The sequence below is a fragment of the Triplophysa rosa genome, linkage group LG5 (assembly GCF_024868665.1).
Source record: "Triplophysa rosa linkage group LG5, Trosa_1v2, whole genome shotgun sequence".
Taxonomy (NCBI): domain Eukaryota; kingdom Metazoa; phylum Chordata; class Actinopteri; order Cypriniformes; family Nemacheilidae; genus Triplophysa; species Triplophysa rosa.
The window spans coordinates 17,303,363-17,447,541 of NC_079894.1; the positions used below are offsets into that span (position 1 = coordinate 17,303,363).

The window sequence follows — 144,179 nt, forward strand, 5'->3', positions numbered from 1 at the left end:
GAATAAAAATAGTATATAATTCTTTTAAAGTTTATTTATGGCAGGTATTGTTAATAATGTAACTATGTTTTATCTGTTGTTCTTGTGGGACTGTATAATCATTTGAAATGTAATCTCTTTTGAAATTTATTTAAGATTATTTTAGTAACATTTTATTATGAAACAGTTCATGTAATTAACAGGGACTTGGGGCAAAATTGCCCTGGATAGATATAGATTAACTAGCGACAAACAAATGAATTTATGTATTTTTTTTTATTTAAAGAAAAACAAGATGCTTATTCACACTCCAATCAAATGATGAAAAACATCTCAAAACAACATCAAAAAATGATCATTAGCCTTATAACATGAGGTTTTAAAGATTTAGCAGATGAACCTGCCAAAATTTGTTTAAATGACACTTCTCATTTGTAACATAAACAATATTACAGTAACTAGTAAAATGTTACTAACCTTCTAAAGTAATGGTCACTAAATCTTTTGAACTTTAATAGACTAAATTGCTTTTTGAAATAAAAGCATTTGTAATTTGTGTAATCATACATTTAACATTTGTATAATCTTTGCACAACCTATTGGACGAGATGCTACAATTTTACTGTAGATTTGTTTTTGACAAGAAACCCAGGGTAGAGAGGTTGAGTGAACGTTGTCTGGACTTTGTGGATGAGTGTCATCTTTTCAGAAACGCTGTAGAAAGACAGAGTCCCCGCTCTGTAATCAACATACACTCCTATTCTATAACTGCTGGAGGACACAGGGAGTTTAGTCCATTTATTGTTGTGCACAAATGAGTATTTAGAGGGAGAGCAGAGCAAACTCCAGGACTGATTATTCCCTCCAAATAAACACTCATAACCATTTCCCTTTCTGCTGATGCTCTTATATGCCACTGAAATTAACACACCTTCATCCCCACTCCACTCAACCTCCCAGTAACAGCGTCCACTGACACTCTCTTTACACAACACCTGCCACCAGTGATCAAATCTGTCGGGATGATCAAGATACTGATGATGGTCTGTATCAGTGTTGGTAGCTGTTCTGTTCCCATCTGACAGACGAAGATGTTTATACACAGTGTTTGAATCCAGTGTGAACTGATTGGCGTCTGATAGAGATAAAAACATATTTGCTTCAGTTTAACAAAAGTCACATTTGATCAATGTAATAGTCTGTTTATTTCTATATTTAGATTTTTTTTCTTTATTTACTATATTTTCTCCTACATCATTGTTAATTCATGTCTTTTAATCAGACTGGATTAAGAAAAGCAGGAAAGTTTAGGACCAAACCAAACCTTTTGTTTCATAACAATTCTGGAATTCAACTGATTTTACAGTATGAAAACATCTTTGATATTATTCAGTGTACATTTTTAAATCAAAATCGACATTTTCTCTCTAGTATACCTTGTGCACTTTTAAATATTTAGGATATTTAAAAATTCCTTACATCGCAGAAACTCTTCCCTGGTCTTGTGTTCATCGGAATGAATTCTGATATGTGTAACTAAGAAAAAAAACAGACATCAGTTAGACATAGTCATATTATAAATATAACCTTAAAATAAGTAACATCTGCTACTTTACCTCTATTAGGCAAACTTTTTATCTCCTCTCTACAGAAATTCTGCAGTTTTTCTTTCAGTTGAGAGACCGATTTTCTTACATCATCAAAAGAGAGCAGAGGACTGATGTTGCCCGAGACTGTGCAGTTAAGAGCTACAGAGACCGATTGAAAACTCTGCAAAAGAAAACAAAAATTCATTATCTCCACACTTTCTCTACTAGACAGCAGAAATTTGGTATGGTCACATTATTTTTTACTACTTTTTCCAGTAAGTGAAACTTCCATAACACGCAGAATTAGAGGCAAAATGTGTTTCAGGACAGAAATTGTATTTCAGTGTTGTGTTACCTGCAGGAAATGGATGTGATTGTCTGTGTGTGAAAGCTGCTCCAGTTCAGCATCTCTCCTCCTCAGATCAACAATCTCCTGCTCCAGTCGCTCCAAGAGACCCTCCGCTCGACTCACCGCTGCCTTTTCCTGATCTCTGATCAGCTGTGTCACCTCAGAGCTACGTCTCTCAATGAAGCGGATCAGCTCAGCAAAGATCCTCTCACTGTCCTCCACTGCCGTCTGTGCAGAGCGCTGTTAAAACACACATTACAGTCGACTCCTATACATCACACTGTGTCTGAAGACTGAATCTCAAACTGCTCTTCTAGCTGTCAACAGATGTTCTTCTGCTCAAAACTCACCTTATGAGAATCCACAGCGTCTCTCACCTCCTGAAGCTCATCCTCTCTCTCTTGGATTCTCTGCTGAATTTTTCTTTGCGTCTCTCCTAAAAGTGCCTGTCAAATATATAATAATAAACAATGTTATATATAATAATAAACAATGTTAGAGAAAACATGTACTTGGCAGAGAAGCCCACTGACTCTAGGTTAAATCGAAGGGTCAAGGTAAATATGTAAATACAAAAATGTCCATGTCCTAAGAGTGCACGTGCATCATGATTAAAAAATGTGTGTATTTACTAAAGGAATTACAATACCTGTTTCTCGGTCCTTTCTGCTGTAGCTGATATAGTATCGTGGTTTTTATGTTTGCCCACCACACATAGCAAACAAATGCACTGCTGGTCGGTACGACAGAAAACCTCTAACAATCTGCCGTGTTGAGAACACATCATAGTCTTTAGGTGTCCACTTGCATCAGTTACCTTGTGCCGTTTAACCGAGTGAAACTCCTCGTGCAGTTTAAAGTGAGTCTGACAGTAAGATTCATGACAGACTAGACAGGATTTAACAGCTTTGTGTTTTCTCCCAGTACATTTGTCACACTCCACATCTTCAGGTCCGGCGAGACAGTTAGAAGGACCAGCAGTTTTACGCTTTGGCCTAAGTTTCGTCTTTTTCAGGTCCTGCACCAGATCAGCAAACATCACGTTCTTATATAAAGCGGGTCTTGGAGTGAATGTGTGTCTGCACTGAGGGCATCTATAAACTCCAGTGTGATCATCCTGATTCCAGCATTCTGTGATACAATCCATACAGAAACTGTGTCCGCATGGTATGGTCACTGGATCCTTCAGTAAGTCCAAACATACAGGGCAGCTGAACTTGTCTTGATAAAAGCTGCCTTCTGCCATGTTGCTGTAACGTGACTGTGTACACACAGATAAAAAGCCACAAACAACTGAACAACAACGCCTATTATAAAGTCGGGGTTGATCAGTGTGCACCAACTGCACGAATCGAGAGTCGTCCCGGTGATGAAACCAACAAGTATATTAACAAAACGCCGCAATGCTATAAAAAACCTTAAATAACGTGAAGGAAAAGGAACTTCCGTCTTTTTTAAGTAAAAAGACATAGAGGGAATGGACGTGTCGTCACTCTACCACGTGAACACCACGTGAGCACGCCTACCAGACGCAATAGACCTATATGGAAGGCCGTTTTGGCAAATATTTCTTTAGACGTATGGAAGGCCGTTTGATCAAAAATGTCTTTAGACGTAACGTGTACAGACGATATAACGCGTGGACGCGTCATTGTATGGCGGGGCTCAGATCGGCTTACTGCTAGGCACATGTATCTGCACTCCCGTATTTCGGATGTTGCGTAAGATGACTCTGTGAATCTCTCTCGGTATGTACCGACGTTTTTAATCATTGTCGTAAACTGTTACTGTTTTTAACCACGCGTTTTATGTTTGGCAGGTGATTGTACGTCCAAAGTTTCCGTTATGGGCGGAAAGTAAATCCCTTGACTGCACTGCTGCTTTGACCGGGGCTTCATTGTTTCTTTGCTGTTTTCTTCTACGTCAAGTTTAACCAACGACTCCATTGTTATCTGAACTCATCTTTGGGTACAATATGTATCTGAATGCATTTGCAATTTCAATTTAGTCTTTCTGACCACGGAAGGGTTACCAACGACTTGAGTGTTTCTAACCTCACTCTTGTTTACCGTGTATATTTGAACGCAGATTTGATTTCCTCTTAGTCTTTGTGACTATAGCAGTGTAACCAACAACTTCATTGTTATCTGAAGTCATCCTTGCTTACAGTGTATGTATATCGGAATGCAACTGTAATCTCCCTTGTTTACTACATAACTGATTGCTTTTGATTTTTCTTCTTTGTTTTGATTATGTGGTCATTTGATTGGTTTTTCTCGTGTGTATATGTATGTGGTTTCGTTTTTCAGATAAATCATATTGGTGAGGTGAGAGACGTTGGCTGTGGGTGGATGTCCACAGATTACTGTGCTGGAGATTTTGCTGTTTCACAAGTGTGGTGTCTCGAATCGTGTGGTGACGAATTAGCGACCCCTGCTGGCGACATCTCTCCTTACTGATATGATGGTTCATTTGTGTTTTCTTTTGGTTGTTAGAAGTTACTTGATGAGGCCTTGTGCAAAATTGTTCTTCCATTGGATTGTGTGGTTTGTAATAAAGCTTTAAATGTTTCTACTTATTTTATTTTTGTTTATGCTCACTCCACCTCTGACTATAAACCTGTCTCTCTAAACTGTGATTTCCCGGTGTTTCCCGGGTGGCATAGTCGAGTAGCTTAGTTTACAAATTTTCCTTGTCCTGTATCTTTCACCCTCCTTGCCACACATGCATATTCATAAAACACCATGAAAATTGTTGATGAATATGATCCAGTGAGTATATTCTTTATAACATCACACTTTACATGTTCTGTTGCTGTGTCTACCTACATAAATAACCCAATTACTGAGTAACAACTATAATAAGAATAACTGTAGGGTATACCTGGATTGTATCAATGCTAATGCCATATTTGGTGTAAAAATAATAAATGATAAAATAATTAAATACATTATAGTGACGTGAATTACCATTTGTCACTAGAGGTGTTGTAGGGTAGTTTCTGATGCTTGAAATCCAAACAAATTCATCCTCCAAATACTGCTTTATCTGGTTTATTCATCACACAGCTCATAAAGGTCATTCTTGCTGATATTTCTGCTGCACCATGCCCATAAATTATAATTGGATGCCTCCAAACATTTACCACCAGACACAGTCAAAAAATGTTGTGCTTCAACCTGATTACACACCTGGTTCTCTTACTCTTTGCCTACCTATATACTCAGATTAAAGCATACACTCCACCCAGTGGTAAAACACAGAATTACAACAGACATGATGGCTCTTACATACATAATGCAGGACTTAAGTGCTTTTTATATTTTGTGTGCTTTTTGTTAGTCACAGAGCTGCTTAAAGTCAATGATTTTGTTATTGTAGTACCTTGTTACCTGTGATAGGTGACACTGTCCTTCAAATTGTAGTTACATAAGAAATTATAATGAATGTTTTTGTTAGGGCTTGAGTGGATTAGTATTGTGTGTGTATAAAAGCAAGGATGCTATGTCAAAGGTTTCATAAACACTCTTCAAACTTTATTAACTATATTATCAAACTGTATTTATTAAGTCCGCGCTATCTAATTATATACTGTACATAATATTTACATAATGATGATGAAGCGCTCTGGATGTTCTTCACAAAGCAGCATGCTTGGTTTTCTTGTGTAGAGGTGTGGAGCCATTGTCTTCATCATCATTCCCGCTCAAGTCCCGTCGCCTCTTACCAGAGGGTAAATTGGTGCGAGAGCTGTGAGGTTCAGAAGCAAACGAGCTGGATCGATGGCTGAGGCTCGGGCTTGTGGAGGAACACGCTGATTGAGAGTGAAGGGGTCTTTGGTGATGTGAGAAACCAGACCCCTTGGCTCTGTTCTTGAAACGGTTCACTTCCTGTGTGAGCAAGAACCAGAAAACCGGTTGGTAAGAAGACAGAGCTTGATGCTTGAGAACAAACATGATGTTCACAATCTTACCTGGCGTAAGAACATGTTGATATTCAAAGCATCAGGAGACACACAAGACTGTTTGCAGGTGGGACAAACATGTTCATCCGAATCCAGCAGACACGTTCGGATACCTGCGACCAAACAATCACATATGTTCTCGAAGGTCAAACAAACTTTCTGAGTAATATCTGTTTGTGCAGAAACTCACAGTCGTCGCAGTAGCTGTTGCTGCAACAGGGAGTCATCACAGCATCAGTGATGAGATCTTTACAGATCTGACACAGAAAAGCATCAAGCACTGGATCTTCATCTGAGGTCGATGAGGAAGAGTCGTTCTGGGGTAAGAAAGGCGGATTGTCTTTCTTCTGAGATGCATAAGCCTCACTAAACAGAACAAGCACACAATTGTCAACCAAATGTAAATGTGTGTTCATGGTGAGGTCTCTACACAGATGACAGCTGTAAACTCGCGCATTAATAATGGGAATGACATGCTTTCCGCTGCTGCTCAGCATCACTCCCTTCATGTTGGGGTCATCCACCTCCATTAGGAAGCTGACAGGAATTCCTGCGCTTCTCCGCATGCGTTTACCTCCAACAAAAGTTGGATCCTGTGAAGGCACAAGCAACAGGTTGCATTTACATTCATGGCATAACAGGCACACAAATGCTGTCCACAGTTTAGTTATGTGTTACCCGTGTCTTTGGGCAGTTTCTGATGTGATGCCCAGGGATGCCACAGTTATAGCACACATAGTTTGGCGGAAGGCCTCCAACCAGCTTGAGTGCTTCACTGGTAAGTGATGAGAGTCGTGATAGAGTGCACTTGAAAATTCTGCTCATGATGTGAATGTTATTATACTCACTTCACAGAATAGTAACAGCGGCTGGACTGGAACATGACAGCTTTTATTTTGTCCTCCTCTGATGCATTTTCCTCAGCCAGATTCTTGGTCTGTTAATTTACAAATAAACGCTTTATACGTCTATACAGTTTACATAGTTTTCATATTGTTCAGTGGATTGCAGTACCTTGAAAAGCTGCACTAGTGACAATGATGAACCGTTCACGTGCTGCTGAAAGAAGAACAAAGAGATTTACTATTACCAGGCATAACCCCATCACACCCAGAGAGACAAACACACTTAAAACAATGCAAATACCACTGGTATTTTAAAGCAAAATAGCTAAACCACAGCAAGGTACAAATATTGAAATAAGTTCATTGCCGAAAATGTGAAACTTATAAGGTGATGTCATGTTTTACTTTAAAAAAATGTTTTAACTTACTGAATTGTATAGTAAAATCATCACGTGACTTACTTGGCATGTCTGTTATATGTGGATTTTACCCCAGTTCCAGGGATTCGTCTGACGGTCACCATGGTGTTACTGGGGATGATGCCCGCATCATCAGTGTATTCTGTGGTAAACACACGCTTATTTACAGTCCGTCCACACCAACCAAAGTAATACCAGGGGACACACCAACCACAGTACATATCAATATAACATGTTAACACTACTCACAACACTAGTTCGTTACAACATTGCACACTAGTAATGAGTGTACTAAACGCACCAGGTGAGCTGCGCCGTCGCCAAGCAAACAGACTGAGGTCAAGCCATTTGACTTGGCAAAAAATCATTCAGCAACGTTATTTTAATCAATAAAATGTGCAAAGGCTTGTTGTGTCTTATCTTTTTGCTTGTTTTTCTTAATGTCCCTTTAAAACATTAAAATAATACAAATATTAAGCCAGTGACCGCGGTGACTCTAATTTTCATAATGCAGAACTGTTGTTGTGCAGTTTCTATTCATGTGTGCCAAGACATTTTAGTAATCTCGACCGGATAATGTTTTACGGCCATGTCCCTAATAAAGAATAAGTAGGCTATGTGTGGTAACCCTATCTACGTACAGTTAGGGTGATGTTAAATGACTAGATTGCCTTCTCTATGCAACTTAGCCAAACTCGTTTCGTTTGGTCACACCACAAGGTGTCACTGTGGCCTCAAAGCTTCAGCACCGCCGCTCTGATATCGATTGCTATGTCTGAGGTGAAACACGCCCCCACCATTAGCATACAGACAAAGAAATACATAAATAAATAAATGTGAAAATAAATAAATGTAGGAATGAATACATATATACATGAATAAATGTGGAAATAAATAAAAGTGGAAATAAATGAAAAAATAAATAAACGTGGAAAAAAATATAATTACACATAAATAAGGAAATAAAAGTATAAATACTCTAATAAAAGTATATACTACTCTATAAATACTTTTTTACATTTCTTCATAGATTTATTTTTGTATTTATTTATTTCTAATTTTGGCAAGTTTGAAATTCCATAGTCAATGGCCATTTAAACACTGCCAAGTTTCGAGAGTGAATCCCCAATGATGGTTCCATGTGTGTATGGAACAGAAGTCACTCCCTCATTTGTGATGATTGACACGCTGGTAACTATAGCGATGTGCTTGCCTCCTGCAGCTGTGAATAAGAATATAACTATTTAGAATATGCTATATTTTGTGGCTAAACACTCGTTTTGTTTCAATTTAAATCAAACTACCGCTGTAGGAGACTTGAAGGAGACTTTGAATTCTCACCAAAAACAGTAGACCATTTGGGAACTTTATGGATACTCATTTCAACATGATTTGGAACATAGGCAGAATTTTCGAATAGGCCTATTATTTAGGACGGATAGTATGCAAAATGGGACGTAGGGTATGTATTGAAGGAACTTTCTGCTTTAAGAGCCAATCGTCAAAGACCAACCACGGGGCTCTTTTCTCTGCGCCCCTAATTTGAATACTATCCGTCCTAAACAGTATTCGAGATGCAAGTTTATGTTATGACCGTTTGCGCATGAGCAGAAGCTGCCAACTAAATCCGCCTGGAAATGTTATATAGCACAGTCTAAATTTAAGGCACAAAATTGCTGGAACAGTTAATACCAGGTTTAATTGTCGGCAAGACAATCGATGTATTATGACCATAGGTAGGTCTTTGGTTCGTTTACTCTTATGAAAACTTCGGCTCTTTGTCCACTAGGTGTCAGTATTATACTGAATGTCGTCTTTACCCCTTTAAGTATCCCAGTGGCCATTTTTGGAAATAAGTCAATGTAAAAAGTTTACAGACACCAAAGTAAACAAATGTTATTTATAAAAGATACAGGCCCTTTGTCCACTGAACCAAAGAGTAACACCATTAAACACAAACTCTGTGTACGAAGAAAATAGTTAAAATAAAATCATAAAATTAAATGTATATTCATATAATAGGGTAGCTACAACGAGCCTAAAGGCTCCATAGGGGAAAGGGCACCTTTGATTTTATTATCCTGTAAACCACTACATGGCACAAAAAAATGCTGTAGCATTTTCCAAAACATGCACTTTTCCCTGCATGGGAAAAGTCCTGCATTTTCCTGCATTTTCCCCAGGTGCCAAGTCCTGTTGGAAAATGAAATCTGCATCTCCATAAAGTTGGTCAGCAGCAGGAAGTTAATAATATTCAATGATTTTCAAAATGTTGCAGATTACACGAGAATCTCTAAAATAACTCAATATATTTTGAGATAAAGGTCTTGTTGATGATTTTCAGGGTTGTTAAGTTAATTAAAGCAACACATTTTCAATAACAGAAGAATATGTAAAAGTATGGTATTTGGGGTAAAAGCCCCCTTCTGTTGGGGATAAAGGCTACATGATAATAGCTGACTGACGTTTCCATTTGTTGATAAGACATGGTTAGATTCAGATAAATATCATATATTAAGTTGGGTGTACACCTTAGAGATAATCACCATATTTATAATGAAACCATTATAATTAAAATATTAGATTAATCATATAATATCATATAATTTACCAACAGTTTTCTGTTACCGACATTCTTCAAAATATCTTTTGAGTTCTGCTCAAGAAAGAAAGTCATAAAGGTTTGAAATGACAAGAATGTGAGTAAATAATGACAGACTTTTTTGGGTGAACTATCTTTTTAATTTTTGTTCCGAAGATAAACGGAGGTCCTATGGTTGTCGAACGACTTGAGGGTGAGTCATTTTTGGGCGGAGCATCCCTGTAATAATGGTTAATTAGTTTATGATTACCTCTGAATGAACTTCAGTGTATTGGTGGCCAGAGGTGGAAAGAGTACTGGAAATTTGTACTTAAGTACAAGTACTGTTACATTGCTGAAATTGTACTCAATTACAAGTAAAAGTACTGGTGTTAAAAAAGTAATTGAGTAAAAGTAAAAATTACTCTTCTCAAAAACTACTCAGAGTACTAGTTACTCGTTACTTTTTAGGCGGTGTTATTTAATTAATTAAGAATTATTATTAATAATCAAATTTGGAGATTTATATAGAAAATAGCTACTTATAACAAAACACATCTTTACCTTACTGATAAAGCATATAACTGGATACAACTCAGACAAAATAACCATTCAATGTGTTGTTCTGTCCGTCTGTCTATCTATCATGAGCCTTCGTATTGTGTCCCTTTCCCGCAGTGACTTTCAAGTGCGCAAAACCGCCGTTTGATACGCGCCCTGCCTGCCTCACACGTTCGTCCTCCTCCATGATTAAACTAAATCGGCGGCAGATGTCTTTAAATCTGTGTGACGTAAGTTTTCTGTGCGCGATTTGAGTGGACGGGGTCACGTGACGGGACTGATTATTCTCTTTAGCCAATCACATGAAAATTAAACATAAAGTAGCGACGACAATGTGAGGAAAAATAGCGCAGTAGAAGTACCGATACAGCAATAATAAATGTACTCAAGTAAAAGTACACTGTTTTGAAACTACTTAAAAAGTACAATTCCTGAAAAAAACTACTCAATTACAGTAATTTGAGTATTTGTAATTCGTTACTTTCCACCACTGTTGGTGGCTGCTTCCTGGTATTGCACATTGAAAATCTGTTAGCTCTTGTGGCTCTATGATGACTCTGCCCTCCATTGTCAGCATCCATTTTTTGGCACGGAAAACAGAGTCTCCTGTAACAGACACCATTATAGCAGCTTTTTAGTAAGGGTAAGGAAAAACTATTGTTACAAATCATGATTCTTGAGACTATTTTTCAGCATTATTGTCACCATAATAAAAATCTATATTCACATGGTAATATATTATGATTAAATTATTCATGCAAATACAAAAAATTCAAAAGTTCCTTCTCCAGCACTACTGGTCTGTATGGTGTGTTCCATTTAGTAGTGACTGTCCTTCACCTTGCAATTTAATTTAATAATTTTTCATTAGCCATGGTATTTAAAAAAGCATGTTGATAAACTTACCAAGTGCAATCAGTCTTGGGGTGCTGGGCACAGAGAAGGATCCCTCTACATCTGCTGGAGTTGCAGTGACCAGCAGTGGTGTAAAGTATTGGAGTAAATGTAATTAGTTACTTTACTTAAGTATATTTTTGGCTACTTTGTAGTTGTACTGAGTATTAAAGATATTAGCAACTTTTACTCTCTACTTGACTACATTTTTGAACAAGTATACTGTATGTACTCTTTACTCCACTACATTTGTAATGACTAATGCAATTACACATTACATTACATTTTGCATGGCACCTATCTTTTTTTTGCAGCAGTTTATTTTTGCTACAGAATAATTAAAGAGTACATTCCTCAATATTTTTAAGGGCTTATTTTGGTTTATGGAGTGTCCGACAACAAGTTTATGTACATACATGATGTAAAAATACTATTATTTCGTAATAATAAGCAGTTTTTATTACCTTACTTCTTGACTGACTCTCAAATGATTCGTTCCGCGATTCATCTGTGTAATCTCCGCCTTTCCGCCAGCGTAGTCTGATCTGATTGGTCAGATAGTGTAGTCTGCTGTGATTGGTCAGATGGTCTAGTCTGCTGTGATTGGTCAAATGGTCTAGTCTGCTGTGATTGGTCAAACGCGTTCAGCATGTGTCGCAAATGGACCGCCTATCATTACTGCTGTATTACGGTTTGCAGGTGGTTGGATATTAACAGTGTATAGAGAGAGATGGCGTCGATTTTACCTTACCAGTTCGAGCCCGAGTCTGACGAATCATTCTTTAATCCTTATACAGATGCCAGTAAGAAAAAGGACTGTTTTAGACACTTCTCTTGTAACAGTTAGTTATCACGGCATACAGTGTACGGTGTTCGTATCTTCAGATGTTATTATAACTATAGTACACCACGCAGTTCTTGAAATAAAGACTTTGCGAGTTAATATGGTTGAACACTTACATTAGCGCAACGAGTTTATAGCTAACGTTAGGTAAACAAACAGTAACAACCCCAAAAATAACGGTAACGTTAGCTAAACACAGACATGAGATAACGTCACACAAATTTAATTTTAAGTAAAGACAAAAATAAAGAGTCACACTTACAGGTTGTGATTCGGTGGAGCTTACAGGTCCAAATAAAGTTGGTATTGCAACATCTTTTAAGGAAAGACGTTTAATGTATCCTGCAGTAAAGGCGCCAAGATTGATGAAGCAATCTTCGGTAAAATGACGCGCGCAAAGTAAAACGTTCGGTTTATACTCCTTTGGTGTCGTTTGAAAAATAAATAGTAACCATTTTTTCCTCAGAAGTTCTTCCTTTGGTAGTGAAAATAAGACTGACTTAGTTTCACTACATAGAACACAGCTTCTCTTAGACATGATGCACACGTCACGAACGAGCTAGTACAGTGTTTGGGGAGGAGAGAGTTAAGTTTTCGCAGTCAGTAGGCGGGGATTTTTCTAGTGACGTAGGTACATTGTGGTTAAAGATTCGGACAGGTCATGGCTTGTTCGCGTGATTCAGAGTCGATTACCTTTTTTATAAGCTAATAACTTTGTTATTCGTTCACCTTCGGATTTACAACTTGGCAGATTGCTTACATTCAAACACGGCAAAATTAAACACTTCATGAAATGTATTTTTTATGATCTCGAGGAATGTACTCTTTAAAATGGCCATTAAAGGCATTGAACTTCTTGTGATCTTGTGAACCCTTACTTCTTTATATGAATACGAGTGCATTATCAGGTAGTTGACAATCGCTGGCTCTTTCTTCAATAAACTGAAATACCTCAAAATTGCAACAATCATGGTCGACACCAAACTACATCTATTACAAACACCCAAGTCTCATTTAAGCTCAAGTGCTCATAAGTTAGTCCAACATTCTTCAAAAAGTCTCTTCAATATAACATAAATAAATAATTAAGTAGAATTAAAAAGTCAAAGCCTTTTTGCACTGGACATGCTGGTTTGGGCCTCATGCCAGCTCAGTCATGTCCTCATTTCACATACACGTTAGCCCTTACCTGCCATTCTACAGTAATATATTGGCAACACTGTTGCCAGCTAGTTACTGTAGGTGTTTTACAGTAAACTACTGCACATGTGTTTGAAGATACATCATTTTAAATAATCTATTACACACTTAAATCACACAGTCTTAGATGAACACAGTGTAAATAAAGATGATAATAAATCTGTCAAGATTTCACCAGAGAGAGAATTAAACACAAACATCAATAACATTCTTCACATATTACAGACACCACTTTCACTTTATTTCTGTCATCTTTGTAAGATCCTATTGAAGAAGTTCATAGTGGTTCAATTGTGTTTTAAGTCACCATTATGGCGATCAGTGTTTGCTTTGGTTGGACTCTTTGACTTTCTTGTAGCTTTAAAATGTACACTTATACAATAACACTGAAAGGGACTTTACAGGAACCGCAACTTTATGTTTGCTTAGTAACTGAAGATACATCTGAAAGAATTCAATCATTAAATAATAATAATATAGCATTTAAGATTTATTAAGATATGTTTGGTAAAGTGATTACATGTTATAATGGAAAGATCTCTGTCAGAAAATCTTTCTTTGCAATTGAGACACAGTTAGACACTTGACATACAAACCTCATCAATGGTGACAAACAATCATGAATGAGTTTTGTACTATGTACCCAGCATGCATTGCAGCATGAAGCTGTTCAGTTGATTGTCACCATTGTTGAGATTCATATGTGAATTGTTCATTTCTCTGTGTCCGACTCATTCTATAGGTTAATATTTTGTCTATATAGTGTGAGAGCACTTTTGAAAATTGAAATACTATACATTCTTTTTACTGGTTTACATCACTTCATGGCAATAGTCCCACCATATGGTCAAATTTTGAGCAAACTTGTTTAGAGCACATTTAGGAAGAGTTATAAAAATAAGAGCTTTTGTAGATGTGTGACCTACAGTAACTAGCTGGCAACAGTGTTGCCAATATATTACTGTAGAAATAGCGGGTAAGGGCTAACCGTGTATAAACCGCCAGTGATTAACATCTACCTGATACTGCACTCATATTCATATAGAGAAGCCATGTTGACAAGTTTTTGTAAGTTATGGCAAAATCCACAAGATTGTAGTACCTTCATTGCCCTGTAAATGGCCATATTAATTATAAGATAGGTGCCATGCAAAATGTAATATGTAATTGCATTAGTCATTACAAATGTAGTGGAGTAAAGAGTACATACACTTGTTCAAAAATGTAATTAAGTAGAGAGTAAAAGTTGCTAATATCTTTAATACTCAGTACAACTACAAAGTAGCCAAAAATATACTTAAGTAAAGTAACTAAGTACATTTACTCCAATAGTTTACACCACTGATAAGCGGCAGCACGGCTCATCTTCCAAGTGCCCCAAAAAGAGCTAATGTCACACCTCTTTTCATGTCTCTCCACTGGTTATCAGTTGCCGCCCGCATCAAGTTCAAGTCACTGATGCTCACATTCAAATCTGTCACTGGCTCTGCGCCCGCATATCTTCGCACCTTCCTACACATCTACACCTCATCCAGACCTCTGCAATCCATGAATGAGTGGCACTTGGTGGCCCTTGCACAAAAGGGAAAAAATCACTCTTCTGTTTGTTTTCCTTCACTATCCATGCTGGTGGAATAATCTTCTAAATTCAATCCGGACTTTCACATCTTTCACACTCTTATCTATTCACACTGGTATCTAGCTGAGCTGTTCCTAGGTGTTATCTTCTAATAGTATCCCCATTTTTACCACCTGCACAGACAATTTACCTAACTAATCGTTATATCATGCCTGAAAAACACTGAATGAAACATGGGGCACATAGGAAAATCAGCAGTATCACAACAGTTACAGGGAGCAGTAACAGATTTTGTAACCAAACCAGGAAGTACTCGTGTCCTTGGGCCTTAGTCAGGAATGTAAAAAACAACATGAAATACCCACCATTTTTCATACCCCTCCTTCTTCTACTGTTAACATATCTGAAGCCAATCGGTTTAAAATTAATTCAATTCAATTTATTTTTTAGTGCTTTATACAATTTGCATGTATCAAAGCAGCTTTACATGAAAACTTGTACAGTGGTTACTGCTGTTAGCACCACCGCAACATGGCGAGCAGCTCCTGAGCTTGGCTTAGTCCGCATCTACCCAGTGTGGTCAGCGTTTGAATTCTGCTGAATGGATTGAAGGCTTTCTTCTCGTGCCACATATGTGTTCGGTTAATCATGTGTTTCTCTGCTGTCAATGGGAGCAAGTGTGTCTACGACAGGCATATGTCTCTTTGCATTTACATACACTACACATTGCTCTCTCCCACTGTTTATAGACTACACTGCTGTTTATAGACTACAGCTCTGGATTCAACACCATTGTGCCCTCCAAGCTAGATGTGAAACTCCGGGCGCTGGGCTTAAACAGCTTGCTGTGCAGCTGGATCATGGACTTCCTGTCTAGCAGACACCAGGTAGTCAGAATTGGCAACAATACCTCCTCATCACTGACCCTAAACACTGGAGCGCCACAAGGATGTGTTCTCAGCCCACTCCTGTACACCCTGTACACACACGACTGCGTGGCAACATGCAGCTCCAACACCATTATAAAGTTTGCCGATGACACGACGGTTGGTAGGTCTGATCACTGACACTGACGAAACAGCCTAGAAGAGGTGCACACTCTGTCACGTTGGTGTGAAGAACACAACCTCTCTCTCTCAATGTCAGTAAGACCAAGGAGCTGGTGGTGGACTTTAGGAGGAAAGACAGAGAACACAGTCCTATCACCATCAACGGAGCACCAGTGGAGAGAGTCAACAGTTTCAAGTTCCTTGGTGTCAATATCACAGAGGAGCTCACATGGACCACTCACACTGAAGCCATATTGAAGAAGGCTCACCAGCGTCTCTTCTTCCTGAGAAGGCTGAAGAAGTTTGGCCTGAATCACCACATCATGCACAACCAATAAGAACTCTAACACAGTCAGAACAATATGGACCAATCACTGTACCCTACGCACATTGTGTGTACATTTGCTGCTGTGTAGTTACATGTAAATTATGTGTCGTTCGTTATACTATGGTCTAACACTTGTACAGAAATGTTTACTGTGTAGATGTGTTACAAGAAATGTCTACTGTAAAGTATTGTAATTCTTTGTTACTTGTAATCTGTCATACTGCCATGTTGGTCGGAACTGCACCCAAGTTTTTCACCTACTGTTTCACTTGTGTATATGTTTGAGTGACAATAAAGAGATTTGATTTTGAAGTGTTTTTTGGTAGTTTCCGCCCAACGCAGTTATCATTTTCACATCATGAACCACGTTGTTTAAATAGCAAATGCATTTAGCGCTCATTTGTTCTCCCATGGGTGTGCTCGTCAGAAAACGAGGTGTGTTTAGGCGCAGCTGAAATAGACTGCGCCATTGACCAACTTAAAGCTGTTCTAAAGTCAATGGTATATAAAATAAAGTATTTTTATTTACTTATTTAAAAGGTGCGTTGGTAATATGCGCCTATAGGTGGGTGCACAGCGTGCGTATTACACACAGAGGGACAGTACACAATCATGCCAAATATGAAAAATAAATGGATTACAATGTAAAAGATTATTATTGTGACACAAAGATAAAAAATTGGGCTTGTCATGTATGGTCTGGCCATGTGCTTTACCCTCACGCACAAGCAGATGTGTTTTCTCTCTGGAGAAGCACAGTCTTTGCTCTTGTAAATAGCAAATCAGCCATGGTGCAAGCGCAACTGGCTCTTAAAGGGAATGGGAGATGAAACTCTGATTGGTTTACGGCATGATACTCCCCCAAAACACATCGGCTGCGTCCGAAAGCTGAGGCAGATGACTTGTTGCCTCGCTGCCTCATGAGGCAATGACTTCAGAGGCAACGTTTAGGCATAACGGTAGCTCCGAGAAACACATTCAGACTCGGCCTTCAGAGAAAGCATAACAGAATTCTGTTTGAAATATAAACAGAGGGCGCCTTTGTGTTAACTAATAGAATATTTTCAAACTGCAATACTAATTTCTCGCTAGAAATGCAATCAAAAGTTGGAAAAAGAGAAAATATCACTTTATTTACACAAAAACTGTGCTCCAGCTGCTTTCTTGGCTGCCATTTTATTTTTTTGAACCCGACCCTGCTCGACCAATCACATTCCCTGTGCTGCCTTCAAAAATCGACTTGATGGAGGTATCTGAGAAGCAAACATTGGATTCGGACGTGCCTTGATGCCTTCCTACATTGAAATGCTGCCTCCGAAGGCATTTTAGAGCTTTCGGCCGCAGCCATCCATTACTCATTATGAAAATAGGGACATCCCTTTTAGAACAAGCAGGCCAACCATTTTTTCTGTGGTTAAACTAGCAAAAGTAGATTTGGATATGCCCTAAGTGCACTATGTGCTTAGATAATTAAAATAGGACCCTCGATTTCCAAAGTTTTCTTCTGGTCTTTAAACCCTGCGAAGTCTCCAGGGTTCAAGTGCACTGGTCAGTCGGCCGCTTGGGTCTGCGCTGCCTTTACCTGCACACAGACATCAGACAACACAGAGGTCATTTTCTTGCTATATCCCAACATGCTGTGTTCACAAAGGTCAGATGAAGCAGCTATATGCCACATATAGCCTGCTAAATAGAATTTCAAATGGACTCAATTAGATCTAGACCCTTTTCTCATTCTCATGTACATCAATAAAACAGGCAGTGTTTTTACCCATGTCAGCTCAATTTCCTGGTTACCGTTCTCGCATTCCCCCCCACCCCCAATGCTGGATGATAGGAACAATGAAACCCCAGGTCTATTCCAAGAAATGTACCTACTTGTTTTAAGGCCTTGTTAACAAAATGGGTCCCATTTCAGAACTTTTTCTTCTTACAATGCCCTATCTGGGCACATTCTCAGGCAAAAGAGCTTTTGCAATTGCAGTTGCATCCTGTTTTGACGTGGGCAAAACTTGAACCCACATAGACCACATATCTACATTAATCATTTTGTTTTCCTTTACATGGACTAAGTTCAATAAAGTCCATCATGAGATGGTCAAATTAATCTACAGGTAGTGGATGTGCTGCCAGTGTCACCTGATACCCTTTGCCATGTGTGTTACAAATGACGCATATCTTTCAAACATTTTCTGCATAAAGTGTAAACCCTTTTGTAAACCACGAGGCAGTCAATTACCATCCCCCTTTTGGACGTGTCGTCTCCCCCATGTGTCAGCTTTGCATAATGTGGCATAAAAAATGTTTGGGGAGACATGGAAGACCATTTGGTCCAACCCAGATGCCAATAACTTTCTGACAACCAGCATTCTTCCACACAGAGACACCTGTGTGTGTGGTGAGAGACTGCATGCTCTGCAAAGAAGAAAATGAGGATGTTTGGTTAGATTCAGTCTGCACACAAGCTAGTGGTGGTGTGGGCAGCAGCTGCTTTTGCAGCTGTTTTCTGCTGTTTCCTGTAGAAATATAATCCGTTTTTCTAGCAAGTGCAGGGACGGATTATGACTTTGATGTGCCCTGGGCACGGACATTTCAAAGGCCCCCTGGCATCACATATTTTACGAGAACCGTGTCGCACCCAAATACACAGTGGGTTTTTTTTTCGCCCCTAGATGTCCCTCTTAACAGCGCGGCAATGCATTAGGATTATTTATTTGATTTATTCGCTACGGTTAATACTTCACAACTGCAAAAATGACCCCTTTATTCCACAGTATCCAGCGCTTCTTTATTGATAAAATAAAATAAATGTAAAATATGCACATATTAAATTTGACAGGGCCCCTTGCTGGTCTAGTGCCCTGGGCACGTGCCCGGTAGGCCCTTGCATTAATCTGTCCCTGAGCATCTGCTGCACACTTGCAGACAGCAATTATTTCTGCCAGCAGGATGGCTGAGAAATTAGGTGAGCCTTTAAAATGGGCAGCAGTAAACATTTAACGAAGGACTGTGTGATACAGAATAAGAGAGATATCTGCATCTAATCAGTAGGTTCGCAACAAGCTCTCACAAACGGGCCTAAGTCTGCCCTATCGTTTACACCAGTGGTGCAGTCGGGGCCATGTGCACGTTAAAGCCGTATGCTTACTTTTTTCATAGCACTGTTTGCGTATAACGACTTCTGAAGATCTATATTAGTGTATAACCACTTGTTTTGCTTCTTTACACGTCTTGCTGCTTTTGTGGTTGCTTTTCCTTAAACTTTATAGCCTTTATCTTGTTTTGTTTTTAAACATGTGATTCTTTCATTCAGTTGAAAAAATAAAATACAATATTTCCCGCAGCCCCGCCTCCAACAACCGCGTCAAGTGCATCATCATTGGCAGCATATCAGCTAGGGCTGGGAATAGATTCTAAAAAGAATCGGTTCCTCGGTTCCAAGGCGTTGAGGTTGCAAAGGTTCGAATCGATTCCCGAAGGAATCAACTCCACTTTAAGAGCCTTCATAAGCACAAGACCCGCCCCTTAGCTGATGTCATCGGTCAACTAAATCACATTAGTACTTCAGAAAAACTGATGATCAAGTCTAGAGCTGTGGAATGACAAAAATATTCTGCATGCATAAAAGCAAAAGCTTGTTTGCACACAGTAGATATAACAGGGCTGCCAACTCTAACGCCCTCGTTCAACCTTTTTTTAACAATAGAAATGTTGAGCAATAGTATCCACTGATGCAAAAACGCTGCTTTTAAATGGAAAATATGTCACTTACGTGATTCATGTAATGTAATTTGCAATTATCAGTGTGACGAGACAAGAGATAGTAATGGAGGCGTTTTCAGCGTTTTATTAGGGATAACATTTATCAATAAATATGTACATATTAAACTGTATGGCTTTGAAAGTCTGTTTATAGCTTGTGGTAAGCCTAAAAAAATGAAAAACTTATTTGCAAATGCATTATTTTTTACAATAAATTCTAATAGACAAACACCTTTTCTTTATTCCTTTGACAAGATCTCCCAAGACAAGTGTCTACAGCCTTTATAAGATAAATCCATCGCTGCGTCTCAATTCGAAGGCATTTGTTGGGCACATACGTCATTATTTAAGGTTTTATTTCAGAAAGGCAACCGTTACATTTCAAGGTAAAAATGAAACTACAATGATTACGTCTTAAGAGAAACAAATGTTAATTTTATATTGATTGAACTTTAAGCGTTTAATTGAACCTTCTGTTTTTAAAAACCTAAAACAGAATATAAAATTAAAACCCAAAGAGGGATTTTCTTAAGGCATTAAAACTAGAAAAAAAACATTAAAACATATGTTGACAGCAGCCATGGTGCCAACTCGAGCAATAGGATTAAACAGACATCATTCCATGATATATCTTTACATACAATTTATATTTGCATAAAAACCCTTAATTAAACCCTTAAAAATACATTAAACTGTAAAAATTGACCTGAAGAATTATAATGCAAGCAATTACATTAGCTAGCTATAGGTTACTGCCCCAAACTTTAAATCAATGTCCCAGTATAGAGGGTATGGACATGTCGTCACTTTACACGTCAACACCACGTGAGCACGCCGGAACGCATCCCCGAGGGTCGCAAAACACTCAGCAAAATGACTGCTTACAACATCAGGAAACGCAATTCCACGCAACTTTTCAGTGTCCAGTTACACCTGATTCCTTTGTAAGTCGGAGGGAAGTCGTAAGGATCACCGCCGAGTCCAGCTGCTTGTAATTTCAGCAAATAATTGCGTGTTTGAGTCCCGGTTTCTTTGCTTCTCCTATTCTCCTCAGCCATTTTGCTGGGTGTTTTGCCACCCAGGGGAGCGTGTCCCGACATGTTCACCTGGGAATGGGACGTCAATGCATACCCTCTACATCTGACAGAGCTATAATTAAACAATAAAATACAAGTACACCAACTGCGTTTATCTGTCTTGTTACATTAATTTGTGCTCAAAACAAATATACAAATCTGAGAAAAATAAATAAACTCAAAAACAGTCAATAAATCCTATGTTACTTTACAATGCTTACGTAAAGTGTAAAACAATTTCTTATCTGTAATTATTGTAAAATCCCTATAGACCACTTCGGATGATGTAAACAGCGGTGGTCCAGAAAAACTTCCTTGTTGAACAAAACTGCATGAAATATTTGTTATACTGTGTGTATATATATATATATATATATATATATATATATAGCAGAAGTGCTTCTGGACCAGTGTTTATAAATTGCGAAGAAGTCTATATGCCAAGTTTTGTAAAATGACACAGCTTCACTACCGATCCTTTATATACAGTAAACCCAGGATAGAGAGGTTGAGTGAATGTGGTCTGGACTCTATGGATGAGAGACATTATGTCAGAGATGCTGTAAAAGGACAGAGTTCCTGCACTGTGATCCACAAACACTCCTATTTTAGGGCAGGTGGAGGACACGGGAAGTTTAGTCATTTTACTGTTGCGCAAAGTTATGGACTGCCCCCCTGTCCCTTGTGTTTGCCTGACTAAAGCCTGAAGTCCAGGAAGGACTCTAGTATTTATACTGGCCACTCTTTTATTGGAATCCAGTATAGGGAGTTGATGGATGAAGGAAGTGGGGGAATAACTGGAGGGGCAGCAGTACACACCCCAGGACTGATTATTATGTCCAAATAAACTTTCTTCTTCATTACTCTTCCTGCTGATGGTCTTATATGCCACTGATATATACACACCAGCATTCCCACTCCACTCAACCTCCCAATAACAGCGTCCGCTCACACTCTCTTTACACAACACCTGAGCACAGTATTCAAATCTCTCTGGATGATCAGCATACTGCTGTTCTGTATCGGTGTCTATAGCCACACTGTTCCCATCAGACAGAAGGAGACAATGATTCACTGTGTTTGAATCCAGTGTGAACGCACTATAATCTGTTAAAACCAGATAACAAATGAACAAAGGTCAAAATAGCAGAATTTCATGTATACATTTCTAATTCTTTTAAATACTTTTTTACTTAAGTTGTCACTGCATCATTTAATTGAGCATTATGCCATTGTGTATTATATATACACAATTTATTTATTTAAGTTCTATTATTCCACATAGGATCATTTAGGTCATTTTACATGATTTATTCAAGAAGACTCAATTAAAAAGATCCCCAGTACGAGAATGCTTTAAAAATCATACTTAATCCTTTTATAAGTAGGCAAAGGGTACGATTGGGGGAGGGGGGAAATAAGATCACAACAAAACAATCAGAAATAAACAAACTAAATATAAAGTCTTACATTGTAAGAACTCAGTCCTGGCCTTGGGTTTATTGGTGCGAATAAATGTGATGTATGTAACTATGAACATAAACAGACATAATTAGTATAAGTATATAATAATATATACACATAAGCTCACTTCTGAGAATAGAAGAATACTGCTTCTGTACCTTTATTAGATATCTTTTCTGTCTCTTCTTTGCAGAAATTCTCCAGTTTTTCTTTCAGTTGAGAGAGAGATTTTTTCACATCATCAAAAGAGAGCAGAGGGCTGACAGTAAGGTTGTGTGAGACTGTAGATTCAGGAGCTGCAGAGACAGACTGGAAACTCTACAGAAGGAAATGTCAGGTAAAGATAGAAAAGGCCGTCATGTCCACTCATTCTCCAGTACACTTTAAAAACTGTAAAAAAAATCTGTCTTTAACCTAACTCAGCAGTTCTCAGAGCTTAATATTAACTGGAAAAACATTTCACTATAAAATTGCCAAATAATACGATTTTTTTATGTATTTAAATGCTAATTTTGTCTACATTTAAAATGTTGGTCATCTTGAGGGCCCCTTGGAGGTCAGCTGGGGCTCCCTTGTGGGCCCCGGCCCCCCTGTTGAGAACCCCCGACTTAACACATTGCCAAGTCTAGTTAAGGATAACGCATTTTATGTTACCTTTAACTCAACATCGTCTTGTCCCTTTTATCTATTTAGGATGCAATGAACACCAATGAATAGCGTGTAAAAATGACACAAAGTGTTAAAACTCCATAACACAAAAAATGTGTTAATAATTAACACATTCTTTTTGAGTGTGTAGTCTGCACTACAAACAGACTTTTAATCTCCTGAAATGCTTTAACAATATCTGTGCTCACTTGTCACTTTCCCAATATTATATATATATATATTGCGTGATGAATTTCAGAGGTCTGTTACCTGCAGGAAATGGATGAGATCGTCTGTGTGTAAAAGCTGCTCTAGTTCAGCGTTTCTCCTCCTCAGATCAACAATCTCCTGCTCCAGTTGCTTTAATAATCCGTCAGCTTGACTCACTGCAGCCTTTTCCTGATCTCTGATCAGCTGTGTCACCTCAGAGCGGGTTTTTTTTATTAATTGAATCAGCTCATTAGAGGTCCTCTCAATGCTTTTTACTGCCATCTGTGCAGAACACTGTGAGGACACATAACAACTCTTACTGATACATCAAAAAAGGTCCCCAACACTGGAGGACACCAAACTAAATCACTTTTGACTGCCAAGTTGAGATTCTGCTTAAAACTCACCTTATGAGACTCCACAGCCTCTCTCACCTCCTGAAGCTCCTTCTCTCTTTCCTGAATTCTCTGCTGGAAACTCCTTTGTGTCCCTCTCAAATGCCTCTTTAGTAAAACAAAAACGGTAAGTTATATGCATGCAGTAAAATCATCACAGTTTAACATCTCTATATTAGCTACTTATCTTCTACATTTATAAAAAGATACGCAGAATTGATCATTTATCATCTCGTTTTGCATTTACTGTAGTATTACTGTAGTTCACACCTGTTTCTCAGTCCTTTCTGCTTCAACTGTTATAACTTCATGATTTTTATGTCCTTCCATTGTACACGGATAACAAATACATTGCTGGTCGGTACGGCAGTAGATTTGAAGAGGTTTTTTATGTTTTGGGCAGATCATGTCATTGAGTCGTCCGGTTGGATCCATCAGATTGTGCTTGTTATCTTGGAAAATACTTTCATGTTGTTCAAGGTGATTTTGACAGAAAGACTTCAGACACTCCAGGCAGGACTTGACAGCTTTGTGTTTTCTACCAGGACAGACGTCACACTCCACATCTAAAGTTTGAGTGTTACAGTGAGCAGAATGAGAAGATTTGTCATATCAGTTTCCCAACAACTTAATCAAATATCACATTCTTACCCAAAGCAGGTTTTGGAGTGAAGGTACAGAGAGAGCACATGTAGCCTTCCATCTGATCATTCCAGCAGCGTGTAATACAGCTCATACAGTAACTGTGTCTACAGGGAAAGGTCACTGGATCCTTCAGTAAGTCCAGACACACTGAACATCTTAAGCTATCTTGAGAAATACTGGCTTCTGCCATTTCACTGTACGTACAGTACACACAGATAAACACATACAATAACCGACTTAAGTTTCGCTTTCTCTGAACTGAACAGCTGAAATAGTTTCCTGGTTTGTACTTGGGACACGTGTGCAAAACAGTATGACATGTGACTCATCCGAATTTGTACATCATGTGAAAGTGAAATTTTTTGTTGCCATTAATCCCATTCTACTTGGAATGTGAGCTTCGCATTTAACCTATTCAGTGATCACAAAAAATCTGCACTGCAAGTCGTGAACACTCACACAATTGGAGAGGTAGGCAGCTATCACTGCAACAACTAGGAAGGGAAGTGGGGGAAAGGTGCCTTGCTCATGAGCACCCCAGTGGTTTCCTGCTGGCAATGGGAATCAAACCTGCAATGTTTCCTTAAAATCTGAGAATATTATAAAATGTATCTGAGGTATAGGACCATGCATGACATCTCTCAAAGTCAATTACATATGTATTTTAAAACAGGCATGCAACTTACATTTTACATTTCAAGACTGAACATGGTGTTAGGTTTGAAGAAAAATATTTAATTCATGCCATAAATTAAAACAAAACATATAGTTTTAAGTTTTGCTTTATTACAGATTGTCAAAATGCATCAAATTAATATACAATAAAACAAACGTTTTAGTTCACTGGAAGTTCAATGCAATGTGGAGTCACGGCCAGCATGGCATAATACAAGTTTCAACAAATAAACACAAAAGCAACGCAAATGTCTTTAGATTGATATAAAAAATTAGAGGCGTAAACAGAACCACAATTGAGTAAAAGAGATACCTTGCAGTGAAAATTACTCCATTACAAGTTACAAGTCACGAATTCCAAAACGACTTCAGTAAAAGTCTTAGAACATCAGATTTTAACAGTTCTTGAGTATTTTACTCATACTCAACTCAACTCTCAACTCAACTTTATTTATAAAGCGCTTTTACAATTTTCATTGTTACAAAGCAGCTGTACATGAGACATATTGACTATAAGCAAAATAATTAAAGTTGTACCTGCAAAAACAAGAAAAGGTTGAAAACACAGAAGACAGACATACCCACATACAAAACACTCCACACACACAATATGCACACGTACTAACACATATAGACATAGAGACACACACACACGGATGCGCACGCACACACACACACCCACAACACACACACACACGTACGTACACAGACAAGTACGCACACACACACACGCTCAGTGAGAGCACACATTTAGGATAAAGGAGAGAGAAGCACAGGTCAAATATAACAGATAATAAATTCCTATATGCAATATTAATTAAGTAAAACTTTAAAATTCTAAAGCAGCCCCCCCGGCCAGGCAGATAGTGCAAAAACAGTATGCAAACGGTGGCGAGGAACCCAAAACTCTAATCGAGAAAAAAAACCTCAGGAGAACCCAGGCCCAACCAGGGGATTCCAGTTCCCCTCTGGCAAAAGCTGCTGCCTCTGCACAAGCTCCAGAGAACTTGCACAACAAGGCTAAATAAAATAAATAAACTTAATAATAAAATAAATTATAGTTTAAGATTATCATTAATAATCTAATAGCATTTGAAATTTTGTGGTGAAGACATGTCAAGAGACCGCGTCCTTCTTTATCCAGCTCTATCATCTCAGCTCTTGTCAGGTCCCCACTTCCCATTCTCCGCTCTACCATCAGGTCAGGCCATGAACTGCATCCTGCTCGCTGTGGTAACCTTGGAACAATGAGACAAGACTGGCTGAGAGTAGAGTACTGTTCTGTACTCTTTGATGCAACAAGTACATCAGTTGTGTTTTTGGTTCCGGTTGATCTAACTAATGCAGCCTAAACCCTCTGAAGATTTATATTATGGAAGAGTAGTGTATGCAAGATTAAAAAGATGCGTCTTTAGTCTAGATTTAAACTGACAGAGTGTGTCTGCCTCCCGGACAGTGCAGGGAAGACTATTCCAAAGTTTAGGCGCTAGATAGGAAAAGGATCTACCACCTGCACTTGATTTTGAAATTCTAGGTATTACCAACTGACAGGACGCCTGAGAGCGTAATGCACGTGAAGGACTGTAATACAAAAGGAGTTCATTCAAGTACTGAGGAGCTAAACCATGTAAGGCTTTATAGGTAATAAGCAAGATTTTAAAGTTAACGCGATGCTTTATAGGTAACCAGTGCAAGGTTGACAGAACCGGGCTAATATGTTCATACTTTTTTGTACGTGTAAGAACTCGAGCTGCCGCGTTTTGGACCAATTGGAGTTTTTGTAATAAGCCTGCAGGGCAACCACCTAACAGTGCATTACAGTAATCTAGTCTTGATGTCATGAATGCATGAATTAACTTCTCTGCATCTGACATTGACAGCATATGACGTAGTTTAGATATATTCTTAAGATGGAAAAACGCAATTTTACAGGTGTTGGCGACGTGGCTCTCAAATGACAGATTACTATCGAATAGAACGCCAAGATTCTTTGCTGACGACGAGGGTTTTATGGAACATCCGTCAATAGTTAAACAGTATTCTTGGTTGTTACTTATAGCAGTTTTCGGTCCAATAAGTAACACTTCCGTTTTGTCCGAGTTCAGTAATAAAAAGTTGTTACTCATCCAGTTTTTTATATCGACTATGCATTCCATTATTCGATGGAACTGCTGTGTTTCATGAGGCTTCGAGGAAATATAAAGTTGAGTATCATCAGCATAACAGTGAAAGCTAACTCCGTGTCGCTTTATTATATCTCCTAGAGGTAGCATGTATAATGCGAAGAGCAGAGGCCCTAAGACTGAGCCCTGTGGTACACCGTACTGGACTTGCGATTTGCATGACACCTCATTGTTTATTGCTACAAATTGAAAATGGTCGGATAAATAAGATTTAAACCATTTCAAAGCTATTCCCTTAATGCCGACATACTGAATGTAGGTTCAAAGCAGCACTAGTTCTCAACACTTAAGAGACTTGTCAGTGAAAAACAAGAAACAGTTGATTATTGAGGAGAGCAATCGCATCAAACTGAACACCTCAAAATTGCAACAAATCAAGGTCAACACCACGTCTATTACAAACACCCAAATCTCAGTTAAGCTCAAAGCTCAAGCCCTCATAAGGAAACCAATATCCTTCGAAAAGGTCTCTTCAGTAAAAAGGATAAATAAAATAATGTTAAGTAAAACTACAAAAGCCGAAGCCTTTTTGCACTGGACATGCTGGTTTTGGCCTCATCGCCGGCTGCAGTCATGTCCTCTTCCCACATAAACACCAGCCATGTTAAAGGCGCAGTTTTTGATTAACAGTGGCCACTAGCGTTGTATTATAGATTTGCAACGAATCATTCAGTCCAAACACTACGGTGGCCACCACAGTACAAAAAGATGTCGTTCTCATGTTGACGCAGGGAAGAGATCATGCGGGCATTATAAAGACTGTAGAAAGAGCTATGACTTATGTATTACATAAAATAAAAGGTTTGTGGATTTCAAGTTTAAAAAGAAGGATAAAAGTCAGGCAGGAGCTAGGACCTGTGTTAATATTCTAAAGACTTTCCAGCAGAGACGCGTTAGGACCCGCGGTACTAAGGCTTTTAGCAGATATACTCACAGATATCTATGGAGATACTTTCCAGCAGAGAGACGTTGGAGAGAAAGATCGTCTTAAAATCACCTCCGAGGAGGTTGCTTTGATTCGGATCAGTATGTGAGTAACATACTAACATACCAAGATATGTTGTTGTTGTAATATTAGCTGTGTGACGGAGCAGTTTTGAGCGTCATTGTTTATCTGGAACCGCTTTAATATTGTACTTGTCTAGATAGAGAGAAAGTGAGAGCGCGATGGAGCTGAAACTGGGGAGCGAGAGCACGTTTTACTCTTTTACTCAATGATGAATAAACTTTCAGTTAATCCGCGGGTCACATGAGTTCCGCACCGGAGAGCACGATCCATACGGATCATCCCGTGATCCGTTTCACCACAATACCGCAGCGGAGAGGAAGAGAAAACGAGCGTTGTTGAGTTGTTTGTCCGTTTAGAGCTGCTGTACAAAACATGGCGGTGAATTCAATGTATGTAGGGCCGCTCTGTATGTAGATAATAAATAGCTCATTCTAAGGTATTACAAACATAACGGTTCATTACGTAAGGTCTTTATACACCTCTGAAGAAGTAGTTTTGTATATTATATTGCATTTCTGTCAATAGATCCTCTTAAAAACCCTGTATTGTTCCTTTGTTGGATTTAATAGTGATAATGTTAAATCCTATTGGAATAATACCAAAAACACACAAAGAAAATTTGTAATGGTTTTAATAAAAAAAGCTAATTGTTCATACTTCATAATTGTAAGCATTAGAATTTCTGTGATGGTTTCTATTGTTGTTGTTTTTTTAGCAAGGATGCATTACTGCTGAAAAAAATAATAGAACCCTAATTCTAATGGTTTCTATTAAAATACCATTATGAACTATTAGCTTTTTCCATTAAAATTTGGGTATTTGACAGATATATGTAATATGCAAATGTATTATCTTATACTGTTATAAATATTAATAATATAAAATAATGTAATATTAACCGTTTGTTTTCTAAATTTTGCTATCACACGATTTATTTGTCTACTACCCATTTATTGTTCAACATTGCCAATTTTTCTGATGCACGTCCTTGATTTGTTGGTATTAATAAAGTGTTTATAATGCTAATACTTGATAACTCACATGGTTTCTAGAGAGCAAAGGGTTTTGTCATCATGTATTGTCGTCATTCAGGTTGGATTTCATCTTTATTTTTTTAGCTGATATTGCCATCGCGACAGCAAAAGCGAGTGTTGCAATGGAACGTTCTATTGAGTTTCACCTCTTGGTATTCTATATTCTTTGCTCTTACTCAGTAAGATGGTAATTTTTGTGGGTTAGTTTGCAAGACTGCAGTTATAGCACCCCCTTATGGACAATATGTTACAATCACGTGTTAACTGTTAAAAATTGTATACAGCACAAACTGTAAAAGAGTAAAACTGTAGGCACTCACAAACATTAACTATGTAAGTAAAAACAGGGACAACACACACCACCTTAGTTGAACATGCAGTTCATCCAAGAGAGGACCGTTCTCATTCAAACCATGTATGTTCTGATAAAATCACATAGCAGTAGATATTTTCCTTTTTGGTTTATAAAGGATGATAAGAGTTTGTCTTGTTTTGGAGAGAAACGTTAACAGATTTGGTAGTAAAATCGTTATCCAAAAGGCACAAGATGAGCAAAATGCTACACCTGTTTAGTCTTCTACAAATAACTAACTTACAATTCAAACAGTGCAGTTTTTAACCATTTATCAACGAATCATATAAGGCAATACATTACAAAAACAGATTGATAAACAAAATATTTCAGACACAATTTACCCAATAAACACAAATAATTGTCAATGGTTTCTTTGAGAATATATCTTGATGCCATGATGATGATGTTCCCATGGCTTGGAGCTTCCAAAAACAATAATGATAACAATGATGATAATATTGTGCATATACTGTAATAATCCTGCACGCTCCTCAAAACAAACAACAAAACCCCTCAAAAACAAACTCTCTGTACCCAAAACGTTAGTGATACTAAATATTAGCATACAGTCCTTTAAACTGTAACGCAATGCTAAAAAATGCTGTGTTGTTTTCATGGATGGTTGGATAAAATATGGACAGAACCAACCGTTGGGTTATATAGTAATGCAGATGTCGTTCTAACCTCGTATCTCCATATTTGGTGGTTTAAATTTTTTGCCATAAATCAGTCACACTTCATGTTTGTAAAGCTAGCTGACAGAGCTGAGATTAAACAATAAAATAACAATAACAAAACAATAAAAACATATATAATATTTCATTTAAACATCAAGTCCAAGTAAAACAAGTCTTTTTGAATAAGTGAAAACATCAAGTAAATCTGACATTACTGATTTTAAAAACTCATGTTTCTTCAGTTTCAGATTGTAATATATAGCATATTTCTCTAACACCGAATTCACTATTATTCACAGAATATCTCTATGATCTATTTTATCAGGTGACACAGTTTCACCATGCATCCTTTAACAACATAAAACCCAGGATAGAGAGGTTGAGTGAATGTGGTCTGGACTCTGTGGATGAGAGTCATTGTGTCAGAGACGCTGTAGAAGGACAGAGTTCCTGCTCTGTGATCCACATACACTCCTATTCTAGAGCTGCTGGAGGACACAGGGTGATCAGTCGTTTTACTATTGTGCTCTAATGAGTATTTATAGGGAGAGCAAAGCAAACTCCAGGACTGATTATTGCATCCAAACACACACTCATAACCATTCCCCTTCCTGCTGATGCTTTTATATGACACTGACATATGCACCCCATCATTTCCACTCCACTCAACCTCCCAGTAACAGCGTCCACTGACACTCTCTTTACACAACACCTGTAACCAGTAATCAAATCTATCTGGATGACCAGCATACTGCTGTTCTGTATCAGTGTAAGTAGCCGTTCTGTTTCCATCAGACAAACGGAGGTGTTTATTCACCGTGCTTGAATCCAGTGTGAACTGACTGGAATCTGAAGAAAAAAACAAGTGCAGCAGTTTAAAAATCACAACTGCAGAAAATACTTAACTGTATATACACTGCCCGTCCAAAAAAGTAACACATTCTAATATTTCGTTGGACCGCCTTTAGCTGTGATCTTCTGCAATGTCCTTCTTTTTTCCCGTCTAGAGTTGCATACATTTTTCGCCAAGATCTTGTATTGATGATGGGAAAGTCTGACCGCTGCGCAAAGTCTTCCCCAGCACATCTCAAAGATTCTCAATGGGGTTAAGGTCTGGACTCTGTGGTGGCCAATCCATGTGTGAAAATGATGTCTCATACTCCCTGAACCACTTTTTGAGCCTGATGAATCCTGGCATTGTCATCTTGGTATATGCCCGTGCCATCAGGGAAGAAAGAACCCATTGATGGAATAACCTGGTCATTCAGTATATTCAGGTAGTTAGCTGACCTCGTTCTTTGGGCACATAACATTGCTGAACCTAGACCTCCGATCCAATGGGAAGTTCTTACCTATTTGCTTAGTTGGATCCAGGTGGTGACTTTTTTTTTGGACGGGCAGTGTATTTCTATACTAGCATTTTTGCCTTTTTTACTTTTAGGTTTGGCATTGGTAATTCATTTTTGCGCCATCACATGTATTTTTGCTCTTTAAAGTATCAACTACAATCGAAATATTTAAATGAAAAAAAATTTAATGAGCAAACTAAATGAACAGATTTCTTTATATGTGGTCTGCACAGATTGGGCTTCACTTATTAAAGGGGATGTGCAACAGTGTTTCATGCATTCAGACTTCTTTACAATGTTAAATGTGCTGTCTTCTCATGCTGGACATGGTCAACTTGTCAAAAAACGAGTTGGACATATGACGTAGTATTTCTGTGCTCAATACACTCTCCAAGCGTTCGTATAGGTTTTGGAATGTTTTTTTCGAACATGAAAATCCGTTTCGTAACAACTTTTCTTAGTCCCGTATTGCACAATTCTCCCAGAAAAACACACCCACGCTTCAACCCGCCAGAGCCAGAAAGAGCACGCCCACTCTTCAACCAGGGAGAGCGGGAGAAGGAGCATGCGCACACGTCAACCAGCTGGAGCAAGAGAGCACTGTTTGCGAAGTTCAGCTGTGTTTTTTCACTGCATTCCGGTGAGGAATGTTATATAAATGGTGGATATAACGCTGGATTTGCAGAACGTTTGAAACTGATAGATGGATGTCTGACATGAACCGCACACGGTAAGCCAAACTGAGTCATATGTCTGTGTTTTGCTGGCAATGGGTGTGCACGTGCTTTAGTTACACACCACAACCCTTATTCTTAAAAATAAGATACTCGTAACGTACTGCCGTGGTTATTCCAAATCATAGCAACCAACGCGTCTCTATAGTAACGTAGTGCCTCCAAAGCACTCTCAAGCAGAGAACCAGGCATAATTTCTAAACGCTTTGGTGGATACACGCTAAGTTAATAATTTGTTGTTAGGCATGTAGCCTAGTGTCTTATGCATTTATGCAATATGCTATAATTGATTAACAAACACATTTAACTATAAAATCGGGCCTTTACGGTGAATCCTGAAGACAGTTTTCGGAAAGGTCTTTTTTACGCGCAAATCTCTCATATATTTATGAATGGGGCCCATTATCAGGGTTCTAAACTTCATTTAATGTAAAACGAAACAATGTTGGAAGACTTGTGTTTGCTCACTGCTACTACTGGAAGCATTTCAAATACCTGAAATGTTTTTAAAGTGTCTTACATTGCAAGAAGTCCTTCCTGGTCTTGGGTTCATTGCGAATACTTGTGATATATGTATCTAAAGACATAAACAGATAATTTGTGTAACTGCAATGTAAATCAGTAATATTAGCTTTTTTATTGAGAGTGAATAACTATCTGCTACTTTACCTCTTTCTGACAACATTTCTATCTCCTCTCTACAGAAGTCCTCCAGTTTTTCTTTCAGTTGAGAGACAGATTTTCTCACATCATCAAAAGAGGGCAGAGGACTGACAGTGATGTTGTGTGAGACTGGAGATTCAAGAGCTGCAGAGAGAGACTGGAAACTCTACAGAAGAGAAAATATAGATGTTTTTATTAAGCCCAGACTTTCTTCGCAAGACTACAAAACAGACTTTAAAGGCTCTAACTGTAACAGTTTCTAAACTTTACGTACTTGTAGAATTTTGCCTACAAATCTGTCTAAAACAAATATTGTATTTCAGTGTTGTGTTACCTGCAGGAAATGGATGTGATTGGCTGTGAGTGAAAGCTGTTGCAGTTCAGCTTTTCTCCTCCTCAGATCAACAATCTCCTGCTCCAGTTGCTTTAAGAATCCTTCAGCTCGAGTCACTGCAGCCTTTTCCTGATCTCTGATCAGCTGTGTCACCTCAGAGCGACGTCTCTCAATGGAGCGAATCAGCTCAGTGAAGATCCTCTCGCTGTCCTTCACTGCTGTCTGTGCAGAGCGCTGTTAAAACACACATTACAGTCAACACTTACAGTACTGATACACCACACAACCTGCGTCTGAAGACTGAATCCTGCCAGCTGAGCAGTTCTTCTTTTAAATACTCACCTTATGAGACTCCACGGCCTTTTTCAGCTCATGAAGCTCACCCTCTTTCTCTTGAATTCTTTGCTGGAATTTTCTTTGCAACTCTCCTAAGCATCTCTAAAAAATGGAAACAACATGGAGTAAATTCTTGCTTCTTTGCAGCAGCATTTATTATTTGGCATCAGTGGTAGAATTTAGCAATACCCTATCAATATCTGATTGGGTCATACCTGTTTCTCCATCCTCTCAGCTGCAGCAGCTATAGTGTCATGATGTTTATGTTCATCCATCATACACACACAACAAATGCACTGCTGGTCGGTGCGACAGTAGACTTCCAGATCTTTTCTATGTTTTAGGCAGATCATCTCATTGGGTCGTCTGGAAGGATTCATTAGATTGTGTCTCCGGGCTTTAAAGAGATTCTCGTGTTGTTCAAGGTGATTTTGACAGTATGAGTTCAGACACTCCAGACAGGACTTGACAGCTCTGTATTTTCTCCCAGTACAGACGTCACACTCCACATCTAAAGGTTCACCGTAACAGTGAACAGGACGGGCAGCCTTAAGTGTTGTCTTCCTCAGGTTCTCAACCAGTTCAGCAAACATCACATTCTTACATAAAGCTGGTCTTGAAGTGAATGTGTGTCTGCACTGAGGGCAGCTGTAGACTCCCGTCTGATCCTCCCGATTCCAGCAGCGTGTAATACAGCTCATACAGTAACTGTGTCCACATGGAATGGTCACTGGATCCTTCAGTAGATCCAAACACACTGGACAGCTGAACTGGTCCTGAGAAAAGCCGCCTTCTGCCATTTAACAGTGTGTACACACAGACAGAGAGAGACAACTCAAAACAACTCAAGAACAATTAAGTTTCGTTTTCTATGAACTGAACAGGTGAAATAGTTTTATGGTTCTGTACTTGATAGACGTGCAAAACAGGTTTGTCTGAGGTGTGACACATCTGAATTTTTGTGTACATTCACGGAAAAAAGCTTACCAGGTGTCATTTTCATTTTCAAATAATGACCTTTGCACCCATACAAGTAAGGGGAAGTTTTCTTTTTTATTTGACAGTCTCTGGCATGCGGGAGCCAGACAGGAACACGCATGAAATCTCTTCCAATCAATTAATATGTGTGCATTTTAAAACAAGAATACAACATTTAACAGTACAGATACAACGATATCAGCAGCTTTCTTGTGGATTTGTCCTTTAATGTATTTGAGTGTAAATCATTATATTTATAAAAATGATTTAAATGATGGCAACTTATTGAGATATTAAAGCCCTACATCTACCCCTAGACCCTGAACTTTATGAATGTTAAGTCTTAAATCAATTTTATTGAAAAAAATGCCTTTATGATCTGTAAAGTAATAGAAAAAGGTTAAAGAGTGTTTTCAGCAAGAGGCGGATTAGAACCCTGGTCTTCCGTTCCAAGCTATAGCACCCCCTTATGGACAAATTGTGACAATGAAGTATTACACAGCATAAACATTTTTTTCCTCAGTAATTAAACACTGCTTTGTCAAATTTGACAAAGACTTTTCACAACTTTTCATTGGTTAAATATTTGCTAAACCCTAAATGGCAGCAATTATGAAAAAAAATAAATCATGAAAAATTGAGGTAGGCCTATGAGGACAGTGATGCTGCTGTTAATGGATTGTAGTTCCGAGAAGATTCAGTTACCATAGGGACCATCACAAACATTATCGACTACGTATATAAAAGCAGGGAAAACACACACAGATTCACCTCATAGGTGATAAAGATATGTTTATTGACACATATCCATCAGTGCGGCCTCCAATGCAGTTTAACATGCAGTTCATCAAAGACAAAACACATCATAGTTTCCAGTGCTTAAATTACTGAACACACATGTAAAAACCATGTTGGATAATGAGGAGGTATTCATGATCTCATTTCTTTTAGTTATGTACACCGCAAAGGACTATTTGATGGGGAAAATGAAGATGCTTTTAATTTATCACCGTATTCAAAAACAGCAGAACATCTTGCGTCGTCATGCAGAATTCTTAATATTGAACTTTTGAACTTTGGTTGACAATGTTTAATATATACAATAGAGTGGACCGTTCTCATTCAAACCATGTATGTTCTGATAAAATCACATAGCAGTAGATATTTTCCTTTTTTGTTTATAAAGGATGATAAGAGTTCGTCTTGTTTTGGAGAGAAACGCAAACAGATACGGCAGTAAAATCGTTATCCAAAAGGCACAAGATGAGCAAAATGCTACACCTGTTTAGTCTTCTACAAATAACTTACAATTCAAACAGTGCAGTTTTACATTTGTTAACTTAATGTTTTCCTTTTTCAACCATTTATCTATGAATCAAATGTAAGGCAATACATTACAAAAAAAGATAAACAAAAATATTACAGAAACAATGTACCCAAAAAACACAAAAAAATTAAATGGTTTCTATGACAACTTCTATCTCCTGATGCCATGATGATGATGTTCCCATGGCTTGGAGCTTCCAAAAACAATAATGATAACAACGTTGATAATATTCTGCATAGACTGTAACAATCCTGCACGCTCCTCAAAACAAACAACAAAACCCCTCAAAATCAAACTCTCAGTACCCCAAAGTTACCCAACCCCATTTATCTTCCATTCAGGCTTTCAGGGATAATATAAGGCAATAGAGTCCGTCAGAGGAAGGCATCCAAGTTGATCTAGATGGAAATAGTTTGCAAATCAAAACCATAGTCCCAAAGACCCCTAACAGTTAATTCCCCCAAAATGCACCCTTTAACTATGACATCAAGCTATGATCCCATTCCCAGAGGTTCTAACAGAAAGACATGAGAACAGCTTAAAGTTTTCATTCCCAAGTTGTAAAAAGCTGTCCAAGTTTTCCTCTGGAAAGACGGTAGGAGTTGAGGTGTGGAAGTTGAGGAAATCCCAGTGTTGGGGAGAGGGCACAAAAGGAGACCGCCTCGTGATGGGCAAAGCCCGAAAACGCTGGTTATATTTCAATTCAGTTGTGAAATGTAACAATGTTAATTCCGAGTTTTGCTTTCACTTTTTAGTTTGACCTTTTCTTTTTAAGTTCTTTGCAGATTTTGGAGAAGAATGTACAATGTCCCAATTCAGTCCCAAGGTTTAGGTGGTTAACTGCAAAAAAGAAAAAGAAAACGTCCAGTCTGTATTTTCGTATAAGACAGTTTTCAGGACACGATCAAAAATTCAACACACAACTCAAGTATGTGGGCAAATCTCAGGAAAACATGTCTAGGTCACCTTTCATCCCAAAATCATTCATTTTTAAAGTTTAGTACATTATGCTACATTTGCTTGACTATTAAGTACAGTAATTATCCTTATAACTTATCACAATACTGTAGTTTTCAGGTAGGTTGTTGATACATTTCTTATGAATTTAGGTTTTTTTTGTCTTTCTGTCTCGGCCATACTTCTACTTTTCAACCTTTTAAGAATTTGGTGAAGACTTTTGCATTTTTGATTTTGGAAAAAAATGGACATGTTTTCAACAGGTTTCGTGAGATTTACCCAAGTTTCTTTGTTAGTTACCACTGTAGAAACACCAGATAGATAAGAACACACATCCTGATTTGCTCAACAATAAGTTCTTCAGTCACTCTGCGCCCGCTGATATAGTTTAAGACTCTGAATGCAACATTATTCAAGCAAAACGTCAGCACCACAACGGAAAATAAAAACAGCAAAGGTTCCTGGTCTTTTGCTTTTCCTCATAATACATGAAACGATATTTAGAGAGCTGGTGCTGAATGCCAATTCACCAGTAGGGGGCGTACAAAAGTTATCTAACAGATTAAAATGGCACAAAAAAACTAAAATGTGTACAATTTAAACAATTTGTAAAAAAATGTTTCTAATTTAAAGGAAATTTCCTTTTAATTGTCCAAAGTTGGTTAGACAACAAGGAAAGATATTTGCCATTGTGGTGCGTAAAACCCCATAGTAAACAGAGCAGGAGACCCCTCCAGAGGACAATGCACCACGGTAAACACTGCTAATGAATGTGCTAAACAAACATGGAGGAGATCACTACACCATTAGAACATTAAGGTCTGGAGCAGCTGTGTGTTGTTGTCAGCATGTGCTGGATGTTGTGTCTGCCGCTTGGAGAGTGGACTGCGCCCTGCTACAAGACAACAGGAGATAAACAGCCAGTCACGACACTACCCTGTCCTTACAGCCGTCACGCTCACAGCCAACAATACAACGCATACATACAGAACGCTCATAATAATACTCGTAATCGATTTTTTTGCATTGTGACATTTTTCTCAACTGCAATCAAAATGTCACAGTGCAAAATCTGTACTGTGCAAAACAGGGTTGTTTCAATTTAGCAACATAATTCTAGCTTTATTTCGGGGTGAAACATGACCCAGGCATGTATGTGTGTATGGTTTCATGCGGTTCACATTTGTTTATGTTTAAAACACAAAAATGTTTTGAAATACGGTTGCTAACCTGTGCGAATAAGTTTGTTGGTCACCCTAAGCATGTACGCTACACTGCCATGAGAATCCTACCGTTTGCTCTTCATGTAAAAAGTGTTTGGTGTGTAACGTGATGTATGGTACTGTACGCTCGCAGTTACCTGAGCTTGGCTCTATTTGATTGGGTCCTGCGGAAGGACTGGTTTGCTACAGAGCGAGTGGACATCGTGCGTGGGGAAGCCCTTGAGAAGGTGGAAGGAGGGGTCTTGGGAATCTTCTTGCCGAGATGACCGATCCATTTCTTCTGCTCATCTTGGGTCAAGGCCAGAAGTAGCATGTCTCGGGCAGATGTCACATCGTAATTGACTGAGGGATGAGGAGAACAAAATGTTTACAGGTACATACTCATACATGCTTTGTCATAATTGCATACATTTGTGGGCAAACATGTGGTTAATGCCAGCATACTGGCTTTGACAATTTGCAGACAATAATATTGGACAAATGACACATTATGGTGGTGAAGTGAAAACAGTATTAATGTACTGGCCACAAAAAATATTTGGATGCAGAGAAATATATACATTTCATTACATTAAATTAAATATCAAACCAAGTGGAATTTGCAAACAAAAAACAATAACAATAAAGCCTCAGAATTAACTTTACATTCATGCAAAATGTGGAATAAAGGAAACTGTTCCCTAAAGGGTCTGTCGTAATATAACCAACATCTGCCGGCGTCTCACCTTTGCAAGGAGCAATAACATCCTCCTTCTTGTCCAGGTGATCTTTGTGGCATTTAACATGGCAACGGCGGCATTCCAGAGCCGGCGGGGGCTTGAACATATTCCAGAGCGGTTTGGAGCAAGCCTCACAGGTAGTTGGGAAATGATAGAGGGTGGGAATGAACTCATGGCCTTTGTGGGGCAAGAAGTTGGCCTTATCGCCCTGAGGAACGTTCTCCATGTCAGCTTCCTTCCTACACTCACCTTCATTGGCATAAAGGATCTGAGGAACAAAAACATATTGTTCATTTTGTGCTACAGCTATACGAATACGAGTAAAGGTTCTGATGATCACATTGACTTTCATTTGAATGTAAAGCATCAACAGTAAGCACTGAATGCATTTGCGGTTCTGATGTTGCGTTACATAACCATTTGAACTGTGTAAATGTATATGACGTGTGGAAATAACTGACCTGGAATATTCTGGGAATTTCATCAGACTCCGCTCGATACACGTCGCCTTGTGTGACAGGCCGTACATGGAATAGTTTGCTGTAATATACACATATTTTAAAGTGGCAGAAAAAAAGAAATCAATCAACTTAACATGGCTTCAAAGAACATTAACCAAAAGAATAAAAAGAACACATAAAATGTGTATTATGTAGATCAGAACACTTACTCGATGTCTAGTACCATAGATGGGTTGGACTGCTCCTTATCTTGCTCATCATTGTAAAACAATATTTTCTTACTGCTCACCACGACATACTGGAGACAACAAATAAAAAATTCAGTGCATGCATAAAATGCTGTTCAGTTTAATAATAATAAAAAAAACGTAATTAACAACTCACCTGCTTCTTCCAGCCGTATCGTTTTATATTAGCCCTTTTCGGTATTGAGAGCCAACCTTCAAGTCTTGATTCTGAAGACAAAGAAAATGCATTAAAACCAAAACAGATATAGTAGAACAAAACACACGCAGTAAAACTCTGGGAACAGTGACACAAAAATCAAACGGCTTTTATGAACATGCATAGCAGTGTAAACCAGCTACACTTTAAAACAACTGCCTCACATCACAACTGTATATACTATACAACGACAGCTTTGAATTTGCAGATTTTAATGTCAACATGAAATAATATTTACAACCAATCTTACTAGAATTTGAGAGTGATAAAATAGTCAACAAGGGAAAGAAACAGTGCAGAACAATGTTTCAGTAGATGACCAGATGAGAAGAACTCTATTCGCTTCTATTTCAAATCGCTGTTTGTTATTAATATTGCAATCTTTTGCAACATTAACCAGAATTAACTTTTGAAAGTCTGTATTACCTATAACTGTATCATAAAATAATTAGCTATTAAGTTGTTCATTTTTTTTAATAACACACATTGATAGCTTGTGGACAACAGGAATCTGTATAACAGTTAACAGGATCAAATTGATTTCATGTTGACCTTAAACCCCAGTTGTCTTGTATTCAGCCTCAATACAGTGGTTTAGTTATGCTATTTATATAATCAATGTATATAACGTATGTATATAATGTATATAACAAGCATTAATGTGTCAACTGACAGTTTTATAGCAACTGTCATGCTAACTGTTACAGACAATTAGGTTAAAATGTTACTGGTTTGAAATCACTCGTTAAAAAAGTGACAATACGACAGCAATGTGAATAGAAACATGCAGTGAACAGATTCTTCATGTCATTCATTCTGTGCCGACTGTGCTTCTGAATCCATAAATGAAAAACATGCTTGTTAGAGACTGACCGATAACATGTACTGTTCAATATCAATATCTGACTGTACATATGTAATGTTATTTAGGCAAAAACATATAATGACCAGTGTTAGTATGTAATATTATTATAAGTTATATATAAACTGTATTTGTATACTACTTTATTCATAGTGTGTTTCAATGAGGTGGTATTGTCTTGTTATTAATGTCAAAAAGCAAAAACAAAACAATTAAAAGTTGACTGCATATCTGTGTAAAAATAACAAAGATGGTTGAAAAACATTATCAGTCGATCTCTAGTAAACACAATCGCACACACCAGAGTGAAACACCTCTGAAAGGTGCTGAAGAGGTTAGTACAATACAATTTAAGACCACTTTTCACCAATTTTTTTTCACCAAAAACATCACTAATTGAAACTAAACATTAACTATGTTTACTAAAATGAAGGTAATATTGCTCTTTGCAGTTTTTGAGTAGTTTCTTTCTGAGGTATGACTAAGTAATATGCATTCACACAAAGGCAAAAATGAAAAGCAAACATGATGCTAAAAGAAAAAGCCACCCAAGAGCACATTCCAGGTATGATGGGATGCCAATCTCCATGTTACTCACAGAGGAAAAAGAATAGAAGATACAAAGATAAGGAGAGCAAGGAGAACCAACTAGACATGAGGAGAACAAGAGATGAGAGAGGACTTTAAACACAGACACAATGGAAGTCCATGGCAATATAAACCACCAGTCCACTTGCCAAAATGACTTTATGTGGCGATATCATAAGAGCGCTTTCTGATTTAATATAAACGTGAAAATTAGCTAAAAGCTGCAATCCATAACTTTTGCTTCTCTATCGCCACCCTTTTTCCAACAAAATTGCAGAATTAAGTCAAACTGACGTTACTGCGAAATCCAGCTCAAATTGTAAATCACTATTATAAACTCACCGCTTATGATAAGATAGAGCTGGCGACTTCCGGGGACACGAGCGACAGTGACCGTTGTCGACAGGAAGTGGGCGTGTCTGGCGACACGACAAAGTTCAGATTTGCTCAACTTTATGCAAATGATGAGCAACTTTCGGGAGCGACTACCAATAGGAGTAAAGCAGCGGAGCTCTCGTCAGTTACTGCAGGGTTTGTTTATAAATTTTACTAGAGCAACTAAAGCTAGGAACGCCTTCTAACGACCTCGCAGCAAGAGACTAGCGACACCTAGCGACAGAGTCGCTGGCGGTGTGAATGCACAATAAGAGTTCTGAACACTGATTTTTTTATGTACTTGCTCACCGAGTGGTTTTTGTTTATTTTTAACCAAAAAAGGTTACGGATTGCAGCCTCAAGCTTGTTTACATCATAAACAAATACCCTAACAATATAAAACCTATGCATTTTGAAGTATACTATTATCACAATTTACACTTGAGCTAAAACAAAAATATAAATATATAAATAAAGAAACTGCAACACTACAAACTTTACACTTTTGAGGAGTACAACAAGTGTGTTTTTGAACTGTGTTTCGAGTTTGATTTATGTCATTTAGCATATGACCTGGTGTGAACCTTTGTGCAGACTGTGTGATAACATAACCAAAAGCAAAATTTCAAATAATGTTAGTTATAAACTCTAGCATGTTGACATGTATATCATGATAATGTGTGTCAGCTAACAATGATGAATGGAATGAAACGCAATGATGTGCATTTGTATACACAGTAAGTGTATACACTGAAATATGGTTACATGAGTGCAAAAATGAAAAAAGGTACTGTCTCAATGTTTTTATGTTTGAACCGATCCCACTCTTGTCCAGATATATATTGGGATGAATATTAGACATGTAGCATCTTATAACTAGCTGATCTCATAACTTTACCTGTCATTTTTAACACAAGCATTTGTAATACTTGTCATAGTTGCAGTCCTTACCTGCGATGTTACTGTCTATCTCATCTGGTTGTAGGCTGGTGACGCTGGAGTTGTCCATGCGGAGCTGCAGGTCGCTTAGTTTCTCTCTGAGCTGCTCGATGTCACTCTCTTTACTGTCCAGTTGCATCTGCAGCTCATTGCGATACGTGCACTCCTCCGCCAGTTGCTGCAAACACAGATGACATACAAAATTACCCACTGAAAATATTAGCAATCTTGTATCGGCCAATTGCGGTTTTAAATACTGATTATAAGTTTTGGTGCATCCCTTAATAAAAGACTATTATTTCACTTCAATGTTTCCATTTTAGATAAGACAACACATAATTTACACTTTAGATCTGGGTTAGACCCCCCAAAGTCAAAATTAAAGTTGCATTTGTACATCTTTTTCAGTTTTGAGACCAAGAAGAAGAATCTCTAGAATGAGAATGTCTCTCCATCTATAAAACTTTAATAGAAGAATTTTAAATCACATGCAATAATAATAGCTTCGATCAAGTTTATTTAGCAATTTGTGTCGTTTAGTCACATTGGACTTGTGTGAACAAACCTCTGTTGACACAAACAGTTGCGTGTTGCCTAGCACTTAACTTCTTGTTTACATGACTTACTGCTTGCATCTCACTGAACTCTTTCTGGTACTTGATGGCCATGTGGTTGAACTTCTCCTTCTCCTGGTTCAGGTCGAGCTGCAGTTTGCGATTTTCCTTCTCTTTCTTGCGCAAGTCAGTCGTGCTGTCTCTCTTCTTCTGACCCAACTTCATATCCTTACGGTTCATGATCTCGGCCAGCTTATTCACCGCCTGCAGTTACACGTGGAGTGGAAAACTATAATTAACATACTTATCAAATGTTTCAGCTCCTCTTTAGAACTTCCTTTAAACTGCCATTGATTTTCCAATTTTAAATATTTACACATATTGTGATTTTTACATTCGCAAGTCTGATATCATTAAGCATTTTCTCTACAGTCATACCTGGGTCTTCAAAGTTCTTTCTATGTTAAGGGCCTTCTCATAGTTCGCCTTGACTGAGTTTGCCACGTCTTCCTTTTCTGCTGCAAACGCTGCAAACCATACAGAATATAAGAAACCAATCAGAAAATGTATGAGACTGTGAAGGTAAACCATAAACCACTGGCTGAATAAATGACCTTCTTCTTGATCTCGGAGTCTCTCGCTTAACTCGGTCTTCTCCTTGCTGAGGATCTCCACATCTTTGGTAAGGGTTTTGTTGGATTCCTCAAGCTGCAAAAAAACCCAGATCATTATCACATAAAACCAAGGACGTAATCATAGACTTAAAGGGTTAAAAACATTTGGTATATGTGCCACACAGACCCGTGTGATGATCGAGTCCTTATCCGAGAGTTCCTGTTTGTTTCGGGAGGCTGCTTTTTTGTTCTCCTGAGAGAGCTCGAAATACTGCTCCTCCTGCAACGCCCGGGCCAACTGCTCCGATTCAGCCTTTGTCACGGTGAGGTCCAACTGAGCAGAGAGAGACTCCCTAAAAAAAAGCACACAAATTTTTGTCTTATTCTGGATGGTACTGATGGATACTCACAATAAAAGAGATTTAGAGACATTCAATTCTAATTAATGGGTACGTCAATGTCACAAGACACTGTTAAAAAATGAATATCCTGAATATCTTTGTACTTTTCAGAGTGAAGCTCTTGAACTTTTCTTTGAGCCTCCTGGATCTGCCGATTCTTCTCCTCAACATCTTCCTTCAACTCCTTCACCTGAGTTTTGTAGAGAGTCTAAAATGAAGTTGAAAAGGGTTTGACAATGAATCCAAGATATACAAGCATACATGCTTACGTTAATGCAAGGGGGCATGGAAGAATGCATCTTCACTTCGGAAAAAAGAAATGGAGTGACTGTGAGTTACTTACAGAGAAATACTGCTCAGCCTCCAGCTGGTCCTGAAGTTCCCTCATCTGACCTTCATTCCCTCTGTATTGCCTGAGGAGATGAGTTTCAGTCAGTTTAATTCACTTCAGCTTCAAACACAAGTCAATTATTCAAACATCTCCTACCATATTTAATAAATAAAAAAGCATTAAAAATCCCCAGTGAAACCTGCAGCTCCAGGCTCAGGATTCATCATAAAAGCATCTTAAGAATACAGGATGATCGAATCTGACATTCCACCCCAATTGGGACCAATATGAGCATCTCAATGTATCCCGATGGTAACTCGCTGTTACCTTTATTATAGCAACAAAGGTTATTTGTGTCTATGTAGCTCTGGCACTGAAGAATCCATCATACACAATAGGACCAGGAACTTGTATTAATATAGTAAACAGAGTCAATTTATATCTATGTTGACATAAAGGAAAACAATATGTTATAAAGCTAGGCATTCAATCTCCGGTTCAACTGGGTTAACTATTAATAACCTCCCAGACTACAAGGGAGTTCCACACCTCAGTGTCGACAGAAGGAAAGGTGGAGGATTAACCGGGTAGGTGGAGTCAAGCGGAGGGTAATCCTTAATCCACCAGTGTAAATATTGGCAGTCAAAAGATTCAGCCAGGTTTGACCATAAACTTCAATAATAGCCTTTTCCACAATAATACCCTTCAATAGCGCACTTTACATACTAAGTAATGTAGACGCTGTCGCTAGTAAGAGTCTGAGCCAAAGGTCAGTGGGGTCAAACTGAAAACAACACAGCCATCAAAAATGCTTGTAATAAAGAAACATGTAGCGATAAATCAACAATCGGGGACATTTACTACTATAAAAACAGTGAATGCTGAAGCAGCCTCTGACGAAAGTATGTACTCTCATTTCTAGCAATATCCTGTTTTTTTTCTTAAAGACAATGGAGCGAGCCAGGAACTGTTAAACATGCTGTGGTTTATAATGAGTGCAATGAAAAAAAAAGGCACTCAAGGGTACAAACCACGCTTGAAAAGTGTTTAAAGTCACGGACAGTTAAATGAAGTGCTTAGTCTTCAAAAAATGTTGTTTGTCCATCAAGGTTACAAAAAGCATTACTGGCAGTACCGACCCATTTAAGGTTCATTTCATATGAGATTTGTGATTTTTGGGACAATCCAAACTTGATTTATTGTCTGATACTGTCTAGCTATAAACATCCAAGGAATATAGTCACTGAAAGGGGCAAAGAAGAGGACAAGAGTCATACTTGGTGAGCTGTGCCAGCTGGAACTCAAGCGAGCGTTTGTTCTCAAGAGCGACGTTGATCTCCTGCTTGAGTTGCTTTTCTGATCCCTTCAGATGCTCGGCCTCTATCCTCCAGCTTTTCAGTTCGTTCTGGGCGAGAGCGCGTTTCCCGGATTCCTGCTCCAGCTGCACCCGCAGGACCTTCACCTGGAGCGGGCGGAGAAGATGCGAGTTTAATGAATTGAAGTTACAGACTAAACTAACTGGTGTTTAATGAGAGTTTGCAAATAAGAGCGTGTTAAGTCAACAATGGGGTGACGCTCACCTCTTCCTCCAAGTGCTCCTTCTGCTTCATCAGCTGCTCCATTTTCTGCACGGACTGCTTGAGGTCAAACTCCAACATGGAGCACTGCTTTTCCACCTCAACAACCCGGCTCTCCACTCGCATCCGCTGCGAGGTTTCCTCAGACACCTTCTGCTCCACCGCTGGAGAGAAAACAACAAAATCGCTTGATTTTTATCAAATGTTCAAAAATAAAGAAACAAATGAAAGATATTTGGACGAATGCGCGTAACCAAACAGTTCTTGGCCACAATTGACTACCATAGCAGGAAAAATGGCTTTCTAAGTTTCTTTGTTCTGTTGAACACAAAAGAAGATATTTTGAAGAATGTAGGAAAGCAACAGTTCTGGGGCACTTTTGACTAACATTGTCATTTTTCCTACTATGGTAGTCAATGGTGGCCAAGAACTGTTTGGTTACGCACATTCGTCCAAATATCTTTCTCTGTAGAAAGACATTTATACAGATTTGGAACAACTCGAGGTAATGATGACCCAATTTTCAAGAGAGAAAAATAACACAGTCACTCCTTGTAGCATGTGCACGTATGAAATCTCTGAGGTGGTGTCTGAGCACAGCTGAATGAGACGCTGTACAGTGTCTGGACACGCTGTCAGAATGAAGCGCCCTAGAGCAGAAACTGGCGCAGGTGGCACAGCTGGGCGCGGAGCGTCTGGCACACACAGCATACCGTGCATAGCAGCCGACTTGGCCTCCTCGATGGATTCGTATTTGTCGGTGAGCTGAGCTCTGGTGACGCGGTGCTCGGTCAGCTCCTGATCCAGATGCTTCTGCAGGGTCTTCAGCTTGTAGTTCAGGTCAATTTCCAGACTGTTCTTCTCCTGAAGAGACAGAAACGCAGGTTACAGATTTTTATGTTTTGCTTATAATTGACAAAAAAACCTAAAAACATCAGGAGTCGAAATAAAGAAATGTGGTGCTAAACCCTATGCCAAATATTTTATTAATAAAGCTTAACTTGATGTAGGCCAGAATACCCCTGTAAGGAGTTTAAAAGTCTGAACTTGAATGGCTTCATGAGACGCGGAGGTGATGTAAAGTGCACAGCACGCTGCAGGCGATATGCAGCATACATAATGATTAATCTTGCAAAATCAAGCATCTACAAATGATATCATGAGACCTACAACGTTATCACTGGGAAAGTGACTAGTAGTTGTTAAAATTACAGAAGGAATGTTTAAAAGTTCTCTAGGACACCATCTGATGTAAAACGTAGATGGCTACACAGCAACATCGCCAGTGTTAAAAAAGGTCAAGTTAACTCTCACAGTGTATATATAATCCACACTTCGATAGTGTGGATTATATATACACTGTGAGTGTTAATTTGACCTTTTTTAACAATGTGGATTATATATACACTGTGAGTGTTAATTTGACTTTTTTTAACAATGTGGATTATATATACACTGTGAGTGTTAATTTGACCTTTTTTAACACTGGCGATTTTGCTGTGTACAAAATACATTTTTGGTGTTCCTTTCCTTGAAAATTCAGATGCACGCACGCACACACACACACAACAGAAGCCAACCAGACCAAGCAGTTCTAACAAAACAAAAAACAACAAAAACCTAAAATAATAATAGACCTTCTCAAGGGCGTTACATCTCTCCTGGACTTGCTTCCTCTCCAGTTCCACTTTTGAAATGCTCTGCTTCAAGTTCTTGTTGTCCTCCTGCAGACCTGTGATACGAGCTGAAAAAAACAGAAGAATAAGTTCTCTGTGAGCTGACATGTTTTCGTGTAAACAAACAAAGCACTTTATTATGTGTTTCAATTTGTCTGGCGAATCTTATTTCCATACATAACTCATCCATGGTCAAATGGATTTAGGAATGTACATCAAATTCATGAAATTATTTTGCCAATTCAGTTGAGGTACCATGTGGTTCTTACCCTGCAGTTCTCGGATCTCCTCTGAGCCCTGGCTGCATGTTCTCCTCTCAGTGTCCAGCGTGGTCTGTAGCTGAAGTAACTCTTTCTCCAGCTGCTGTCTGGCGCTCTCCGCCGCACGGCCCTTCTCCTGCAGTTCGCGGTTTACACCCTCCAGCTGACTCATGGACTTCACCATCTCAGTGTGACTCTTCCTCAAACGCACCACCGTGTCCGACTCGGCCCGCAGAAGGTCATTGGCATCCCCCAGCTGTCAGTCACACAGATGGAAAAGATGTTAGTACCACAAGACCACATAGTATGACAAGTCTTTTTTGTTTATATAACCATTTTTTAAATCATTCGTGCCCAGGTGACGGTCTTCTCATAAAGCTCACTTGGTTCTGCAGCTGAGCGATCTTCTCGTTGTTTTGGCTTATTTTCCTCAGGTCTTCCAGCTGCTCCTTCAAAGTGGACACTAGAGAAAACAAGAAAACAAAAAGTAAATGAGGAGGAAGATAAAGGGATTGTTATACATAAAACAAGCCACCCTGAATTGCATTCTCACCCTCATTCTCCAGATTTCGCCGCTTTTCTGCCTCCTGATCAGCTTTTCTCTGGTGTTCTGTTGCCCTGTGCTGGGTCATGATCTTGTCTTTCTCCAGTAAAGACACGTTAGCCTCCAAACTCTTCCTCAGGTTGACCTGAAACATGTCAGGACAACAAAACGCTAAGAAACAGGGAACGTAACAACTACAAAAATAAGTCCCGCTTTTAACAGATATTTATCTTTAATCGTCTATCGAAGCTGTGTGTACAAAACACATGCCTCTATAATTATTTCGATTCATGGTTTGGAAGTGAAATCATTTCACTCACCTCCTCGTCTAACTCTTTCATTATCTTGTCTAGTTTTGTGTTGGATGCCCTGAAGGGAAAAGGAATCAAAGAACATATTTCAAAAGCCTGATTTTACTAAGAAAATATGATTTTGAGAAAAAGACACAGGAAGGATGAATTTGGGAAGAATGGACAGATGGTTGAGATGTTTCATCTAAATGAATGCATGAATCAGCGGAAGGCTAGATGAACGAGGAAACTGGTCTGAAATGGGTAAAAGTGTTCGATTGGGTTGGATTCATGCATGTTAGACAAATTGTTTGATTGGCGTGGATGGATGATGTGTTTGGTTCTGATAAATAAAATGTGTGGAATGATGACTGAATGAGGTGTTCGATAAAAACCTGCACTTCTGCTCCATCTCATCCCTCAGCTGCATCTCGCTGTGAAGTTGTTCTTCTAGTTGATAGATCCTCTTCTGAAGATTCTCCAGCTGAGGGATCACAAACAGTCACTCATTCTTACCGATTCAAAGAAATACTGACACTAAACTCCATTTAAAGTCTCGGTTTAGATGTGCTTACTTGACTTTTATCTTCTTTAGTCGATCTGTCACTTTTTGTGTTTACTTCCCGAGGAAACCTGACAGAGAACCGTTACAATCTTGACTCAGTCACATTTTGAACAACAAGTGTTGGCTGACTGAAGTGTTGAGCCTGTTCTTCAGCTCTATACTCACTGGTTATTGCTGTAGTAGGTGAAGCCCACAAAGGGAAGTTGGTTGCCGACAAATGCTTTAGGGATGGGGAACGTCTCTTCCTCCCCTCGATCCTCCTCAATGTCATCGAAGTTACTCGTGTCGACGTCACTGCTAAGCTCTGGGACCACGGGGGCAGCAGCTACACACAACAACAGCAAAATCTTAAAAATGCATTGTATACTTATATATACTCTATAAATAGGGCTGTTCAACGATTAATCACATCCAGAATAAAGGTTTGTGTTTACATAATATATGTGCACTGTGCAAATTTATTTCGTATTTATATCACATACACTTACACATACATGTATATATTTACTTGCATGTATATACCAAAAACGTCAGGTAGAGGTTTATAACTCACTTTCTCTAATGTTCTCCCATGTCCACTGGTCGTTCTTAAAAAAAGAATGCCGCTTGATCTCATCGACTCCATTGCGTCCTAATCGCACTTCCCTAATAAAGATGAGTACAACAATGATGTTAAATGAACACAAGACTGTGAGCGTACTTCACTTATATAGTTGAAGCTTTAGTTCATTTTCTTGACATTCAAAAGAAGAGCATTGATAACATGCAGACCCGCGAGCCGATCCAGGGCGAGTTTACCGTTAATCTCACGAGAGATTACGGTTAAAGACGAGACGCCATAAATCAACTATTTATCATATTACTCAGTGTTTCAGATAGATTTAATATCTTTGAACTGTTGAACAGAAATTTCCTCTCGCAATACTAGGCTTTACCCAGTTCAAGGCTTTGCGGCTATTAACCTAATCTTCTTTAAAACGAATTTAATAGAGAATTAAGAAGGGAAAACAGTGTGGCTTAAGAAAGGGGCGCAAAGAGCATTACAACAGTCAAAGGAATCAGATAGATGTTGTGTCGCCTGAGGAACACCATCAAAGAGAAACTTTGATCTGTACGGATTCATCACATGGTTTAACAGTTGCTTTGTAAAACAAAGGACAAATCCAGACTAACAACTCCCTGAACTGACAGGTCAAGATGAAATAAACCTCTGTTGAAACAAAACATATACTATTTGTTTTAATACCTAGGAAACACAAATGTTAATATTTCATTTTAGAGAACATCAACACTGTGAGACAACAACATTTCAGAATTTCTGATGAAAGTGTCCATGCAAATCTTGCCATCACAATTTTAGGATGCTGTGGGCGGTTGCTAGGGTGTTGCTATGTACTGACAAGGGTGTTGTGAGTGGTTGAGCGTCAACTAGGCGTTAAAGGGGTGATTTAACGTGTTCAGGATGTAATGCTGGATTCGTAGATCATTTGAAACTGAAAGATGGAGCGTCCCAGCGCTAAAAGATGCTGGACATGAACCGCACACGGTAAGTGAAACTAAGTCATATGTCTGTGTTTTGTTGGCAATCGGCGCGTACGTGCATAATATAAACAACACAAACTTATAGTGAATCAAAACAGTTATGCTGATGTATTGTGTGCTCGTGATTTAGTTCCTCCAACCGCACACCCCCAGGATGTCGTCTGTTTTCGGAAATAATCGTACAGCTGTATCTATCTTTTATAAATGTGATCGAACTAAATACTCTTCGAATATACGAAGTATGCAATACTACTCTATAGGTACTCATGTTTAATATGTGATTGGCAAAAACTGCGCGTTCAACCGGACCTTTATGTCATCACTATGCATCACTATCTAATATCCTGGCAATATTACAGTCTATACAATAGGTATAACTTATGTTTAAAATATTATACTTTAGTAATTGAAATTGTTCAAACCTGTCTGTGAGAAAAGCACAAATAAGGCTCTTTGCATCCTTTGAGATGTCACTGTCATCGGGGAAGGTCAGGGCATTCTTGTGGTTCATGATCTTGCTGTAGGTGCCCACTAGCGAGTCAGCATAGAACGGTGTGTCACCTAAGGACACATTAAACAAGACAGATGCTTATTCTTCTCAGGAAGGGAAAGAGAAGTCTTTCTAAGGAATGTTGTCCTCTTTGTGCTGTTTGTTTAGTTTAAGGATTTGAATCGGAGCCTAAATGCACAGTTACTCTTGTGTTTCTTCAAGGAAATCTCTTCTGGTTTTAGGGAACTGAAGTGTGGCTTTTCATAGACAACTTTTATGGAAATCTGCAACGTGAGAATTTCCGACCTCAAGAAACGCCATAAGAAATGCAATTTCAGCAGCGACAAGGAAAGGTGAGCCTTCCATATAAAAATAAAGGTTAACAGTGTGCAATATTTCTTTATATTATTTAATAATCCAGTATATTGTTGCTGTAGGGTTGAAACCTTGTATCTCTATTTTAATTTTATCATGAATCTTTACTATTGGTCATCATGTATGTCTCAGATTGTGCTAATATTAACCAATAAAAAATTATTAAAAAGAGCTTGTCAACCAAGTTTATTTATTACAGTGTTTTCTCCATTTCCTTAAAAGTAGTAGTTTTGTAGATACAAGGTTTCTGCCCAACAGCTAGACTATTTCCATTGATTATGTTAATTAAGTTAATTCAGACCTTGTAAAGCGAAAGATTGTTAATAACAAATACATACTGAATGTGCTAATTTTATTAAACAGACTTAAACTAAAAAGTTAAACTAATATTAAAAATGGAACACCCATGAGCGCTGAACGCTGTAAAACTCACCAACTAGCATCTCATACAGGAAGACCCCAACAGACCACCAGTCACACTCTCGACCATAGTAGCCGTCTCCTCCCTGTGATTTCAGTACCTCTGGAGAAATGTAGTCTGGAGTTCCTACTGCCGTGTCGCATCGTACCATACCATCCTGAGGAGACAACAAGAGGATCAGCTCCAGAACGCGGACCGAAGCAGAACTGACAAATGGTGAAATGTGACTTACCTTGTTCATTTTCATACAGGTCCCGAAGTCAGCCAGCTTCAGGTGGCCTGACTTGTCTAATAACATATTGTCAGGCTTTACGTCCCTGTGATGAAAAAGCAAGGAAAGCATTACCTTACAACCTTAAAACATCCCTTTAAAGCAATTTCAAGCAAGACTATGAAAGGAAGGGATGGTTAAATGTGTGAAGGAAACCTGTGAATGAAGCCCATGGAGTGGATGCCATCCAGTGCCAGCACCACCTCAGCAGTGTAAAAACGTGCCCACTTCTCGGGCACGTCATAGTTGCTCATGAGGTTGACCAGGTCACCGCCCGGCATATATTCCATCACCATGTAGAGGTAGCGGCCATCTTGGAATGCATAAAACAGCTGGAAAACCAAACACGCACACAAAATAAATGAATAACAACTGTACAGAAGATATCACATTCAAGCACAAAGTAACAACTAAATAATTTGAATAACTAAAATTGATTCTTATTACCAATCAGTCAGCTAATTCATACCTGTACTACCCAATTACTATCGGCGAAGGCCATAATATCCCTCTCTTCCCAGAAGAAAGCGGAGTCCGACCTCTTGATCATCTCAAACTTGCTGAGCAGCTTCATGGCGTATACCTTCAATGTGGCTTTGTGCCTCACCTACAAAACACAAAGAGAGAGAAGACCTTTAAGCCAAGCTTAGCATTAGTAAACAATTTTATATATACAGGATTATGGATAGTCAGATGGTCATTAGTGTTAAGTAAACTCCTTCGCTCTTGAATCACCCTGAAGGGTGATTTATTTCAGAGTTATGACAGTCTGACTGTATATTATCCTGCTTATCACAAGGCTACTTGCCAAAAACATAAACATATCACTATTGAAATATGTTATTGTACGGGAACACGGTGATCAAAATCAAGTATTGCACAGTGTACAACATGGAGACTGTAACATTTAAATGCTCTACACTGTACATTTTTTCTTTGCTAGACAAGAGTACAGAAAAAGCAGAATACGGTAACCTTATTAAAAGATAAAACAGTGTAAACTAGTTGACTATATCACTGCCATAGCTTCAAAAACAAGGGAAACGTTGTGGAAAACAAGAACATGAAATATGTACAACACACTCACCAGTTGTACTTCTCCAAATGCCCCTCTGCCTATGACTTTTACCACTTCATAATCCTCTGCTTTCATACGAAGCTCTCGGATTTTGCTGATTGTGTCCTTATCTAAAGGCAAGTAAACACAAAGAAAAGCCATCGATTGTATTGAATGAGTTGCAAAATGTTGACTCATTCACTGACTTTGAGCTTGGTTTAATAAACCATGATTGTGGCTAAAAACAGTTAAATGCCTTGATACATACACACATACTCCCGTCCAGAAGCTTAGAGTCACTTATTATTTATACTCGTTTCATTTATTATTTACTTTTTTTACTGTTTTAAGAAAATTACGGAATAGCACAAAATGTTACTATAATTACATTTTGCCATTTTTAACCAGCTTCTTGAGGCAACTAACCTTTTTTAAAAAGTATTGAAAGAGATTATGCTCTTGCTGCTATTTCTTCATTATTTTGCATTAACAATGTAGTCTTCTAAATTTCTAAATATACATGTAGGCACATTTATATTTTTGTCTAAAAATAATTTCAGACATTTGAAATATTTTTTACATCAGGAGAAACACTTAAGTAAAGTAACCCTAAACCTTTGAGAGGCGGTGGAAATTCCAAATATAAGTTTCATAATTAAACATTGAATTTTCTATTCATTATTGAATTTAGGAAATTAAATTACAAATTAAGCAACTAGGACTATGAATTTATTGTAAGATTCCAAACATGAAAATGATCATAACAAGCATGGAAAGAACACTATGTAAAAGCCTTTTACCCTACTTTCAACTCTCAAGCTGTGATTTAACCAGATATTTTTCTGATAAATTACTTAATGTAATGCACTTCTGGCTACATATGTGGTCAAGCATCTGCATCTGGTTTAAACTGAGAGAGAGAGAGAGAGAGAGAGAGAGAGAGAGAGAGAGAGAGAAAGAGAGAGAGAGAGAGAGAGAGAGAGAGAGAGAGAGAGAGAGAGAATTAGACATCCTTGTCTCAGGAGGGAAGTAAAGCCCTGTGGACTCTACAGAAGAGCCTCTGGATAGTGTGAGAATCAATTTAGCTGAAATTGTGTTATAACCACTGATGGCCCTCATGACTTTATCTAACATAACAGCTCAGTTTCCCTCATGGAGAGATAACTTCCAGCCAAATTTGGTTAATGCTGAGCAATGTTTCTTTGTGTTCTCCTTTGGCACAAGTTTGCACGTTCATCGATAAAGAGAAAGCAATAACAGAACAGTACTTTGATCTTGAGAAAAGAACAAATCTCCCACGGTATACGGAGAAAACATTTGAGAAGGATTTATGGATATTCACCAGGGTTAACAAGTTTACATCAACATTTCAGGGGGGAATGACAACTTTTAATTCAGTCACATTTAATGTGGCACAGAGCTGCTGGTGAGTTATTATAAAAAGGAGATATATACAATATGAAAAATACTTTTTGTGTGCCAACATTCAACATATATTCAATTTAATATTGTTAATGTACTTTTTTAATTCAGTGAAAACATTTGAACTAAACAGCTAAATACATTTAAAAATTAAATGTAAGAGTACAGTATTAAGAAATAACATTACTAAAATAATACAAAGTCAAATAAAACAAAGTCACTATAATAAAGTAAAAATAAAATAATTTATTGCAAAATGCAATACTACACTATGATCGAAGCATGTATGAATGCACTGACATGAGCTTATGATCAACGGAGTTTACTATTACAATTCAAGACCAGTTTTCATCATAGATTAAACCGGCAACAAGGTTTCTTATGACTGAAGCGTAAAAAAGCACATCAAATAAGGCAACGTGTATAAGTCTACTATAAATTAAGCAAAATGTGCTAACTGTTGTTTCATCTAACAGTATGTTTAACAGCTCCTGAATAGGGATCCAGAAAGAAACCAGTAACAAACAGGTAAAAACTACATGCTTGAGGTAGAATAGACACATTACACTAACAATATACCCAAAGACATCAATTATTAAACAAAGGTCAAAATATGTTGAAGAAATCTTGAGGTTATGTCAGGGCTCCAGACTGCGACTAAATGGTCGCATTTTGCAACCAGTTTTCGAGACAGCGCGAGCATTTTTTTTACAAGTACTTGCACATGTGCGACCTGCAAATTTGGAATTTCTTCTTGTTGTTATTTCATGTGGAAAGACGAGTAGAACGCGACCCGCCACCAGTGCAGGTGAAAGTCAACTGCGCAGGTCACTCTCGTCATTGACGTTTCAAGCGGACGCACACAATCCAGGTCGTCATTGACAAGTTTACACACAACGTGAACGCACTACTACGAGACGCTGTTTGCTGTGACGGATTTCTTGAGCCCGAGGATGAATGATTTGCTATACGAGACGTTTAAAACAAAACTAACAGCGGAGGAGTTCAGAATACGTCATTTATCGGTTGATTACTTGAGACAGCGCTGAATCATTTCAAATCCGTTCACAGCAAGAACGAACGACAGGCGGTTGCTCTTGTTAAGTTTAATTTGACGTTAAATTTACATGTGTTGTGTGAACATGAGTAAAAGTGTCCTTAATACACAATAAAATCATCGTAAGAACGTAATAACAAGAGACCTTTCATTTTGCTTTAATGGGTAACAACTGTTAACAACTAAATGTATACTTTTTGACAAACAATTTCTGTTGGTTCAAAAATGAATTCAGATTACAGTCTCTCTATTTAGCACCAATCAATAACAAAGCTACTCTGTAGATTCTGCCTCTTTTTAAATAAGCAGAACCAAATCTGCGGTCATCAAGTAACTTGTCAGTATCAGTATAACAGTTATTTTGGGGGAAATAATTAAATAATTGAAATGCAGGCTGATTTAAGGTGAACCCCTAAATATTTTGTTTGCGCTCCTAAAAATTTCAGACAGGGGCTACAGTGCTCCTTGTAGAAAAAAGTTAGTCTGGAGCCCTGGGTTATGTAGGTCTTTGCATATTTAGATATTTTTCTAAAGACACTGAGGGGAGCATGTAGTACCCAGTAGCACGTTAGCATGCTATGTCATTGTATGTGCTGTGCTGTTGCTAAGGCGTTTGGCAATTCTATAATACCGCACGTCTGACAAGCCGACCACAGAGGATGACAAGCAACCGCAGTAACCGCTACAACCGCAATGTTCACGTTTTTTATTATATTTTTTATGAGACAAAAATATATATAACATAATATTTCGAATGGGTCTCGACGGGTTTGGTGTGCACAGTGTTATACAAAGTGTTACAAATTATACAAAAGTTATACAAATACTGGCTCATATTTTTCTTCAATTTAAGATTCCCCTGTACATGATTGTAATTTGTATTGAGGCTTCAATTTGTATTGAATATGCACATAACAAGCCTAAACAATTTGCTTTTATATATTTTCTCGTTTTACAATTTCTATTTATCTTGTATTTATCATAAACTGGTTGGTCTTGAGTCTTTTCTTTAATAAAGGAAAAAAGACGTGTAGCCTACCTTTCGTTTTTATTGCTCTGTGTTGTTTTCCATTTTCCAACAAAATATAAAAATACGTTTTACATTGGTTTTAAAACAGCCGTCTTTGTTATTAAAACACCAATATATGCAACACAATAAAGGTACAATATATCCAACAACATCATTTAAGCCTATTTATTTGGCACCAAATTCAGGATTAATGCGGTAATATCGCACACCTCGCTAATGAGCCACACAAAATTACCACACGGGAAATTCCTTCACTGCGACAGCCCTATTTGGGTGGTTGCTAAGGTGGCTGCATGCTGGCCTGAGATAAAAGAACCCAACTCACAAGTATCCCAACTATCAAGTCTATTTTGGTTCTAAGGTAAAGCTTGTGTCCTTTCTTAAAATTAAGCCTATGTGAATTCATGGCCATTTTATGATTTACATAGCAGAAATCATAGGGTTTAGAAAAGTAATAAACACCACCAATTTCCTCAATAAATGGAATGATTTGTTGTTCAGCTGACCGCAAAGAAAGACATTTGGAAGAATGTTTACAACCGAACAGATCTGGGGCACTTTAGAATTCCATAGTAGGCAAAAATCTACTTTGGTGGTCAATGGTGCCCCAGAACTATTAAGTTTCCCGCATTCTACAAAATATTCAACAGAACAAAGATTTTAATATAGTTTTGAAACAACTTGAGGGTGAGCAAATGATAACAGAATTTTCATTTTTGGGTGAACTATTCCTTTAACAGTAGTGATGTGGGAGTTAAAGAGTATGAAGGATCCCAAGAAAAAAATCTAACAAAACCACATATATGTATGACAATATGAAGCCCCTCCTTCTGACGTAACATCACTATATACTGTGTGTGTGTGTAAGAGAGAGGAGGGGGTCATGTGGAATATAACATGCGGGTCACCATGCAGTCCTGAAAGCCCTTTTGTTGAGCGAATACCAGGACTTACAAAATGGAGCCTGACTGAGGGTACTGACCCAAAAACAACCCCCACCCACAATAAAGAGCGCTCAAAGTGTTTTGACATGTCACAATGAACCGATGAACATGAAAGACACTTTCAGCCGGGAGAGATCCAGACAAAACCCTAGACAAAATACTTACATCTGCTTAAGAAATTATCGATGCTTTTGTTTTTCCTCAAGGCTGGAAAATCAAGGTCGTAGACCAGAGCATCCAAACTGTCCTGGAAAACAATAACATATAAATATTGGTTAGATGAAGATATTGGTTTGTTAGAATTGTATGTGATGATGGACTAAGTGGATTGTGATATTTTATCACTATGTATTATCTGGTTTCCACTGTAAACCTGCAATATTGTTTACCTTGCTTATCATGAAAACTACTTATCTGTTATATAACATGTTCAACCAAGAATGCTTTCAATGAGTTTAACTGTTGTATAAAATGTAGTGGGGGTGACCGAGCCACTTTATGATTTGGTATGTGTATTTAAAAGCACTATTTAAATAGTGAAGTAAAGGGATAGTTCACCCAAAAATAAAAATATCTTTTTTGGGTGAACATCATTTACCCCCTCTTGTCATTTCAAACCTGTATGACTTTTGTTCTTATGTAGAACACAAAAGAAGATATTTTGAATAACGTTAGTAACCGAACAATGGCGGTACCCATTCACTTGCACTGGTTTTGTGTCTGTACAATACAAGTAAATGGGTACCACTGTTGACAAGTTAACAACATTCTTCAGAATATCTTCTTTTGTGTTCTACAGATAAAAGAAAGGCATACAGGTTTGTAACGGTGAGTAAATGATGACAGCATTTTTGTTTTTGGGTGCACTATCCATTTAACACAATCTCGATCAAGAGGCACAAAGGCCTGCTGAGATCTCAAGCTTGTCTTGATCGCTTTGATAAACTATTTAAGGTCATTTGTTCAGAGCCCATTACCAAAAGCTACCATTTGTCTGTCAGGCATATTTAGAACAGCGACCTAAAAGTCTTGAGTCACATCTCTCTCTCAAGCACAGATTAAACATTTCTTTGACATTCGGCCAGAGATAGAAAAACTGTCCTCTCTGTTATCCATGTAACATGATAAAGGCTAACTTTTTACAAAACGTTCAACCACTTTGTTCTCGTATTTTATTACTGTCACCAGCTGGCCAACGCAGAAAAACAAAGCAACAACAAAATCAACCTCACAGAGACCCTGCAGCAGGTCCAAAGAGGTTAAGCCTTATTTTGATCTACAATTTTGTCACAGACCTGCGTTCACAAATACTCTCAGCACCGATTTTCTTACATAACAGGGATAACAATAAAAGATGATACATTTTAATTAACTTAAAAACCGCTCTTCCGTGCTGTCATTACACATGTATGTTGACAAAATGCTAAATTAATTTAAAAGCTAAATGAAACACGAATGTTGAACAACATTACACAGATGCACCACTTCTGTCAGTCCTTAAACACTCCTTAAACACTCAGAAAAATGTGTTACTCATTTAACATGACAAAGGACTTAATCATAAAAAGGTTAGAATAGTATACTTGTATGTACTGTATTTATTACACATAATCAGAGGTGGGTAGAGTAGCCAAAATCTTTACTCAAGTCAAAGTACAAGTAACTAGAGAAATTGTTACTCAAGTAAAAGTCACTATTTTAAAATTTACTTGAGTAAAAGTAAAAAAGTATGCAATGAAAAAACTACTCAAGTAGCTAGTTACTTAGTTACTTTGTATCTGATTATATAGGCCTACTACATAAAATTAATATTAACGCCAATATTTTAATATTACATTTTAATCAATATTTTTAATTATCATAAGCAGATATCTTTGCAATATACTAGAGAGTCTAAAGAATAGACAAACACAGAAGAGACAAGCATTTCTGTAAATTTCATCTAGTCCTGATGTCAATGTAGTTTACACAACTTATTTAGAATAATAGACCATGTCAAACTAAAGCATGAACTAAACTCAGAGCATTTCCTAAGATGATCTAGAACATCTGCAGTGCTCTCTTAAATGAAATACACATTTTTGAACAAAGCTCATGTTTTCTCGTGTTGTGTCACGTGTGTGTTGTGAAACGCTCTTACTTGTAAACAAACAGTAAACAGTGAACCACACGCCCATCAAGTTTTCTTCCTTCTGTTCTTCAAATGTATATTTCTGCAGGCCCACGTCTCTGTGTCTGACAGGTAACGCGCATGTTGCGGTGTCTGACGAACAGGTCGCGCGGGTGCGTGCATATGGCGGGCATTTATCATTGCTGGCAAACAATATGACACATTTGCAGTTTTGATTGTATATATATAGATTCATATCCAGTTCATCCAACGCTCTTTGTGTTCTGCGTGTTCTTAAGTTTCGCGCTACGAGGAGTGAGTAATTCTGCTTCAGATGATTCAGATCGTGCTGCGAACTGAACAAATCATTTGAACTGATTCATTAGCCTATTCAAATGGTTTTGCCAATTGTTCAATTAATGCTTTCAAAAGAATCGACTCAAAAGAATCGATCACTCGGGAATGCCCGTAAAAAGAGACGACAACCTTGAAATAAACAACGCGTTTTAAAAAGCATATTTTAAAATGAAGGAACGAAGGAACGTCACGCAATGTAAGTTATGTAACGAAGTAAAAGTACAGATTTTCTATTAGAAATTTACTCAAGTAAGAGTAAAAGTACACACTTTTAATTTTACTTAAAAAGTACATATTTTCCAAAATGTTACTCAAGTAAATGTAACGAAGTAAATGTAGCGCGTTACTACCCACCTCTGCACATAATAGAGGTCTAAAATGTGTCCAGGTAACTACTATAATCATGTGCCACTATTGGCCTCCATACTTTAAAGTGATAATTTACCCCAAAATGAAAATTCTGTCATCATTAACTCACCCTCTTCTTGTTTCATACTAGGCAGGGCTCTAGAGTGCGACCAATTTGGTCGCACATGCAACCTAATTTCTCAATGGTGTGACTAAAAAAAATCTGAGGTCGCACCGGTGCGACCAGCCGTTTGAGGGAAAAAAAGTCTCTGCGAAAGTCTCCCTGTGGTTCAACAACAGACACATTAGGCCCATATCGTGGTCTAAACCAATCAGAGATAGTGAAGGGCGGACCCCCCTCTGATTGGCCGTGGTCCAGATATTCCTGTATGTGTGTGTACGTTTGAAAATGCGTGTGCTGCAGTCAGACAGAGAGAGGTGAGTAGCCTAGGCCCGTCAGATGAACAGAGTGGATGTAGCCGCAGATGATGAGAGAAGATGAAAAGAACGATTGACAACTTTTTCATTAAGAATGTTAAGTTAAGGCCTGATCGGTCCGAAAATCATAACCAATGCTCTGACACGCTAGACGTGAGACCAAAATGAGACCTAAATGGTCTCATTTTGCGACAAATTTTCCTGCCAGTTCGACAAGTTTTTCTTAATGGTCGCACCGGTGCGACTGCCAAACTGATCAATATATAATTTTTGCGTATTATAAATTTAATGCGCAGAAATGTTATATTGCGCAAGCTGTGCATTCAGTCACTCATTCTCGTCTCCCCTCCTTCAACCATTCACTATCTATCAGTGATAGAGGTTAAGAGGCGAAGGACCGAAAGAGCAGACGAGTAAAGCGCTCAATCTTGCAACTTAAATAAATATGCAGAATACAAGAATTTCCCCTGCTAAGGTACAAAACAGCAAAGATAACGAAATGTGTTGCAAGTATTGTATGCATGTGAAGCTAATGCAGGAAACGTGTTTAAACTTTAAGCACTGAACTATTGTATAAAGCTCTCTAACAATACTGCAAAGCATACAAAACGTTATACATCATGCTAAATACTATTTATTTGTAAGTCGCTATTGATAGAAGCCAAACGTGTATCAATGCAGCTTTCATGAAGAATAATCACTAAAAGCCTTCAGGTCTCGCGGGTTGTTTGAGATGCGCGCGCCCAGAGAGTCAGAGCACAAAATACTAAACGGAGTTCTCTTTCACGCCTTCTTACTCTGAAACGGACATATTAACACAAAATAACCTAAAAATTCCCATATTAACAAGAAACCTTGTAAAGGTATTCAGTTTGTTTCGTGACCAAACAGTTGGGAAACAAAACACGTGTTCCAGTATATTGCGCGAGCTCTTAAAGGGGCAGCAGCATAATAAAGATCTCTGTTTATAATGTTCATCAAACAACAACGGACGGGCCCAAAAACACTCACTGATATTAAAGGAATTGTGTTCTCTTATAGGAGTCGTTCACAACAAATAAAGGAAGAAAGTAGCTTTAAGAAAGATGTGCTTTAAATATGGTAAAGTGTTGAAAGAGAGTTTACATATACAATAAAAATAATTCAATCATAAACAATGATTTGTATTAATTTCTAATTGATTTATTAATGTATTAAACACATTTTAATGAAGTTTTAGTGATTCTTTTTTCTTACCTCACCCCACGACTCTGGTTCTATCAAATTAAGGGCTGGTGCCACCAACTGAATAACTTGGTAGCACCAGTGCCACCTCTCTCAAGTGTTAGTCTAGAGCCCTGCTTTCTTGTAGAATTGTGCTTTAAATAAAGAACTTTATGTTGACCAGATTTGTAGCCAATCATTTACAAGTCAATATTGCCTATATGGACAGCGATTTTAAAAAAAGTGAACTTGTAAAACTGCGGTGTTAAATGCGATGCGGTCGAAAATTTGGGTGCACCTAACTTTTAGGCGCACCAGTGCAAAAAGTTAGTCTAGAGCCCTGCTAGGGATGGGAATTTTTCAATAATTTCATATTCGAATATTTGAGCTCATAAAAAACAAATATTCGTTTATTTAAATTAAGTTAATAATGACGTAATTTGTTACGTTTTTATTTAGTCACAATTTCACACCAAGCTTATAATTATCATTAAATATTCATAACGCATTAATATTATATCCTGTATATCGTTTTTTAAAGTTGAAAAAAAGAAAAAAATAGAAAAATACAATATAATACAAAAAGAAAACAGACAAAACAAAAACAAAACCCAACGTATATTGACAGTCTGTGATATATGGTTATCTTGTTAATTTTGTTTTACATGTTCTTGATAAGAAAAACAAGCATATAGGTCTATTTTACTCTGGTGAAAGTCTGTTCAACAAGCCGACGGTTAACAAACCGACAGCGGAGAAAACGCGCTGCTCTTCTCTAACTCCCGGTAACAAAACCTAGATCTGACAAGAATATCTGGCTTTATTGTTTATAATGTTGATAATAAATGAAGTAAATGGGCCCGCAACAAAGATGGAGCCATAGTGCTTGTTTCCCTTATAAGTGACTGTCATATGAGGAAGATATTTCCTGCTGATCAGTCCAGTATATAAATATTGTTTTCTTTGTCGTTCACGGTCAGTGTCTGTCTTGTTTAGCTTTGCTTTGCATTTGCATCAATAAATAACGTAGACCTATTTATTTCAACTAAAGTAAGAAATCACAGCACATTTTAAAACAAACAAAAAAAAGCTTCCGTGCGAATTTATTTACAGGCTGTCACTTGAAGGCGATGACCCTATTTGAACTTCTAGAAGGAAAATTCAGGCTTTAAGGTGTGGAAAAAGGTGCCAGTCTAATGTTAAGGCCAAATTCATTAACATGAGTTGCAGTGAAATGTACATTTACATGTTTCAAGTTGTTGAAATTAGCATTACTTAGATAATTCATATTCATTCGTTAAAAATATTTTAAGAACAACTGCTCTGAACAAGTTGTGGTAATAAATAAATTATGTTAATCATTTAATATTAGGTTGGTATTTTTATACCTAATGTAAGTAATGTTAACGAATTCTGTGGCTCACCAGTTTTGAAACATTTTAATATGGTGATGTGAGCTGAGCATAAAACGTGATCCGGGCATCCAGTGTGTAACCTTAAATTTTTTAAACAAGATTGCGATCTGAGTGAACACAATTTAGGGACACATACAAATGATTTTTTTCTGTATATTATAAAATCATTACAGATGAAGTGAAGAAGTGTTAAATAAGACGTGACAACTTTAAGGTCTTCTGTAGGTCTTCGGTAACTTAACCTTGTGGTTTTATTCTTATGAAAAATACAAAAATTCAAATAGCATTTTTAATATTCGAATAGTTATTGTAGATCGAATTTTCGAACATTCGTGCACATCCCTATTTCGTACCTCTTTCTTTCTTCTATAGAACACGAGAAGATATTTTGAAGAATGTTGTTAACCAGCACCCATTGACATGGATTGGTTTTGTGTCCATACAATAGAAGTGAATGGGTGCTGGGGCTGTTTTTTATATATAATATAAAATTTTATATATCTTCTTTTGTGTTCTACTGAAGAAAGTCAGACAGGTTTAAAATGACATGAGGGTGAGTAAATGATGACAAAATTTTCATTGGGTGAACGATCACTTTAAATCTACAAAACCCCAGTCAATTATTCACAGTTAGGGATCTGCATACAGGACAGTTTAAAGTCCAATCTTGCCAGGTTAGCAGTGACATCAACAGGATTAATACTAATCTATCTGTAATCCTGGATGTGTCAGTTACTCGTGAGGAGCAGTTCAAGCATGCCGTGCACTCGCTCAAACCCTTCGCCTCATGTAAAGAGCGTAGTGTAGTGTGTCTAATTCATGTGATCTCTCCTGCACCCTTCAGCTCTGAATGTTTGGAGATGTAGCACAGACCCAACACATACAGGAAAGTTCCATTTTATTTTCTGGATTCAGACATTCTGGAATGTTATTTTTATTTTTCTAGGGACAGAAATCTGTTTGCTCTGGAGTGCACCAATACTGTTTCGAAGCGAAGATTATGACAATCTGACAACAAAACAACTAGTTTATCTAGTGTTAGTAAGTGTTAGATCTTTGAACGTGTTGCATTTATAATTGCATACACTGACTGAAGGGGTTCAGAAAACAGAAGACCTCAGTGAAGCTGCGGTCCGAGTACACAAGCAAAGACCCTTTTGATGACTCAACGCCTTCCTAGCACGAGTGTATCACACCTCAATGCTGTAAAAGGTAGAGCAGAACATATGGTCAAGAGGTTTCTCACAATAGATCTAATTACAAAACACTAACTCATGACGCTGGTCCAAAAAGCAATACATTTCAAGTACAGCTGCAACTCAAATGTAGTTTTGATGGTAGATCAAGTTAAAGCTTATAGAAAATGGCTTAATATTGAATAAAATAGATTTGATCTTTGAAGCTCTTATCAAAATTGTCTTATTTTAGCTTGTAGTATGAATATGACTAAGTTTCTCCAGCTTCCTCTTGACAATGTTCATTTTGAATTTTGAATCGTTTGAAACTGATATATGGAGCCGTCCTAGTGCTAAAAGATGCCGGACATGAACCGCATGCGGTGAGTGAAACTGATGTCTGTGTTTTGTTGGCCATGGGAGCGCACGTGCTTTAGTTCAGCCTACCCCTCCCCTCCGCACGCACCGTATGCTTTCAGAAATAATCATACAGCTGTATCTATCTTTTATAAATGTGATCAAACTAAATACTCTTCGAAGATACGAAGTATGCAATACTACTCTATAGGTACTCAAGATTAATATTAGATTGGCAGAAACCGCATGTGTTAGGGCCGCTTTAATAACATTATATATTTACACTGTGTCTACATCGGACGTGACCAGCGTGACGCGATAAGACAACGGCTTGTTATTATGAGATTGTCGTGTCCCATCTAATGCGAACAAAATGTAAAATCATTTTGGGTTCTAATGCTTTCTATTGTCTTTTATCGTGTCGCGCTGCGCGCGTCCGGTGTAGACATGGTGTTATAGTAATAAAATTTTGTGTTGAGACTTGAAATTTCAGTTTAGCACTGGTTATCAAGCACAATATCTGTCATTGTAATTCATGTTTTTCTCTAGACTGAAGCTAAAATTTCAAACACTGATATAGATTATCTGTAAATCAGGTCAACAACAATAGCGACAGCTAATCTAACATCAAGTGAATCCCGCATGCGTTTTTCATTGATATGAGATCGTAAGTGTCACACCGTGTTAGGGCTGCAGCTATCGATTCTTTTACTAATCGAGTATTCTACTGATTTTTACATCGATTAATCGGGTATTCGGATAATTAGTACTTTTTCTTTATTAAAAAGCAATACTAAATATACAAGAGAAAATAAGACAGGTCTCTTAAAATGAGTAAAACAAATAATTTGTTTCCTTTTTAGTACAATTAAAGTTTTTATTGCTGAAATTGCATACATTAATATCTGTGAAAACTAAACCCATTTAGTACATTGCCATATTAAATTCAAAATGCAATACAAGACAAATATATAAATAAGAAATACGAATAAAAATAGAAAGAATAATTTAAAAGGTAAACAACTAACTTCAGTTTATGCATGATGCCTTTAGTTCATCTAAATTAGTTTTAGTTTCTTTTTTTACTATTAAATAGTAATATATAGCCTATGACTTTTATTTTGGCAGGTTGTCGGAAGACGCTTATTTTTTAGTATGTCTGTTTCTTAACTCAAACTATAACATGTTCGTGAAATAAACTCTCAGAGCAACTCTGGAGGTGAAGTTCATGTCCTCATTCAGCGCAGACGCAGACAAATTTATGAGCACCACGCGTGTAGCATGTTAAACTGTACAGTTCATTCACGCAGAACAGACAGATGACATGATGTAAATAACAGGATTCGGCGTCCACAAGTCCGCATCTAGATTGATGGACTCAATGCAGCCAGAAAACAAGTTTCACTCGCAAAATAGACTAAAACAGTAAAATAGCAGTTCACCATTTCAATAAGCTATCACTCATTTATCAGCATGAGAAATACGTGCGAGTGTGTGAACAGACTAAAATGCGTGTGTCTCACGGTGAATGCGTGAGACTTGAGAGCCCTGTAACATGAACAGAGCAGGGTTTTTCCTGGCTCAAAATGAGGCGGAGGTGGTGCCATCCTGATCTTGTACATACACAGGTAGGCATACTGTACCTTTAAGTGGCTTAACCAAAGTGACTTTGAGTTTGACATTAAAAGTTCTACTTTTAATGTCAACTCTCTGTGTACAGTATACGCTGATTCAACGATCCAACTGCACAGCTAAAGACATTATAATGATGTACGTCGTTAATTTAATACATTTCAAGAAATTAAACGTATTTGGATGCAAAACAAACAGCCGTGAAACACGGGCTGGCTCTTGTTCTGCAACTCTTTTTAGAGCCTCAGTGTGCTGATAACGAAACAGCGCCTCTACTGTGGCGTAATGTCGCAACTGCAGTTACTAACGACAGTCTGTTAAATGCAAGCAGCATTTCTTGTGAAGACTTGCAACATAATTTGGGCGATAGCCTTAGGCGGCACGACATTTGACGGAGGCGGCCGCCTCCAATTTCTCTATGCAGGAAAAACCCTGCAGAGTATAGCGGGCTGTGCGTTAGTAATAACGGTCCGTGGTGAAACGCAGCGCTCCGTGTGTACTGTAGTTAAATGGATTAAAGCTTCGAGGCAACCAAATTTGCCTCGATGATTTTTTTGTATTCGAATTACTCGAGGAATCGTTTCAGCCCTACACCGTGTCTACACTGGACACGACCGGCGCGATGCTACACGACAAAAGACAACAGAAACTCATTAGAACCCGTTATAATTTTACATTTTCTCCACACTGGATGTGGTGCGGCACAACAAACCCATTAAAACAGGTCGTGTGTCGTGTTGCGTCGCACCGGTCGTGTCCGGTGTATACAAGGCGTAAACAGCATATTTTCTTAGCATTAAATGCACAATTTTGTTATTGCATTAGTTGAGCTGCATGAAAAAAATTCAAGACAGACTCTCTGTTCTCCAATCCCGTGAGCCCATGCTGGTAATAACACAGCTCTCCATTCAGCAACGCAGGTTTGCATAACATCCTGCCAGAGAACTCTGGACGGCCACAGTCGCATTCCGCAGCAGGACGGTACACGTCAGAGAGCTATTTTAAGAATGTGGCCGAACAAGCTCTCAACAAAGTGGGGGGAAAAGACGGCCAAGTCCACAGTCAGAAAGTGGGCCTTGGTTTAATTAACACCCTCGAGTAAAGACATCGGTGAACGTCAGAGAAAGGGACGGAAGACTTGTTTGGATCATGTAGACTTTTCTCATCTTGTAAGAGCAAATGAGAAGAGAACACGGACACTGGGAACAGTCTCTAAAACAGGCCAAAAGCCAAGAACATAACAAAGAGTCAATGCAAACAGACTCTGTTCCCATTCTGTTTTTAACCTCTGTAGTTACCTCAACAATTACAGCGTCGTTGTTTATTACATACAAACATCTCCACAAATGTGGCCACTTCATTTTCGTTCTTCTGGTATTGTAAACACAAGTGACTTAATGGTAAAAGCAACAGGCCAAGAAAGATTCTTGAACTAAGAGAGGAAAAGTTATAAAAAGCTTATCATTTAAAGTAAAATACTTGTCCCTCCTGAGGAAAGCATCCATGGGAAATACTAAACCATAAAACATAAAGCTGCTGTAAAATACTGTATGAAGCTTTTCTCCAATTAAATTAATAAGTATCACATCAGGAATCGAGGTCAAAGACTTTAAAAGTAAACTAACTACTGTATAAAAGCAGACAACACTGTCTACTAAAGCAGAACCTTGAGCCAAGGGCCTTCATTTAGATGTCAAGCTTCCCTCAGCTACTGCATAATCAGTGGGAGAGGCTCTGGAAAAACATACCATCTGCAACTTGACTAAACAATATTCAGCCACCTCTGTGTGAAACAATAATTACGTACGCATGACTCAAATGGTGATTGCCTAAAATCTCCCACTGCAAAAAACGTAAACATTGCTAACGTAAACATTTTCTTAATTAGCTAAATGAACTGATGTGTTTTGTGATCACATCTGCTGTGATGGTGGGTGGAGGAAATTCCATCTCAATGAAAGAAACTGTGTCGATGAATTGTTCCTGAAACAGCATTCCTTGTTGGTCTTGGAATAACACTACCACAATATAGAAAACAAATGTGATTTGCAAAAACTTGTATAATGCGAAATACAATAAGTGATATGATTATGCTTTACGTTTGCAATGTTAAAATGATAGAAATTATATTACCAACAAACATGCTTTACATTCTTTCTGATCGTGCCAGCTCATGTGCCAGTCTCTCGGCTAACTGCATCAACCTAATACTATCTGAAGATGTAAAATCAAGTGACATCATTCTTTGCAAATCATTGCACTAGGCATACATTTTAAATACTGTGCAGCCCTAGACACTACTATCAAGCACTCACTTTACCAACGTTATCTCTACCCGTACTATTAGCTCACAGCCAAAGAAGGTACTAACTAACAGGGTGATTAGAACACGGTTCTCGGGATAGCAATGTATGCTGATCCAGGAACGTGTCTTTCTGCTGCAAATCACATTAAGCAGAACCCGAGAGTCCATCTTACAGGTATATGCACAGTTTCATTCTGACAAGAGGCTGAAATACAAATAGCTGTTCTATCTATCTCTAGCGGAGAACCGAACCAACTTTGACTCTGTTATAAGTTGATCTGGATAAACTTTATGTTCAACTTTTACAAGTGTGACTGTACATACTTCACAATTCAAAAATGTGTCCTTTTCCTCTAATTGGAAGGCCTACATAAACCACTGCAATAACAGGAATATGAAGACCTTCGAAGAAGGTCTACGTGGGAGTGATAGTATTATCAAGTACACAGTGAGCCCCACATAGGCTGACAGATTAGACTAAAGAGGTGACATCAGCAGAAAGGTCAGCAGCATCACAAAAAATAATACAGGCCTGACTGGACATCAGGCTAAACTCATTTGTTTATGGTTACACTATTATGGGTAATTCTGGTTTTATGTTTTGCACACTTTCCAAGAAAACTACTTGTGGGTGTAAACCCAGTATTATACAAAGCCATCACATTGAAGGAATCTTGTAGATTTAAGGAACAGTGTTTCCCACAGGATTTTGAGAGACTGATGACATCACACACTATTTAGCATTTGTGACGTCATCCCGTGCGTTTGGTCTAGTGCAGCTTTCCTGTAGCTCAGTGGTTATAGCATGGCGCTAGCAACGCCAAGGTCATGGGTTCGATCCCAGGGATCGCACATACTCAGATACAAATGTATAGTATAATGCAATGTAAGTCGCTTTGGATAAAAGCGTCTGCCAAATGCATAAATGTAAAAGTAGTGTTGGCACTGGAAATCTGTTTTGCTTCTACTCTCTGATCTATCACATTACATTGTTTTTTTAACGCAACTGAATGCTATTTTCATATATTATCTGTTCTGTTGTCAGACATAAAACAAGTATAAAATATTGACTGAACACGACCCAATAACACCTGATGTTTAATCCAATCAGCTGTTACTTTTACTGCTGCTAAAATCCTGATTTATAAACGAGACATCGTCTGACAAAATCACACAAATTACATTGAAGAGCGGATATACGAGGTGATTTTGGCTATATACTTGTTTGTCTCATGCAGCGCAGCCTTTATGGCTGTTGCTCTTCTCATCAATGTGTTGTTGTGTTATGAGTGCTTTTTTGTTTTAAATGTGAGTGATAGTTTTAGTGTAGATCGCGTATAGCGGAGACAATTCGACGCAAATTCAGAAATATGGGAGAATCATCTGTTGCTGTTACACAGCGTTACAACTACAGAACCATAGTACAGAATAGTGTTGTCACTAGGGGTGTGACGAGACATCGTGGCAGAACCTGCTAATAACTGCACAATGTATGTGCGTACTGAGAGCAGAGCTACAGTGACCGGCCCGGCCATTCGACAACGTGATTTTCCATCCCGCAGCGCTACTTTCCCACCGTTTTTTTAATGTAAACACACGCTAGGCAGATGAGTTTCAAAGTTCGTGCGCGTCTCTCACATCTGCAGCACCTCTTGCATATGAGGCACGAGTGTTTACAGCTGTTCGAGCTGCCAACAGTGCTTTGCGATTAATTGATTAAGGTTTCGTCGCGGTAAACGGTGTTATCGCAGTATTCAATTCTATGAGAAATGCAGGTTGAAAATATAAACCAACTTCAGTGTTTTCCTCTTGATAACAACTTTATTTTAAATAATAAAGAGAACCTCAAACATTTAAATACAAATAAATATAAATAAAACAACACACAGTAATGATGTATAAAGTGAGTTTATTCAAACAGAATAAAGTGCAAACTGCAAAAGAACAACTTTTGTTAACTGCTTTTAAATATACTTATGTCTGTAAAACGCTAGTACTACAATTCATATTATTATTATTGTTTGAATAACAAGCCAAGTCAGTGTGTTAACTATTATAGCAAGCTAAACATTTATAAACAGCAAATTCACTCGCACTTTGTGACAGTGTATGACTTTATTGCGTTCCATCAACGTATAATTAAAATAATTATTCTGCCACACTGTCAAATTTCATTACTCGGCTTACTTTTAACCCAAAATATTTCCAAACCTCAGACTTTACCCTTTTAGAAGGGGGATAAATCGTCGGCAGCATTCCTCCTTCCGCCATGTTTCCTCTCCGTGTGGTACTGTTTACATCAGAGTGCGCATGCGTCTTTTGCTCAGCAGCGCACACTAGGGCAGGGCGATATGGCAAAAAAGTAAACTCGATAGTTTTTTTCTATACTTGATCGATAACTATATTTATTTCGATATATATTTAATAAAAAAACTGTATTTAAAAGAATCTATTTTAAATACAGTTTATTAACAAAAGTTAACCTTTAACCAGTTAAATTTCAATTAAATTTATGCACTGTTGCAACACAGAGGATTTTAGGCCATAAACAACATGTACCAGTTCATTCAGTCTCATTTTGACTCAATTGACTCGTTAAGTAAAGGGAGTGTTCATTCAGTACATTCAACCAATGAAAGGGCTCCGTTACTGTGTACATTCGAACGCTATTGGCTCAGCACCTGCGCACATACATAACGCTGCAATAATGTCTTGCTCGACTAGTGGGATTCATTCAATGCATTCAGTGAACCTTAGTATTTCAAAAAGACATCTCATATAAACTGTAGTACATTTCTTTAATCATGCAAGCATCTTACATACAAGGTTCAATATTTTAATGTGCACATAAACTCACTTCATTACATCTCTAATCTGTACAGGGCAGCGCTGGTTTGTTTCATAAGCACCAGCTCATGTTAGCAGATATGTTAACGATGGATATAAAAACGTTTGTGCTTGAGTTTCGAAGTAACTCGCTTGCAATTGCGCCTCAAGTTTGTTTTGTTTAACCGGCGATTGCGAAAAAAAAATAAGACACTTGATAAACCGCGTGATGACAACTCGAGGTTAGTTTCACCTTTGTTTCCGCTTCCAGTCATGTTTTCCTCCTCATGTCGAGTTTTCTTTGCCAAGAGCAGTATGAAATGGACTTTGTACTTTGACGCGCATGATAAAAGCTGCACGCTGACTGACTGTTGTTGCGTTTATTTCTGCGTTCTGTTAGACTGTAAGATTAATCCATATCGAGTCAAAATGCCAATAGTTTATCATCGTTTTGAAATAGCATTCTATCGCGATTCGATATGATATCGTTTTCGGCACAGCCCTAGCGCAACAACACACACACACACAACACACACACACACACACACACAACACACACCACACACACACAACACACACACCACACACACACAACACACACACACACACACGTAGGCATCTCCACATGGGGAATGGATTGTTTAGATCAGAGTGCGCATTCCTACGCAGCATACACGCAGTGTACTTTTATCCGGTTGATGAAAAATAAACAAATAGCGATAACAACATCGCGCGAATCCATTACCGCGGTTAATCGCATTACTGAATATCGGCACATGTCTAGGCCTGATCCGTCCGAAAATCATAAGCAATGCTCTGACACGGAGCCATCAACCTCACAGGTTATGTCAAGCCCTGGTCCATTTATCTTGAGATGTTTTAAGTTTAAGTTTAAGTTCAGTGAAGCACTTTAAGCACCAACACTTTTTCAGTAAGTTACCTTTCTTGTAGAATTGTGCTTCAAATAAAGAACTTTATGTTGACCAGATTGTTAGTTAATCATTTACAAGTCAATTTTGCCTATATGGACAGCGATTTAAAAAAAAGTGAACTGGTAAAACTGCGGGGTTAAATGCGATGCGGTCGAAAAAATTTTGTGCTGGTGCACCTAAGAAAAAAAGGTGCACCAGTGCAACCAGTGCAAAAAGTTAGTCTAGAGCCCTGATATATCACAGACTGTCGATATACGTTGCGTTTTGTTCGTTTTGTTTTGTCTGTTTTCTTTTTGTATTATACCATTCCGCGCAGGTTTAAATGCAGTTTTTATTTATTTTTCTATTTTTTCAACACAAAAAAACGATATACAGGATATAATATGAATGCATTATGAATATTTAATGATAATTATAAGCTTGATGTGAAATTGTGACTAAGTAAAAATGTAACAAATTACGTCATTATTAACTTAATTTAAATAAACCAATATTCGAATATTCGTTTTTATGAGCTCAAATATTCGAATATGAAATTATTGAAAAATGCCCATCCCTACAATTAAGAGAATATTGCATAAATATTATGTAAAATGTTTTTTTTAGTTTCACTAATTTCTTGCTTATTTCTTTTTTTACCAATAATTACATTTCTTATCTATTGGCCTTATATCGGCCTATCGGCCACATTGCTTTCTTAATATCGGCACCAGCCATTAAAAAACCCATATCGGTCGACCACTAGTTTTAACTGAACAATACCTGAAACCAAAGCTGATACAGCAATAATTAAAAAATAATATGAAAATATGAAAACATTGCTTGCTGCAGCCCTAAAGTAAACATCTCTTCAGGATTGTCAAGTAATCATTCAGACAAACAGTCAGTGGATGTTTATATTGCAATGTGTAATGCACAGATCCCATCGTTTTTTTTGTCTCATACGTTCACAGCAACAAAATTACACCAGGATATAATCTGTGGGAAAGAACATTTTTTCTCATTTGGCCAAGGCACATGAATGTTACATATTAACATATTGCTAAATTTCAACTTTTTGACAAATGCGGTTCATCTATTTTGTAGGTTTGGACTTTTTAATGCAAATACGTTTCATATTTTCAACTTACTCTGTAAATGAACAAACAGTCACAACACCCCTCACAAACCCCATATAGAGTAACACTCTTTGTGTAATGAATAAATGCATCAAGTCACTTGGTTTAAACTGATTTAGATGAACTTTAAGCCAAAGAGTGTACTGGCATGCTTATGAACTCCACCGCAGGTTATCCAGGTGTTTAAAGCAGTTTATTAAAATACAAAGTGCATCTTCATAGGCGAGAAACACTGAAGTTTAAGCTGACAAAGAGCAAACGCACACTTGCCATACTCATTGGCTCATTGATTGTGCCACTCAAATACACACAAAATCATATTTCTGGTTCTGACACTGTAATTATATTTTTTTAAACCTTGAGGGAAAATCTGTGGAAGCACTTTCCAGCCATCCGAATATTAAAGTTTCCACAGGCTGAACCACATCATGTCTCTTCAGCAGAATGCCAGCACCCTAAGGGTAGCGACTCTCATTTCCTATCACCACCTCGCACTCACGAGCAAGCAAATTTAGGCACTGCCATCGCAGCCCGATGCAAACGCACCTCGTACCTCCTGCAGGGCACAATGGAGCACTTCTTTCCCTGTGAATATGTCTTTTGCTGAGCGAATCAGACATACTGTATTGTAGAGTTTCACATCTTACAAACAGGTTTCCGTGTGAGAAACAGAAGTACAGTCTCCGTCAATGGTCTCTCTGTTCCGAATCGCTCGCAAAACATGAAGATTTAACAGTAGCTTTAGGTGAGGAGGACCTTAAGAAAATATGTCCGGAAAGTGTTATGCAACCAAGAGAGACCAGGGGCAGAAGTGACCGGTCATCAAACGCACCTTTACAGATCTTCATGTGAAGAAATGGACACTGCTCCTAGTTTCAAAGCAGTTCTCTCAACCTTTCACAATAAAGAAACTGCCAAAACAACAAAGAAGCTCAAGGACAATACACTAAACAGTCTTTAAAGATAGCCTATTGTAAGCTGGACACACATAGAAAAAGTTAAACGCTGTGAACAGCAATGGTTAACAAAGTAGGTCAGAATTTGATGGTGACATCTTTTGTATTATCTGGACTGCACTTTCCATTATTAGATATGTCAGACATGCTTATCATCACGTCTTTATCAAAGTTTACAAGAGATGCAAACGCGAGTAGGAAACGTCAGACTACAAAATAAGTCACGTCATGTCATTGTTTGACAGGGGTGAGCCACGACCAGCTAAACAATAATATAATAGGCCCCCAAAGCCACACCCAAAGTACCTTTAAGGCAAGTCAGTTCACTCACCGGCCACCTTGGCAACACCCCTGGGCAACTATTTTCTATGGAGGTAATAGGAATATAAAGCTCCTGTCTACTTGAGTAGGGAAAAACATGCATTTCAAGTATCATAACATATTTTTGAACCAGCAATAGCAATAACATCTGACAATAATGGAATTGTACGTTTTGCTTATTTGTTCAAATCGTGCTATTAAAATAACAAACAACTACATACAGGCTGGTCTAGTAAACCAGTGCACATTATAGAGAAACAGACGAATAAACAAATGGCTTTTTAAAATTAAAGGTGGGACTTTTTTTATAAAGCTGGCAATACCGAGCATTCAATCTGTTTACTGTGATATCAGCAGATCACACCTTCACTGCAAATATTCAGGGTCACGAAAGAACATTTCGATTTCGTTGTCACACTGTTGCACCTGTAATGCCTTTGAATCTTGCTGAACTCCAGAAATCTTCAGGATCAGCTTGCGCTCTGATTCACAAAGCCTCTCGATAACAACACGAGCACTGGGATAGAAAAGAACCGCGAATAAAAATAGGCCAAAGACAGTTATACAGTACCAGCATCTAACTTCAGCCAAGCACACAATCACAGCGAAAAAGATTCAGTCATTGTTGTGTCGCTGAAGGAGAAAGGTCATTAAAACGATGAACCCAACTCAGGCAGTGCTGCAGTTTAGAGCTGAAGAACGCTCAACATTGTTGTGAGGGTATGTCAGTTGAGATCGCGCATCTCTAAGCTAGTATGGAGCAGACAGAACCACAACAAAATCAATATGAAACTACATTTTCCTATTACTCGGAGTAAAATAATGCACAGTGGGATCTTATGGGTATTTGATTGGCTATCAAGGGATGTTTCTCTATTTGCAAAGCAGCCATAAACTTATACACAAAAAAGGGAAAGTGATTAACCAGAATGTGTCATGAAAAAAAACGTATCTAACTACCAGAAAAATCACACCTACATTATCTCATATACTCACAAACATTAGCAGTGGTTCCCTGCACAAGCACTACTGAGATCACCACAGCTGGGACGCTACTTGAGCAAGCACCGACAAAACCACAGAAGGGCGTTTTTCTCTAGTAATTACGTGACATAAAGCACGAGAAAGCCCGGAAGTCTTTATTCAGTTAACACACAACCTCAGGGTGAGAAAACAAACCTGCCATCGAAAGACGTGAAAGCTAAAGTCACAACAGACAGTGCTACTGATTTCTGTCTGAAACACTGATTGTTTGGTTTCATTACATTACATTGATAGTACAGTACAATGCAATCGTATTCATAAGCATATTCATATTCACAAATTAAAACTCCATAATGCATAGTGTAATTGAAATGTGCTTTGTAATGGTGCTTTAAGAGTCAGATATACTTTTCCAGGTGACATACAGGGCAGCTAAAACACTTAGTACAGGCCTACACATCACAATAGATCTGGATTAGAGGATAAGAAGAGACACTTAAGTGAAAATGACCTATTTATCAGGTATGGTGACCCATACCCGAAATGTGACTCTGCATTTAACCCATCCAGAGAGTAGTGAACACACGCACAGCAAGTGGTGAACACACGTACACCCGGAGCAGTGGGCAGCTATCACTGCAGCGCCCGGGGAGTGAGTAGGGGTAAGGTGCCTTGCTCAAGGGCACCTCAGTCGTTACCCGCCGGCGCTGAGAATAGAACCGGTAACCTTCTGGTCACGAGTCCGACTCTCTAACCATTAGGATCACGGTTATAGTGAACAACATTATTACGTTTTTTTTTCATGTTCTGGAAATGTCAAAAAAGTACTACAAATTTTATATTGAGTTTACCTGTAAATGTACTTTTGTTTGATTTACATCAAATAAATAACATATTCGTAATGGCACGTTGGGGGCACGAGGTAAAAGTTTCCCAGTTCAGATTAAACAACCTTAAATCATATTTTCATATAAACACACCACAATTCAGCAAATCAACTGTCTGCGTGTGTTGTGAGATATTGTACTTTAGGACCCATGAGAAAGCAGCATGACATCTGCGCTCATAGCAGAAGAAACAAGCTTAACAGAGTTTCAAACTCATCAGATCACATCACTTAATGAAAAATGAATAGAAATGATTGGTCTGTATAAAGAAATATGAAGTAAATGTGTGTCAGTATGTTTACATTTCCACCAATTTTTTTCCTAATTAGTGAAGCACTGTCATCACAAACTCACAGGAGTAGACGTGCATAAACAGGTATGTCTTGCGTTATTTTGTTCTGAATATCAATACTCCTGACTCCTGATTTACTCTCCTGACATAAAATAACAAAACTCACGTTTCATGTTGCATCTACATTATACTCTTGATAACTTTGTTTGATGCTGAACAGGTTTTTCAAGCCGTAACACTGGTATGGTTTAATGGTAATTAAAATATGACGCGGCGGTAAGACTTACCGTTGGACGTTATTATCACGGTAAACCATTAAACCGGTAATCGTTACATCCATAGTAACAATTATGTTTTAAAGTATCCAGATTTAGGTGGGAAATATCCTAAAGCTGAGGTGTTTAAATTAAATACTTGGGGTAAGGGGTATGTTCAAATCAGGGTTCAAATTGAGGGGGGGCTGGGGCTGTCCCGGGCCCCTCATAAGCCTTAAGGGACCTCTCATAAGATCTAAAATAATCTCATTAAAACTAGACTACTTAAATCCCAAAATTATTTTGTGTCAAATTATCACGCTAAAACAAAACACTTTTGTCCGTTATTTGTACAAATTTCATAAGACTAAGAATTTCATTTTTATCTGAAAAATCCATGCATGCTCAAGCGCACCAAACAGTGTTTAAAGGGGTCATATGACACGGCTAAAACGAATATTATCGTTTGTTTTAGATGGAATGCAATGTGTATACACGCTGTATTTTCCACATACCGTGCATGTTTGTATCTCCTCTTTGCCCCGCCTCTCCGAAACGCGCAGATTTTTTTACGAAGCTCATCGCTCTGAAAAGCGAGGTGTGCTATGATTAGCCAGTTAACCAGTGCGTAGTGATTGGTCGAATACTGCAAGCGTTTCATTGAAATGTAACGCCTCTTACCATATTCGGAACATCATGTTCCCACGCAATTGTACTGACAGGTGATAAAATGTCATCGGTACTTCCTTATATCAATTCGAGCCCGAATCTGATACGGAAAATGAAGATGATCAAGCTGATACATCAACTTTGCCAGCGCAACTTGAGCAGGATGTAAAGGATTGGTAAGGTTTTATTAAAAAAATATGATGTTAAATAGTTAAAAACTATAGCTAACTGTTTTACCTTTTATATACGACGTTATAAAGACTATAAACAAACAACCATATACATCATACAGAGTTTGTGTGAGATAGAAACAAGCTCGCATTACAGCAGGGAATGGTATAAATAATGCGAGCGCTTTGGCCCTTCTTGATCAACCAGTGTTATGCCACGTCTCAACAAAGACAATAAACCTAAAATAAATATTAAATATAAAAAGACATTATAAACATGACATTTGTTGCCTCTAGTGGGAACATTATTACTGATTATTAGGACTTATGTTGTCTTTTTTCACGTTGCGTGCGTGTCTGCATTTGCAGATCACAAACACACAACAAACTCAACTCGCGTTAGTCCGTAACAAAGTCTTTTACAATAAAAATATACTTACAGGCTGCGAATATGAAGCGCCAGCGAAGTTTTAATGGTTGGAATGGCCCCACTTTTTAACCAAAGCTTTCGTGCACAGCCAGTCTTAATCTCTCTCCCAGGTTCGTATAGAAATCTTCGGTGAAATGCGCTGCACAAACTTGAACATTCGGATTGTACTTTTCTGGAACAGTGTTGTAAATAAAATGTAATCATTCGTTTTTAGTTGTCTCATCTTTTGGCATGGCAAACAAAGAGTCTTTCTTTTTGCAACGAAATACACATCGTCTCCTCGACATGGCTGTGGCGGTGACGATACAATGAGATTTACAAGTACGCCCACCTCACTTGCGTTTAGATTTGGGTGGTCTTAAGTCAAATCATGTTACGAAGTGACGTACATTCGTTGGGGTTTGGTTACATGAGGCGTTTCAGGCAGGTCTGGGTTCGCATTCGCTTTTAGATAGAATGCATCTTTTGTTCCGACACTTTAATTTTAGCAATTTTATGTGTCTAATACATGCATGGGCAACTTATAACACACCAAAGACACAGAAAAACACGTATTTACGTATTTACATGTACAGAGCTGGCTGCGTGCGGATGCTCTCAAATGGAAAGCGTTTATCTTAAAACTTAACAGTTAGGCTAGTATAATTTTGATATGCAAGTCTTTCTTTATGTACGATGTTATCTCACATTGTCAAAACTAGTGTTGTCAAAAGTCCCGGTACTTCGGGTCGGTACCTAAAAACCATAAAGTTGGCAGTACCTAATTTTCATAAGACCCAGAAGCACCGACGTACCGGGTCAACCGGGAACTGATGCTCTGTCTGACAGGTTGTCAGTCGGAAACTTTTTATAGATGCAATAAGACGTGATGAGTGGATAAGCGCGGCTCTGGTGCACAAGAGATGCGCACAGAAATACTTCAGATAATACATTCGGATTTATTTGAACAAGTTGAAGCGGTAAGTTTCAAATTCGGTCAGCGTTTGCATTATGAATGTTGTAGCATATGTTAAGGTAAAGGTTACATTAAAATAAACGTCCCTGTTTGCGTGTTAATTTGTTAGCGCCAATGCTAATCCGGTCAAGTGTCCTTTTTAACCATTTAATGCTTTTATAACTGTAATGGGGTAAAATAAATGGGAGGACATATGAGGTTTACAGTACCTATTTTATATAGGCCTATCCGAGATCTATGTGCTAGAAAACAATAGATTTATGACTAGCAATGTGTACAGTATGTCTTGGATAGATAACTCTATTAGGTTTAAAAAAAGAAAAATCTATCTGTTGCATTTATTATTTTTATATACAGTTACTAGTGTAAGTAATCTTGTGTAAATGCAGTATAAAAACTGAGGTTTGTTTTAATATTGCATATGCATGTTTGTTCAGTCAGTTGCCTTACTGAAGTTATTCTATTTGTCTTTTACAGCAGCAGACTGAGGAGGATGTTCATCAGCATGAAAGACCCAGTGAGCACACAACAGTTTCAGCAACAATCAATTTGTATAAAAAGCAATGCCATTTTGTATACATGAAGTATACATTTATATTAAAGGGGTCATATGGCGCGAATACGTGTGTCTGTGTCTTTGGCGTGTTATAAGTTGCCTATGCATGTATTAGACGAGTAAAATTGCAAAAACAGGGCTCGAGACTAACTTTTTTTACTAGGAGTACTGTAGCCCCTGTCTGAAATTCTTAGAAGCACAAGCAGAAAATTTAGGGGCACACCTTATATCAGAATGCAATGCAAATATTTACATTTTCCTCAAAATAGCTGTATTACTGACAAATACTTTGATAATAAATAGACTCAACTCTTACAATGTGCACTTTTATTTTCATTTCAGAGGGATATGACATTACTCAATACCGGGGTCATACGGAATCTGCAGACTTTTTTTAAATTCTGTGCTAAAATTTAGGAAAAATCTGCAGAATTCCGTGGAACAATTGTAAATGCGTTTACATTTGTAAAGAATTATTTTAAAATACTACCTGTCTATGCATTTAGCTGCAGGTGACAGTGGTTTGGTTCTGTTCATCATTTAAAAAGATGCAGAGCCTACAGAGAAGCTTTAAGTGCTAAGTAAAGAGACTGTTTAAACTCTGAATACACCAGAACAAATTAGTACTGAATTCATTTGAACCAACAGAAAACGTGCATGCCATTTTGTATGAAAAAGCATATACTTTATTGTTTATAGTGATTATAGCAAAACGAATGGCTCGTCTTAATGCGTTCTTATGATGATTTTATTGTGTATTATTACACGGTTCATTTGAATGCTTGATTCTGATTGGCCAGTCGTGACATTCCAAGGGTTGTTATTTTCAAATAACAACCGCTCAAAACTAATAACACCCTGTAACCCGGATGCTGCAAATCATTTTGAGATTGAGGGGCAGTTTAATATTAATTAATTAATTCATATTAATTAATAAAAATGTATTATAAATATGTATTTTAATAACATATATGACATTATATTTACAAATGATTAAAACCAATTTGCCTGTTTGTGACGTTTGAACGTCGTTTCTTACTTTAAAACCAAAACTAAACGGCTTTCCCTTACTTAAGGACACTTTTCATCATGTTCACAGCACAATGTAAAGATAAATTCACAAACTTAACAAGAGCATTCGCCTGTCGTTCATTCGTGTTGTGAACGGATTGGAAATGATTCAGCGCTGTCTCAAGTAATCAACAGATAAATGACGTATTCTGAACTCCTCCGCTGTTAGTTTCACTTTAAACATCTCAAATATCAAATTGTTCTTCCTCAGGCTCAAAAAACCCATCACAGCAAACAGCGAATCGTAGTAATGTGCTCACATTGTGTCTGTAATAGTGTTGTCAAAAATATTGATATTTCGATAAGCATCGATACTGAAAAGTATGAAACGGTTCCAATACCCATGTCCCACGTAACGATATCAGCTGCGCGTTCCCGCTCTCTTTCTCTTTTCCGACAGTGAGTTAACACACACTGCACGTGAACGCATAACAACAGAGCCCCGCCTCCTCTCACATACTTGACTCGTTTGTGGCAGTTAAATCGTGTTTATGTTAGAAAAGATGGCCAGTCTCAGTAACACATCTGGCGTGGTGCACACTCGTTACGCTTCCCGTGTTTACCATAGCGTTCCATGTATGTGCGCTGATCAATAATTTTATCCACTCGTTTCATTCGCCCTGGTTATATGTTGTTTATGTTAGTACAGAGTCTCCGCAACAGTTCTCATGTTTAATGCACGCGTTTCTGTCTTTATGTGCGCTCATCAATGATTTCATCCACTCGTCTCGTTCGCTCTGGTTAAGTTGATGTTTGAAATAATGCTGGTGCGAGTAAAGTCTCCGCAACAGTTCTCACGTGTGATACACGTTTGCACTCCAGTGTTTACCATAGCGCTCTATGTGTGTGTGCACTGTTCAATGATTTCATCCACTCGTCTCCTTCGCTCCGGTTAAAAGTTGTTAATGTTAGAAAGATGTCCAGTGCAGAGTCTCTGCAACACTTCTTGCGTTTAAGTTTGTGCGCTGATCAATGATTACAGTATGGGCCTATGTGAATAAAAGCCAATTTAGCCAAATAAAAATGTAGGCTATTAACTAACATTAATGAACAATGAGTGAGCAATACATTTGTTCAAGTATTTATTAATCTCTTTTAAATGTTAGTTAAAAAATACAACTATTTATGTAAGCTCCCCTGTTGAAAAATCCAGTATATGCTGGGTAAGGTATGTTTTGATCGATGCTGGTTTGATCTTAAACCAGCTAAGAACCATCTTAAATCAGCATATGACCATCTTAAACCAGCACATGAACAGTTTAAACCAGCACAAACCAGCAAACCAGGATCAAAACATACCAAACCAGCATAGGCTGTTTTTTCAACAGGGTCTGGTTCATTAATACTGACAAATACAACTTTGATTTTAAATAGTAAATGTATTAGTAAAATTAACATTAGATTAACAATTAATAAATAATGTAAAAATATATACCTCATTGTCTAGTCTTGTTCAATTTAACTTCAAATAAAAATTAAAAAGGCCTATATTGCTATTGCTTATTAGGGCCTTATTGCTATGGCAGTTTATTCCCCGTGGTATCGAAAATGGTATCGAATATCAATATTTTTTTAGGTATTGAATCGAAGTTAGAAATTCCAGTATCGTGACAACACTAGTCTGTAAACTTGTCAATGATAAGCTGAGCTGAGCTGTGACCGACGAGACGACAGCGAGAAACATCAGTCACCCAGCCGTGCACGGCGCGCAGCTCCGGACTCTCCCCTTCTCACATAGGCCTACACTGGTGGACTCGCAATCTACTCGCCTTTTCACATGAGATATAACAACTAGAAAAAAATCCAAATTGGCAGGTCGCACATGCACTAGTACTTGTAAAAAATGCTCACGCTGTCTTAAAAACTGGTCGCAAAATGTGACCATTTAGTCGCAGTCTGGAGCCCTGAAAAATTAAAGTGTCAGAACAAAAGATGCATTCTATCTAAAAGCGAATGCTCACCCAGACCTGCCTGAAAACGCCTCGTGTAACCACTCCCCCACAAATCTACGTCAGTTCGTGGTATGATTAGACCGCCCAAATGTATACGCAAGTAAGGTGGGCGTACCTGTCAGTACAATTGCTGTGGAACCTGATGTTCCAAATATGGTAAGAGCGTCAGATTTCCATCACACACTTGCAGTATTCGACCAATCATTATATACCAGAGCCATTGAGAGAGAGAGTTCTGCCAACTCCACTGACTCCAATGGAACAGTTTTTTCACAGCAATGGAGGCTCTTAATAGTTCCCGGAAGATACTAGGAACGTATGGAGCTGCGACTAAACAGACCAACTGAGGTAAACTTCTAACTGAGCGTTCCCACCAAACGCGACTTGAATGAATCGCACGTAGTTGGACGCTTGAACATTTTGAGTTTACTCGCTTCATTCGCACGTGAAATTCGCTTCATTCGTGCGTGAAATTCACTTCAGAACAGACACGAATTCACGTCATGGGAGGGGCTTCTGCCAAGCCGGCTCCAGTCTCGTGTATATACATAGCTCAAATTGAGTAAAGATCATTTTTTACAATTTACCAGATTGTCCGACCTCCTCACTCACTTTCTTCCAAGCAAGATCCTTTTTATTCCTGTTTCGATAAAAGTAAGATGTATCGTACAGTAGGGCTGTGCGATTTGGGGAAAATATCTAATTGCGATATTTTTGACAGACATTGCGATTGCAATTTGATTTGCGATTTTAACTTTTCTAATTCAAGCTTCAGCTCAATATTGTTGTGTGGAGCACAGTATGGGTATAGTTACCCTGCTGAAAGAAAACAACAACCAAAAACATTACAGAAATACTAATTGTTTCCATTAAAACCATTACAAAATTCATTTTTGTAGTGTGTTTTGGGCATTATTCAAATAGGGCTTACTGTTGTTCAATTGGTTCCCAACTTCCAGATTACATCACACCAATAGAATCCAAATACTAGTGTACAATATTATAGTTTCCATTAAAACAAATACAACTCCCATTGTAACCCTTAAATCCATAACATTTTCTATTGTGTTAGTGAATTATTAAAATGGTTCATAGGTTACATAGGCTGATTTATCATTTATATTATTTAAGTATGTGGGATTTTTTAAAACAAGTAGAAAATGTGCTGAATGTTTAATTTCATCCAAGTGAAATTAGCAAAATAGTTAGATAGAATTTACATTTGTTTGAAACGCGGAGTTAGGCGTGAGTTGACACAGGGTGCGCGCGTGCGTGCGTCAAGCCTCGTCCATATTGCCAGATGCCCGTGTGGAGCCGGACTCAAGTACTATAAAAGTCATTACGAAACAGGATGTGTGTGCGCATCAAGTTTAAACGGCTCGTACGCGAGACGCGCGTCATTTTTTTAGAGACCTGTCTTATTTTCTCTTGTATATTTAGTATTGCTCTTTAATAAAGAAAAAGTACTTATTATCCGAATACCCGATAAATCGATGGAAAATCAATAGAATACTCGATTACTAAAATAATTGATAGCTGCAGCCCTAAAAACATCCCTTACCTCTGCAGAGTGGCCATGATGTGCGATGCATGGACCTTTAGATCAGAGGTTTGGGTTCTCAAACTGTGAATTGCGCCCCTCAAGTGGGTAGCACAGGGGAATAAGGTGGCTCACGCAAGTCACTTGGCTGTTGTGGTGCATTACAGTTAAAACAATGAACATGGGCAGTATAAAACCTCTGGTTCATCCATGCTGTAAATGCGCTGTTGTCACATCCGTGAAAGCACAATAAATGTCATTGTTACTTTTCTTAATAAACTTTTTGTCTAATGAACTGTGCAGTAGTCAAGTGACTTGTGTCATGACTTGCGAAGCCTACAAACAGCATTATTTTATATAACTCATTACTCCATGACTTATTTTGAAAACCAAAGCACACCCACACATCAGCTCTGAGAGCTCCAAGCGTTCTTATATTTTTCACCATGCTCGCTTCCACTTACTTTTGGCCATATGTATATGACATGATTTTAAAAAAAGTAGCGATAGTAGAGGTATCACTATCGAAAAAATATGTATTGCGTTACATGTATTGATATTTTTGCACAGCCCTACATCTTACATCTAATACAGAGTGAAGAGCGATGAAGACCTACAGTACAGACCCACGCCTACTACGCGGAATAGAAAAATCTCTTACGGTTGACATTTTATTCCGCGGTAACAGAATATTCCGTCATACCGCCCAGCCCTAACTCCAAGGATTTTTTAATTCATATTTCAAAAAAAGGGAAGAGCACCACATTACAATAATATAAAGAACAAGAATTTAAGGACAAGAGGATAAAAAATAAGGAAAATGAAATGACAGGAAAATCTCAATTAGTAAGAAGAACGTTATCATACATTTTGAAAAACTTACTGCTATCAATAAGTTTAAGAGATTTTACAATGAGCAAAATCTCAGCAAGAAGGACATCAAACCTAGGCGAAATCTTGAAAGGGGGGATGCAACGGTGTTTCATGCATTCTGACTTCTTTACAATGTTAAACATGCTGGCTTCTCATTCTTAACATGGTCAACTTGTCAAAAAACGAGGTGGACATATGACGTAGTATTTCTGTGCTCGATAAACTCCCCCAGCGTTCGTAAAGGTTTCGTAAAGTTTTTTTTCAAATATGAAAATCCGTTTCGGAACAACTTTTCTTAGTCCCTTATTGAACAATTCTCCCGGAAAAGCACGTGGCATCACCACGCATCAACCAAGGAGAGCGGGAGAAGGAGCATGCGCATACGTCACTTTCACTTGTGTGCAGGAGAGAGAGCACTACGTTCGCGAAGTTCAGCTGTGTTTGTTTGTTCACCGCATTTGGGTGATGAATGTTATATAGATGGTGGATGGATATAACGCTGGATTTGGACATCGTTTGAAACTGATAGATGGCGCGGTCCCAGCGCTAAAAGATGCCGGACATGAACCGCACGCAGTAAGTGAAACTGATGTCTGTGTTTTGTTGGCAATGGGTGTGCATGTGCGCATGTATTTGCTGCAACAAACATGTAAACAATAGTCATTTCTGGGCTAAAGTGCCGCTTCTCATGAATCATTAAGTGACTAAAATTCTCCATCACAAATACATAACTCAAACCGCAAGAATATAGATGGGCCGTAAACAGTGGCGTAATGGATGGGCCACCCATGGTGGGGGTCCCCCAAAAATCTTATTTTTGACGTGAATAAATAGGACTTTCAATTTAGTGTTAATTTTTGCCTACGGCTGTTTGGTGATCACAGTATCCTTTGTCATCGTTGTTAATGGAGAATAGCTACAAATTTCCTGGAACGTAATAATTTTAGAATTCTTTGCTAAATAAGTACGATAAAATATCTTCAAAATGGTGTCCGAGTGTCACAGATGTGGCTATGCTCTGAAGTTTTTTTAACCATCCCCGTCACCATGTAAGTGGCGATCGAGATGTCGTTTTCTAAATTAAAACTAATTTAAACTTGTCTGAGAAGTGCAATGAGCAAGAGAGACTTTCCGAACTTGCCATTTTTAGCATTGAAAGCCAGCACGCACTTTAGATGGACATGCCAGGAGAAAGGGACGTTTTAGACAGTCTTAATGGTAAGATGCTTTATTGCGTACATTGTCATGAACTCGCTGTATTCCTTTTGTGAGAAATTTTAAATTAGCTGAAGTTCCTCTTAATATCGTCGCTGTCGGGTGGAAACCTCCTATGTCCAAATTTGGTCAATTCCATATTTTTTCACAAATCGATGCTATTGGTCAGTCCCCATGTGGGTCTGTTATTTTTACAAATTATTAACCAATCTAAAGTGTTGAAAATAGCTTGAGAGCAAATCTTTTAACTCCATTGGACACTTCAACTGTCTGAGAAGTCTCGTAACTCCACCTCTTCTTCACTCCGCAGGAGCTTCTCGGCATTACGTCTCCTGACTGAAAGTTTTTTAGACAATATCGAGTGAAAATAGTTAGGTTAGATACATTTGAGTAGGTCTGTTTTGTTAAAAATCGATAGCTGTAATGCTTCGGTGCAGAAGGAAGCCCGTGAGCCACAAAGGTAATTTTGCAAGCAGATTCGGCTAATTTCCACCTATTAGACAGCCTAGTCAAGCTCATCGTTTTTTGTATTACATCACTTATAGTTCTTAAACCTTTAAAACAGAGTTTAGGAAGATGTATGTAACCACAGTCGTTAGCTTTGGTTAACTATTGAAGCCTTTTCTCTTGTCAAGAGGCTCAACGCGACCGCCGACTTTATTTGCATGCAGATTAATTTCCGCCTATACTAGACAGCCTGTTTAACGTTTTATTTTGGTATTGCATCACTCATAGCTCTAACGTTTAAAATAGAGTTTAGGAAGATGTATGTAACCACAATCATTAGCTTTCATTAGCTCTTAAAGCCTCATCTCTTGTCAAAAGGCTCAACGCGACTGCAGACTCTGATGAACACTGCTGGCAGCAGCGACGTCTGTGTCTGTACCATTCTTATCAATGACAGCGTAATCTCGTATCTCCCTGCTCCCAAGTCATAAACCTTGTATCTCCGATTAAACATGGTTTTGGGGAAATGTTGTGTTAATGTTGGTACACAACAGTATATGATAGCAATATAAGGTATAATACCAACTTTAACGAAACAATGTTTAATAACTCAAAAAATATGCAGTTTTTTTAATTTCCTGAAAAATAATGGTTTTGGAGATATGAGGATTCCGCCTGACAGCGACGATATATAATATATGTAGCCTATAGGCTACTAAACTCCCGAATAAGAAAGGCGTTGTATACACCCTGCAGAAGTCCACCACTGTCCTAGACGCATTAGTCTCATTCATAGATCATATTTTATACCTGTTTAATGACAATAATGTCATAGCCTAAAGGCCCGTTCAGATTGCGGGAGATGCGAAAAAGCGAAACAAATACCCGACGAACCAAGTTTTCATATCAACGACGAAACGAATGTTTGCTTTCTTCTATTTTTGACGCCCGCACGGTAGATGGTGCTGATGGAGAATACATTTCACGCTAGAGCTGCACGATTAATCGTTAAAAGATCGCGATCTCGATTCAAACACCCACGCGATCTCATTAATGAAAATCAACGATTCTCATGTCTAATTTACCTCGGACTAAAATCATAACGCTTCAATATGTGCTGGTGCTGCCGAAGAAGCAGAGATAGCATTATTATCATAAGGTATGTAACGACGTCACAAACAGTCTTTTCAACCACACACTATCCTTATTTCTGTGTCCAATGATCACAGAAGTATTGGGATTAAAGCATAGAGTTGCCAACTCACACGCATGAGACGCGTTTACAAGTTCCTATGCTGCCCAAATTAATCTCACACCAAACAACAGACCAACATATAAGTAAATACAGCCTGACAACAAAACTGCTCTTATGAGTGTCTTTCTTACATTGTTCTGAATATGCATCACATCTCAACTAGACAGGTTTGAAACGAAACTATCGATTGCAGACAGTTTGTAGCGCTGACAAATCCGAGTGCGCGTTTATATCCGTCATTGCGGTAAAACACGTCATCAGAGTGTGTGGCGCTTATCACTGTATTTACGCTAATAGAGAAGCTGCGCTACTAGAGCTTTTCATCAAGTTGCCAAAGTTATTTTAAACTGTTTACAGGTGAGAATACTGCGTTGTTATGTTTATCAGTAGTGTCTTTCTTTAAAGACCCCTTCAAGCAGTCTGTAGATATCAGGCAAGACCTTTAACTGCAAGTGACACCTTATTAATTTTTTTACTGAGAAATATTTCATATACACGTTAATTCAATGCATTAATACTTTTTAGGAAGTTAAACTTTTGCATTTAAAGTAAAAAAAAAACACTTTAGTTTACTTATGGAATTTGTGGTTAAAAATTTCTCACTATAACTACTGTAGGTTAACCATAAAATATGTCATAATTTTGAAGCAAAGTCCTACGTATTACATACCTAAATATTTTTTTTTGTCAGAACCTCTAGTAAATTATATATTACTTTTAGTCATCATTCAGAATCGTAAAAGAATCGCAATCTCTATTTGAAACAAAAGAATCGGGATTCTCAATTTATACAGAATCGTGCAGCTCTATTTCACGCCTAAACATTAGGTGGCGCTCAAACACAATTCAGGCTTCGGCTGCTGAGAAGAAGAAAAGCTTAAAGCTTAGCGCGTAACAATACAGGCTACTAGTACTATTTACTTTACGTATTTACAACAGCAGAACAAGAAATGGATTTCTGCAGCAGCAGCGAAGATGAGTTCAGTGGCTCTAGGCGCGTGACGTAAAATGATCGATTCTTATTGGACGGTCCTTTTCTTCACTTTGCGAATGGGGAAAGATTCGTTGCACTAGAAGAAAAAAAAACCTTAGCATTTTCGCCGAGCGGATATTCGCGGTCTATATGAAAGGCTTCATAAGAATCTATTGTTTTTGTTCTAGAACGTTATCGCGACAAACATTCGCACCGAATATTCGCAAGCAATCTGAACGGGCCTTAACAAACGATAAATGTTCCATGTGGATTTTGAATAAATTAGACGTTCACGAACACTGGGAAGTTTTTAAAAATAGCAATGTGTATAGAGCAGATTAAATGCCAATTGCCAAATAAAATGATGATTAGGGAAGCTCATTTCGGTTAATTTCGAAATGCTATCTCATCAGCCATTGCTTTCTCAGATCGTTTTGTGCTGCATTAAAGCTTTTTCTCTTTCAAAGACGATGTGCCTAGTGGCGTTTAGAATATATCTTCTTATGTTGCTCATATACTTAAAATCTTTTTTTCAAATAGTTTAGGTTTCATAGGCAGCAACAGCTCATTGTAAATACATAACCGCGGAACCTATGAGCTGTACCATTTCAAGTTGGATGGACGTCATGAGGCTACGTGCAAGTAGTCCAATAGTTTTGACACAAAATAATATGGTCTAGTAAGTGGCATAGCACTGGTAATTTACGCGATTTTTAAATGCATGAATTCCACTGATTTGATTATATGGTAAAGATGCCCCGCATCCACTCTTGCAGGAGGGCCACCGCAGTTTGCGTTAAGCCACTGGCCGTAAAGCATGGCACTGGAACATACACACGTTTGAACCCCGCCCTGTGGGCCCAAGACAAGAGGTTATTTGATTAGCGTGGAATTTTATTAAGCAGTGGGTGGGGTGGCCACGGGGTGCTGGAGGGCAGAGTGAGCAAAGGCCTCCATTCATTGATCAACGACGACTTCTGAAGGGCAAAAACAACACTCTTGTGTTCAGAGGCCTGGGAGCCCGTCACCACTGATTATTACTATTCAGCCTTTAGCCGGAGTGCTCGTGTTAGGTAAGGAGCCTGTTCTCACACCAGTCAGTACACTTAGCAGACAAAACAGCCTTGGCATAATGGTGCTAATTTTATTGCCACAACGCTGCTGGAAAGCATGGAATGTCTCAGTACACGTTTAGCATGGAATGTGCTAAGCTCCGAAGATAGGAAATTGCAGGGCAATTGCCTAATGGTGACTTATGAATCAGTCATCTTTCCTGGCCCATAATTCTCATTTATTTACGTTTCACATTAAAGGTAGTTAAAATAAAAGCGAACAAATCAAAAACTGAAAACGAAGAGACATGTTTAAGTAAGCCATTTGCAGGCTGACTTTCAAAACATTGTTCTGTTTGAGTGACCTCAAACGCCAACTTCTGTCTAATCCAATGGTGAGAGTTGATTTGTTTTGGTGTCACAGATATTACATGTTTAACCTTTACGAGCTGGAAAGTAAAATCAGTAGACATAAGGGCAAAGCACGTTCAAACCACAAACCAAAGTGTTCAGTTCTCATTTTCTGCTCTAATAAGATTGTATTTGGTACGACTTTTCAAATTCAATCCATATTAGATTTATTTATCTACTATCTGACAAAGCCCATGAACAGACATGTATCTAAGAAACCCTTCATACCCTGACATGATCTAATCAAATTAGAAACAACCTCCAGTCTTTTCTTTGGGAATGTCCATTTTAACTTTGTTTAATAATAAAATTCTGACCTCAAGTACAGTCAATATGACACATGTAAGACTAACAATGTAACTATTTTATTATTTAATTAAAATGCTCATCTCTTTCCATGGCTCATCACGCTTTTAAAATAGCCAATAGCATTTAGTTTACCTCAGAGCATAACATTAAAATCACTTCTGAGATACATTCAGCTGCTGTGTGAACACAGGCTTGAAACACTCATAAAAGTATGGTTTCATCTGCATTTAAAATGTGCTCGTGAACCTATAATTGCATTACTGCTTCCATGTATGCTTTAATTTCACCGATTTCAACCTTTGACACCATTGCCTTACTCAGTCAATATTTAAGTTATCAAGTTTATATTTTCACAGAATGTTCTTTACATTATGTATGATGATTTTATGTCGAAAACATTAAATCACATAAAAAAAGACTTTAGCTGGGTTTTCACAGGCAGGGTCATTTATGTATGTTTAATCTCATCAACACTTCAAATCACATTTTCAAAAGGAATTCCTGTCACCAAATTCAAATTAGGTCAGCATGTGGAAAAGAACTATTAAGTGTGAAAATGTCTTTTCTGACACATTCCTCCAGGAATGTAAAGTCTAAGGAAAATATAACACAACTGGAAATACTGATGCAGGTTGTTGGGTGCAGCCCCGTGGCAGAGCAGCCAGGGGAAAAAAGTCATCCCCAGTGTACCGCGAGAAACTGTCACAAGCTTTTCAAGCAAACAGTGGGTTTGATCGGCCCTTTGCCCATGTTGAGTGAACATGCAGTCTCTTCACGCTAAAGTTTCATTAGACAAGTCATATCTCGAGCTACATAGAAGTATAAGAAGCGGATGCAGGGACAGGTGAGCTGATACACATGGAAAAGACAGGTAAGAACAGGTCAGAGGTGAGGGGAAGCTTCAGATGAATTAAACAAAAGTACCTCAGGGCTTTAGACTGCGACCAAAATGCTCGCGAATGTGATCTTTTTTTTATAATGTGCGTGGAAAAATTTCACAGGGTCGCATTAATGCGAGTGTGTAAAACAAATTTTTGCCCCACCAAAGATTTATTTAACATTTAATGCGATGTATGAGTGGTGAATGACGCGCTTGTGATAATTGCAGGAAAGATCGAGCAGAGAGCTCGTGCACTCCCTCTGTCTCCAAACTAAAGTGTGTTTTTGACTTCATTCGGTGTTGTGCAGACCGAACGGCATAAAAGCACTACGGGACAGAGTGCTCCATATGTTTTTAAAACGCTCTCATGGAACATTGATGTCATATTCCGATCGTTCTCCATAGCGATTAATGAAGTCGAACACATCGGTTTCTGAACTGTCTCTCTCCCTCACACGTTAACCAAAAGCAAGGTCGGAAGTCAGAATCAATGTTTCACGTGGCGCATTTTGAGAATATTTTTACCTGAATGACAGCTGGGTGTGAATGTGCTCAAATTAAAACATGTTGCCTTCTCTTCCTTGACAAGTGTTCCGCACATGCAGCCTACATAAAGGAAAAATTCTATCCAATGAAGTGTTTTCCTTGTTAACTTCTATCTTTTGCGATGTCCTAAAAGCAGTAAATAACAAACAGCACGTCAATGTCCGCTAATGTTCGATTCGCGACGTAATGACTCATTTGAATCGATTCATTTTGTTGAAACAAATCATATGTCAAACACTGAACTCACGAGACTCACTGTCTAATAGTGTTGTCAAAAATATCGATATTTCGATAAGTATCGATACTGAAGAATCTGAAACGGTTCCAATACCCATGTCCCACGTATCGATATCAGCTGCGCGTTCCCGCTCTCTTTCTCTTTTCCGACTGTGATTTGACACACACTGCACGTGAACGCATAACAACAGAGCCCCGCCTCCTCTCACATACTTGACTCGTTTGTGGCAGTTAAATCGTGTTTATGTTAGAAAAGATGGCCAGTCTCAGTAACACATCTGGCGTGGTGCACACTCGTTACGCTTCCCGTGTTTACCATAGCGCTCCATGTATGTGCGCTGATCAATAATTTTATCCACTCGTTTCATTCGCCCTGGTTATATGTTGGTTATGTTAGTACAGAGTCTCCGCAACAGTTCTCATGTTTAATGCACGCGTTTCTGTCTTTATGTGCGCTCATCAATGATTTCATCCACTCGTCTCGTTCGCTCCGGTTAATTTGATGTTTGAAATAATGCTGGTGCGAGTAAAGTCTCCGCAACAGTTCTCGCGTGTGATACACGTTTGCACTTCCGTGTTTACCATAGCGCTCTATGTATGTGCGCTGTTCAATGATTTCATCCACTCGTCTCATTCGCTCCAGTTAAAAGTTGTTAATGTTAGAAAGATGTCCAGTGCGGAGTCTCTGCAACAGTTCTTGCGTTTAAGTTTGCGTTTCTGTCTATATGTGCGCTGATCAATGATTACAGTATGGGCCTATGTGAATAAAAGCCAATTTAGCCAAATAAAAATGTAGGCTATTAACTAACATTAACGAACAATGAATGAGCAATACATTTGTTCAAGTATTTATTAATCTCTTTTAAATGTTAGTTAAAAAATACAACTATTTATGTAAGCTCCCCTGTTGAAAAATCCAGTATATGCTGGGTAAGGTATGTTTTGATCGATGCTGGTTTGATCTTAAACCAGCTAAGAACCATCTTAAATCAGCATATGACCATCTTAAACCAGCACATGAACAGTTTAAACCTGCACAAACCAGCAAACCAGCATCAAAACATACCAAACCAGCATAGGCTGGTTTTTTCAACAGGGTCTGGTTCATTAATACTGACAAATAAAACTTTGATTTTAAATAGTAAATGTATTCGTAAAATTAACATTAGATTAACAATTAATAAATAATGTAAAAATATATACCTCATTGTCTAGTCTTGTTCAATTTAACTTCAAATAAAAATTAAAAAGGCCTATATTGCTATTGCTTATTAGGGCCTTATTGCTATGGCAGTTTATTCCCCGTGGTATTGAAAATGGTATCGAATATCGATATTTTTTTAGGTATTGAATCGAAGTTAGAAATTCCAGTATCGTGACAACACTACTGTCTAAACCCATCAAATCAGTCACTCAAAACACAAGCGTGCTTAGACCATTTAACAAGAGTGGTTTGTAAGATTTAGTATTTAAAGTTTATTTATGACAATTTGTAGTAATAAAGTACATATATAATAATTTAGTTCTGCGTTACTTTTGAGTTTTGAGCTACAGTAGCTATTTTAATTTAATTTTATGTGGTAAAAATAAAGAAGGCCAGTGGCAAAAATACAGCTTTTTGCAAAGAGGGCAATAAATGAGGATTGTGAAGAGTGACCGGTTATATTTGTGTCAGATTATTTCATAGCCAATATAACTTGAATATAAAACTGTATAAAATAACAAATACAAAGTTTCTTTGCATTTATTTTGGATTTATTGGGCTCGCAAGTGTTAAAGCGCAAATATGAAGCGTTCTATATCCAACTATTTTAAAAGACAGCATGACAAATTAACAGAACGATTCATCAACTGAGGTCATTATGGAAGGTCATTATGATGTGTGCGACCAAATTGTAAGTTGGTGCGACCAACTGAGAAAGTGGGTCGCACCAGTGCGACCAGTGGGAAAAATGAGTCTAGAGCCCTGTACCTCTACTCTTTCCAGTTGAGAGAAAACATACAGCTATGGTTTATACAAAGGCTGTGTAACAGGGAGGTTACTGAATGTAGCATAATCAGTTGTGTGACAAAATTCAGAGCAGTTTGAATTAAGGCTGAAACGATTCCTCGAGTAACTCGAGTTATTCGAATACAAAAAATCATTGAGGCAAATTTTGTTGCCTCGAAGCTTTGTTTAATCCATTTAACTACAGTACACACGGAGCACTGCGTTTCCCCACGGACCGTTATTACTGACGCACAGCCCGCTAAACTCTGTTCATGTTACAGGGCTCTCAAGTCTCCCGCATTCACCATGAGACACACGCATTTTAGTCCGTTCACACGCTCACACGTATGTCTCATGCTGATAGATAAGTGATAGCTTATTGAAATGGTGAACTGCTATTTTACTGTTTTAGTCTATTTTGTGAGTGAAACTTGTTTTCCGGCTGCATTGAGTCCATCAAACTAGATGCGGACTTGTGGACGACGAATCCTGTTATTTACACATGTCATCTGGCTGTTCTGCGTGTCTGCGTGAATGAACTGCACAGTTTAACGTGCTACGTGCGTGATGCTCATGAATTTGTCTGCGCTGAATGAGGACATGAACTTCACCTCCAGAGTTGCTCTGAGAGTTTACTTCACGAACCAGGGCTCGACAGTGCGAGCATTTCACTCGCATTTGCGACTAAAAACAGATGTGTGCGAACTGAAAAATGTATTTAGTTGCACGTGTGCTAATGATTTTTTTCTATGAAAAGCAGATAAAACGCCAATAACGCGGTCTCAGAAAAATCTCACGTGATCCACGCAAAGTGCGTCCAGGCACCACATTAAAAAAAAAACTGAGGTAAACGCAGTAACGCATAGTGAGAGATAGACATGGAACATACATGAATTATGAAGCCAATTAGTTATTATTTCATAAGACAGAGCGTGACAGAAACAGTCGATCCTGAGGAGGATATGGAAGAGGAAGGCGACGAAAATGTAAATGAGGGACCAAGCGGCGATAACGGTTCATCCTCCACTGCTGGTAGGAAATACAATTTCAATCCACAGTGGCAGAAAACATTCCCATGGCTAATTTTTGATGACAACTCGGCCTTTGTTGCAACCCTCATTTTAAACGAGGTACGGTCCAAAAACACGGTAAATCGCGGAAGCATGCACTCTGCAGAGATGCGTACATAGCAAGAGAAAACAAAGAATCGGCAACCATGCAGGCAGCTGTTAGAAGGCAGGTGCTGCTCTCTGAAGAAGAAAAAAAGACGACAGCTGAAAATAAAATTTAGGTTACTCGAGTAATTCGATTACAAAAAATCATTGAGGCGGCGGCAATTAATCCTGTTAATTACACGTCATCTGTCTGTTCTGCGTGTCTGCGTGAACAAACAGTTTAACATGCTACATGAGTGATGCTCATGAATTTGTCTGCGTCTGCTCGTTATGAGGACATGAACTTCATCTCCAGAGTTGCTCAGAGAGTTTATTTCACGAACATTTTATGGTTTGAGTGAAGAAACAGACATACTAAAAAATAAGCGTCCTCAGACAACCTGCCAAAATAAAAGTCTGGTTAACTTGGTATTTTATGTGGACAAATATATTACTATTTGATAGTAAAAAAAAACTTAAACTAATTTAGATAAACTAAATGCCAAGTTAGTTGTTTACCTTTGAAATTATTCTTTCTATTTTTATTAATGTTTCTTATTTATATATTTGTATTATATTGCATTTTGAATGTAATATGGCAATGTAATGTATTAAATGGGTTAACTTTTCACAGATATTAATGTATGCAATTTCAGCAATACACTTATTTTTTTTAATTAGTTGCTCATTTTAAGAGACCTGTATTATTTTCTCTTGTATATTTAGTATTTCTCTTTAATAAAGAAAAAAGTATTTATCATCCGAATACCCGATTAATCGATGGAAAAATCAGTAGAATACTCGATTACTAAAATAATCGATAGCTGCAGCCCTAATCAAATTTAATATTGCCTATTATATCGCTAAAGAAGAGACAGCCTTTGTGTAGTTTGGTCCGCTTATTACCCTACATAAGAAAAATGGAGTGGACATAAATCCAACATATGACAACGACAAAAGGTGTGCAGAATTGATTGGACAAATTGCAGACACAATGAAAGGAAGCCTTGCAGAAAAGTTGAGAGCAGCACATTATCTGTCCGTTTTGATCGACGGAGACAGCGACATCTCGAACACGGAATGTGAAATTCTCAAAAAATGTGAAAGCTCAAAGCGGGCAAGACGTCCTGCTTACAAAAGCTTCTGGGCCAGTGATATCCTTTGTCTAAATGGACCAAGTAGACTTTAAGAATTTAGAACCAAGAACTACTTTATTACAGATGTTCATACAGTTAAAATTAAAAATAATTATTAAATACTGTTAAAGAGACAGCTGTTGAAATAATTAAAAGAAAACCTAGTGTACTTACTGTATTCAAATAAATGAAATCACTTTGCTTTTAAAGGTCTCCTTGTATCCTTTTTTTTAAAGTAAAAACACATTATTTAATACATTTTCATTGCGCCCCTAAAATTCTTTAATGTGCTCCTAAATTTTTCAACTTAATGTTAAAACAATGTTAAAACAACGCTCAAACAATGTTATTGTTTGAGCGAAGAAACCAACATACTAAAAAATAAGCGTCTTCCAACAACCTGCCAAAATAAAAGTCATATGCTATATATTACTATTTAATAGTAAAAAAAGAAACAAACTAATTTATATAAACTAAATGCATCATGCATAAGCTGAAGTTAGTCGTTTACCTTTGGAATTATTCCTTTATTTTTATTCATGTTTCTTATTTATATATTTGTATTATATTGCATTTTGAATTTAATATGGCAATGGAATGTACTAAATTGGTTTAGTTTTCACAGATCTTAATGTATGCAATTTCAGTAATAAAAACTTTAATTGTTCTAAAAAGGAAACAAATTAGTTGTTTTACTCATTTTTAGAGACCTGTCTTATTTTCTCTTGTATATTTAGTATTGCTTTTTAATAAAGACAAAGTACTTATTATCCGAATACCCGATTAATCGATGGAAAATCAGTAGAATACTCAATTAGTTAAAGGATCGATAGCTGCAGCCCTAGTTTGAATTGGATGATTTAATAAAACCATCATTTTTATGTTATAATGATTGGGGTGACTGTCAAACACATTCTCAATCTCTGGTAATGAGCATCCAAACAACCTTTAGAAAAGCAGAAGTGCCAAAAGAAAGCAGACGTACTTGAACAAACATTCAATATCAAACCCTTCTTATTTTTACTCTACAAATCACACAAGAGAGTGAAATTTCAATGTTTACCAAAACATAAATGGCTTTGTAATGTTCTATAAACATGACCATGAAATACAACATGTCCAGGTCACAGGTCACAACTAATATGATTTTTTTGGATCATTGGTGGATTATTATCATGTGCATTAAATAATTATTTTTTGGTGGCTATTTTTGTGAATTTATTAAAAATACAATATTTTACACATGATAAAATATTTTTTTGCAGAAGGTGAGGAGAATTTAAAAAAAAAGAGAAAATGTGACAGAATACCGACACAATGCATGCAATAATAAAGAATGGTTCTTAAAACTTCGAAGCAAACCATAATATCTCATTTGAGTGAAATATGACCCAATCTTGTTCAGGTTTTGTAAGACACATCCTTTAACGCTTTGATTTAAAGCATTATGCATTACTGCCATTGAAATCCTATGACCTTCAGAACAATAGCCATTGTGGTTGTCAAAGTCTGAGAGATACTGTACATTACTACATATTAATAGTGGCATCCATTCCAGTGTCAAACTGAGAGTGTGTATTTCATGTCAGGATTTGATACTTCATCTTCTTAATGTAACTTGATATTTAGGTTTACAAAACTTTGTACACATACAGTAGGTGCTGGAGACAATTTACAGGATTTGGATGTCAAACTGACAGTATGCAGATCACATAAACTGATATTAAAGATCGTAGCACGGAAGCATAAAACTGAATTTGAGACAAGTTACAACCTTGCTAAAGCATCTGCATTGTTTGCATAGTTCATCACTGCAAACAGCAGGTAAACAGTGAGAATGAATAGAGAGAACACATTTACATGAATGGCACTGGGAAATGGTTGGTGTGGCCTAGTGGTTAAAGATATGGGCTGATTAATTAAAGATTATAGGCTTAAACCTTCTAAGGTCTGATCTAGAAACTGTCACTTTGTGTTTATGATCAAGACATTTAACTTGACCAGAGTGTACAGTGTATTGTCATTTACGCATGGCAAAAATCTGTGCATAAAAAGTGTATTTACTAGACACCGTGTCAAAAACGTTCAAAAGTGGAAATCTAGGCAAAGTAACAAAACTGAAATCATTCAAATACTTAAAGTAAACAATAATGACAAGGTAGGCTACTGTCGTTTATTACACGGTCAATGAGAAAATAAAACATCACTTTGCTAAGCCATTGTACTGTTTTGTATACCCTGCATCACAGTAATATTCTGTATGCACCACATTGTGCGTATTTCATATTTTATATTAGGCTGTTGCCAGTAATCCACCAAAACAAAAGTATCGCTAAATCATATCAGCTAATAAAGCAAACTTACCAACAGACAGTCTGTGTTGATCTCTGATTTGGGATCCTTCAGCATAGCATCGATCTTCTCGAAACGAGCTGTCATACTTTCTCCAACAGACATGTTTGTAGGCGATCAGATGAGTTTAATTCAAGAGAAATTAGTTGATCTGGCTAAAATTAGCGAGTTAGCTCGCTAACTTCCCCTGCCCTCAAAATGCAATAAACACCAGTTTGATCAAAGCGACGTTTTATGTCTTACAGCCTTATTATCACTCTCGTTGAAACTTATAAAAGACCGAGAGATGACAAAAAGCCACATTTTCAGGAAAAAAACACACCAAGACGAGGCGTCCGGATTAGTCCATGACAACTTGGCAAACAAACACAAAATGTAGCAGCAACAGATTATACGGCGCTAAGCTAATTTAGCTTCATGAAAAAACGAGGGGAGCAGACTACTTAAAAAACATACACGAACTGATCACATTCACGCAAAATAAGTAATAAAATAAGTGTTGCGAAGTTAACATGCGGCCACATTAAGTTAGATCATCCAGATTTGTGTCTATATGAACGAATGCCAGGCCAAACAAGTCTGACAGCTGCAAAGTAAGAAGTGGCGAAAAAAACTTCGCCTTTCAAATTTCGATTAGTTAAAAGACGATCCTGGTTAAAACGATCCTTTTTAAGTCCGTCCGCAAGTAATCTCTCTTGGTCCGCAGGTCAGTTTTAGGTTTCCCAGCGATCATGTAATCCACGAGGCTGTAACAATAAGGATAAATCAGGCTTTAATCGATGCTATTTTAAAAAAAAAGTGCCCGATATTCTCCCACTGCCTGACGAACATGTCCGCCTTCCTGTAGAAACACCCCGCAAGTCAACTTCGAAACCTCTCCGACTGCGCATGCGCCAAACGGCATTTCAAAAATTACAAATCCTACTATGGAACGTGTGAGCTAATGAATATTAAACAGAACGTTACATTACTTTTTATTTTTCCAGTAGCGTCTATAACATAATTAATATTCAGAAGGTAACGTTAGCCCTTCGTTTTTCGTTCGTTTGACGTGAAAGCATTAATTGTTCAGTTATTGTTAAAAGCATTGCTAATTTTTACTTTACATGGGCAGTTCATAACCTGTCTGTCATCCTTCATTTGCCGCGCGAATTTACGTAACGTTACTTTCAAACCATCAGCATTGGATGGTAACTAACTACGCAAAAGTCAGCTTTGCATATGTTTTATTCATAAACAAAGCTCTGGTCTATGTGAAGGTAATTGCAACGTCTGGAGGTCTAATTTAATATTCATGAGCAAATCCTTCCTTATAGTAATTTTGCCTCAGGTTTACATAGTTGCTCACCGAGCCCATTGATCCGTCGTTCAGCATGCAGTTGCAGCGTCATTGTGGGCCACCGTTTGAATGAAGTTAGGAGACATACAAATCTTCCACATCCCGACTTACACCGGGCATTTGAAACTGCTAAGCTTTATAAAGGACAAAAGAACAGAAAGATGCCCGTATTTACAGGTTTGTTTACTGTTTATCTTTTACCAAATCACAGCTTGTTAAGTTAAGAGATGTGTGCAAAGAGGCTTCGCAGTTAGCACGATAAGTAACGTTAGCTTCAGGCCTCAATGGCTATTTTTCTTTGATAATATAGTAGAAAGCAGCTAAACAAGTTGCAAAACTGCTGTAGCGAGCTTTTGTTATGTAGTTTATTTAGGGGACATCTATACTTTATGTGAATATTTATAATGTGTGGATCATAAAGTGTCAGACTTTTACATCAGTGATGCAGCATGTTAGCTTGTCGGCTAAGTAGCGCACACTTTGTTAAACTGTCTTTTAAAACTTTACAGGTCTTTTTATTTACGAATGACTTTTATCGCAAAAATACCAGTTATAGATGCTCCGCACAGCTTATTACTTAACAATCCAAACGTTTAAATTAATCGTATACAAACGAGTTACGGTGCGAAGTTTAGCCTGTCATGCTATAACCTGTCAAATTACATCGTTATTAATGAACCAAACCGGAAATATTATTCTCATAAGTTATTTAAAGGTTTAAGGCCGGCTTGTTTACATGAAGGAAAATTGTCTATATAGATTTATCGAAGAGTTTTGATTTGAGGACCAACTGATGGTTTAAGCTAACTTGCTAAATGGCAGGTGCCTTAACTTTATTAGTTAATTTTAAACGATTTCAGTTTATAGATCCCTCAAAGCTGCATTACTTTCTGTATTACAGCATTAAAATATTTGATATTTAAATAATTTGTAGCCAGATGTTTGTCGGGTTAGTCTTGCTTATGTCCATTTTGAATAGATAGAACTGATCGAATTATCATACAGTCAATATGTGATCTCAAACAAATAAATACAAATTAAAATCGCTAAAGTAAAAATCACTGTCATCATTTGCTCACCCTTGTGCTGTTCCAATCCAAATCCATCATTTTTTTTATGAAATAAGCGAAGATGTGTCCAAATTAATTTTGTTGAATGTAAATGGGGCTGTCAACCCCAAATGGCAAAAAGTTCTGCATTTAAGTTTTCCACAATCATACTATTTGTGTAAAGAACAGACAAATTTGTCTTCTGCTCTAGATCTCACACATTCAAACTTGCTTCATCATGATACATTCAAGAACCAAAGACTTTCATGTAGCATCAAATGTATTAGATTTTAATAGATTGTTGGGTGTTCTGTAGAAGGAAAATCATACAGGCTTGAAAGACAAGTAGGCAAGTATATGCTGACAGAAATGACCCTTTGGGGTGAATTTCTTCTTTTAAACTTTTTAACCTCTTTTTAAACTACACTTTTGTAGTAGCAGTATGCTTATTTGTTGCTGTGCTGTTTTAGTGAATGTGAAATGGGGAAAGGAGAAGTTTGATGCTGTGGAGTTGAACACAGAAGAGCCGCCCATGGTGTTCAAAGCCCAGCTGTTTGCTCTGACGGGGGTTCAGCCAGAGAGACAGAAAGTCATGGTGAAAGGAGGAACGCTGAAGGTAACGGCTATGATAGGTTATTGAAAGTGCTCCTCATTGTTGTCCTCAAAGTAAATGCAGGCGTGTGACACTTTTTTTTTAAATTCATTACCAGGATGATGAGTGGGGAAATATCAAGTTGAAAAATGTAAGTCATCATCATTTGTGAGTGGCATTTCATTTTGTCTTACACTGTGATTTTTTTTCGAGCCGAATTGATCTTTTTCTCATTTATGTAGGGGATGACCCTTCTTATGATGGGCTCTGCTGAAGCTTTGCCCGAGGAGCCTGCAGTACGGCCCATGTTTGTAGAGGACATGACAGAGGAGCAGCTCGCATCTGCTGTAAGGTTTCTGCTTTGGCTCAGAATGATCTGCTAACCAAGAATCATTGGTCTTCATGTTTAACCTTAGAGTTAAATTCCTGCGAAAAGTACATTTATCTAATTTCTCATGTTCAGATGGAGTTGCCATGCGGATTGACAAATTTGGGCAACACGTGCTACATGAACGCAACAGTGCAGTGTCTGCGTTCTGTGCCTGAGCTAAAAATAGCCCTCAGGAGGTACGTTTTAAGCACACACTTCGTATTAAGTTCGGTTTAATATCTAGTTCAACATTGTTTTTGGTGTAAGAAACTTCTTGTTGTGTTTTGCCTCCACCTGTAGGTACTCTGGTGCCTTGCGGTCCTCTGGAGCTAATGCCCCTCCTCAGTACATCACAGCAGGTGAGGTTTTTGGACATGGATCTTGGGCCATATTACAGAAACTCACGATCTTAAAGTTTAAATCATCATGGTTACTAAACTGATAAGATTCTGATTTATGACGTTTCTGTAATACAGACACTGTACTTTAAACCTGCTCAAGATGCATAAGGTCTGGTGGGGTGGGAACAGTTCTTGCTTCAGCAAGCGTGTTGCACATATTTGATCAAGTATTTTTTTTCAGCTATGCGTGATTTGTTCGAGTCCATGGACAAGACCTCCTCAAGCATTCCACCCATCATTCTGCTGCAGTTCCTGCATATGGCCTTCCCACAGTTTGCAGAGAAAGGAGACCAGGGCCAGTACCTCCAGCAGGTCAGGGTGCAAACTTAGACATATGGAGTCCATTTAGATCCAACGATTTATTTATAAATGTTTTTATTTATTACCCAGGATGCCAACGAGTGCTGGGTTCAGGTAATGCGGGTCCTTCAGCAGAAATTAGATCCTGAAGAACCAGAAACCCCAATGGAGGCAAGAATGCTTTTACAAATTATTCAATTATATTCAATTTTTTTTCAAATAATTTTATAATTTTATTTCCAAAGCATTGCCATAAAAGGAGTAGTTCACTTTAAAAATTTCCCCCATTCACTTTCCATAGTAATTTTTATTCCTACTATGGAAGTGAATGGGGCAAATCTTGTGGTGAACTACTCCTTTAATGACAGTTTCTATACGTTTTGTTTGTCTTTTACAGGCTGAAGGTGATAATGGAGCTGCTGCCGCCACCAAAAAGAAAAATTTTATTGAACAGTATTTTGGTGTTGAATTTGAGACTACGTATCCTTTTCAATAGATCCCATTCAACCATCTGTTCTTTTTATGTAGAAAATTTAAACTTAAATAAAATAATATTTTGGGATGGACTATACCTTTAGCTGGTCCTTCGGATCTCATAGATACAACCATGTGTGTGTTGAGGTCCTTAACCTGTATGTGTGCAGTATGAAGTGCACGGAGTCAGAGGATGAAGAACCGACCAAAGGCACAGAGAGCCAACTGCAGCTCAGTTGCTTTATCAACCAGGAAGTCAAATATCTCGCCACTGGACTCCGATTGGTGAGTGAAGATCAGTCAATCACTCCTCACAAGAATTACCTCTGGCACTCACTGTCCCTTTTAATCTTGTCCTTTCTCTCACATTCTAGAGGCTACAAGAAGACATCACAAAGCTCTCCCCTACTTTACAAAGAAATGCTCACTACATCAAATCCGTATGATTTTATCTTGACTGGCAGTGAAGTATGTCATGTTTTAGACGAATTATCAAATGAACAGTCCCTCATTTTGTTTCTCTGTTTCAGTCCAAAATTAGACGTCTCCCAGCGTACTTGACAGTTCAGATGGTCCGGTTCTACTATAAAGAAAAAGAATCTGTTAACGCCAAAGTCCTTAAGGTGGGTGTGGTTTTGGTTTTGTACGTTGATGTCTGTATTCTGATTTGGGCACCTGCATATTAATTGTTTTGCTGTGCTTAGGATGTCAAATTCCCTCTCATGCTGGATGTTTACGAACTGTGCACTTCTGAACTTCAAGAGAAAATGGTTTCACTGAGGTCAAAGTTCAAGGAGATTGAGGATAAGAAGCTTGAAATGCAGCAGCAGCCAAAAGCAAGTACCCTGAAATGGCTTTATTAAAAAATATATAAAAGGTCCAATTGTAAATGTACAGGTTTTATTGTATTTCCCATGAATCAGGTGGATCAGAAGGTTTTGACACCCAAAGAAACAAAATATGAACCTTTCTGCTTTTCTGATGGTATGTACTCTGTGCTAAATGCCAGATCCATTTTCTTTAACAATGACTGGGATTTATTTTCCAAGTGAGTTTATATGATGACTACTTGTTATCTGCAGACTTGGGCTCCAACAACAGCGGTTACTATGACCTGCAGGCGGTTCTGACACATCAGGGTCGATCCAGTTCATCTGGCCACTATGTCGCCTGGGTTAAAAGAAAAGAAGGTAATCATTTCCTTTCACGCTTTTAAGTGCCCTCTAAAAAGCGAAATGTTTGAATGGCCTTCAATAAAGATGCTTTAACAAAACCAGAACTTCATTTTTTCTTTAAGACATTTCATTTGAGCGTATTAATGTTGTAAAACATTAATTGATTTTTCACTGTCTTTTGAACAGATGAATGGGTGAAGTTTGATGATGATAAGGTTAGCGTGGTGTCCCCCGAGGACATCCTAAAGCTGTCCGGAGGTGGCGACTGGCATATAGCATACGTCCTCCTGTACGGCCCACGACGTCTGGAAATACTTGAGTAACAGCGGTTCGCAGATTAAAACTAAAACCATACGTAATTGCCATTTCCGAGCACTGTCTGTATAGATGTGCAATAAATCCTGGTGTCTTTAAAAACCTGACCTTAATATTTTCTGAACTTTTCATGCATCAACATGAGCGGCATGTCATTTGAGGGTGTTTCACCCCCTTCTACGGATGGTAGATTTGACTGAAGTGATTACTGGACCTGATCTTTGTTTGGACTTTGAGCAATTATTTTCTAAATGTTTTCTATATGCATTGTATATTTTAAGCCTGTGGAAAGGTGTTCATGCTCACTATACAGTATCCATTGCAGTCATTACTGGAAATATGTAGTAAATCAATCTAAAAAAGATGTTTTTGGCCACATTTTGTACCTGTAATTATTTTACATTAGGACAAGTGTTTATGATAGTGGGTTTCTCACCCCAAAGAGAGCAACGTTTACATTGATATGTTGTATGATTGTAGGCCTGCTTTGAATATCAAATGTGCATTTTGTTACTAAAGCACTTTGAGAGAATAGTTCATGGTTAAAATATCACTCTTTGTCTTCTAGCTACTGTGCAACATACACCACCATAAACTCATATGTCCTGAAATACCCAAATACAATCACGTAAGAGCATCTCTGTAATAAGTTATTGACTGCTAGCTTTTCATAAACAGTGAAAAATAAACATGCCAATGAAACTCTTGTGTGTGATTTACAAATATAAAACTACTGGATTCATTTGGTTTTGACATTTATTTCAAAAAGTAAGAACATCACTGAAGAACACAGTTCATTGAAGTACAACATAAACCATGTCATCAAGTTGCAAAATAGGAAGGAGGTGCTGTGAAATAAGCACAGTTACGTTTCATTAAAGGCGTCTGTGATGATGTTGAAGCCAGCCGCATTGAGGGCTGTCACCAGGCTCTCCATCGTAGCATGTGAGCCTTCTCGGTCCTGCCAGGCCACCAACAGCATCTTTGCCTGCAGCTCCACATCCTCACTATCAGCCTCTATCACGCGGATCTCCTTCTCGCTCAATTCCAGATGGTCCGCCAGCATCTTCCACTGGGCTCCGAGCTTGGCGGCGATCTCATCCATCTGACTATTGGTCACGCCTTTGCTCTGAATGCTGGGACCTGGAGGAAGAACGTTATTAAGCAAAATGTCGCATTTTCTGTCATTTTAAAATACACAAGGTGCTTGCTAATGCAGAAACGCTTAACCACAATGCTAATCCAGGGATTCATGTACTCACTGTCATTGCTCTCTTTCAACAGGTTATCTCCATTCTCATCATCGTCTTCCTCTCCTGTTTTTATCTCCTCGGATGGGAGGTCCTTCTATAAAATGAAAAACAAAAGAGCACAACAACATCAGATAAATCATCTTCAACGGCTTCTGATAATAAGATGGATGTGCACTCACAGGAAGCTCTTTGGCCAGTTTGATGACCATGTTTTCCAGATACTCTGCTAGACTTTTGAACTGCTGGTTGGTGGGCTGGAAGAAGTGAGGACTTCTCCTGGACAGCAGCCGTAAGGCTCGCCAGCCGTAGTTTGAGTTGCGCACCACTCTGAGACGAGATGGTAAACAGAATTAATTCTGAGTTCTGGGTCAAATGTGATATTATAATTGAGGATTGGTAAAAGTCTTTACTTGTACTCTTCCTCCACCATGTTCGTTGGATCGGCCTGTTCGATGGCTTCTTCAAAGAAATCCTCTAATGACGGCATGAACTCCCTTCAACCAATAGCAGACGAGTGTTTTAATGCAAAACCTCTCTGACTAAAAGAATAAAGCCATCGGCGTGTTTATAAAACACAAACCTGCTGTCTGATTTGCAGGCCTCCATGTTGTCTGGATTTAGATTCCAGAGCCTTGTGAGCTCCTCACTGTGAAGAATATCAGTAATGTGTTAAAACGTTTATACACGGTATACGTGGTAAATTAAGTCTGCATTATGTCAGAAATACAAACGAGAGAATTGATATTAATATATCTTACTTTCCCATGAGGATCTTACGATCAGGGCCTTTCCCCAGAAAGTCCTCTGGCGCTGGTCTCTTTCTACTGGGCCGGATGGGTTTGGTCTCTGCCGGTCTGAGGGAAATAAATGGATATTCACATATGAGACAGATCAGTCACGTCCATCCTTGACCAACATTTATTTGTTACCATCAAAATTGTTACTGTAGCCTTGTACAGTTTATAAATTGTATTTCATACAATCTATTTTTCAAGCAATACCTTTCTTTTACAAAACTTGGGCAGCCCTCATTCTTCCATGAGTTCCAGTTTTCTTCTGTGTTCAGAATGTGCTGTCGATCATATTGTGGATAAAATAAAATCAGACATACAAATGCCTAACTTTTAACAACCCTTCAGAATAAATGTGTTACAAGAGATGTTTTTAAAACTTTTTAAGTGCATGTTTGTATTTGCTGTTGAATTACCAACTATTAAATTAAAAACTACACCAAGAAACAATTTACCCAAATTATATGAATTTACCCACCTCATCCCTGCTGAACAAAGAAAATTATGAAAATATAGATCAGTGCACTATTCAAATAGGGTAACATGTTGTTAACTTGGACAAAACACACATACGACACTAGTCTTAAGACACACAAGAACCAATGAGATTTGAATGTGCTGCCATATTTAAATTTAGCATGCTGATCGGTATGTTTCCATAGATACACAATGCATCAATCACTAAATAAGCTCAAAATATTAATTTTTATCATTTTGTAATTTATTAACCCTCTGGAGTAACTTGGATTCCTGTAATGATAGATACAGTTGTGCTCAAAAGTTTACACACCCCTTGCAGAATTTGGAAAAAGCTGAAACTTTTGGAAAAATAAGAGGGTTTTTGAAAATTAAGGTTTATTTTTAATTTAGTCCTGCCCTGAGCAAGTTATTTCACTAAAGAAATGTTAACATATAGTTCACACTAAATAATAATAACAGAATTTCTAAAAATAGCCCAGGGCAAAAGTTTACACGCCCCTGATTCTTAATACTGCATGATGTTACCTAAACACTCAATGACAGTTTTTATGTTTAGTCATAGTTGTTTAAGGGTTTCTTGTTTGTCGTGAGTCATTAGACTGTCCACTGATCTTCAAAACAATCACCCAGGTCCTCCACAATCTTTGCTTTTTCAGCATGTCTGGATATTTGACTCTTGTCCAGCAGTAAACTGTATGATGTTGAGATTCCTCTGTTTACGTCGAGGACAATCAAGAGACTCGTACACAACTATTACAATAGATAGAAACATCCAGTGCTGCCCACAAAGTCAACACCATTCATTTAAAGTCAAGTGGGTGTAAACCTCTGAAAATGGTTTTTGTGTAATATTTTTTTTTTTTTATTTTTTTATTTTTTTTTTTTTTTTTTTAATTTTTTTTATTTTTTTTATTAATTTATAAATTTTTTTTTTTAAATTAAATTTTATTTTTTTTACACTAAAACCATTTTCAGAGGTTTACACCCACTTGACTTTAAATGAATGGTGTTGACTTTGTGGGCAGCACTGGATGTTTCTATCTATTGTAATAGTTGTGTACGAGTCTCTTGATTGTCCTCGACGTAAACAGAGGAATCTCAACATCATACAGTTTACTGCTGGACAAGAGTCAAATATCCAGACATGCTGAAAAAGCAAAGATTGTGGAGGACCTGGGTGATTGTTTTGAAGATCAGTGGACAGTCTAATGACTCACGACAAACAAGAAACCCTTAAACAACTATGACTAAACATAAAAACTGTCATTGAGTGTTTAGGTAACATCATGCAGTATTAAGAATCAGGGGCGTGTAAATTTTTGCCCTGGGCTATTTTTAGAAATTCTGTTATTATTTTTTAGTGTGAACTATATGTTAACATTTCTTTAGTGAAATAACTTGCTCAGGGCAGGACTAAATTAAAAATAAACCTTAATTTTCAAAAACCCTCTTATTTTTCCAAAAGTTTCAGCTTTTTCCAAATTCTGCAAGGGGTGTGTAACCTCTTGAGCACAACTGTATATGTGCTTTTAGAAGAACATTTTAGATCCCAAAGAAGCTAACACGACAGCACTTTACTTAAACATTTTTTGCATTCATTAAGGAAAGTCTGTCATATACCACTGGGATGGCATAAGGTGAGTAAATTATATAAACATTACTATAAAAAATATATATAAGTAGTATCAAAACAAACTACTTGAATTCATCTTGCATCCACTATTTACCTCAACCATAGACGCAAACTTGTCACCATCTGGAGGAGTTTCTCTTAGTAGCTTAAATAGAACGAGAGACAGGTGAATTGTGATAAAAGGTTTGCCTACACACCTACAATACACTGATGCTATAGACTTTCGGACAGTAACAAACCTGATAGACAAGTTTGGTTGTGTCCTCAATCCACAAAGACTGGTCATCATTCAAAACACAACTGGAACTGCTATTGAAAAGCAAAAACAACCACCAGTAAAGGATTAAAGTCTCAGAACAACTCAAAGTAAAGAAATCTTTTGTTTTTCTGCCTCTCTGACCTCTTGAACTTGACCTGACCCTTGAGGTACTGGAAGAGAATGAGGTATTGAAGCAGAACGTGTCGTCTGAAATTGCTGTCGCTCAGCTGAAGATCCATCAACTGCTCGAAGATGATGGGAATGTGTTATTATCACCACTCAAATGTTCACAGCTACACTGATGTGAAGAACTTGTTCTAAACACTGACCTTCTCACTGGTTAGAAACTTGGCGAAGTAGACGTGATCGCCTGCAGCAGTCCTCATCTCCTCCAGCTTTCTCTTAGACGCCTGCATGTCATCCAGTTTATAGCTCTTAAACACGGCTAGCGTCTCATCTGAGTACTGCAGAGAACAATGAGAAATCACATTAGCACGATTATCTCTGTTGGAAAAAGTTAAATAACAAAGGTACACTGATAAATACTTTAAGAAAAGTCATCCATGAGAATTTGTCGTAGCATTGTAGGGGGTTCCTAAAATAGTCCTGGAGTGTCCAGAACTTTCTGTACAGGTTGTAGTCAATAGGAATGGAACTACAAAAAAAATGCAGACAACATTACGTTTAATTGACAGATTTCTCTTGAATTTAATAATCTATTAAAATTCATTAATAATCATCATTTAATAATCATTCAAAAATTATACATATTCTATTGTTAGGACATTGCTTTACTACTTCAAATATTTTAACAACACTTAATGATCTCTCACCAGGGTGCAGGTGCATCTTCATCACCCATCTCCCCTTCCTCTACCTCCATCCCATCCTCCTTCACGTCTGCATGCTAGAATAACAAAAGCATAAAAGTTAAAAAAGAAAAGAAAGACACCAATAGCTGTTTGGCACCAACTCCATTAATGCCAATATTTAGTTCACCCACAACTTCACCTGGTTCATTTATGTCAGTGTGATTTATTTACCGGCATTCCAAGTGTGCTCTCCTGTTCATTTTTGTTAAACACAGTAATGTTGTCCAGGTTGAATTGACTCTGTAAGTTTAGTCCTGATGACATAAAAGATGACATCATGTCAGTTACAAAGAAAAGTATGGCACCGAGCAAACCAAATGTTAAAAGAAAACCTACCAGATTTTTCAGACAGAGGGAAGAGACGTGCTAAAAACAGCTGGATCCGTCCGCAAAATACTGTATTCTGTGTCTTAGAGAGTCTTCTGAGGAGATCTGTAGTGCAAGAGTATTATGTTAGGCTACTAGAATTCACATTTTTATATCAGTGCTTTACTTCAAACCGTAATTCAAGAAGAACAGAAAAGATGACAGAAAATATAGAATCTTATGAAATCCCATTAATGCTAAAGGAACAAAAATCATAACTCACCATTACACATTCTTAACAAGTAGTTTTTCCCCGCAGAGTAAAAAGTATTCTGTAAAAATGAAAAAGCTGTTAATAGTACTCCTTATATCTGACCTCCATCTGTTAAACAACCATCAATTTAAACTCACAGACTTCCATGTAGAGACTTTTTCTTCAACAAAGCAGAAAATTTTGTCACATTGGTCCAGCGGAAGACAGTCCAGAACATCACCCAGCAATAGAAAGGGAGAGGTAGCAGAGCAGATGCCTGTGTGGGTAAATGCATGAAAAAGTCAATCAACCTACGCAGAAACATCCGTGATCTTCAAATGGTTTCTCACACATGCTACATGTACAGTAGGACACAAGAAAAATCATTCATTACAGATGTGAGGAAGCAGTTCATGTCTAGTACTACATACCTTCAGTCACACAGTCAATACTGATGTAGATCAGAGAAAGGAAATCCTCAACATTCACTTTCTGCTGAACCTGGAAAATAACGTAAAACATCTTGTTTTCCCAAACCTCCAACCTTGGCATTGCAAGTGCCAGCTGATCTACAAAAACATCTCGCTCTCAAAAAGATAATCAGACGATTACATCAGTAAATGTACGCAAGGAACATATGGACTCACTATCTGCTCTTCAAGGACTCCACGTAGAGCCTGATCAAGAGTGCTTTTCTTCTCTGTTTCACTGTGAACAATCCAATGACATTACTCAGATCTCAATAGCTGTACATTCAAACCTATTCAAATCTGAAAACACTCACTCATGCACATACAAAATTAAGAATGCCTTTCATATATTAACCCACAATAGAAAAACAACAGCTAAGGTTCTTACTTTCCAGGCAGATGACTGAAAGCGCTGGTCAGGGGTTTACAGTTCCTGATATCCACAGCACTTTTGGTGGCAGCCTGCAGAAAAGATCGGATTGATTCAGGTTACAAACTACAACAACAAATAGGACCAAGGTAGAAACGTGCTTTCTTTTCGACAGGGTATTGGTATCGCAGATATAACTTACTATGGCAATACCATGGATTTTGGATGTGCCGTGTTATTACCATATTTTTGCGTACATACATAAATACATATAATATATACACACACACACATATATATATATATATCGGTCATTGATCGTTATTATATATGGTTAATCGTTTACCGTAAATTTATCTCTGGCCTCAGTAAAGTTAAATAGGACCGGCGGCGACATCTTTACTGGCGCTTTGTCCGTCTGACCCCTGATAGATTATACTTCCGGTTCACGTTAAGTATCAGCGAATTCGGAAATTTTTATGAATTGTCCAGCAGATGGCAGTCACGTGCCTTTACATTTCCTCAAAACAACAAATTACATGGTAGAATGAAACTGTCAGTGTCACCACAATAAAACTTTAGTATTACCGCTACTATCATATCAAATAAACAGGTCATAAATAGTCTAAAACTGTGGTTCTCAAACTGGAGCTGGGGGCACTTTTTATGGCATTTTAAGAAATGCAGAATTTAGGCCTACCATAAATTCTATTAAATCAAACATCAGAGAAATATGACGACTATAAAATTTATGTTCATGCATTGTGTAACGTAATATGTTTGTGGTTTACTTAAAATATGAAATATGAGATTTGATTTTGTGTAATATGTTTTATTTGTGGGCAGGGGGTAGTTTGAGAACCAATGGTCTAAAAATGATAAATGAAGCAACATGTGTTGTGAAGAAGGTTATATTTACATAGGCATTGGTGATCAATAAATGAAGAACATTAACGAGTACACATAGCATCTCATGTAGTAAATTATCGAAGAACCAGACATTCATGTTTTTGCCGTTTATTGTTTGGTTGTTATCACAAGTGGATCAGAGAAAATCCTCTGAATGTCAAGCACATCTAAAGTCTAAACATTTCATGCTCTTGTTAAACCACATATAATCAGGACAAAACTAATAAATGAGGGCAATAACTCATAAAACAATAAGAATTAATTTGTACACCATGTTTATTTATTGCAATCCATTAGCCTGACAAATGAATGAAAATATCCTGTGTGTTGGGATGATGATGCATGTGAATGTTGAAGCCTGCAGCTGTACAATGAGCTTATTTCAGTTTCATCAGATGCTTATTGAATTGTGTTTTAATTTTACACACACAGGTGGTGCTTACCCACGAATTACTGCATACGTCAGCAGACAGAGTGGCAGAATAACATAGTAAAATCCTAGACTGTCCAAGAATGACGCATATCCAGTCATAAGATGAAGGTCAAGTTACTAACTGTGACAAAATCATCGCTGGCCTTCCTTTCCTTCCTTTCCTTTATTTGTTTGTTTGTTTGTAGGGCAAGACAATGGTTTCAATAGATCTGATATTCAGCTTACAAACAACGTAATGATAATTAGCTTTAAATATCAAATCAGTAAGAGTAAATGGATTGTATTATAAAGTGGATTCCCATCAAAACACTGCATCAGTATCCTGTAGAATAAGCTTCTGTAGATGGGTGCTATAATCTCTATTCACTCATCTCCCAGACCTCCTGCAACACAAAAACACACAAATACACTATCAGTGCTCACCAAATGGACACCACTTTTCATGATTTTTTGTTGATTTTATGCATTTTTTATTTAATATTTTGCTTCTGTAAAAACCTGACAAGTAAAATAAAATATATATGTAAAAATAAATATGTTTCATAAAACGCATAGGATATATTCGATCATACACTACATTTTACATGTACATTTTATTGTGCCATAAAATAAATGGGGACCATTTTGTGGGTGAACTATTCCTTCAAGTCTTATTTTTGGTGAAATAAATGACAGACCGAAAGAAAAAATATGCCCAGCATATCTGGGAACTCCTTCAATACTTTTAAAAAGCATCATGGAACCTCAAAGAAACTAATGCTAAGATTGCATTTTTACAATTATTGGCAAAAGGTGGCTACTATGTATGAAGATATTACTTATATATCTAATACTAATATATTCATTTTTATTTTACTTTGGTCACATCACAATTCCCTTCCCAAGTATATTTTTCTACAATAAGCTATTTTTTACTATCCGTTGAAAAAAACAGCATATGCTGGTTAGGTAGGTTTTGAAGCATGGTAGCTGGTCTGTGCAGGTTTAAGATGGTCATTTGCTGGTTTAAGATGGTTATCTCCTGGTTTAAGATGGTCATGAGCTGGGTTAAGCTGGTTATGAGCTGGTCCCAAGATGGTCATGTGCTGGTTAAAGCTGGTCCCGAGCTGATTTAAGATAAACCAGCTAGGACCAGCTTAAACCAGCACATGACCAGCTAAAGACCAGCACATGACCAGCTTAAACCAGCACATGAACAGTTTAAACCAGTACAAACCAGCTACCATGCTACAAAACCTACCTAACCAGCATATGCTGTTTTTTTCAATGGGGATAACTGCCAAAATATAACAAAATATTTTATTTTTGATTTTGGGATAAAGCTATGCCCTAAACATGTTTTTGGGAGATTCATCCAAAACCTTATGTTCAGTGTTAAATACAAGACATTCATAAATATTTTTCAAATTATATTCATGCCAATCGTGGTGGTGCTATTTTTTCCTTTATCAATGTCAGCTCTTTAAATTTGGCTTGTAAATAGTCTCTGTGAAGCTATGCAGGGTTGTTTGTTTTTACCTCATCAGCACAATGTGAGGAAACTGATAACTGAACTTTTGGGTGTTACAGTTCTGTCACTTGATAAATTTATGTCAAAAGTGTCACCCCACCCACAGTCAAGACATCAAGACAAGCTCCGTTCCCTTTAAGCGTGGTTAGCATGGTACAGCCAGGGGAAGTCAAGAGCTCTTAAGACAGCAAGTTTTCTTAATATGGTTGTTTTACATTCTTCCATTCAATTGCACATTGGCTCACTGGTAGGTTGTGGTTTAAAAGCAATCATAGTAATTTCCATCCTCACTATCATCACTCCTGAATCCCTGCCGAGAAGTGATGCAAATCAGAGGGGGAGTGAAAGTGCGATACTGGATAGAGCGATATCACTCTTATATGATTCATAGTGTGTATGACGAAAATTACACAGAGTTCCATATTTAACCATGTGGGTGAAAATACAGAGAGCAATGACATAAACCTAAATGGATTAAAAAATATCAAGTTCAAGGAAAAAGTACATGAAGAAAATGAGGAGTGGTTTTCTATCAAAAATTCCATGACGTTTGGGTGGTGGCCGGGGCGTTCCGCTAGGTGGTTGTTTAAATGGAGCGTTCACCCAAAAATGAAAATCTTTCATCATTTACTCACCCTCATGGCTTTCCAAACCTGTTTTACTTTCATTCTTCTGCAGAACACAAAAGAAGATATTTTGAAGAAGATGGTAAGCTAACAACATTAGACCCCATTGACTTTCATTGTATGGACACAAAACCAGACAAAATATTCTTTTGTGTTCTACCGAAGAAAGAGTCATAATGTATACAGGTTTTGAACGACATTACGGTGAATAAAGGTTGACAGGCTTTTTATTTTGGGGGAGTATATCCTTTTAATGGCTCGGGTCAAATAGGACCACCCCCAAGATATTTTGTAATATATAACTTCCCCCTTCTTTAATTTATGTCTAATGGGATTTTGTCTCTTTTAGGGTACGCTAGACAAAAATCTAAGATAGGACAAACCTATACAAACCACTAAATTCGAGGTATCATTCACGTACAGTAAGTTTGAAACTTACAGCTAGAGTTTGTTCAAATAGTTTGTACTAGACACATTATATATTTCTCTAACCCCCCTCCAATAACTTTCACATATTGTAAACATGGTTTATTTGTATTGTATACTATTCATCATTTCAGGCGACTCTCACTGCTTTTTAATCAAAACCTCCAATTCATCCGATAAATCAGATGTATTTCTCCTATAGTATACTTTAGTTAGTACTGTATTTGTGTTCACTGTACAAAAATTCAAGACTAAAATAGCAAACAGCCATCAGACTACAACCACTTGTGTTTTATTTTGCCTCTTAATTCATTAGACAAATAAAAAAAGAGTAAATGCACTAAACATCATAGGCTTCCAAAGGAAGTTATGATTATCATTAGTGTACTTGCCAAAAATGTCAAGCATGCGCTTAAAACTCTTTACATCCCCACTATGTTCTGATGTGTTTCGGAAGGTTCACTAATTTTTCAGTGACGTTTGAAAAGGCGCTAAAGATTGATGCTCAAATCTCACAGGGCAAAAGCTCTATCCAAAGACAATGAATAGCAGTTACATAACAGGACTAAGAGTAGCGTCCATTAAAAAATGATATCTACGCAAGCGGATTCATGCATACAATGCCTCTGATGGTGCCAAATAGGAAACGAAATCCTCCCTTTCAAAATGTGCCAATGAATACATTATTTTCAAATATGTAACATATAGTACAAAGCTAAGACATTGGGGTCGTGACATTGGCTAGAAGCCAGCTTTGTTAAATGATCTGTAATTCGCGGCAACGAACAAGTTGCTGACTGGTGTGACAGCTTTAGTAGCAGTTAGAGTCTGGAGGTGATACAGAAGTTGACATCAGCTCGGTTTGGCGGTTCTTGTCAACTGCTTTGCAGAAGTGTTGAGAGTATTTGTTCTTAAATTTGTAAAACATCATAGCTACATGCCGCATATCCTTTACCTTTAAGTAACCAAACCAATACGAAACCAATAATATTTCTACACAGAGTAAACTTCAGAAGGTGAAATAAAAGAACGGACAGAAAAAGCGGGTAAAGAGGGTAAAAAAATCTGAAATGGTAAAGCTCTTTTAATGTATCTATCAGTATATACACAATGAAATAAAAATAAATTGTGACAGATGTCTAAAAAGGGTATGAGTATTTACAAGACTCATCACATGTCATGGTCTGGGCCACTGACCAGAATCAGATCTGGGGGTTCGGGGTTCGATTAGGGGTTCAGTCGCAGAGGTTTCTGGTTCCGTGCCTTTCAGAACATTCATGCGCTTGCCAAAGCCCTCCTTCTTTGGGTACAGCAAGAAGTCGTAGACAAGGGCAGCAGCCACCCCTCCACACATGGGTGCAATCCAATATATCTACAGCACAGAAATAATTACATTTCAGAAGTAAGAAAGCTGTTTTCATATCAAATTCTACCTACTCCAAAAGTGATTGATTAACTTAAATAGAGCAAGGGTTACTAGTATGTGCCACAATGTTCATTTTAAAACAATTTTGACTATTTACCAGTGAGGTTTAGCAGAGGACACAACCAAATATGCTTAGCTAAACATTAATAATGGCATTTACTCTCATTTTTATTCAAACAACAATCACGATTTACCCAGTGGTTTTTGAACGCTTCAAGAACAACAGCTGGTCCGAAAGATCGAGCAGGATTGATGCCACACCCGGTGTAACTGATCTATACAAGGAATAGGAATAGAAAGTAAATCAGAATAGAGAATCAGTAAAACATGCCTAAGTCTATTGATATACGTAAGTTTCTACATCATTGCTAAGAAAAAGTTTAATATGGCATACTTACTGCGACCAGGTGTCCTAAACCAACCGATAGTCCGATGGCAAGAGGTGCGGAGCCCGTAACATCAGTTCGACGTTTATCTGTTGTGGCCAGGACACAGAGGACCAGCTGCATTGTTGCAAAAAGCTCAATGGCAAATCCCTGACCCACTGATACACCAGAACTCAGCTATGAGAAATAAAAAAATATTATATTATAACGGTTAAAAATGGTGACATATATGATGACTATCGATACACAGTCATGTCAGAATAGTAAAATCAGACAAAAGAAAAGAAAAACACACGAATTGCAATTAAATGGTAATATTATGATTTTATATGCCATTGATCAAAGATGAAATCTCCTTATATGTTGTTAACTCTTTTCATGTACTCCAGCAAATATTTCCCAGGATGAGTTATATATATATAGACGGTTTCGTCGAACGCACACGCCTGGCCCAAAGTTACCTTCCGGTCTGTGTTTGGTTATAATATAACAATTTGTTAATATTAATATTAAGTAATTTATAGGTTATTAATATTAATTAATATGAATATTTTATTGTTCATAATTGTATTAAATTAAATTAAAACTATTCAACAGTTACAGATTCTTTGCGGAGACAAACAGTAAAAGATTTCTACCTATAAAACTTTACAAATTAAAGTCACTTGAATACAAATGATATTACACTGACTTCTCGTGGTATTTTGTATAACTTATAAAATGAAGGTGAAATATGTTCAATTATTTTGATGAGTTACAAGAAAAACTTTGTTTTAACATGACTTACTGGGCACATAATTTTTTACAGTGCATGTGATAACATTAACCAATAAAACCAATCTGCCATTACCTATCTTCTTTTTCTTTTTTTTAAATATCCCTGCTTGAAATAGTTGTATTTGACATAATCTGTATTTATCTGTATTTTTTATATATTTCTTTTATTCTGTGTAGTGTTATTTGTATGCACCATGGGTCTGAGAGTAACGCAATTTCAATCCTCTGTATGTATGTACTGTACTGTACATGTGGCAGAATTGACAACAAACAGACTTTGACTTTCACTTTTGACTAAAAATGCTCAGATATTACAGAAATACCGCCATTATATTAATTAATGTAATTTATGTCAGTTTGAAATTATTTGTCCATAACAAACATACAAATCCACAAAAAACATTTTTGTAATTGAATTTCTTTAAATTTGGGTGACAACTAGCTCCAATGTTAGCGATCATATCTTAATATTCTGCAGTAAGCAACTTACCATATTGAGGCCCAGTGTTGTTTCCGGGTCCGGGCTAACTTTGAACATGATGCCACTTGCCAACACAGCCCCCACCATCTGGGCAATAATATACATGAAGGCCCTGAAGAAGCTGATCTGACAGCTAACTAACAGTCCTAAAGTAACAGCTGGATTCAGGTGAGCTCCACTGATATGCCCTAAACTCTGAGCCAGTGTGGCGATAGCCAGACCAAAAGCTAAGGCAACTTTAACCTCTTGGTCAGGAAATCGGTTGTGTTTGTTACCGATTGCTGAGGCTATCCCAATAAAAATAAAAAGGGTCATCCCCACAAACTCGGCCAAAACTGCCCTCCAAAAAGACCAACTTTTAAGCTCCCGTGCCATTATGTGAATCGTTCCCTTCAGGCCTTTGAGCTAGTTAATGAAAATGCTGGCTAAGCTTGCACTTATAAACACTTGGTGAAGGGAAGCTGTCAGGAAACTGGTTTTAACAAAGAAACCACAACGACATTTAACTAGAAGTAGTTAATTGTCACAACTGCTGGATCTTTCAATGGATCTTTTTCTTTAAGGTTGGTTTCACGTTTAGTTCGATTGCCCGGTCCGAACCCTAGTTCGATTGCCCCCCCTCCCCCCCCCACTGGACTGCATTCATATAATTTTTGGGGGGTTCCGAACCGAAAATGCATAACATTGCTCGCTTCACTTTTATACATTTATGTTTTTGAACCGTTATTTTTGTTTCCAGAGCTTCAGTACACTGAAAAAAATTATACTTTAAACGAACATAATTAAATTATGGACAGTGGTTCCACACAACTGAAATATGTTATCTCTACTCAAATACTTAATGTAAAACGAACTAAACTGAACTGAGTAAACTTAAACAACCATGTCCAAATAATGTCCAAATAACTTGAATCAAATAAGTTCATCCTACTAAAAGTATTTAAGTAGCGATAACATGTTTCCATTATGTGGAACCAGCTGTTATTTTTAACACACTAAATAAGCTAAATAAAGCTCTTATTGTTCGGAGTTAGCCAGAAGTTGGTTTTGTTAAACTTTCGGCATACCCCAAGTACCTGCTTTTTTATTAAAGCAATTTTAAATCTGGTTAGCAGGTCCTCAACCCAAGCACATGCTCTACACTTTACCACAATGGTAACCCCCCAAAAACATTAACACACCAGAAACTCTTTTAAATACAAACATAAAAGAGTATTAAACATGAACAAATATCCGTGTTTCATCATTTTGATAAAAGATGTATAAAATAACATTTTATTGCAACTTTTACTCTCCCTATTCAGCCCCGTGCAAAGCATGATGGGAAGTGGAAATCCTGTTCCTAGTTAATAACGCTACTTTAATACAACTAAATTCATTTATGTTGTGTTAACTTGATTTATTTTAGTACATTGAACAAGCATCAAATATGATTTTGATCTACTTGATTGAAACATGTTAATTTAAAATGTAAACATTTAGTTAAGCCAAAGCATTACTGTTTTTAGTCCGTTTAACACAATGCAATTGTGTTTGAACATAAAACCTAATACAATGGTGTTAAAACCTCAACTCAACTCTCAACTCAACTTTATTTATATAGCGCTTTTACAATTTTCATTGTTACAAACAGCTGCACATGAGACACATTGACTACAAGCAAAACAATCAAAGTTGTACCTGCAAAAACAAGAAAAGGTTGAAAACACAGAAGACAGCACACACCCACACACAAAACACTCCACACACAACAGACACGCACCAACACACACAGACACAGAGACACACACACACGGATGGACGCACGCACACAACACACACACACACACGACGTACGACGTACGCACACACACACACACACACACACACACACACACACACACACACGTACGTACACAGACAAGTACGCACACACACACATGCTCAGTGAGAGCACACAATTTAGGATAAAGGAGAGAGAAGCACAGGTCAAATATAACAGATAATAAATTCCTATATGCAATATTAATTAAGTAAAACTTTAAGATTCTAAAGCAGCCCCCCCGGTCAGGCAGATAGTGCAAAAACAGTATGCAAACGGTGGCGAGGAACCCAAAACTCTAATCGAGAAAAAAAACCTCAGGAGAACCCAGGCCCAACCAGGGGATTCCAGTTCCCCTCTGGCAAAAGCTGCTGCCTCTGCACAAGCTCCAGAGAACTTGCACAACAAGGCTAAATAAAATAAATAAACTTAATAATAAAATAAATTATAGTTTAAGATTATCATTAATAATCTAATAGCATTTGAAGTTTTGTGGTGAAGACATGTCAAGAGACCGCGTCCTTCTTTATCCAGCTCTATCATCTCAGCTCTTGTCAGGTCCCCACTTCCCATTCTCCGCTCTACCATCAGGTCAGGCCATGAACTGCATCCTGCTCGCTGTGGTAACCTTGGAACAATGAGACAAGACTGGCTGAGAGTAGAGTACTGTTCTGTACTCTTTGATGCAACAAGTACATCAGTTGTGTTTTTGGTTCCGGTTGATCTAACTAATGCAGCCTAAACCCTCAGAAGATTTATATTATGGAAGAGTAGTGTATGCAAGATTAAAAAGATGCGTCTTTAGTCTAGATTTAAACTGACAGAGTGTTAAAACAAAATTAATTGTTTAAATAAAGTGAACAGTATCGTAAAATCATTTTTTTGAGTGTACATAACGGCACTTTCATCTGTGAGTGTACTGCAAATGCTCTTAAGAACGCTGACGGCGAACAGAAATGAGACATATAGCTCTCTGCTTGGAGCGCCCCAGTCACGCTCGTCAGAAAAGTGAGTGAAACACACACACAAGCACACATTTTTAACAAATAATACGTCATTAATAGTGGTTCACTTCCGCGATTTGTTACGATTGCGCTCATATCAGCAGCGAAGCGTACTGGAGTTCACATGAACCGCACCCCAGACCTCCCTTTTTAAGCGGATTTGGGTACAGTTCACGGGTGCACACCAAAAGTGCTAATGTGAAACCGGCCACCATTTCTTTTTACACCGTTGGCTTGACAAAAGCTTGTTGCACTTTCGGTTGCATGCAAAGACCTGCATCTACTCTGCACCCCCCGGTAAGGGGAAACTGTAAACCGTCATTTATTTACCTAGTAAAAGCCACACGTGCTGCGTTACGTCACATTTCCTCAGCAATATTTGTTCTTCATCATTGTGTGCCTCCCTGAATTCCGCATTCAGATTTATACAAAGGTTGTGTGAAAGCATCACATTTTAGTGGCAGGACACAAGACTCCCAGTCGACCAGGAAAACCTCTACATTTAGGAGACAGGATAAAGTGACCGCTCTGCCACACAAAAGATCCACTTAAATAGACCTGAGAAAGGAAAAAAACAATTCTAGGCGCTGTTTGGACATCAGTAGTTGACAAAACAAACATCCTTTCGCATCCAAGTTTCCCAAAGAATGTAAAACGCATCAAAACGACAGTTAAAGCCTGTGCAACAGATTTCTAAAACTAATATAATTTATGTTCTAATCTATTTCATAATGTAGGGGAAAAAGCGTACTTACATGCCCCAAAGTTATTTTTGCATTTTCTGTCATTTTTGCATTGTGAGTGTTGTCAGATTTCCTACTCTGCAGTGAAAACCTTATGTTTTGTCACAGCTTGCTAAGTAGTTGCTAAGTAGTGCAGAATTTGCGAGAATTATTAAAACTGTGCAAGGACTTGACTTGAGTAAAAAATAAAGTTAGTCTGAAGGTTTGGCGTCAATTTCCACACACACATAAAAAGAAGGCAAGAACTGGTGAGAAAGTAAATTTTCATGTACAGCTGGTAGGCGTCCTAGACCTGCAGATAACCCAGCGGTGATGAAAGAGAGCTTTTGACATCAAAATACTGATACTGTACGACATAGCCTACTAGTACTATTGCTTGTAAGGCCAACCAAAGAGTCACAAATGCATGCAAAATAAAGACACTTAAAACAACAACAAAACATTATAAAATATTTTTAGAAATAGAATGTTTTTATAGAAATATTTTAATATATAGCTTGCCAATACACAGCATATTTATTACTAACTAGGGATGTAACGGTATCAACATTTCACGATACGATATTACCTCGATATGAAGACTACGGTACGGTATTTATTGAATTTTGTGCAGGAAAAAAACAAAAACAAATGAAGACTTGGAAAAATGTGGCATAAGTGTTTATTAAACTATGACTGAACAAAGATCACATTTATTATTTTTAGATTAGGTAATTTTAAAGTGCAAAGAACAGTAATATAATAGCATAAAAATTAATAACATAAAAATTGAGAACATGAAACATGAAAAAATTAAAATGAAAAAAGTTTGAGTTGATTGTCAACTTTTAACAACTCACAACCAGTCAGGTACTCGCCTCATTCACTGCTTCACTCACTGCTATTTTTTTTTCTCCTTGTATCATCATGAAACTTTTCGGGGTGATGTAACAAATGGCTCTTCATATTAGTCGTATTCCCCGAATTGTACTTCACCGCAGTCTGGCAGTGTCTGCATATTGTTTTTTTTGTCTGTCCGTCACCTTTTCTCGTTTCTTGTTACGGAAAACCGAAATGCTTCCACACATGCGATTTATAATTCACTTTAGCTTCAACTAGAGGTGGGCGGAATGGCCAAAAATCTATTTCATGGAATGAGTAATTATATTTCATGGTAACGATATATTTCATGAAACAATCTCCCATTATAATTCTATATTTTATACCTCATTTTTCTTAGATTGATTTAACTAATTTATTTATTACAGTTCATTTAAATGCTCACCATAGTTAAAATGTAGGTAAGTTATGAAAATGTACTAAAGATATCAAATTTTATTTTTATTTTATATTTATCTTCTGGCTATGTCATATGTACACAGTAGGAAGTTAGACAACATATATAACAATAAAGTATGAATATGCACAAACAATGAGAGTACAGTATATGACTAAACTGGTGTTCATGGGGTCTGTACTGTAGGTCTTTATCGCTCTTCACTCTCTATTAGATGAGCACTTTTAGTGTGTTGCGACTCTCTGTCTTTAGGTTTGTTTATTCTCGGGCTTGTTTTTGCACTGCGAGTCTCTGGTGACTCCTCACGCGTCTCCCAAAACTGGAGGTAGAAGCGCGTCACATCAAAGCGCTCACGCGCTCGCGAGCATCATCGCGCATTTCAACGCAAGTTTCACCTTGGCTCGCCTGAAGTTAAACTTTATAAAACTATTAACAGCTTTTCAAAACAACCTGACTTCTGAAATACGTGTTGAGAATGAGCTTTTTTAAATGCTGGCGCAGATCCCTGCACGAGCACTGCGGGTGAGAGAAGCGCCGGACTGGAGCGGATCACTAAACTACAGACTGAAAGAAGGTCAAAAGAATGTTTGATACGTTCATTTGTTACGGGTGGATTAATTCATTAGTTTTTTTCAGAATAGCGCCTAATTTGCAGAGCGCCGAGTTAACCACGCCTACTTATTTACATTCCGCGGAATACACGGAATAGAAAAATCTCTTACGGTTGACATTTTATTCCGCGGTAACGGAATATTCCGTCATTCCGCCCAGCCCTACTTCCACACATCCTATTTATAATTTGCTTTAGCTTCAACAATTTGTAAATCCGTTTCTATGCCACTAGCGGCATCCGCCATTTTCGCTCAACTTGATCTGTAGCGGGCGGCAGCAGAGCGCAGAGGATGATGGGCACGCATGGGTTGATGGGAATTGTAGTTCCCGCTTTCCTCAACTCGCTCCATTCGGCTGAAAAAACTACACTTTGCCTGGAAGATCTATCGTCATGCGACCACGATAGTATCGAAAAAAAATGCTATCGCGATACTTCGATATTTACAATACTGTTACATCCCTATTACTAACCCTTCAAAATATGTCCTGTAAAGATAAAACCTGACTTAAATATACCTTATTTGCAGCCAGGTGACGTAAAACACTTGGAAAAGCCATAGACACTAAATTTGTACCTGTAAAGGCCAACAAATGCCACTTTAATGCCATAAAAGTTAATATTGATTTAAATTATAAGTGCATGTATGTATTTATTTACTTTAAGGTACGTCATTCAGGAACACTGGCTTACTACACAAACTTGGAACAATAAGAAAAGAAACAGAGATGCGACATTCCTTAGGTGTGGAACAGGATACAGGGCAGGATAAGATGCACAAAAGGAGGGAGGTGGGCTTCCAGCCTTTATCCATGTGGTTCTAGCCAATGGTCCACTAAACATCATTAGCAACTGCAATACAGAAGCACATGATGCCATCTTCACCTCTATTCAATATTTAGTCAATCTTGTGACTCTGAAATTGTATCATTCTCCTAAAATTTTAAATATTGGCTTTTCACATCTCAGTGGGCAAATCGAAAAGTAAATCATTACCACCAGCAAATAATATCCCAGACTGTGAAACTAGGACATGGAACTTAAGTCAACTTTAAAACTTTAGTGATAAGCTTTGACATTTAGTTTGACATTTTAATATTCTTATATTAAATATTTGACATGAAATATTCATTCTCTGCAATTCTGAAAAACAACAACAAACCCTATCAAACATTCCTATCAGTGGCTTTCTTATCTGTCATGAAGCAGGATTCCATATTTGCATATCTGGCTGTTTAAATATTTGTGTTGACAAACACAAAGTTATGAACTCAAGATTGAGCACATGATGGTAGCAAATAAATCAAACCAGGATTAGACTCAGATCATGCTATAAATGAAGATGCTTCAAAACTGCTGAAAAACCTGAAGGGAGAAACAAAAGGGTTGTATAATGTGTTAACAAGACTTGAACAAGAACCAATCATATGCAAAACTAAATCAACAAGCCCCTAATGACCTAATGATTAAACCAATGCAGAACACACCCAGACCCAATCTGGTCAAGGTCAATGAACACAAGACAAAAGCATGGAGAACTAAATTTAAATCTAAAATACATTACTACGAAAACGGATAACAAAAATAAACTAAGGAAACTGAAGTTATAGTAAACACGCCATGACATCACATAAATCAATACAAAGCCAATGCAGAGGTTATTTTTTCTTATCACAGGTCACAGGAATTTTTCTGACATTATATAAAACACAAGTCGTCAGTTTGAAGGTCAACAAAGACTTAAGATGTGGAATGCATCAGTTAACATGGGGCTGACATTTTTGTTTTTGTTTATGTAAAAAGGATATGACTGACATTTGCTATTCACATAATGATAGTTGTCTCAGAAGGTCAGCTTGTTGTTAAGTGCATCACTTAGATATTTGTACTTCTCTCTCCAGTGCTTTGGTTTTTATGGACAGTTAACATAAAAATGTACAGTATATTTCTGCTTACAGACATAACAGATCAAAGATAGTTGGAGCTATTCTGTTCTGTTCTGTTCTGTTCTATATGTTAAACATGCCATTTAAAAACATTGTGTCTGTGTTTTCTAGCATTTACCACTTTGTTACGTCCATGTGCTGCTCTGTACGTTCTCTCTCGTGTTTTCGCTTTCACAGACGCCGCCATTGGTCCACGAACATACCTGTTCCCGCCCCTCTCGTGTGGCATCATCGCCTGATCTCCATAACATCTCACACTGTGCTCAGATTATTCCCCTTATCTAGAGACTCTAACATTCTCACATTTGTCTCCTCTAAAGTTTCATAAGAGATCTCCGTAACATCTCACACTGTGCTCAGACTTTTCTCCTTAGCTAGAGACTCTAACATTCTCACATTTATCTCCTCTAAAGTTTCATAAGAGATCTCCATAACATCTCAGACTTTTCTCCTTAGCTAAAGAGGCATTACAGCCGGCCTAGAAGACATCTCAGCTTGGATGAAAGAGCATCACCTCCAGCTGAACCCTGCCAAGACAGAACTACCTCACGGTGCAACACGATCTCACCATCCAACTTGTCAATAACCACAATCACTCCTTCCAAAACAGCCAGGAACCTCGGAGTCATTGAACAGCTGTCAAAGACAAGGCGGTCATGCTGATATGCCTTATTCAACATTAGAAAGGTTAGACCCTATCTCACTGAGCATGCGGCACAACTCCTTGTCCAGGCCCTGGTAATCTCAAGGTTGGACTACTGCAATGCTCTCCTTGCTGTTCTTCCTGCAAAGGCCATCAAACTGCTCCAGCTGGTTCAGAACGCAGCAGCACGCCTCGTCTTCCAACAGCCCAAAAGGGCTGAAGTGCCACCCCTTTTCATCTCTTTCCACTGGCTACCGGTTGAAGCCCGTATCAGATTCAAGTCACTAATGCTTGCCTACAGGACTATCACTGGATCTGCACTGGCATACTTTCACACCTTCCTACACTCCTACACCGACACGAGCTTCTACACGAGCGGCGTCTTGTATTGCCTTCTCATAAGTGCAGTAAATCGCTTTCCCGCTCATTCTCCTTCACAACTCCTTCCTGGTGGAACATTCTTCCTAACTCAGTCTGGTCAACCACATCTCTCACAACATTCAAAAAACTACTTAAAACCCATCTCTTCTGTGAATACTTGACAGACAAATGAAAAGAAAAAGAAAAACACTAACCCTCTCTCTTTCTCTCAACAGGTATTGTTCTGGCTTTTGTTGAAACTAGTAACTTTGTATTAGCACCTATTGTATTATTTCTCCTATATGACATATCGCTTATTGCTCCCTGAACTCTCTGTAAGTCGCTTTGGATAAAAGCGTCTGCTAAATGACTAAATTTAAATGTAAAGACTCTAACATTCTCACAATTGTCTCCTCAAAGTTTCATAAGAGATCTCCGTAACATCTCACACTGTGCTCAGATTTTTCTCCTTAGCTAGAAACTCTAACATTCTCACATTTTCTCCTCTAAAGTTTCTAAAGAGAGTATGTATTAAAAATCAAATTAGTTGGGGATTGAGTCATAAGCCATTTAATGTGCCATTGCAACCATACCGGGTTGGCCATTCAGCAAAGAAAGCTAGATGGTTACTATTAATATAGGCTTATTTATTGGTGTACACTTTGTAAATCTATTGAACGCTCATAAACTTTAAGAGGAGACAGATGTGAGAATGTTAGTTTCTAGCTAAAGAGAATAATCTGAGCACAGTGTGAGATGATATGGAGATCTCTTATGAAACTTTAGAGGAGATACATGTGAGAATGTCAGAGTCTCTAGATAAGGAGAATAACCTGAGCACAGTCTGAGATGATATGGAGATCTCTTATTAAACCTTAGAGGAGATAAATGTGAGACTGTTTGACTCAGGAGACAAGTGTGAGAAGCATGAGACTCAAACAAGTCTCTATTTGATGTTAATGTAACCTCATTTATGTCTTGCAAAAACCTTTGAGATGTTGAAGGTAGATTATGTCATTCATCCACACCATTTCAATCAAGCACAATACATGCATTGACATATTTTAGTGATCGTGTCATAGTTTAGTGTTGATAGATCATATATAGACCTGTGTGCGTGTGTGTGCGTATTTTCTAAAGATGATGAAATTCTGACTGGGAGTAGGCTACAGACATTTGTTTTGTATTTAATTTCTTATCCTTATCCTTATTTTTATTATTCTTTGTTATTTACATATATTTAGTGTATTAGTTATACATTATATCATTATATTTTTTACATTACTTTTCATGAATGTTTGTCGAGTTATCTTGGAATTTCACGCTTCAGTATCTGCTTCTCAAGAGGAGCATCAGCCAACTACAGGGGACAGAGGGAACAACTCCAAATCACTTTTCAGCTTTTGTATTTGGTCATTCTTGCAGCTTGGACAGTAATTATTCAGTTTGACTCAATCAGATTGAATTCCTTGTTTGGAATATGCACTGCATATACAATGCTGGGCTTTGAAGATGAGTCTTGATATTCAGAAATGAATAATGCTATTTAAATGTAACAGATTTATCCTAACATTAAATTTAAGATATCTGGGGCTGGTTGCAAAAACTTCTTAGACTAGTTTTAAAAGTTAGTCATCGTTTTTTTAAGCCTGGTATAGACTGATTGCCCTTTGGTTAACCTAGTGAAAAATAAATATACTAAAATGTATTTGAAAAACATTTATTTCATGCTAGGTATACTGCAAATCCATTTACATCTTATGTACTTAATGAAAATACACTGCGATTGTATTTGTGATATGCTAAATTGGTATACTTAAAGTCTGCTAAATTGGAACAACTAATTTTGTACTTAATATACTTTAATTGTGCAGAAATAGTGCTGAAGTCCAACTAAAGATACATTTAAGTGTATTTGATTGTGCTAAAGTTGAACTACTGCAAGTATGCTTCAGGTACACTTTAAATACTGTATCTTCAATTGAACAATTGATTTTATTAAAAAAATATAAAATCCTTATCAAAAGTGACATTAGAACACATTTATATTTAAACAAAGTCTTAATATGAAGAAATGTGCATTGTGTATAACTCCAAATAAAGTTATAATTATTATAATTATAATTGTATGTCAGTAAGTCATGTCAGTAAATATGTTAATACATTTAAACTATACTTACCGTGAAAGAAATGCATTTTAAATGAATATTTTTTTCCTAGGGCAACTACTTGTTTATTTAGTAACTATACAACTAATTATATGCAGTTGGCACGGGAAGACAAAGCTGATACATAAATGAGACGTGTAAGAGAATAATCAGCCCTTAGTATCCTGAACTAAGATAAATGTCAGAAACACAGCTGTCAGAAACACCCTGTCAGAAACACAGCCTTGTGGTCAGCACATCAACATCGAAGCACAGCAGCACCTCAGACGGCATGAGTTCGAATGCAGCTAAAGGTACTTTCCTCTTCCCTTCCTTTCTCTCACCCTACGGTCATGTCCAATGAATGTGAAAAACAATATCATCAACATCATCATCATAAAAAAACACAACAATAAAACGTTCTCCAGTTTTTCTTCTTTTCATGACTTCCTCATGTCTCACTTGTGTCTACTTTTATTTATCCTAAACTAAGGAGTTTTAGGAGAAACATCTGAGACACTGTTGCTACTACAATTAGAGATAAATAAGAATCTCAACTACAATGAGAGATAAATAAGAATCTCAACTAAGTCTCAGATATTTCTCATGTCTCAGTTGTGTCTACTCTTATTTCTCCTAATGGACTTTAGGAGAAACATGGGAAGACAAAGCTGATACCTAAATTAGACAAAGAGATTTCCCAAGCTTCTCTCAGCACATTCTCAGTTTTGACTCTTTTAGACGTCTCTCATTTGCGTCTATTTATGTTTCTCATTATAGGAGAACTATCTGATAAACTCCTGACACTTAATCAAGAAATATAGGAGAATCACAACTATGTCTCCTGAGCTTAGAAAAAGCAACCAATGAGCAAAACATTTTTCCTCTGGGCTGTCATATACGTTATCCCCTGTGTATACTTGGAGAGAGGTGGATAGGTAAGAATGTCACGTGACGTACATTTCTCAACATGCAGGATAATATATTCATCGTATTAGCTCAGTATGGGAGCGGGTGCCAACCATTGTACGTTTTTCAAGTGATTTTGGTTAGATAGTATAGTTTACTTAAGACGTCTCAGACGCTGAAGATCTTTTTGTTTTCTCTTTTTATTTGGTTGTGGGTTAGGTAGTTTAGAGGATTATGTGCAAGTTAGATTTGTTTTGTTCATTTCTTTGCTTTAGCACCACTTGCATCCCTTCTTTCCTTCCCCCTTCCTTAGTTTTGTGAGTGTTGTATTGAGATGTAAATTCTGTACATATTGTAAATAAATCACTTGTTTTTGCATCGTTTGTCCGCCTGACACATTGTAAAGGTATTTTAATATTAAGTGTTTACATTCCCTAGACATATATCGTAATACTATCTTTAAATCAAATGCATTGACAGGATGTAGTAAAACTTGCATATAGAGATTTCATCACACGAGACCTCACAAACTACTTAGAGCACTGAATATTACTAGGATTTAATATTAGAACACAGCATTAAAATGTCCTTGTAATAATGTAATGTCAAATTGGGATAAAGCTCTGAAAAGAGTTTTAAATCTAGAGCTCTGATTAAGTGACATCATCACCATCAGTTTAACAAAGAGCTGTTGGATTGTTGTATCTTAAAGGAGAAAAGCACCAGTAGCCTATTTATTTAATATTTAACATCTTCATGTTTACTTACAAAAGTTGAGAAAACGATATCATAGTGTACACTTAATACAATACAAAGTGATGTAAAACACATTTTCATTTTAAAAACGTTGACAAAAACAAGTGAATCTACATTTTGAATACTGATAGTGAAATTTTTGAAAACGTTGGATCATTTTCCTGAGGTACATACTGATTCACTAAATGAGAGACAAAACAACAATAAAAAGCTCAAATGAATTAATACAAAATGCCAGCTAAATAGATGGCTTTACATTTGGAAAATTAACACTGTCATATAGTACATTTAAAAACAATGCTATTCCCCCTTGGGGGAAAAATACTGTATATATTTACAGACGTTTTGAAGTCTTGAAGAGTATGATACATTAAATATGTCAATTATTTTGTCACTTTGATGACATCTCTACAGCAGGGGGATCATCAGTTCCGTTGACATCATAATCAGCAGCAGGACCAGAGACCAGCACTCTCATGCGGTCAGGAAAGTCATCCATTTTCGGGTAGAGCAGGAAGTCATAGACCAAGGCGGCTGCCACACCTCCACACATTGGGCCTACCCAGTATACCTGACAAATAATTCAAATAAAATTAAAATTATAACTTAAACATTTACAAATATTAACCAAAAACACAAAATCTCAAGCACCGGAAAACATACATTTATGTTTAGCTACACACTTATTTGGAGGGAACTTTTATGACACTCCCTAAATTTAGATCTGGTTCTTCCTGCAATATAGAGCTGTGTTTTGTTTTGAACTTGAGGTATCGTGTTTGTAGTTCAAACACTACAAGATGAGTTACACCCCAAAGGTTAGTACCAAAGCTTACTGGTTTCGAAAAAATCCCTTCTCCTAACTATGAGCAACCCTAATGGTGCAAGCACCACTTATAAATGCTATGTGAGCATATGTTTACTATAGATTATTCCACACAAGGCATTCATCTAAAACAATATCCTTGTTATTTATTAACCTTAAATGTTCAACATTAGCTTATTCTGTCTTCTGATAAGATTCTAAATAGTTTAAAATTAACAAGAGCGCAGTGCTAAGTATACACGCAGATATCATACAGATATCGATTTGCAAACAAAGAATACGGAGATGAAACTGATGATTACCCAGTGATTGGTGAAGTCTCTCATAATCACTGCCGGGCCGAAGGAGCGAGCAGGATTGATGCCACATCCAGTGAAACTGATCTGCAAAACAGAAAGAAAAGAAAAGTAAGTTTAGAATAAGAATGCTCATGGGTGAGTGGGCAAGAGCAATGGGTTGCTCATCTTCAAAACAATAATAATAGTTGGGCGTCTTTCTCTTTCGCTGTTGAGTAAAGCAAAGTATCAAAGTATTTGAATAGTTATACATTTCTGTATATTAATGTCTATTCTATAACCCTGGCAATATTTGAAACAATGACAAGAATGCCTATGCAGAAAGATATAGTTGAGGGGCAGGGGAAAGTATGAATGCTGATTACTCACGGCTGTCAAATGGCCCAGGCAAACACTGAGCCCAATTGCCAAGGGGGCGGAGCCTGTTACATCACGCCTTCTTTTATCTGTGACTGCTATGACACACAGAACCAGCTGGAACGTAGCGAAGAGTTCAATGCCGACACCTTGACCTGCAGAAATATCTTTGCTGATCTAAAACACACACACAAACACTATTTGATTATTGCAAAACTTAGCAAAATTTCCACTAACTATGAAATTAACATAAACATCAATATGAAAATAACATAACATAACATTACATAACATTACATAACATAACATAACATGTAAACACAACCAATGTAAACAAATTGTAAACCTCGTATGAAAGAAAGCAACCTCCAAGCATGTCAGATAAATTTGTTATCAGCCCTTGCCTGACAACACACCCATTTACACAGACTGACTGTGACGTGAGTTATACTGTTTACCAATTGTCATTTTATAAAAAAATGCAAATTTTATAAAAAAAATAGACTATTTTAAATACATATTTATTTAAGTAGGCTATATACAGGAATATTTACATATGTATTAATATATTTATTTTTATTTGCTTCATTTATTTCATATACACTTTTGTATTTAGTTATAATTATTTTTAAAGGCATCGTGATGCATCTGAGAAGCAAAATACTTGGAAAAGTTAGTTACATTTCCTAACAGCTGGACCCAGAAATGTACTCTCAGTAGCAATAGTCTAATAATCTTTTTTTCTAACCAATAATGAATCTAGAAATTACAAAATGTATTCAATAAAATGTATTTGGAATTTTTTTGGTTATTTTCCTTCCTTCCTATAGTGTTTTTATTAGTGTTTTTTATTTATTCATATTATTAGATTGATTTTAATGTTATGGATATTTTTCTTTTATTCAATAATTCAAGAAGTCAAAATTAAAGTTTGCATAATATAAATTCTACGCAGAAATAAGTAAATTGAATTAAGTTGCTATTAGAAGCCCTGAGCAGACCTTACAGGTAAAAAAGAAAAGCGCTACTCACAGTATTAAGCCCCAGAGCCTCCCCTTTCGTGACGCCATAAACGATGCCGCTGGCCACCGCTGCGCCCAACATCTGGGCCACGATGTACATCACAGCCTTCAGAAAGCTGATCTGGCAGCTGGCCAGCAAGCCCAGCGTCACGGCCGGGTTCAGATGGGCTCCGCTGATGTGACCGAGACTCTGGGCAAGAGTGGCGATGGCCAGCCCGAACGCCAGTGCCACCTTGACCTCCTGATCTGGTTTGTCATTGTTGGAGTTTCCAACAGCAGCTGTAATGCTCAGGAAAATGAAGAGGGTCATGCCCACCAGCTCTGCCAAAACGGCCCTCCAGAATGCCTTGCTCTTCAGTTCCTTCATGACTGCCAGTTCCGGGCACTCTCAGCTGTTAATGTGGGGATTTCTGTGGGCACTAAGTACATTTCTCTGCCAAAAGACAGCATTTATAGGGCAGGTCCCGCTAATGAAAGAGGGGGCGGGTTCAAGAGATGGGGGCAGAAATAGGGAGTGTGTGGGAGGGATGTAAAAACAGAGGCAGGCTGAATTGATGAAAGATCCTTAGGAGTTTTTCTGCTCCTTTTAAAACTTTCTTCATTCAGAAACTGTGCAAATGTTTAAATATTTAGATTAAGTTTTTTTACAACTATTTTAACATTGTGTTTTAACATGCACACATTTGGGAACACATTCCAAATTTGGGAACACTTTCTGGACACATTATTTTCCACAGTGAAGAATATTACACGAAGAATAATAAAACTATGAACTATGGAAACATGAAATAACATAATTAGAAGTATGAAAATCAACAAAAGCATCTTATATTTGAAATTTGTTACAGTTTGCAAACTATTGATTACTTTTCCTTACACTAACCAGCCAAACTCATTCATTAAATAAAAAATAATAATAATTTACTTTAAGCATGAGCATTTAGATCAAATGTTTTCAAAATCACAAGAAATGTTCAGAAATGACTTTTGCGTGTAAGAAGTGCATAATGAAAAACAGAAAAAAAACTAAACAAAACAATACAACTGGGTATCAAGGGAACAATTTTTACAAGACTAACAACATAAGAGTAAACGTGAGCTCAAATTCTTCTTTCATATTTACACACACATCCTATAAACCCCTCCACCCCCCGGCATCCTGAGACAATAGAACAAAGTCAAACAAAGTCAAAGTCTCTCAGTTGTTCACTATGTATCTACACACACTGTATGTTTGACACTTCATTTATGTTTCTCATGATCCTAACCTGTGTGCACAGAACTGTTATCTGAACTAGGGGTGCGTACTTTTATCATTTTCCATTTATCTATACTTTAATTTTGTTACTTCATAGTTTTTAAATATTAGTAATATATCCAGAAAATCAATGGCACAATGTATTTACAGACTTTCATCCTCATATTGCAAACTTCACGCCATCTGCACTTACCTCCTGATCCTTATTGCCAAAATAAACTCTTTAGAGGATATTTGCTATCAGTGGTTTTTATCATCTGCAAATAAACTTGTGATTAAAGAAAGATATGTCACATAAATGCAATGATGTATGTTTGAATTTTTTAGGGTTTTATCTTGGCTTACTCATGATGCTTGTAAGTACAGTTCTTGCCCACGTGTATCTGTTTTACTGCCTATTAAATTCACTTTATTGCATCATAAAAATAAAAAAACCAAGACGAGCAATATTGAATCAAAGCCAAATAGATTATGATAGAGTAGATAGAGACAGAGTAGCATGAGAGGAAATTAAATGTCATTTTCACAGAAACATTTTGAACTGACGCTAAACACATTTAGCACCTATGTATAACCTCAAACAAAGGGATTAGGTGTTGTTTAGTATATTATGATCAACGTGCAACGTGAAAGACTGACGGCATGACAAGACACATGAAGACTGTGATAAAAATTAAGTTGAGATTTTCCTAAATACATGTAGATATAACTGCTGTATTGCTTAAAAGTGAATATATGAGCTTCTTTTCTTGACGTCTTCGACGTCTGAAAAAATACAAAGCATCTTTTCTGTTTTCATTTTCTGCTAATAAATGCAAATGGAAACAATATCTTTATTTGAAATTTAGGTGAATTATTGTTGGACGTCTCTTAATTTTATCCGAGGGTGTATTTCAAACCAAATCAAACCGAACTGAAGTGTGACCTTATGTCAGCATTGCATCATGTAAAGAATCTTAATAATCAAACGGCAAATATTAACATTACTGATAACTTGCATGTATAACTTTGAGGGACATGAAGCTCAAACAAGCATCAATAAGAGTATGTTGTACTGTATTATGTGATTTAATAGACTGATAAGAGATGAAACAACTATAGATGTTTGTTTAATGTTAGTTTTGTTAAGATATACTGTAAATTGGACTATCTGTATCTAAATCCAAACATCTCGTACCCTGAGAAACTTACATTTTTGCCTTTCATTTAGATAAAAATGTTCGCTTTAACAGTTTTTATACAGTATATGATAACATGGCCAACTTTCTGCTTCCACATTCTCACAGTTTTCACTTTACTCTGATCATTCTGAAAGTATAGCAATTTATCTTTATATTTTTGCTGTTGATAACATTACACAATCTGCACTTATTTATCATTTTCAACACGTGTTTAAAATCATTGACATTGAGAAATGAAGTGCACCCAGCTGTCATGAGCCAGCTTTAGCAACCACTTTACAGACAGATTACGTTATACATGTCTAAATGACTAAATGTAAAAAAGCCAGCATTCTTTTCCTGAATACACAGTACAACAGAAAAACTGTTATCATACAATACATACAAAAAACAATATCATACATAGAACATACATTGCTCTTTTGTATTTCAGGTCTATTTCAGGAGACATGTGAGATTAATTGTGAGAAGCAGCCATCTTAAATGTTTCAATTTGTTCTCCATTTTATCTCATTACTGAGAGGAGAGGCAATAGAGATATTAAAAGGATAGTTCACCCAAAAATGAAAATTCTTTCATCATTCACTCGCCCTTTTGACATTTCAAAACTGATTGACTTTCTTTCTTTTGCAAAACACAAAAGATATTCTGAAGATTGTTGGTAAGAGAAAACCGTTGTTCCCCATTGACTTGCATTGGTTTTGTGTCCATACAATAGAATCAATGGAGACCAATGTTTTTTGGTTGCCGACATTCTTCAAAATATCTTATTTTGTGTTCTGCAGAAAAAAGAAAGCCATACATGTTTGAAATGACATAACAGCCAGTAGAAGAAATAATTAAAATTTTTGGGTAAACTATTCTTTCAAGCATGTTGGTAAGAGAATAAGCCATTTCATCTCTGGGTGAACTATCCCTTTAAAGAGATCTCATCCTTGCATTTTAATTCTTATATGGCATGGTGGGACTACTGACACCGACTTATCAGTAAACGATTTGTTTAAGACCAGAGTAACGTATGATTAAACTTTCACTCCTTCAAGATGTATAAGGTGTGGAATAGATTTTAAATGCTCTGTAAAGGGCAGAAGTCAAATAACTCCTAATTAATCTCACATCCACACTTGAGCCTCTTGGCTGTGTTCCACTAACACAGACGCTTCGCCTGTCTGATCTCTATAAACACACAATTCATCTCTCTTACAATGTGAAGCATGCAGGAATAGTGTTCGCTTATAGATATTCTGGTCAACACAAGAGGGCTTGGTTTTATCAGCTGTCAAAAGTTCACAACAATTCTCTTGTACACAATATTTCAATTTGGTGGTGTTTCAGTCATAATCAGAATAATCTTAATTGTGAAGTACTAGGTTTAGATGTACAATGAATTTAATTTGTACAGTTGACCTTGCTGCATGTACTGGTGCACAACAGTGACAGAGAAACACAGTACACAAACAGAAGATAAAATTAAGAATGACTACATACATTAAAAATATTTAAAAACATACGTTGCAAGGATGTGCAAAACTGCTAAGAAAATGCAAATGCTTAAAATATATGGATTTCATAAGTTTTAACAACAATAATAACTAAGTAATTGGAATTAATATTTTGTTTATTTAAATATTAAGACTTAATTAAATACACAAATAAATTGAACACTGATTTATTTTATTCTTTTTCTAGGATGGCCCTCTCTGATTGTACCATTTACACAAATTTTCCTCTTCTGTGTTTTTCTGTGCTTTAAGTCTCTGTTAGGTTGCCTGAAAAATGTAAAGACTATAGCTCTGTGGTGATTTCAGTACATTGCTCTGTTAGACTATATCAACCAGGGGTGCATTTCCCAAAAGCATCGTTAGCCAACTATGGTCGCAAGTTCCGTCTTTCCAGAATAGTTCAACGATTCAAGTGTTTCCCAAAACCATCGTTCCAATGATCAATCGCAAGCAGCATCACAAAGTTGCGTGGTTGGAACTACAGGTCTAGAGCTGTGGTTAGAAGCATCGTTCCTTATTATTACGACATGTAGACTCACATGCATCAAGCTTTTGATCAAGATAAGCAAGCAACATGCAGTGCATTTTATATCCATCATTCTAAATATACAAATTCAATTTTACATCTTTTAGTTTGTCAAGCAAATAGAAGCGTTGTTTTTTTTAAAGTGCGCATGCCCCATGTGCTCTAGGACCCTGGGGAATCCTTGGGTGGAGTTACGTAGGAGGAAACTTATGAATGAGTTAAATATCATGAAATAAAACAATAGAGAGCAAAAATACGATAACAAAAAGAGTTTTCAGATGCATTTTACCTCATTTACAGCAATAATATGACATCAAATCGATATAAACTGATTGATTAGAAGACGGTATAGAGGGTATGGATTGACATCACTTTCCCACGTGAACATGTCGGGAGATTGCCCCCCTGGGTGGTAAAACACCCAGCAAAATGGCTGAGGAGAATAGGAGAAACAAAGAAACTGGGACTAAAACACGCAATTATTTTCTGAACATGCAAGCAGCTGGACTCGACGGTGATCTTTACGGCTTAAGGAATCAGGTGTTCCTGGACACTGAAATGTTGCACGGAATTGCAATTCCTGATATTGTAAGCAGTCTTTTTGCTGAGTGTTTTGCCACCCACGGGGGCACGCTCCGGAGTGCTCACGTGATGTTCACGTGGTAAAGTGACGACACGTCCATACCCTGTATTACTCCACTAACTAATGTATGTGACGTCATCAACTTTGTTGTTGAACCAACTTGGTTCAAACGACAGATGTGCGACAAAGGTACTATGTTTTCGGGAAACAGTCATAACTACATCGTTAATTTCCCAATGCATCGTACGACTATGGTGGTTAACCAGCGAGTTATGTCATTGTTCGGGAAACGCACCCCATTCCGACACATTAATGCTGACTCAGCCAGTGTGGGATCCGTTTATCGGCCAATAGAAAATGAGGACAAAAGGTATGAGAATGCTATTTACAAAGTCATTATTTAAAAGATTCTGTGGAATTAGTGGCATAAAAATTATATGCTTAATCGTTAACATTAATCTTCATTTATATTGTTAGTTTACTTGTTTATATATTTTTCTTTATTATTCATACAATTTTAAATCAGATCATTTTTATACTGTAATGTCATGTTTTTGATGTACCGATGACAGTCGAAAGACAGGTCCTAAGCTTATCTATGATAAAGAAGATACGTTTTACTCTCACGTCTAAGAGCAGGTGCCAAGAACTGGGGGGTCCGATCACACACCATCTCTGGAATGCTGATATTCAACACAAACATTTGCAAATCCAGGAGCAGTGAGTGAAAGAAGATAGAGGCTGTACCAGCGGGTACCAGACCTACACATAAGACTTATAGGTCAGCAGATGAGATAAGAGCAAAAGATGAGATATAAAAAGCTGCTTAGCTGTATGTCTGTAACAAACCAGAGGCTGAATCTGGGGGGGTGGCAATGCCGCAAGGGTGGGGTCGCAAGATGATTTCCAGAAATATATCTTTTTATTATTAGAAATAGCTTATGTAATCAATCAGTGTTACAAAATATAAAAATATTAGTTAAGTTAAAAATAAAACCAGGCAAATAAAAAGCCATCAGCCCCCCTCGATCATGACCCCTGAGGTGATTACGTCACATTAACAACATTATCAACCGCATTACTGTAGGTTAGATGGCACAAGTCAATTTACAGCACCACGTTAAACGATCCTTGTGCACGCAGATTATTTTTCAGGCTATAAGTTTAGGATATTCTTATTTGTCGAAATGAAACGTTGATTAATATCGACCAAAGACAGGGAGCCCAGCGGAGGAGGGCGGAGAAGTGACACAGTCAGAGGGGCCATCGTCCTCAGGTACGAAAAGAGGCACATCCATCAGCACTCGAATCGGTTTGATGAAATTTGACCATCTGTAGTAATAGTTAACAACAAGTAAAATAATCAGTAAATAACTATAAAGTCATTTTATGTTAGACTGTGTTCTTTTGTGTTGTCATTATGCGCGTTTGGGTTGAATAGTTGCATGTGCACATTTGCGTGCAACTTTGTATACTTTAACCACCTCCGAGGATAGTGAAAGGTCTCGAGTAAAAGTGTGCATGCACCTACGTGCTCTAGGACCCTATGGAATCCCTGGGTGGAGTTACGTAGGAGGAAACTTATGAATGAGTTAAATATCGTGAAATAAAACAATAGCGAGCAAAAATACGATAACAGAGTTTTCAGATGCATTTTACCTTATTTACAGCAATAATATGACATCAAATCGATATAAATGGATTAATTAGAAGACGGTATAGAGGGTATGGATTGACGTCACTTTCCCACGTGAACATGTCGTGGTAAAAACACCCAGCAAAATGGCTGAGTAGAATAGGAGAAACAAAGAAACTGGGACTAAAACACGCAATCATTTGCTGAACATACAAGCAGCTGGACTCGATGGTGATCCTTACGGCTTCACTACGACTTAAGGAATCAGGTGTTCCTGGACACTGAAATGTTGCACAGAATTACATTTCCTGATATTGTAAGCAGTCATTTTGCTGAGTGTTTTGCCACCCACGGGGGAACGCTCCGAAGTGCTCACGTGGTAAAGTGACGACACATCCATACCCTGTATTACTCCACTAACTATGTGACGTCATCAACTATGTTGTTGAACCAACCTGGTTCAAACGACAGATGTGCGACAAAGTTACTATGTTTTCGGGAAACAGTCCTAACTACATCATTAATTTCCCCAACGATGCATCGTACCATGGTGGTTAACGAGCAAGTTATGTCATTGTTCGGGAAATGCACCCCAGTCTGACACATTAATGCTGACTCAACCAGTGTGGGATCCGTTTATCGGCCAATAGAAGATGAGGACAAAAGCTATGAGAATGCTGTCATGAGTTACAGGCAGAACCCAGGCACAGACAGAGTGAAGTGAACAGAAAGCTTTATTATAACAAAACTGAAACAAAAACCCACGATGGGGAAAAATGGTCACAAAAACAAAACTTAAAACAAAACACCTCCCGCAGGGGAGGGACAAAAACAGAGGAAGTCCAAACGATAACAAAATAGACAAAAAGGCAGGCAAGAGCAGACTCGAACTTGGACAAGGGAGCTCACAGGCATTGACACACGCTGGATAGGGGTAGGCACAAAACAAACCGGCACTGGACAGAGGGAATGGGCTAGATAAATAGGGAACACTAACGAGGGAAGTTAACAAGGGGCAGGTGAGGAGAATGAAACACTAATGGGAAGATACACGGGGCAGGTGAGAAGAATGAAACACTAACGGGAAGATTACATGGGGCAGGTGAGGGGAATGAAACAGTAATGGGAAGATTACACAGGGCAGGTGAGGGGAATGAAAAACTAATGGGACAATGACGGGGAAACAAGGGGGCGGGGCCAAAGCACGAGACATGAAGACACGTGGCGCAATGTCATAACATACAGCCACATGTTTCCACACAAGACATAACACACACAAGACATGGTACTGTCCTGACCCTGTCCACAAAACTAGGAATTAGACAAGAAGGACAGGATCATGACAAACGCTATTTACATGGTCATTATTTAAATAATTTGGTGGAATTAGTGGCATAAAATTATATGCTTAATCTTTATAATTTTAGTCTATATTGTTAGTTTACTTGTTTATATATTTTTCTTTATTATTCATACATTTATAAATCAGATCATTTTTATACTGTAATGTCATGTTTTTGATGTACCAATGACAGTCGAAAGACAGGTCCTAAGCTTATGTATGATAAAGAAGATACGTTTTACTCTGACATCTAAGAGCAGGTGCCAAGAACTGGGGGGTCCGATCACACACCATCTCTGGAATGCTGATATTCAACACAAACATTTGCAAATCCAGGAGCAGTGAGTGAAAGAAGATAGAGGCTGTACCAGAGGGTACCAGACCTACACATAAGACTTATAGGCCAGCAGATGAGATAAGAGCAAAAGATGAGATATAAAAAGCTGCTTAGCTGTATGTCTGTAACAAACCAGAGGCTGAATCTGGAGGGGTCGCAAGGCCGCGAGGGCGGGGTCGCAAGATGATTTCCAGAAATCATTTTTATTATTATTAGAAATAGCTTATGTAATCAATCAAAGTGTTACAAAATATAAAAATATTAGTTAAGTTAAAAATGAAACCAGGCAAATAAAAAGCCATCAACCTTAGGAATTTCCTCCCCATCGATCATGACCCCTGAGGTGATTACGTCACATTAACAACATTATCAACCGCATTAGGTTAGGCAGCACAAATCAATTTACAGCACCACCTTAAACGATCCTTGTGCACGCAGATTATTTTTCAGGCTATAAGTTTAGGATATTCTTATTTGTCGAAATGAAACGTTGATTAATATCGACCAAAGACAGGGAGGCCAGCGGAGGAGGGCGGAGAAGTGACACAGTCAGAGGGGCCATCGTCCTCGGTACGAAAAGAGGTACATCCATCAGCACTCGAATCAGTTTGATGAAATTTGACCATCTGTAGTAATAGTTCATATTTTATGTATAACAATAAGTAATGAGTAAATAACTGTAAAATAATATGTTAGACTGTGCTTTTTTGTGTTGTCATTATGCGCGTTTGGGTTGAATAGTTGCATGTGCGCATTTGCGTGCAACTTTGTATACTTTAACCACCTCTGAGGATAGTGAAAGGTCTCGAGTCACTGATGACACTGTTATTTTGAGGGTCGTGGGCTGAAAAGTTTGGGAACCCCTGGACTAAGGCCATGTCAAAGACTTACAGTATTCATATTGAAATAAATGGTTAAAATCAAACTCAGATGCTCGTCACTAATAACTAGATTTTTAGCCTAGTTTTCACACACTGGGTCACACTTATGAGTGTAAGTTGCGCCTATTATTGACATTGATAGGTAACATTTGAACATTTGTGCAGTTTTATCAAGCAACCTTTGCACTCATAGATCGCTGGCAGTGTCTCTAGCCTGACTTTCACAAGGCTTGCCAGGAGTTCTCATCTCTTATCATCTAAAACAATTATACAGCCTACATTATAGTATAAGCTTTCTCTCCCTTTCTCCCTCATTTATTGATTCACCACACAAACTAATGTTTGTGAAGTTGGCTAGTTAGATACAATTTAATATGGCAACAATCACATTACAGTCATGTTTATCAGAGGTGGGAGTAAGTCACACATGTGCAAGTCACAAGTAAGTCTCAAG

At 37.7% G+C, this 144,179-nt stretch overlaps 9 protein-coding genes across 11 annotated transcripts; 1 reads left to right on the forward strand and 8 right to left on the reverse strand.

The window, feature by feature from the left end:
- Window positions 1-281: 281 nt before the first annotated feature.
- LOC130554571 (tripartite motif-containing protein 16-like protein) lies at window positions 282-3,395 on the reverse strand. The gene is made up of 6 exons (XM_057334316.1): window positions 2,567-3,395; window positions 2,268-2,363; window positions 1,924-2,157; window positions 1,596-1,749; window positions 1,459-1,515; window positions 282-1,114 (listed from the first exon to the last, which is right to left on the reverse strand). The coding sequence occupies exons 1-6, from the start codon at window positions 3,161-3,163 to the stop codon at window positions 591-593; spliced, it is 1,662 nt and encodes a 553-aa protein (XP_057190299.1). The 5' UTR covers window positions 3,164-3,395; the 3' UTR covers window positions 282-590.
- Window positions 3,396-5,552: 2,157 nt separating this feature from the next.
- On the reverse strand, window positions 5,553-11,318 carry LOC130554585 (E3 ubiquitin-protein ligase RBBP6-like). Its single transcript, XM_057334339.1, has 8 exons — window positions 10,769-11,318; window positions 7,188-7,287; window positions 6,896-6,940; window positions 6,560-6,818; window positions 6,359-6,474; window positions 6,072-6,247; window positions 5,891-5,994; window positions 5,553-5,807 (listed from the first exon to the last, which is right to left on the reverse strand). Exons 4-8 carry the CDS (start codon window positions 6,704-6,706, stop codon window positions 5,556-5,558), a joined length of 795 nt encoding a protein of 264 aa, XP_057190322.1. The 5' UTR covers window positions 6,707-6,818; window positions 6,896-6,940; window positions 7,188-7,287; window positions 10,769-11,318; the 3' UTR covers window positions 5,553-5,555.
- Window positions 11,319-20,015: 8,697 nt separating this feature from the next.
- Window positions 20,016-24,646, reverse strand: LOC130554569 (tripartite motif-containing protein 16-like). The gene is made up of 7 exons (XM_057334314.1): window positions 24,388-24,646; window positions 24,007-24,302; window positions 23,749-23,844; window positions 23,402-23,635; window positions 22,642-22,801; window positions 22,490-22,549; window positions 20,016-22,126 (listed from the first exon to the last, which is right to left on the reverse strand). Exons 1-7 carry the CDS (start codon window positions 24,569-24,571, stop codon window positions 21,453-21,455), a joined length of 1,704 nt encoding a protein of 567 aa, XP_057190297.1. The 5' UTR covers window positions 24,572-24,646; the 3' UTR covers window positions 20,016-21,452.
- Window positions 24,647-29,783: 5,137 nt separating this feature from the next.
- Window positions 29,784-34,867, reverse strand: LOC130554570 (tripartite motif-containing protein 16-like). The gene is made up of 6 exons (XM_057334315.1): window positions 33,946-34,867; window positions 33,737-33,832; window positions 33,395-33,628; window positions 33,067-33,226; window positions 32,918-32,974; window positions 29,784-31,163 (listed from the first exon to the last, which is right to left on the reverse strand). Exons 1-6 carry the CDS (start codon window positions 34,528-34,530, stop codon window positions 30,628-30,630), a joined length of 1,668 nt encoding a protein of 555 aa, XP_057190298.1. The 5' UTR covers window positions 34,531-34,867; the 3' UTR covers window positions 29,784-30,627.
- A 615-nt stretch (window positions 34,868-35,482) lies between these two features.
- rock1 (Rho-associated, coiled-coil containing protein kinase 1) lies at window positions 35,483-100,959 on the reverse strand. 2 transcript variants are annotated; one of them, XM_057334301.1, is made up of 34 exons: window positions 100,120-100,959; window positions 58,190-58,271; window positions 53,602-53,702; window positions 52,984-53,121; window positions 52,671-52,846; window positions 52,476-52,560; window positions 52,256-52,400; window positions 51,380-51,518; window positions 49,969-50,060; window positions 49,581-49,740; window positions 49,426-49,483; window positions 49,246-49,334; window positions 48,881-48,929; window positions 48,570-48,705; window positions 48,400-48,479; window positions 48,026-48,272; window positions 47,718-47,824; window positions 46,794-46,944; window positions 46,084-46,244; window positions 45,781-45,965; window positions 44,516-44,585; window positions 44,277-44,380; window positions 43,959-44,124; window positions 43,772-43,865; window positions 43,596-43,684; window positions 43,230-43,421; window positions 42,616-42,781; window positions 39,780-39,850; window positions 39,605-39,693; window positions 39,396-39,474; window positions 38,941-39,202; window positions 38,353-38,557; window positions 37,797-37,887; window positions 35,483-36,875 (listed from the first exon to the last, which is right to left on the reverse strand). In XM_057334301.1, exons 1-33 carry the CDS (start codon window positions 100,210-100,212, stop codon window positions 37,836-37,838), a joined length of 4,113 nt encoding a protein of 1,370 aa, XP_057190284.1. In that variant the 5' UTR covers window positions 100,213-100,959; the 3' UTR covers window positions 35,483-36,875; window positions 37,797-37,835. The 2 variants fall into 2 exon arrangements, with proteins under 2 accessions (XP_057190284.1, XP_057190285.1); XM_057334302.1 differs by lacking the exon at window positions 37,797-37,887.
- A 501-nt stretch (window positions 100,960-101,460) lies between these two features.
- Window positions 101,461-106,843, forward strand: usp14 (ubiquitin specific peptidase 14 (tRNA-guanine transglycosylase)). Its single transcript, XM_057334320.1, has 16 exons — window positions 101,461-101,623; window positions 102,966-103,111; window positions 103,206-103,238; window positions 103,330-103,434; window positions 103,551-103,654; window positions 103,758-103,816; window positions 104,040-104,170; window positions 104,249-104,329; window positions 104,556-104,638; window positions 104,803-104,917; window positions 105,007-105,072; window positions 105,163-105,255; window positions 105,337-105,468; window positions 105,556-105,616; window positions 105,715-105,822; window positions 105,994-106,843. The coding sequence occupies exons 1-16, from the start codon at window positions 101,608-101,610 to the stop codon at window positions 106,128-106,130; spliced, it is 1,470 nt and encodes a 489-aa protein (XP_057190303.1). The 5' UTR covers window positions 101,461-101,607; the 3' UTR covers window positions 106,131-106,843.
- A 27-nt stretch (window positions 106,844-106,870) lies between these two features.
- thoc1 (THO complex 1) lies at window positions 106,871-113,231 on the reverse strand. Its single transcript, XM_057334310.1, has 21 exons — window positions 113,156-113,231; window positions 112,828-112,901; window positions 112,617-112,677; window positions 112,401-112,470; window positions 112,128-112,246; window positions 112,000-112,048; window positions 111,747-111,842; window positions 111,582-111,664; window positions 111,372-111,445; window positions 111,085-111,193; window positions 110,868-111,002; window positions 110,680-110,780; window positions 110,519-110,588; window positions 110,374-110,424; window positions 108,377-108,447; window positions 108,134-108,229; window positions 107,956-108,021; window positions 107,786-107,869; window positions 107,555-107,702; window positions 107,385-107,469; window positions 106,871-107,265 (listed from the first exon to the last, which is right to left on the reverse strand). The coding sequence occupies exons 1-21, from the start codon at window positions 113,204-113,206 to the stop codon at window positions 106,988-106,990; spliced, it is 1,971 nt and encodes a 656-aa protein (XP_057190293.1). The 5' UTR covers window positions 113,207-113,231; the 3' UTR covers window positions 106,871-106,987.
- A 610-nt stretch (window positions 113,232-113,841) lies between these two features.
- On the reverse strand, window positions 113,842-120,170 carry aqp1a.2 (aquaporin 1a (Colton blood group), tandem duplicate 2). 2 transcript variants are annotated; one of them, XM_057334349.1, is made up of 5 exons: window positions 119,793-120,170; window positions 118,538-118,702; window positions 118,334-118,414; window positions 117,911-118,085; window positions 113,842-114,534 (listed from the first exon to the last, which is right to left on the reverse strand). In XM_057334349.1, exons 1-5 carry the CDS (start codon window positions 120,156-120,158, stop codon window positions 114,515-114,517), a joined length of 807 nt encoding a protein of 268 aa, XP_057190332.1. In that variant the 5' UTR covers window positions 120,159-120,170; the 3' UTR covers window positions 113,842-114,514. The 2 variants fall into 2 exon arrangements, with proteins under 2 accessions (XP_057190332.1, XP_057190331.1); XM_057334348.1 differs by having other exon boundaries at window positions 117,876-118,085.
- Window positions 120,171-131,416: 11,246 nt separating this feature from the next.
- aqp1a.1 (aquaporin 1a (Colton blood group), tandem duplicate 1) lies at window positions 131,417-134,908 on the reverse strand. Its single transcript, XM_057334350.1, has 4 exons — window positions 134,490-134,908; window positions 133,470-133,634; window positions 133,107-133,187; window positions 131,417-132,549 (listed from the first exon to the last, which is right to left on the reverse strand). Exons 1-4 carry the CDS (start codon window positions 134,844-134,846, stop codon window positions 132,370-132,372), a joined length of 783 nt encoding a protein of 260 aa, XP_057190333.1. The 5' UTR covers window positions 134,847-134,908; the 3' UTR covers window positions 131,417-132,369.
- Window positions 134,909-144,179: the final 9,271 nt, after the last annotated feature.

Excerpts from the sequence above, each read along its gene's own strand:
- LOC130554585 (XM_057334339.1), bottom strand. The coding sequence starts at position 6,706 with ATGAGCAGAATTTTCAAGTGCACTCTATCACGACTCTCATCACTTACC. Across the intron at positions 6,475-6,559 it reads GAAACTGCCCAAAGACACGG|GATCCAACTTTTGTTGGAGG; the intron begins GTAACACATAAC and ends GTGCCTTCACAG. Across the intron at positions 5,808-5,890 it reads TCAACATGTTCTTACGCCAG|GAAGTGAACCGTTTCAAGAA; the intron begins GTAAGATTGTGA and ends TTGCTCACACAG.
- LOC130554571 (XM_057334316.1), bottom strand. The coding sequence starts at position 3,163 with ATGGCAGAAGGCAGCTTTTATCAAGACAAGTTCAGCTGCCCTGTATGT. Across the intron at positions 1,750-1,923 it reads ATCACATCCATTTCCTGCAG|AGTTTTCAATCGGTCTCTGT; the intron begins GTAACACAACAC and ends TTTCTTTTGCAG. Across the intron at positions 1,516-1,595 it reads AAAAAGTTTGCCTAATAGAG|TTACACATATCAGAATTCAT; the intron begins GTAAAGTAGCAG and ends TTTTTTTCTTAG.
- thoc1 (XM_057334310.1), bottom strand. The coding sequence starts at position 113,206 with ATGTCGCCGCCGGTCCTATTTAACTTTACTGAGGCCAGAGATAAATTT. Across the intron at positions 112,902-113,155 it reads AGGCCAGAGATAAATTTACG|GCTGCCACCAAAAGTGCTGT; the intron begins GTAAACGATTAA and ends TCTTTTCTGCAG. Across the intron at positions 112,471-112,616 it reads GAGTCCTTGAAGAGCAGATA|GTTCAGCAGAAAGTGAATGT; the intron begins GTGAGTCCATAT and ends GTTATTTTCCAG.
- LOC130554569 (XM_057334314.1), bottom strand. The coding sequence starts at position 24,571 with ATGGCAGAAGCCAGTATTTCTCAAGATAGCTTAAGATGTTCAGTGTGT. Across the intron at positions 24,303-24,387 it reads CACTCCAAAACCTGCTTTGG|ATGTGGAGTGTGACGTCTGT; the intron begins GTAAGAATGTGA and ends CTCAAACTTTAG. Across the intron at positions 22,802-23,401 it reads ATCTCATCCATTTCCTGCAG|AGTTTCCAGTCTGTCTCTGC; the intron begins GTAACAGACCTC and ends TTCCTTCTGTAG.
- aqp1a.1 (XM_057334350.1), bottom strand. The coding sequence starts at position 134,846 with ATGAAGGAACTGAAGAGCAAGGCATTCTGGAGGGCCGTTTTGGCAGAG. Across the intron at positions 133,188-133,469 it reads GCCTGGGCCATTTGACAGCC|ATCAGTTTCACTGGATGTGG; the intron begins GTGAGTAATCAG and ends TCTGTTTTGCAG. Across the intron at positions 132,550-133,106 it reads GAGACTTCACCAATCACTGG|GTATACTGGGTAGGCCCAAT; the intron begins GTAATCATCAGT and ends ATTATTTGTCAG.
- rock1 (XM_057334301.1), bottom strand. The coding sequence starts at position 100,212 with ATGTCTGTTGGAGAAAGTATGACAGCTCGTTTCGAGAAGATCGATGCT. Across the intron at positions 44,381-44,515 it reads AGGCTGAGCAGTATTTCTCT|ACTCTCTACAAAACTCAGGT; the intron begins GTAAGTAACTCA and ends ACTTCATTTTAG. Across the intron at positions 39,203-39,395 it reads AAATTCCCAGAATATTCCAG|ATCCTTTATGCCAATGAAGG; the intron begins GTCAGTTATTTC and ends TTTGTTCCTCAG.
- aqp1a.2 (XM_057334349.1), bottom strand. The coding sequence starts at position 120,158 with ATGGCACGGGAGCTTAAAAGTTGGTCTTTTTGGAGGGCAGTTTTGGCC. Across the intron at positions 118,703-119,792 it reads CAACACTGGGCCTCAATATG|CTGAGTTCTGGTGTATCAGT; the intron begins GTAAGTTGCTTA and ends TATTTCTCATAG. Across the intron at positions 118,086-118,333 it reads AAGCGTTCAAAAACCACTGG|ATATATTGGATTGCACCCAT; the intron begins GTAAATCGTGAT and ends TCTGTGCTGTAG.
- LOC130554570 (XM_057334315.1), bottom strand. The coding sequence starts at position 34,530 with ATGGCAGAAGGCGGCTTTTCTCAGGACCAGTTCAGCTGTCCAGTGTGT. Across the intron at positions 33,833-33,945 it reads CTGAGAGGATGGAGAAACAG|AGATGCTTAGGAGAGTTGCA; the intron begins GTATGACCCAAT and ends TCCATTTTTTAG. Across the intron at positions 31,164-32,917 it reads CAGGAAGGACTTCTTGCAAT|ATTCCAGTCAGTTCACACTG; the intron begins GTAAGACACTTT and ends TTTTTTCTTCAG.
- usp14 (XM_057334320.1), top strand. Across the intron at positions 103,239-103,329 it reads GAAATATCAAGTTGAAAAAT|GGGATGACCCTTCTTATGAT; the intron begins GTAAGTCATCAT and ends TCATTTATGTAG. Across the intron at positions 104,171-104,248 it reads AGGGCCAGTACCTCCAGCAG|GATGCCAACGAGTGCTGGGT; the intron begins GTCAGGGTGCAA and ends TTTATTACCCAG.